This window comes from Sminthopsis crassicaudata, chromosome 5, assembly GCF_048593235.1.
Source record: "Sminthopsis crassicaudata isolate SCR6 chromosome 5, ASM4859323v1, whole genome shotgun sequence".
Taxonomy (NCBI): Eukaryota; Metazoa; Chordata; class Mammalia; order Dasyuromorphia; family Dasyuridae; genus Sminthopsis; species Sminthopsis crassicaudata.
In genome coordinates, this window is record NC_133621.1 from 303,107,369 (window position 1) to 303,248,446 (window position 141,078).

The window sequence follows — 141,078 nt, forward strand, 5'->3', positions numbered from 1 at the left end:
TTTAGGAGTCTTGGAAGTTGTCCTGAAGCTGAAAAGAGGTCACCTGGTTTGTAAGTCAGGAGACGTTAGTCAAAGACCCATTCTTGCTTTTCTTTGAGCACCTGGGCTGGGAACCAGAGGCCCTTTAATCGGAGAGGGGTCAGAACAATGGGAAGGCAGCAGAGCCCCGGGAGGCTGCGGGGAGCTGGGAGCGGGGAGAGGCTGCAGGGAGCTGGGAGCCGGGGGAGGCTGCCGGGGAGCTGGGAGAGGGGAGAGGCTGCGGGGAGCCGGGAGCCGGGAGCTCACTTCCTCCTGTGTTAGTGCAGAGTATGGGGGTAGATGCATAAGGAAGAGAAAGGAGAAGGGCCTTCACAAGTGTCACTCACTTGAGGCTTAGATGACCCCAAGTCTCTTTCACCTTGGACCCCATGGCCTCCAGTGGGACAATCCCCTCCCTCTCAACCTGGCTTCCTCTTCTGCAGGGGGCATCGCACTGGTAACTGCCAAAGTCTCTAGCGGCCTACAATTCCACAACTGCAATTCTTCCTGCGGGAGGGGAAGATGGGAGTGGCCTTGGAGGGCAGGTAAACCCATTTTACACCTGAGGACACTGAGGTCCAGACAATCCACGGGTCTGGTTCACAGTTGGTGAGCAACAAAGGTGGTCAATCCTTTTTTTTTTTTTTTAAAGAAAAATAAAGAAATAATATTTTTATTAATTTGATAATTATAACATTTTTTGACAGTGCATATGCATGGATAATTTTTTTACATTATCCCTTGTTCCGAATTTTCCCTCCCTCCCTTCATCCCCTTCCCTAGATGGCAGGCAGTCTTATACGTGTTAAATATGTTATAGTATACCCTAGGTACGATATATGTGTGCAGAACCGAATTTCTTGTTGCAAAGGAAGAATTGGATTCGGAAGGTAAAAATAATCTGGGAAGAAAGACAAAAATGCTCACAGTTTACACTCATTTCCCAGTGTTCCTTCTCTGGTTGTAGCGGATTCTGTCCATCATTGATCAACTGGAACTGGATTAGATCTTCTCTATGTCGAAGATACACTTCCATCAGAATATGTTGAGCACCTGGGCTGGGAACCGGAGGCCCTTTAATCGGAGAGGGGTCAGAACAATGGGAAGGCAGCAGAGCCCCGGGAGGCTGCGGGGAGCTGGGAGAGGGGAGAGGCTGCGGGGAGCCGGGAGCCGGGAGCTCACTTCCTCCTGTGTTAGTGCAGAGTATGGGGGTAGATCTTCTGGTTCTGCTCATTTCCCTCAGCTTCAGTTCATATAAGTCTCTCCAGGCCTCTCTCTATTCCTCCTGCTGGTCATTTCTTACAGAGCAATAGTATTCCATAACATTCACATAAAGATGGTCACTCCTAAGAGCATGAAACGCCCGCCCTGCCCCCCACCGGTACCACTAGCCGAGAGAGGGAGAGGTTCCCAGCCCGCGGACACGAGTGTAGCGGAGGAGATTTCACCCCGTGCTGGGGCTTAGCTGGAAGGACTGTGCCCCGGCCCGGGTTTAGCGGGGCGGGGAGGGGGGATTTCACCGGGGGCCGGGCTTAGCGGGGCGGGGGGGGGGGGGCATTTCACCGGGGGCCCGGGTTTAGCGGGGCGGGGGAGGGGGGATTTCACCGAGGGCCGGGGTTTAGCGGGGCGGGGGGGGGGGCATTTCACCGGGGGCCCGGGTTTAGCGGGGCGGGGGAGGGGGGATTTCACCGGGGGCCCGGGTTTAGCGGGGCGGGGGGGGATTTCACCGGGGCGGGGGAGGGGGGATTTCACCGGGGGCTCGGGTTTAGCGGGGCGGGGGCGGGGGGATTTCACCGGGGGCCCGGGTTTAGCGGGGCGGGGGAGGGGGGATTTCACCGGGGGCCCGGGTTTAGCGGGGCGGGGGAGGGGGGATTTCACCGGGGGCCCGGGTTTAGCGGGGCGGGGGGGGGGATTTCACCGGGGGCCCGGGTTTAGCGGGGCGGGGGAGGGGCATTTCACCGGGGGCCCGGGTTTAGCCGGGGGGGTTGCTCCCGGGGCTTGGCTGGGGGCTTCGGGGCAGGGGGAGGGCAGCCGCTGAGGACATATCACAACCTCGGGGACCCGGGACCGTCCCCGGCTCCGCTTGGCGGGTGGGCGCCCCGCCCCCTCCCTTCTTTACAGCCCGGACTGGTGGTTAGCGAATGGGAAAGCGCCGGAGGAATGGATGTTCACGCCCCCTCCCTCTCCAGACCCGGGGTTAGGGTGGAGAGGGGCTCACTTCACCCCTTTGCTGCTAATTGTGACCCTGATCCCCTCGGTCGGTCCCTCCTCTGAGCTCAGCATCCCGGGGCTCGGCGCTCCTGGCCCCGCCTCCCAGTTAGACTCCGCCCCCTCGGCATCTGGCCCCGCCCCTACAGCTGGAGCCGTCGATGTGGCGCGCGGGAGGGAGCGGCGGGGGCGGGACTAGGGCGGGGAGGGCGGGGACGGAAGCCGGGGGCGGGGTCAGGCCCGGGGGCGCGCGCCGAGGCAGCCAGTCAGGCTGCGGGCGCCGGGCGGAGGAGGCGGCACCGGAGGAGGCGGGGGCCCCCGCAGCCCCGCCCTGGGCCCCCGGGCTCACCGTAGCGTCTGGGGCTGCCGCTGCCTCCGCCGCCGCGGCTGCCGCTCTTCCCTTTGCTGCCGCTGCCGCCCTGTTCCGCCGAGGCCATGGCGGAGCCCAGCAAGCAGGACATCGCGGCCGTGTTCAAGCGTCTCCGCTCAGTGCCGCCCAATAAGGTAACGGCCGCGCGGGCCCGGCGAAGTGGGGGGGCGGGCAGAGTGCGCCTGCGCGGAGCTGAGCGAGGGCGGGGGAGCCGGAGGAGGAGTGTTTCTGCGCCTGCGTGGAACCGAGCCCATTGGGTGGGGGGGAGGAAGGAGGCGTCTCCGCTGCCAGGGACACGTCGCACTGTGGAGCCGGGGGCCATGGCATGACCATGGGGGGGAGGGGGGCGGATAGCGGGAGAACCCTCCTGTCTCCCCTTTTCATTGCCTGTGGGGGAACCATCTCCGCCCTTCCATCTCCCGGCGGGGTTAGAGGAGAGAGACCCCCAGAGACCCCCGTCACTGCCCTGGGAGACTGCCCCCTTATCATCCCGGGGGGCTCAGAGACTGCCCCCAGCTGCCCCTGTCATCGCCTTTAGGAGACCCCCAGCCCCTCATGGGGGGTCAGAGAGGGTAGAGACCCCCGTCATTGCCCTGGGAGACTGCCCCCCCCATCATGCTGGGGAGTTGGAGCAGTGCCTCCCCCCCCCAGCCCCTGCTGACCCTGGGGGCGTGTCCACAGCGCCCTCAGGGCCCAGCACCAGCCCCCTTCCTGGGGAGCTGTCACCTCCAGCCTTATGGCCCTGCACCCCCCATCCTGGCTTTCCTTGTGTCCTTAGGAAGCCAGGGCCTCCCTGGTATCTCCCTTAGGCCCATCTGAGCCCTTCTGGCTTTCCCACGCGGCATCTCCCCACCTTTCTGCGGTGGGCGGTGCCGGGAGTGCCCCGCTCTGGGGGGGCCGCGGCCTCCTCCCCCCGCCCTGTCCCAGAGCTCAGCCCTGGAGGGGGAGGAGAGCCCCCGGCGCGGGATTGTCCGCCAGGAGGGCCCCGGCAGCCCAGAGCAGAAGAAACGGGCCCCTTCCTTCCATATGGTGTTGCTGGGATCGGGAGTGCTGTCTTCTCCAGCATCCCCGGCCCAGGCCCCTGCATTACCCACGGGGAAGGGGCGGCAGTGGGCCAGGATTCAGCCTGGACCTGCCCTGCCGGGCTAGCGAGCCGGCCTTCCTTGGCCTCCCTTTGCGTGTCCTGCTGGGGACGGGCGGAACAATCAGGCTCAGTGGGTCTGGGATAAAGCGCCGGGACGCTGTTTCTTTCGGAGCCTCACTTCAGGTTCACGGTCTAGGAAAGAACCCTTTTTGGGATGCTCTCTGGGCGGTGCAGGAGAGCCAGGAGGAGACCAGGCGGCTCCGTTCTCCCGGTAACGCTCCTGAGCGCTTCCTGAGACTCCCACGGACCCGCTTGTGAAAGTCCCGTTACAAGAATGAGGCTGTGGGAATGGGGCTTTTGTCCGGCTCAGATACTGACCGGCGCTTGTGTGTGTGTGTGTGTGTGCCCGTGTGTGTCTGTGTGTGTGCGTGCGTGCGTGTGTGCGCATGTGTGTGTGCGCATGTGTGTGTCTGTGTGTGTCTGTGTGTGTGTGTGTGTGTGTGTGTGTGTGCGCGCGCGCGCCTGGGCGCGCACCCCGCTGCTCAGGCAGCAGCCGGCATCGGCTCACTTTGTGTTCATCGCCCGGGTCTTTGCCCTCTGGGCTGTTACAGCCAAATGGGGAGGGGGCAGAGAGGAGGGAGGAGTGCTGGAATGTAGGGAGGGCACAGGTGAGTACCAGGCACGCAAAATATTTACCCAGCCGTGTTTTGGCGGGGTTTGTGTACAGCCCCTCTCTGAGCACCCACTGCCGAGAGGCTGGTCGTGGTGAGTTCTTATCCATACTGTACTCCCGATAAAGTACTGCATTAGAAGAGGCTGAGAGTTAGGAGGTTTGGATTGACAACTCATTTTGGTTAGAAATTCTTTTTTTTTTCCCTGAGGGTTAAGTGACTCGCCCAGGGTCACACAGCCAGGAAGTGTTAAGTGTCTGAGGCCAAATTTGAACTCGGGTCCCCCTGACTTCAACCTAGCTGCCCCTTGGTTAAGAATTCTTAATAGAAAAATTAAGATTTTTGTGTTAGAAAAAAAAAAAAAAGGTGATACTTAAATTCAAGAGATACTCAAGTTAAATACTTAAATTTCCTTTTTCTTTTTAAAAATGCATGCAAAGATCGTTTTCCCATTCACCCTTGCAAAGCCTTGTGCTCCAGATTTTTTTCTCCCTCCCTTCCCTAGACAGCAAATAATATAGTAGAGGTTAAACATGTGCAGTTCTTTTATACACATTTCCACAATGATCATGCTGCACAAGAAAAATCAGATCAAAAGGAGGAAAATGAGAAAGAAGCAAAACACAAGTAAACAAGCCACCACAGCAAAAGGTGAAAATGCTGGGTTGTGGTCCACACTCAGCTCCCACAGAGCTCTCCCTGGGGCAGATGCTTCTCTCCGCCACAAGGCCGCTGGAACTGGCTTGAATCCCCTCGCTGTCGAAAAGAATCTAGTCTATTGGAATTGATAATTGTATAACGTTGTTGCCGTGTACTGCGTTCTCCTGGTCCTGCTCACTCCCTCAGCATCGCTTCCTGTAAGTGTCTCCAGGCCTCTCTGAAAACATCCAGCCGGCTGTTTCTTATAGAACAATATTCCACAATCTTCATCCACCGTAACAGCCATTCTCCAACGGATGAGTATCTTCTCGGTTTCCGGCTCCTTGCCACCACAAACATTCACGCACATGTGGGCTCCAGAGATGCTTGTTGAGCTCCTGCTGCGCTTCCGGAGACCTCGCCGTAGGGGGCTAGCAGTCTTTTGGATTGGCCAGGGCTGTACCGTCCACAGTGATTAGTGGAAGCGAAGGAGACTGAGGCAAGAACCAGCTGGAGGCTTCTGAGAGCATCCAGGGAGAAAAGATACTTGCTTGGGGGAGCCGGGGACAAAAGCTTCTGCAGAGTTTCCAGTTTGGGAAAGTACAGGAATCACAGGAAACCTGTCATTGGTTAGCAGCCAGTGTGAATAGGAGAACCCATTTTACAGATGGGGAAACTGATGGTGAGGGGCTAGGGGACATGTGAGAAGGAAGGTGGACTGCATCCTAGGGCTGATGTTTACCATCAGTTGCAGGTTCCTCCTTCCCTTTCTACCTGTGTAAAATGAGTATTGGACTGGATGGCTTCTCAGGGCCCTGCCCGCTCTCCGCTCTCCCTTAGGCACACAAGTAAGTCTCCGAGCCGGGCGCCCGTATTAGCTGCCTCTCTTTAAGGATTGATTTTAAGCATCTCTTTGTTGGTTGGATTGCTTCTAGTTCACCGGAAAACAAGATGGCAAGTTGATTTAATGTTGGAGAAAAGCTGGGTGCATGTGGTTTGAGTTTGTCTTTTTGGAAGGGGCTTCAGGAGCAGTGGAGGGGGAGGGGGTGCAGGGCTTGCCTTGAAGACACGGCGTCCACTTTCCTTCCTCTTCTGTGGGCAGCGAGTGTTTACTCTGGATCGGTTTTGTTGGCTTGGGAGACGCTGCTCTGCAGTTTCCTGGTTCAGCAAAGAATGCTCAGAGACTGGTTGCGGTCAGTCTTTCTGAGTAAAAAGAAATGGCGAGCAGCCCCTCGCTTATCTCCGAGCAGCCCAAACCAGAATCCTGCTTGATCGTGGGAGAACCTTAGCGTGGGCTGAGGGGAGGTCAGTCGCTGATGTGGCTGGGGTGCCGGGACGATTACTTTCCTTATACCAGCTCTGGGAAGGGTGCAGCTGATGGCTTGTTGCTGACCCATTTTAGAGATGGGCAGACTGAGGCTTCCAGGACCGAGTTGACTAACTTAGCACTTCCCAATCCCATGGACCGTAGCCGCTGGGCCTTTCTGTTGTGCACCATCTCACAAAGTCTGTCCAAGTTCCTGCCTCATAGGCTCCTCTAGGAGCTTGGGGTCCAGTTGGGGCTTCAGGAACCACATTTGCCTTCTGTGTGCTGGTGCTCAGCAGATCTGAATACCTAGCACTTCTGTGGGGCTTCAGGATTCGCAGAGATTTACATGTTCGGCTCATTTGCTCCAGTTTTTCCAGTTGAAGAAACTGAGTCCCAGAAAGGGTGAATGATTTGTGTCCGAGGCAGGATTTGAACACGTCTCTTCTGACCCAAGTCTGGGGCTCTCTCCATTAGCCCCCCTCCTCCGGCTGTTTAGTCAGTTGAAAATTCATTGAGCTGAATAACTGAAAGTATAAAGCAGAGCAGGTGGGGGGGCGCAGTGGGCCCAACACGGACTTTCTGGGTGTTTTGTCTCTATTTATTTATGGCAGATGCCCGGGGACTCTTTCCCAGCGTCTCTGGGTCCCAGAGCTGGAAGGGACCTCCCCAGGAGGCCTCCCTGAAGGGCCCACTGCTCCCAGGGCATAGCCTGGCCACCTTGGACCAGAACGGGGCTTCTCTGTCGCCGCCCCCTGCCCCCCAGGCCGGGGAGACCGAGGCAGGTCCGGCTTTCACATGTCCCTCCCCAGACCAGACAGGGCCCTGCCTCCAGCTGACCTTTTGTCAAGCAAACTGGTTTGAAAGGGAGGAGCTTTGTCCTTTTCTTCTGGCCAGCCCCAAGATTTGGAACGCCATGGATTCCCAACTAGTAAATGCCTTGTTTCTCTGCCATGCTACCCTGAAGCCCCAAGAGAAGCGCCTTCTTTTTAGCACTGCCAGGTAGCTGCGGGCATGGAGACTGGACAGCCCAAGGGTAGCCAGAATGTGGCCCGGCTAGTAAAGAGCCGCCAGCCTCTGAGGGTCTCCACTGGGGCTTGGAAGGTGGGATCCCAGCCCAAGGCCAGTGAGGGGCTGCCGCCATCTCTCCCTTATGACCCGGGCGTTCACCTTCGTGGCCATGACCTCATGGCCAGGTCACTGTGCTCCCAGAGAAGAGGCTCTGAGATCAGGTGACCCGCCCTCTTGGCCACCCTGCCAGGAAGTGACCCAACGGGCACCAGAGGACGATTAACAGCTTTCAGCTTGGACTTGCGGGGGAGGGAGCAGAATCCGGGTGCACAGCTGGGGGAGAGCCCCTGTGTCCCCCCGGTCTTGGAGACTCCCCAGGTGTGAGCCCCTAAGTTGGATGGTGGTGCCAGGACAAGGCATTGGAATAGGGCCCCACACTGGCGCCCGTCATTGTGTCCTGGGAAGGGCCAAGGCGTCCCTCTGGGTTGGGAGGCTTCAGGGAGGTTTTAGCTATGTTAGAAAAGCTTAAGAAAAAACGGGGTCTTTCCTCCCAAGCAGCACTGGTGTCGGGATCTCATTTGATTTTGCAGTGTCAGGAGACCTTCTGACAAGTCACTGAGCGCCCGACTTTTAAGTGTCTCCTCCCCGCGTGCATTTGTGTATAAATTAGACAGGGACCACGCTGCTGGTCATTATGGCCGCTCTAAAACTTATGCAGAAATAGACCTTAAAGCAGATGGGATTGTGAAAACACACTCTTGGGGTAATAGGGAGCCAGTGCACTTTAATAGGCAAATGTGGGGATTGATGGCATTGAAGCTGCCAGATGGGCTGAGAGTCTGATGTGGAGGGGGCAGCTAAGGGGCCCCAGGAGAGGGGGGGGGGGTCACAGCCGACTGGGCTGACAGAAAGGCTGGAAATGTCTGTTCTCAATAGAACAAGGGCAACTAGGAGGCGGTCTCGGGCAGGGGAGTCACGTCCTGCGGGCTGTGGTGCAGCTCCCATTCTTTCCATACCTCCTCATCCTGTCTGACTCACTTGACCTCCCGGAGTGAAAGGGGTGGAGGAGGGAGGCAGGGCTCTGTCACTGTCAGGAACAAGGAGCCCTCGCTCAGCGGTCCCCCACGCAGCAGGAACAGACCTGGGGGCAGCGCTGGCAAGGAGTGGGTGCCCAGGGACGGGAGGGGGGACATCAGCCGCTAGAAGCTTCAGCTGGCCCCTCTGACCCCGGGGCGTCAGGCTCCGGTCTGTAGAGCCCTTTTCTTAGGGCCCAGGGAGTGCAGCGGCCCCCTCCCCCCCAGGAAGAAGGCTGAAGTTTAGGAAAGTGGACTCGCTTTCCCAGGGTCGCTGGGATTCAGCCCCAGACCCACCTCGCCTTTGGGCCCACCCACCTCCGCTTTGTCTGAGCTCTCTCCGGTGATGGGAGTTCGGCCCTTGGGTTGTCGACTGAATCGAGGCAGGCTGGACATTGGAGCGTGGCTCATTAGGGTAATGGCAATTAATGGAGGCTGCCTTTCTTCCAGATGTGCTTTGACTGTGGTGCCAAAAACCCCAGCTGGGCCAGCATAACGTACGGGGTGTTTCTCTGCATCGATTGCTCCGGCACTCACCGCTCCCTTGGGGTTCACCTGAGCTTCATTCGGTAAGTGACCTTTGCCTTCTCTGTCCCACTTGGCGGTCTGATTCTGGACCGGCCGTGGGTGGGATAGAGAGGTGAAAAATGTTCCCAGAGGGGCTCAGATGAGGGAGTGGCTTAGGAAGTGCTTCTTCTGTGTGTGCTCCGTGCCGAGGCCACAGCCCCTGCTCTCTGATGGGGGCCCCACACCCCGACAGTGACACTTGGGCCGCCAGTCTGGGACTTAGGGGCATTTCCATTGACAAAATCTCGTGCGTCCTTGATGTCCAGTCACCCGATGGGCTGAGAATTTTGGTGGTGGGATTGTTGGCCACGTCTGAGGATCTGTGGTCAGTGAAAATGGGAGCTCGGGCCCCGTCAGAGGCATAGAGAACGGTCCTCACCCCCGTGTCAGAGCCAGAGTGTCTGTTTTTACCAGAGCAGATTCTGGGAGTGACGGCGAGAAGCCAAGCCCACCCAGTCCGGCCGCCCATGGGGTGTCCCTCTCCAGGCCTTCAGTTTCTTCCCTTTGCACAGAATGGCCTCTCGAGCTCCCTGGCCTTGAGCCCCAGGGGTACTGGGCTCGGTGGAACAGGTCCTGTGCCCAGGGGAGGCCCTGCACAAATGCTGGGGGGTAAAGGTAACTGTGTGCACCCAGGGGAGCTCCCCTCAAACTTGTGCTGGGGGCACCGGAAGGGCCTCCTCCCTCCAGGGCCTCATTTCTAACAGGTCCCCGAGGACAGCAGGCTGCATGGCCCAGTCTGTGGGGATGGCCTCTGGCTTCATTTTAACCCACTTCCACGTGCTGTGGTCAGGCAACCCAAAGCCTGCGGCTGCCATTCCTCCCCACTGCCCCTGCCCTCCTGGGCACGCCACCTCTTATACTCTCAGGACATCTGCACTTAGAGGGATGTCAGTTCCCCCCGTGGCACAGACCAGTAAAGTGAGTGCCCCCAGCCATGCCAGTGCCCTGGGAGGGCAGGTGCCCACTGGGCCATGAGTGACTCTCCCCCACCGCCCTCTGGGCCGAGAACAGGACAGCTAGGCTCCTCGGGATCTGTCCTTCTGTGACCTCTCACTGTCTTCTCCCAGGATCCCTGAGGAGACCGAGGGTGGGGAGGGTTGGCAGCCTCTTCCCTTTCCCCCTCCCCTCTTGCAGAGAGCAGCTCTGGTGCCGCTGGGGCCGCTGCACCTGGGAGGGTCTGGGTCTCAGCCCTGCGCTCTCTGCACTTCCTGTTCTCATTGCAGTTTGGGGAGGATCTGAGCCCAGTTTCAGCTGCATCATCATTTTCTTGCATCTCTCTTCCCCAAAAGAGCTTTCTAATGTCTAGAACAGTCTAAGTAGGGTGTGCATTTTCTAGATCCAGTCATAGCATGTGGCCCGGGTCAGGGATCTCCTTTTCCTCTTCCTTTTTCTGGGAACTCCTGACACATAGAGCTTTACACAAGGGGCAGGGCAGGGAGCTACGGCTGGGGTGGGGGGTCGGGGTGAAGGGGCTCTGCCCTCTGCTGACCCGTTCAGTACCCTGGGACCTGCCAGCTGACCTCTCTTTCTTGTTTCTCTCCAGATCAAGGACCTGGCCATCTTTACTGTTCTCCCTCCTCCTTTCCCTGCTCCTTAGGCCAGAGGCATAGGCCCAGCCCCTCCATTTGTAGGCAGGATCAGGGGTGTTGGGGTGGAGGGAGAGCACAGTAGGTTGGGGGGCAGGGAATTGGGCTGGTGGGCTGATATTTGCAAAGTTGCAAATAGCTGACAGAGAGGTTTTGGTGGTGGTCTTTTAAATGTTCTATTGCACTTTTATTTTGTTAAATATTTCCCAGTGACCTTTAATCTGGCTTGGGCACTTCTGGGAAATTCATTGTCTCCTGGGCACCGGTGCCCTTCACTATGGCCTTCTTCCCTGCTCCTCCTCACAGCCTGTGTTACATGAGGTCCTTCTCTCTGTAAGGTTTGGTAAAGGGCAGCTGTTCACCCATAGGTCTCTCTGCCATTAAGTACTTGCTAATAATATCAGATACACCATGGTAGCTCGGCAAGGCTACATGTTAAGATTTCCAGGGTGAGCATGGCCCCCCTAGGGTTTCCAGCTCTCCTCCTGTGGCTCAGCCTCCGCACAGCTGTCAGAATAACCTTCCTAAAGCAGAGCTCAGCAGTCCCGGGCTCCAGTGTCTTCCACAGCTTTTTTTGCATCTTTGGGTCAGTGTGCCAATCCTTTCCATCCCCGTGGTCGCTGCCCGATCCCTCACAGCCTTAGCCAGCTGGCTGCACCTCCGGCCTGTCTCATGGCGCCAGAGCAGAGCTTTGCTGAAGGGCTTGTTAAAGTCTCTTAGAACCCCGTCACTGAGAAGCAAGAGCCCCCGATGACGGGCCTGAACAGCGGGGAAGGGGTCTTAGGGAGGCACAAAGGAGATCTGTGGAACAATTTACAAGGAACTAAGGTAGAAAGCCTAAATGTCAACTTCTCGTTGTGTTCCAAAGCTAACATGAAGGTGCTTTTCTAGGGGTCAGGGCTTTGCAACAAACAGCAAATACAATAACTATAATATGACAGACAAAAAAGGACAAAGTACAGGGAAGTTTCGCAGTGACCTTTCAGCTGGCTTCTTTACCTATTGTCTCGGGTTAACCATCCACTGCATGAAGCCATCTACTTCTGGGAACATGTTCCCATGGAAATGCGGAATCAGTGGGGTCTGGCCTGCGCCATGTTCCACAAATCGTCCAGCTTGGTCCACTCCCCTCAGATACACACATCTCTGAGGCAACATCTTGAGTTGAATGTCTGTTTTTTATTTTATTTTTAATTTTATTATTACTTTTTATTGACAAAACATATGCATGGGTAATTTATCAACACCCTTGCCAAACCTTGTGTTCCAAATTTTCCCCTCCTTCCCACCACCCTCTCCCCTAGATGACAGATTGTCCAATATATGTTTGCTATGTTAAAATTGAAGGTCTGTTGTCAACAGGATCCAGAATGGGCTTCCTGCCTCTGTTGCTGCAGGTTTCACAGAGGTGTTTGTTCCATAGATTGACTTTCCAGGTTCCAAGCCACTTGTGCAGGTTTCTAAGGTCCTATGGCTTAGGCCTGTACCTTGTAAGATCTGGTAAAATTTGGAGTCTTTTACAACCTCATCTTGTTGGCCTTCTGGGAAGGCCTTCGTTCATGGGGGAAAGCCAGTGGGATTCTGGGAGAGTTGCCCTTATGGACTCTGGGACTATAGGAAGCCCATCAAATTAAGCTGCTCCTTAAGGTATCTGTTACAGAAACCATCTGTTCATGGCTTCTGGGTATTATGGGACCAGCCTGCCAATGGCTGCTGGGGATCTAGTTCTGACCAGCAGAACAGATCCCTTCATGTGAGAGGATAATAACGATACCAGGAGACTAAGAGGCTGTTGCATTGTCTGACCTCTCTCCTCTTCCCTCCTCTTTATTTCATTCCCAATCCACAAGCAACATCTGCATTAGTAAAGACTGATTTGTAATTCCTTCAAGTGTGTTTTGATTCACAGCTATAGGGGCTTTCGGAGAACCGGCCCACCCCTTAATGGTACAGTCCCCTTTAACCCTTTATAGGCTTTCTGGGTTTTTGCCTTTAGGTGTGGTCCTTAACAGGTATCTGCAGACTTGAAAAGTTTTACTTTCACATATAATTAGATCTTTCTCTCTTTGCTGGAACTCTTGCCATTGCAGATAATGCTGTTTATAGTCTAGAGGAAGAGTCTTAAAAAAAAAAAAAATCTTTAAGGACCCAACTTTGTAAAAATAACTCCTTTTCTCTCTTGATATTATCAGAGAGATCTCAAAAGGAAAAAAAAAATCACAATTTAAAAATTTCTTTGCAACTAATTAAAGTCAAGGGCAACCAAGTGGATAGAGCATCAGAAGGATCTGAGTTCAAATCCAGCCTTAGCCACTTAATACTAGCTGTGTGACCCACTTAATACTAGCTGTGTGACCCTGGCCAAGTTACTTAACTCCAATTGCCTTGCAAAAAAGGAGACATTAAAATATAAAAACAACTAGTTCAAGCCAATCCATATCCGAGAGCTCAACCGAGCTTGAGATTTTATAGACCATTTAGATCATATCCCAAGCTCAGGTATTGAAGCACTCCTTTCAGTTACGCCCTCTAGTTCCTCCAAGATTCAATTTAAAATATCTCACTCAGGACCGTCATCTTCTGTTACTTGTTTTCTCTGGCACAATAACAGGTTTCTCAGGCTCCTAAAACAATAAGAGTTATCAAGAGTCTTCTTAGTATATTCTTTTACCTAATGGAAAATGTTTGGGAGCCAATCACATATATAAACAGTCTGTTGGATCGATTTTCTCAAGCTGAAGGTTACTAATCCATTAAAATGAAAGCTTTTATTGTTGTTCGATTCTTCTCAGTCATGTCCATCTCTTAGTGCCTCCATTGTGTATTTTCTTGGCAGAGATACTGGGTTTTGCCATTTCCTTCTCCAAATCATTTTATATATGAGGTAACTGAGGTAGACAGGATGAAGTGACTTGCCCAGGGTCACATGGTCAGTAAGCATCTGCAGCCAGATTGAACTCAGGAAAGTGAGTCTTCCTGCCTCCAGGCCTGCTGCTGTATTCACCGCACTACCCAGCTGCCTATCCTGAATCTGAAGTGGTCCCCCTTTTCAAGGCTGCAGAGAAAGAAGGAGAAGGAAGACATTAAAAGGCCATTGGATTTCTACTCCAAGATGATTGATACCCTTGGTTTCAGCAAAGGGGACTGGGATGGGAAAGAAGCTACACTGCCAGGATTTGGGGAGGGCGTGGGTGATGAGGTGGCAGAGGCTGCAAGAGGGGCCAACTTTTGAGGACGTTGGGGTCTCCAGGCCTTGGTGTGAGGGTTTGAAGGTTAACTACTCTACTTGAAGGCAGGCACAAGGTTGTCTGCTAATTGTTGCTCTTTTGCATCCAGGTATGTAATCATGCTTTGAAGTAGCATCCATATACCTTGATGCTTATGTTAGCTTTATTGATATTTTGCCTTTATTTCCATTTTCCTTTAAGGGTTGCTGAAACATTTGGGATTGAGTGGGATAAGGCTAAAAAAAAGCTCCCTTAAAGTCAGTCAATAAACATGAAAGTTTACTATGTTCCTGGCCCTGTGCTAAGAAGGGACCCTCTTATGCCATCTGTCCCTTGGAATCCAAAGATGGAGAGAAGTCTGGCAATCAGAAGACATTTGTCCCCACTTCCTTGTGCTGGGGATGAGTGGTGACTTTGCTTACATGGCCTTCGGTTTCCTTGTCACTGAAGTCGAGGCTATCAGAATTCTCTCTGGGCCCGAGCTCTCCCGAGCCCTGCCGGGGCCAAAAGATTTCAAAAGGCACATCCAGCCAGGAAGGAGCAGAATTGACTGGCACTGCCAGTCTTTTGGCGGTCTTTCCTTTCTCTTGGTCAGCTCTCTCTAGCATTTTCTGGCTCTTCTCTTTACGGGCAAAATGGTGGAGGGAAGTTGATTTTTCTTTCTTATTTATGGCTAGGCTGTGATGGTGTGTCTAGAATAATCCTCTAATGACTGGGGTGCTCAAGCAGCTTTTGGTAAATGAAAAATTAATAGACTGCTCACATTTTTCTCATACATTATCTCATTTTTATTTAGTAAACCTCCTAATGGTTTGGAGATTAGGGTCTGAGGTTTCTCTGATGGTCCCGGTAAGTGGTGCTGGCTGGCAGCCTGGGACCCTTCATCTGGCTGAGTGGCTCCTCCTGTCTGTTGTCACTGAGGAGCCTCCACCTGGAGGAGTCGGGCAGGGATTTTCTCCTGCTGATTGAGAGCTGGCTATGGGAACATGGGATGAGTGGGGGCTCAGCTGCATGCAAAAGACAAGCCAGTTTTCCCAGCTCCCCTCTCTGCCTGTCCTTCAGCTCTCTTCTGTTGCCTGGAGGAAGCTCTTTGCTTGTCTTGCCTTGCCTTTCCCTTGAGTGCGGGTAAGGCCTAGGAGCCCATTCAGTTGGGACTGAGCCTACATCCTTTATTTTCTCTGTTCCACCACCCAGAGACACCTTGTCTGAAGTGGAAGTGGATCCTAATGCCAAAGCCTTGGGGTTGCACAAAGTTCTGAAGCTCCCAGAAACCTTCAGGCTACCTTCTTCTCCCCCCACACACTTGAAGTTGTGCTGAAAAACTGTGTTAACACAACGAATATTCTCTTCACTTAGGTCTACTGAGTTGGACTCTAACTGGTCTTGGTTTCAGCTGAGATGCATGCAAGTTGGAGGGAATTCCAATGCTGTAAGTTTATCTCGGAACTGGAGTGGGGGAGGGGGGGAAACGATGGGCAGCCCGCTGTTTTTATGACTGTCTGATAACTAGGTTGTCATTTTATTACTGTACACGGCAGACATCCAAGAGTGGCCATACTCGGCTCTAAGAGTACACTTGGCTTGAAGAATTCCAGGAAAGGGAGACTGAAAATAGAATGTCATTTGTGCTGCACCTTCAGACAGAAGGTTATAGAGGAGGCAGTTCAAGGGTCAAATCCAAGGAGAGGAAAGACTTCCACCTCATAGCCATATCTGAAGTCTCCAAAGAGGCTTAGCTGCTTTCCTCCTTCCTCCCCCCTTTTCCTTTTTAAAAATCTTTTATTTCTTTGCCTATTTATTTATTTTAAATAGTACATTTTTCCAGATAGCTTTCAACATTTGTTTTTGTAAGACTTTGTGTTCCAAAATTTTCTCCCTCCCTCCCTTAGCTTCTCCCCCAGACAGAAAGTAATCTGATGATACAGGTTAGATATGTGCAATTCTTTTAAACATATTTCCATATTTATCTCTTGTGCAAGAAAAATCAGACCAAAAGGAAAAAAAAAAAACCACGAGGAAAGAAAACAAAAAAAAAAAAAGGTGAAAACACTCTGCTTTGATCCCTAGCCAGCCTCTGTTCTCTGTGCATGTGGATGCTATTTTCCATCCCGAGGCTATTGGAATTGCACGGCCCCTTTTAATGGAATGCAGCATCCCCGATGGGGAGGATCTGCTTTTGAAAGATGGCCTGCTAAAAGAAAGTGGCAAGAGCATTGGACTGGGGACTGATGTCTCATCAGGACTCAACGCTGGCCTTTCCATGCACCCGTGCACATGTGCGTGCAAACATGCACACACTTGCAAGCTCCGTGCATGCACATTCAGGTTTCTGCTTTGTATAGACTCTTGACTCTGGAAGTTGAACCTCTGCACAAGGAAAGGTGGCTGGTTTTGAGCTGTTTGTAGTTAACAGTTCATTAGCCATTCCTTCTCTGGATTGAGGGCTAAGCCTTTGGATCAAGGTTTTCTCCCATACTCCAGACTAACTGGGGTCAAGAGCCCTCCCTGAAAGATCCAGAGTCATCTGGCTGCCCATTTCTGAGAGGAATCCAAAAGTTGGGCAAGTCTGTAGATGTTCCTGATAGGTGACAGTTAATTAGATGTACGTTTGTCTTTATCTTCACTTGAGTACACTTTGCTTCGAGTTCTGGCAGAAGTGAAGGTATAGAAATGGTAAGAAGCCAAGACTCCAGCTTCGGGACTCAAGAGACCTAAACCAACCCAAACAGTGGGAGGATGTGCCTGAAGGCTGCTTTGCTCACACCGCTCGGGTTTGGCTACACCCAGTATGTGGGGGGCATGGAAGGTTCAGCTTGTGAACTGCCCGTGAGCTTCCGGCCCCCAAGGGAAGGCCCAATCCCTGGGTTCAGGTCCTCCTCTGATGCCTTCTGCTCATGTGGCCTTGGCCAGTCCCTGAACCTCCCTGGGCCTTCTGTAGAATGAAGGAGCTGGATTAGCTGCCCTCCAGGGTCCCCTTCAGCTCAAACTCTATAACCATTCCAGTGGATTGGCTTCTGCTTCCAGAGGTGGCCATCCACAGCCAAGGCAGCTTATCAAGCAAGGGCTAGACAGGGACTTGGAAGTTGTTACAGTCAGAGAAGCTAAGAAAGGCCCAGAGAGATCCAGTGGCTCTCCCACCATCACCTGTATCATTTAAACTACATGGACGTCTCCTAAATCTCAGCTGGGTTGCATTAACGTTAGAGGGGGAAGTTCCAATATGTCACTGTCTGATGGGGCCCAATCTTACGGCCTGTCATTATCTCTTTGGAGTTGGACTGTCAGCTCTCCCTCCCAGACTTTCTGTTATCTGCACGTTTGGTAACTGTGCTGTATACGTGATTAAAAATGACACATGGACCAGCCCAGGTCACAGGGGCACTTCACTGGAGATCTGTTAAGCTGACATTGAAACATTAGGGACTCCTCTGAATCTGGCCTTTTAACTAGTTCTGGATCTAGTTCTGCTCACATCTAACCCACAGATAGAGCATAAGCTACTTTATCAAACACTTTAATGAAATTTAGGACCACTGTACAGTGTTTGCCTGAACTTTCAGGCTCTGCTGAAGCCAGCCTGGCTCCTTTGGGACCAATGCTTCTGTTTCTTAGTGTTCACCCACCATCTTTTAATAATACGTTGTAGTGTTTGGCCAAGAATTGAAGTCAAGTTCACCAGCCTACCGTGATTCTCTTCTCTCTGAAAATTAGGACTTGACCCTTCTCTATTCCTCGAGTCCTTCCTCATTCTCCATGATCTTTCATGTCTACCAAACCTTTCCTTCAGTTCTTTCAGGATTTGAGGAGATTGCTCATTTGGGCCTACTGAACTGAAATGACCCCAGCTCCTTGTGAGCTCCTTATAATCCTAGCCTCCAGCACGGTGCCTAACCCCTTGTTGAGGGATCAAGGGCAATTAGGTGTTCTCCTACTATCTCTTCCCTATTAGTCATTTTTGTTTTGTCATTACTAGTTCAAAGGTGGCTCTCCTGAGCCGAGAAAACAAAACAGCAGGCCTCTGGCTTGGGGTTCCTCCATGTCAGTCCGGGGTCCTTAACCTGCTGTGCCCCTTGGCTTCCCCACTGTGTAACCTTGCTGCCACGAGCCTTACAAGCTATGTAAAAATGCCAGGGCCCTTTGTTAAGTACCAGAGATTGCATTTTTGAACTCAAGTACTATATATTTGGCTACTAGAGCTGGATTCTTGATTTCTTTTCATTTCTATACCTTAAATTCTGCAGTTCTAAATGAATTCAAAGTTTACTTTTTTTAAACTGAGATTTTTTTTTTCAAGTGCCAGTTAGATAAACAAAACACATCTTGCTCAGGGTCTCTCAGTAAATGAGTTGTGAAATAAATATTTTTTATCATCTTTTTTCAATGTAAGCCTCAGTTTCTATTACTGATTTCGTTCTCTATTTTTAACAGTCTTCCTTCTTTCATCAACATGGCTGTACAACAAATGATACCAACGCCAAGTATAATAGTCGTGCTGCTCAGCTTTATAGGGAGAAGATTAAATCTCTCGCTTCCCAAGCAGCACGGAAGCATGGCACTGATGTAAGTATAAAGGAGGATTTCTAGTTCAGATAAATATTTCTTCCTTTTGGACATCCCCGAGCCTTGCCGCTTTTCACATGGGCAGAGACACAGTGCTGGGGCAGCCCTCCAAGGCCGAGCTCGCTGAGAAAGGGCAGGGAGCTCAGCCCAAATGGCCGGTCTCCCAAGCCCAGTGGCCTGGTTAACATGCAAGGGGCATCCTGGACAGGAACTGACTTTAGCCTGTGCTTGTCTCTTCTGCCCTTTGGATCCCAGCACTGGCATGTTGCCCCTCGTGTTGTGGGATTTCTGCCACATTTCTTGCCTCACTGTGACTGATGCTGCTGGTTGCTCTCGCCACCTTGCTGCCCAGCCGCCCCATTCACATTTGGCCTGGGTTGCAGCTCCTAGCTGGCTCTACTCCCCAATCTCCAGTGCAGTCTTTTCCCTGGGCCTTTTAAACCTTTTCTGGTGTGCATAGGAAGGGAGCTCACAGCGGACTGTGATGCTGAACCCTTCCCTGAAGTGGAGGAACACCTAATTAATACATAGAGATTTAAGTACTTTCAGACAGAAGGAAGAATACACAGAGAAGCCTGCTCTGAAACCACGTCTGGGTTATATGCGCCTTTCTTTTGTAAAAGGCCTGTATTATGTTCTGCAGGCTGGGCCTCTTGCATTTCCTTCTCTTCTGGTGTTCTAAAGGTGTTCCAGTGACCTTGAGTCCCCCCAGGGACCTAATGGCTCATGTGTTTATATTTGCAGTTGTGGCTGGAGAGCTGCGTGGTCCCCCCGTCATCACCACAGCAGAAGGAGGAGGACTTCTTTGCTTCCCACGCTTCTCCCAAGGTAGGTGATGCACTCTGCCTAGTTTTGTCCAAGCGTTTTAAACTTGGAGTTTGGGGAATAAGGGAAAAATGGTCCACCCTTCTCTAGAGGGATCACCTGCCGTGCTGGTTCTGAAGGAGCCTGGGCTTTTCCTTTATCACTTTGGGGATGAGACCTACTTTAACAGCTGGACCTATGAGGCTCTTCCTTGCAGGGTGCTGACCCTTTAACTTGGAGGATAATTGATATATATTTGTAGAAATGTGGAGATCAGCTGTTGAGACAAATATGTCACAGACATTTTATTTATTTTTTAGATTATTTCATTTTCTTTTTTTTAAAAGGTTTTTATTTTCAAAACACTTGCATAGTTTTCAACATTCACCCTTGTAAAACCTTGTGTTCCAAAATTTTTTTCCCTCCTCTAAATGGCAAGTAATCCAATATGTTAAACATATGCAATTCTTCCTATTTCCTCAGTTATGACGTATAAGAAAAATCAGCTCGAACGGTAAAAAAAAAAAAAAAAATGAGAAAAAATAAAATTCAAGCAAACAACAACAAAAAAGGGGAAAATATTATGTTGTGATCCACACTCCGTCCCCATAGCTCTCTGTCTGGGCGCACATGACACTCTCCATCCCAAGACTCATTCACCTCCCTGTTGAAAAGAGCCCGTGTGGCTATTCTAAAAATTCCCTGGAGACAACCTTGGGTAGTGGAAGGAGCAGGGGAACTCCTTCCTCTCTGTCCTCAGTTTCCTACTCTGTAAAATGGAGGAGTTGAATTAGAGATTTCTGTGATTCCTCCAGCTCGAGGTCCTTTGACTTAAATCAGTTGAGACTTGTGCTCTCTGGGCATGTATCATCTGACATACCCCTCCAGGCTGTCCCCTTTGCCCCCCTTTTCTTCTGGTGTCCTGGGAGGTGGTTTCTAAGGTCTCGCCTCCAGGCCCCCCATTGTACTGTCAGTGTCAGATAAAACTTGGCGGCCTCCCTGCTTCCTTGGTGTGGCAAAGGCCAGGCCTTTGTGAAGTCCAGGGTTTCCCTCGGCAACATCATCCTTGCTCCCTTGGGCCAGCCTTTGAGCCGCGTTGGCTCCAAGTGGTTCACGGATCTCACCCACCACGATCCCTGCTAGCACGAGAAGAGTTACGGGGCTCCCAGCCTGTGGGGAGTGGGGAGACCATGGTCAGTCACTGGTGCGGGACTTTAGAGGGATGCGTATCATGACAATGTGCTGGGGGACTTTTCACAGGGTGGGTGCCGGAGAGCTGTGGGTTTTGCTCTTCAGTGACTTTCCCCCTTGTTCCAGGTTAGCGACCCAGAGTGGACAGTGGCACAACCAGAGCCAGTCCCTTTCAGACCGAGTTCTTCTGGAGCTGTGCTGGAGAGTAATGAAGGTAGAGTCTTCGGCAACTCTGTTTTATAGAGTTTTATAATTAGAACCAAGTAGCGATCTGGAAGGGACTCATGCCTTCCTAAAGTGACTCAGAGTTGGCGGCTTTCCTGTAGGGTCGGGTGTGTTATAAATGCATCTGTTTAACATTTGTAGCTTTATTTTAAAAAAAAAATTACACAGAAGTCACTGAGAATGTGGATTAGATGAGTAAGACTCTCCTGCCACTAAGCACTATGTGTCCCTGTCTATTTCTCATACTTGAACCTCATGTTGTACCAGCAGCCTTTTTGGTAAGGAAAGAGCTTGGAAGTCTGAGTCAGAGCTCTTGGTTTGATTGGCAAAGATGTTTGCTGGACTACAGGATGCCACGTGGGCTCGGCCTGCCCTGAAGGAGCTGAAGGTCCAGCCTGAAAGGGCCTCAAATGCCAGGCTGAAAATCTCGCGTGCCAGTGGAGGCTCCTACTGACAGCTTTGGGGCAGGGAGGTTACGTGGCCAGACCTGTATTTCAGGATGGTGATTTTGGTTATATTTTGTGGGATGGGTTGTCAAAGGCAAAGAATGACCAGTTAGTCCATACCATAGTATAGGCATTAGAGGCAGCAGGTGACCCGAGCTAGGGTGGTGGCTGTGTGACTGCTGACGAATGAGGGAGGCGAGAAGGGAGAATTGACAAGATTTAGTCATTGATTATTTATGAGGAGTGAGGGAGAGGGAAGAGATGAGAATAATGAGCCTACATAGCTGGCTACTTGTGAGGAAGGGTGGGCATTTGGAGGGAAAGAACAAACTCTGTTTTGGACATGTTGAATTTGAGGTGCCAGGATGGCCTTCAGGTGTCCAGCGGGCAATTGGCATCATAGGACTGGAGTTCCAGAGACTGTGGGAATGAATACGTAGGTGGAGGTCATCCTGTGTACAGAAGATGGTTGAATCCAGAGCACCGGATGAGATCACCAGGGAGTGAGCGCTGTGGTCAGCTGTACTTGAGTAAGGGATGGATGGCAGGCCGGTGAAGGAGACTAAGAAAAGGAGGGCACAGGAGGAGCTAAGGTGATTAGATATGATGATTATATAAAATGTAAAAAACCAACAGCCGTTCCCTAGTAGATAAGTAGCAGAGAGGTCTCAAAAAGAGTTGTGTGCTTTTGAAACCTATGGAAAGTGACGTTCTAAATCACACTGAGGAACACGTCCAAAAGGCTCCAAGGTTTCATGTCTCCCCCGGCAAGTGGAGAATGGATGGTAGCCAGAAGGACGCACCAGAGCGAGGGCTCTTCTGGGGAGCAGTTGCAGTTGCAGATTCTGCAAGGACAATTGTCCATCCTCCTTGACCCAGAGGTTCTGCTTTTGGACACATTTCCTGAGGAAGTCAAAAAAGAAAGTCCCCACTGATATCCAGATATCAGGAGCTACAGGGAAGGGCAGAGGAGCTGCCCGTGAGTGGCTACACAAGCCGGGCTGGAAGGGAGCATGCTGGGACGTATGGGATGGGAGTTTGGGAGCAGAGCCCATGGGACTAGAGCAGAGAGGGAAGGCATTATTATTAGAACTGTGTGGGCATCCCCACCCCTCTATGTTAGACAGTAAGTTCCTTGAAGGCAGGAACTGTAAACCCTCATTCCTTCGGAGTGTGGATAGCTCAGATTGCCACCCCCACCCACAGAGGAAGAGGAGGAACATTTCCTCCCTCAGGGCTGCTCCTGACTGCCAGGCACAGGCCAGGCCTCCCTCTCCCCGGGCCCATGAACAATATCTGTGCCAGGGTAGTCTCCAAAAGCAATGCTTGCCAAGATTGTAAGCTTGTCTCTAGGCTTCAGGGATCTTGCTGTCCTTGGTGAAAGCGTCACCAACAAGTCAAGATACATTGATTGGAAGCCTCCTGGGCACTGCTAGAAGCTGTGAGGCTTGTGGAGGAAGCAGCCGGGCACAGGGGACACTCTCAGATGTCAAACTTGTTTTGTGGCTCTGGGCCTCAGTTTCCCTATTTGCATTCCAAGAAGAGTCAGACTAGATGATCTCCAAGGTCTTTTGCCGATCAGAAATTGAGGCATTTTTGTTGTGCTAAATACAGAAATAAATATAAGACCAGAACCCTTTTCTTAGAGCCTTTTCAGACTGCTCAAACTGTAGAGAAGGGGAGATGATTTTGAATTGTGCTGGTTAATCACTTTCATGAGATCCCAATCCCAGGAATTGAGGCTGATTTGAGACTTAGAGGTGAATTTGGGGCCTTTTTCTCTGTGTGGATTTGTGTAGGGATTGGACATCCTGTCTTCTGGCTGGTCAGTCCATGTCTGCAGGGTTTGTGGTCAGTTCTGAGCTCTGACTTTTAGGAAGAACATTGACAGTCTGGAACATGTCTGGAACCCCCTGAAGGGCCTCAGGGAGTGGGTTGAAAGATTCATTTCGTCTGGCAGCATGGCCTGCTCAGCCTGCTGAGCTAGGAGGGCCAGTTTCCTAAGGGGGGAGCTGTCCAGCTGGGGACAGGATCTCTGCCCCAGAGGGCCTCAGGAAGCTGTTGATGACTGTTTGTTAAAGATTGGCTTTGGGTATCCCTCCTGCTCTCCACCTTGAGCCTTAGTAGTCCAAGGCTCCTGCTGCCCCCTGGACTCACCGGCCCAGAGCTCTGGGTATGGGACATTTGTGTCCAAAACCTTACTGCTGCTCATAATTCTCAGGAGGTCAGAATTGGTTACTCGTCCTAACAGGCTCCAGCCTTATTCCTTTGCCACCCCAGGATCAGATGAGCCCAAACATTCACTTAAAAACTCTTGCCTTGGATTTTCCTTCTCTGAAAAAGCCTGGAATAAAAGTTGGACTGACTGATAAGCAGCCCCAGTCACTACTGATGTATCATATCGTTAGAATCTCCTGTTCATGGGGATTTGCAGATTTTTCAGTCCACACACATTTTAGGTATCTAGCTCAAGATTGTTTTTTAGATCACCCAAGTATAAGGTAGGGGGCATCTGGGGCCACGTGTTTCCACATTTTATAATCAGCGAAGATTCCTATTGTGAGAAAGTTTTAAAAAAAAAAGAGGGAGAAGACGCTGGAAGAATGAGAGGCTGGGACTGTCTGAATACATAGTACATTCTGAAGAGCATCCTTTTCTAGCCTGATCTCTCTATTTTTACATGCAGGTGGACCAGAGCAAGGACCAAGTGTTGACGGCCTGAGTATGTCACCAAAAGCTTCACTGGGTAATCTGCCTTCAACCTCCTTCCTTCCCTTCTCCCCACTTCTTCCTTTGCCTCCAGAAGCCTAAGCCCCTCTTAGTTAGTTATAGATTGTGGAAAAGGAAATAGCTATATTCATGTGGTTTGGAAGGGAAAATGGTATTCTGATCACCATTCACACAGGAGGCCCTTAAATTTGTGGGATTGAATTAAATTGATTGTTAGTTTATTCCAAATACATGTTCCATCTCTTTAGCGTTTGGAAATTATATGCCTCATTCCACACCTGTAGCCCACCACTTCTCTGCTGAGAGTCAGGAGATATGTCAAAAAAGATTCTCTTTTGAGAAAAAATAAGACAATGACGGAAGCTCTAAAAAGGAAATTACATATTGATTTTTCTAACATATTTTAAAGGAATCATTATTTTTACGATTATTATTATTTTTTAATTTTCTGTTCTAAATCCTCTTTCTTTTCCAATCCACTCCCTCTTTCTGGACGTTCTGTCAAGTGACATGTGAACAGTGATGGCTGGGAGCTGTGCAGACAGATATTTCCTGCATATGACTCCAGCTCTGGGGTCCTCAGAAAGGCAATATTCTCTTGATTTTTCAGCCATGAACTGGGACAGGCTGAAAGCACCTGAAAATTCTGTTTTAAACATTCTCTTAGTTGCTAGCCCTGGATCATTCATGTAGCAAGTTAATTTAGAATGTGTATTATCTTTTTAACTGACACAATTAAATCTTTAGATTGAGTGTTGTAAGGACATGGAAAACAAGTCACACAGATAATATTGTTTCTATTTCTCTGACATAATAAATTTTTTTTACAGATGTTTCCTCTCTCATAAAAAAGAAACCAACCCAGGCTAGAAAGGGGGTGAGTATTGTGAGCGCAGCGGCTGGCCCCACCGCCCCTCAGGAAGTCAGCTTTTTGTTTTGAGCGTGTCGGTGACGCTGTGAGTTGGACACAGCAGCTGTACTAGAGCAGGGCTCCTACGTGTAATATGGGGGGAGGTGGGCCTGAGGAGCTTGTGTTGAGTAGCCGGATGCCCCCGAGCCTGCCGTCCACAGGGAGGCCTTCACTCCAGCCTCTGTCCTGATGATCCCGGGTCTTCTCTTCCAGCTCGGAGGCAAGAAAGGGGGTTTGGGAGCCCAGAAAGTGAGCGGCTCGAGCTTCAGTGACATTGAGAAGCAGGCCCAGGCGGTGGAGAAGAGGAAGGAGCAGGAGGACCTCCAGGCTCCCAAAGAAGAGTCCATGTATGTGTGGGAGAGGGTCCCCTGGGGTGGGCTGCAGCAGCTTTGTTACCTGAGTAGAAATGGGAGGCTGCAGGAGCTGCAGGAGCCTGCCTCAGTTTTTCTAGTTGTAAAATATCTGTAATAACAGCATCCATCTCCAGGGATGGTTTTGAGACCCAGATGAAATAATCCTTGTAAAGTGCTTAGCCTAGATCCTGGCACACAGTAGGTGCCAAATCAGTGCTTATTCCCTCCACTTATTCTCAGTAGATGATCAAGCTGCCTTTCTTGCTTGTGCCCACTAGGTGGCAATGGAAGTGCTGGTCTTAATGAACCCTGATTCTCATCTTTTAGTAATTCCGGGGGACAAAAATAGCTTCATCCTGGAGATCTGGAGGGCTTTTAAGACTGAAGTTTGGAGCGAGGCTCCTTCCTTTCATCACATTGGACTGCCCTTGGTCCCTTCCCCCCGCCAAGGGCTATTGCTGACCATAAACAGACCTACGCAGGGTCCTGTGGACCACGGCAGCCACCCCTGTGCATCTGGCCTCTGTGTCCAGGCGGGGACCAGCAGTGCCCGACAGCGGGGAGCCTGGTCAGGCAGTTACGAGGCCGCCTTTCCAGCCTTGCACCAAAGGGACCATCCAGTTTCCAAGCAGAGGGTCTGAGTTTAGATTCTGATGGCCACCTGTGTGCCCCCTTCTGGGGTGCTCCATAGACTGCTCATAGGGTGCCCCCTGCAGCAGCCCTCCCTTCCTTTGGGTCCAGTTCATGCTCTTCCCCTCCTTCCCCTTTTCAAGCTCCACTTGGTAGCCATGGCAGCTGGCTCGCTCTTCTCCAAAATCTCCCCCCACCAGGACTTTGCACATCCCTTGCCTGCCATGTCCTCCCTCCCAGTTTCCCCCTTTTCTTTCTTGAACCTTTCTTGAGTTCGCCCATCAGATTCCCCTGTGCACCGAGTACAGGCCCGGCCCAGCACTGCTGTGAAGGCATGATGATGTTTGCAGATCAGGTTCCTGTTCTGCTGTTACCAGTAAATGGGTCCAAATCCTTTTGTGAATACAGGCCTGTCATTAGGGCGAGGTCCCTGGTGCAAAGGGTCATTTACCTTTGCAGTGCATTCTGGGGAGCGGAATGGAGGAAGGCTACTGATTTGGAGGCCCCGGTCCCTAGTTTATCCAATCTGTTAAAGTTGTCTTCGTCCCCATTTCTCTAAAATGAGATTAACTCCAGAGAGCTTTTGATATGCAGGCTGGTCAGGACCCCTGATCTAAGGGAAAGTTGAGTCAACCAGAATTTATTAAGCATCTACTGTGTGCCAAGGTGGGGGACAAAGAAGGACACAGGTAGTTACTGCCATGAAAGGAGTTATACTGAAGGAAATATCCATGTTCCTGTGGGGGGTCATTCCACCACAGAGTCCAGCTCTGAGAGTGACCCCTGCCCGCAATTACAGCCAGACTCTCCTTGGTAGACATGTCGCCAGAGGTCATCCCTGTTGGCGGTGGTAAGCCCCCGTCCCTCCAGAAGAGCTGATCTGAGCTTGAAGGCTGAGGTGCCCAGGGAGCCTCACATGCTTTAAGGGTTTTCCTGGGGCTTATGGTTAGGGACATGGCAAGACTATTTACTGTTAGGGTCACTTCCTTAATTTCTAGTCTCTATTTCTATTCATAGACCACCCATTTTCACCACTAAAAACAAACACACAAAGTGGCGATAAAATTATAATCTCATGCTAGGTGAGAAATTGTGTTTTTTACAGCTTCCCTTCAGTCTGCAATCATATGTAAACCCCTCCCTGCGAGCAAAACCCGGGCTTTGTGTTGGGGTAGATTGAGAAGTTGAGTAGGACACAGCCTGGGATCCCACTGAGGTTCATAGTCAGGTAGATCACAGCAGCTATTTGGGGGTTCCACAGGTGGTTTGCCACCACCATACCTTCAGCTAGAGCTGCAGACCCAGTGCCCAGCTAGCAGCATGGGCCCCCCAAGAGGAAGGGATAGGGGGGCTCTCATGCCATCATCTCACATTGTGAGGGAAGGCTGTGAGAAGCAGGGTGCCCCAAAGGACTCTGGGTTCTACTCCCTTTTTGAGGATTATCCTTCGCTAAAGAAAAGCATGTGATACGCAGGGATAGGGCAGTGGGGGGCAAGCATGTAAGGGACGGAAACGGCTTCCTTTAGTTGAAGGGGCAATGGCCACAGGCAGCACCAGCCCGGGTGGACTATGAGAGAGAGTGTTTTGGTGTTGATGGAATGAATGACGAATTAATATGTAGTGATGGGGCTGTGTGTGTGTGTGTGTGTGTGTGTTTCTTTTAGAGTCTCCTCATTGCGACTGGCCTATAAGGATTTGGAGATTCAAATGAAGAGAGATGAGAAGAATTTTAGCGGGAAAAAGAAAATCGAATCAGAGAGACTTGGCATGGGGTTTGGGAACGCCAGAAGGTGCGTGTGCTGTGCTTTTTCCCCATTCAAATGGGTTCCGTTTTCTAATCCTCTTATCCCTTGGATGTGGACTTAGATCTGTCTTAATAAGTGAATGAATCATTTGATATGGCTGGAAAATTTTCCACTCTTGGAGGAAAGCAAACTGCGTAATCCACCTCAGGATGGGTCCAGCCGGGCAGTCACTCCTTGTGGGAAACAGGAGAGCTGGAAACCAAGGTGGGGGGTTGGGGACACAGTTCACTAATGAAAAGGAAAAAATATCAAAGATTGGCAAGCAGATCCCCATGCCATAGTTCAGTTACATCTTTACTGTAACTTTTAATTCCCAGAGTTAAAAATAATCTATTTTTCTTCAGCATTTTGAATTATCTGTTCCCTCTAAACAGAATATTTTTTCTACAAGTAAAAATTAATATTTGAGTTGAGTGATGTATTTTTGCTGCTGATTTTTGTGTTTCTTATTTTCTCTACAGTGGAATTTCCCACTCTGTGGTCTCCGACATGCAGACCATAGAACAGGAGACGCCCATTCTGGCCAAACCGAGAAAGAAGTATAGCGATGACAAGGAGGATTCCTATTTCGCTTCATCCAGTAGCAGGTAGCACATTCGAATTGTGATTGTGGAGGAGAAGGAATCTAGGCTGGCTCATTTCATGACACAAAAAAGCACTTTTCCCTTTTTCTGGCCTTCCTGGAGTACCTGGGCAGGTGGAAGGCCTGGGCCTTCACTTTTTGGGTTCAGGAAGTGAATTTTTTTAGGTTCCTCAGACATTGTCCAGCTTTGAGCCCAGCAAATTCACAAAGGATTAATTTACTAAGCATAATAAGAGTTTATTCATTTACTGTGGGGGATTGCATTGGGCAAAAATAACTAGCCCTAGTGATTGATACAACACTTCCCAGATCAATTTACACATTGGAAGCCTGCATGGGAAGGAAGTGTAAAATCGGGGCATGGTGCAGTGTCCCAAAGTGTTTCCTTTCATGGTTTTATGGTTAGAAATACATGTATCAATGGCACATTGTAACCATCCTTCTGTGACTTGGGCTGGTTTCCTTAACTGTGCTTCCACATACGTACAAAGACACCTTTAGTTCTTCAGTGAGCACCCTGTTCCAAAGGTAGATGACTGGGGTCTCTTCCTGTTCTAAAAGAAGATTAAATGAGTTTTTGTGGCATTTTCTTAAGCAGGGAGACCCACCAGACTTTGGTAGGCCAGCCTTTCCACTGCAGACAGAGACAGTCAGTCAGGCAGGCAATAGACAGATAGGCAGACAGACAGATAGACAGGCAGACAGACAAGCAGGTGGATGGACAAGCAAAGGCAGGCTGGCAGACAGACAAAACACACACACACATACACACACACACACACACACACACATACACAACCATCCAGCATGGAAGGTATAGGCCATCCTTCAAGGCTCAGACTAGGATAGTGGCATCTACATTGGGGATTTTGTAAGCATCAAATGGGAGGAAAGTGTTTCTGAAGCCTTAAAACCCTAAAGAAATGCCCTCTCCCACAAGAGAAAGGTTCATAGCAGAGATGGCCTTGTTGGGAAGTGGGCTTCGAGTGCCAAGCAGGGATTTGGGAGGCAGAGATGTTTCTGGAGGTGAGGCGCTCCTGGCAGACGGTTCTGTTGGGGAGCAGCCCAGGAGGGTCATCATGGAGGGTCATCAGAAAGAAGTCTCAGTGAGGATGGCCACTCCTGGGCGCTCTCTGGGCAGCAGGACCCAGTGATGGAAGGGTGCAGAGAAGTCACAGCTGATTCCAGGGCCCTGAGTAGGGGGTGTGTGGAGCAGAGCTGTGATCTTGGAGGCCACCACAGACACTCACAGAAGCATGGCTGCCACTGCCCGTGCCCCAGAGACGTGGGATCTCTCAGTGCTTCCTCTCTGCTTCCTTCCTGCAGGTACTTTGATGACCCGGCCGACATGAGGGGCAGCCCCATCTCTAAGTGGGATGACAGCTCAGATCTCTTTTGGAGGAATGAGCCACTCAGAGAGACCGAAACCATCCTGAGTTCGAAAGGGGGCGAACTACGCAGACAGGTGAGCTATGGGGACAGGTATGCCCCAGGCATCCAGGCCTCCATTAGGCCTAGGGCCCTGCCACATCCGGTAACCCAGTCCTCTCTCTTGGCATCTCTCCTATGCCCACTGTCGTTACCAGCTGCTGCCTTGGAAAAGCTTCGTCCCTAATGGGCTTCCCAAAGGGACCCAGATAGAGAGGGCAAAGGTTACCCGCAGTTTATGTTCATAAATGGTGAGGTTCCAAAAGAGGCGACCTGTCTAAAGGTACACTGCCTCTTGACATTCATCATCTGGGACTCAACACTGGTGCACCTTTGCTGGCAGCTGCTTTTCCATCCCCCTGCTGGAGGTGACATGGATACTATTTATCCTCTTGGTTCTCTTAGGGGCATCTACGGAATACAAGTGGGTTAGAGACCTAATCCTAGAGGCAGGAAGGTTCTGAGTTGAAATCTGGCTCCGACACTGGCTGGGTGACTTTGGACTATCGCTGAAAATGGGGATAATAACAGCGTCTTCCTCCCAGAGCTTTTATGAGGGTCATATGAGATCCTATTTGTGAAAAGCCTGGAACATAGCAGGTGCCCTATAGATGCCAGCTGCGATCACCAGGCTTGCCATCATCCCTGTCACTATTCTGTCTCTGTCCCCCAGTGAGGGTGTCCAACCCTTCCCTAGTTACTCTGAATTTCTCAGTGTGGTGCTCTAATGCTCCATTACACCACATCACACAGTCCCTTCCTCAGCTTTGTTCCCATTGTCTTTCTTTGTACTGTGGGGATCCCCAGACACCTGGACAGAAGATGGAGAACAGGGGCCAAAGAGCCCATGTCAGGGACATGTGACACTTCTGGCCCTGCCCCCGCCCACCGGAGGGTCCAGCCTCCCCCTGTCAGGCGCTTTGTGCGCATTAACTGTGGAGGGCTGACCTTCACCCTTTGGCAGAGGAGCCACGTGCTGGAAGGACGGCCGTGTGAGAGGAAGCTGAGGGGCCAATTTCATTTAGGAGATTTCAGTTTTCAAATGTTGCTTCTTAAAATGATGGTTCTCCTGTTCTACTCTCCTTTCAAATGCAAATAACAAATTTCGGTATTATTGGTGTGAATAGCATCTGCCATACTTTGTTTAGTCCATTTTTGCTGTGATTGATTTTGAAGCCAATTCAATTTTAATCGTAGGCCCACTTCACGTCGCAAGCCTGATTATGAGCCAACTGGACATACAGATGAGGCACAAAAAAAATTTGGCAACGTCAAAGCCATTTCATCGGACATGTATTTTGGAAGACAAGACCAGGCTGATGTAAGTTTTAAAATGGTTCCTATGGCGGGAGGGGAAACAGAGGGGGGTGTTCTGCTGCCGAAAGAGCCGGGGCTGCAGGTTTTAGCTTGGGATCCCCATGATCCCCAAGATCTTCAGCGCGAATCTGATAGGTGTGGAATGATAGTTTGGAGTTGTTTTAACTTGCATTTCTATATTTATATAGATGGCTTTAATTACTTCCTCTGAAAACTGCCTAGTCATATTCTTTTACTACTTATCAATTGAGAAATGGCTCTTAGTTCTATAAATTTTCTTATAAATTCTTTAAAAATTTTTTATATAGTTTCAAAATTCAAATTCAAATTTCTTAAGGTATCGTAGAAATTTGCTGTAAAATTTTTTTCATAATAAAGATTACCAACTATGTATTTCCCTCCATTCTTTTATCTCCATTTGTCCCCTGTCCATTCTCAAAAGTGTTTTGCTTCCGACTTTTACCTTCCTCACTTCTAGTGGCACCAACACTCCCTCCTCTTATTCTCTTCTCTGGCTTTCCTATATAGTAAAATAGATTCCTACAACTGAGTGTGTACATTATTCCCTCTTTGAGCCAATTCCAATTAGAATAAGGTTCAGATGTTCCCCTCCCCGCTTCCCTCATTTTACGCTCCACTGTAAAATCTTTTTTATGTCAGGTACTATATCTCATTCTTCTGCTCCCTTTCTCCTTTCTCTTTTTATGCTTCTCTTGAGTCTTGCATTTAAAAATCAGATTTTCTATTCAGCTCTGGTCTTTTTATTAGGATTGCTTAAAAGTCTTCTATTTCATTAAATATCCCTTTTTCTCCCTTAAAGATTATACTCAGTTTTGCTGGACAGATGATTCTTGGTTGTAATATTAACTCCTTTGTCCCCTGGAATATTTTATTCCAAGTCCTCCAAAGCTTTACTGTGATAACTTCTAAATCTTGTATCATCCTAACTGTGGCTCCATGACAATTGAATTGTTTCCAGTACTTTCTCCTTGATCTGGAAACATCTTATGTCTCTGGTCATTTTTTAATAACAGTAGTATTACATGACAGTCACAAATCACAACTTGTTTCCCAGTTGACAGGTACGCCCTCAGTTGCCAGTTCTTTGGCCCCATGAAAAGAGTTGCTATACTACTGTCTATCTACCCAGGTTACTTATACCTTCGGAAGCTAATAATTAATGTGCAACAAGAATATGGTATTTACACACATATATTGTATCTAGGTTATATTGTAACACATGTAAAATGTATGGGATTACCTGCCATCGGGGGGAGGGAGTGGAGGGAGGGAGGGGATAATTTGGAAAAATGAATAAAAAAAAGAGTTGCTATAAATATTTTTATACAAAGAGGTGCTTTTCCTTTTTCTCTGGACCTATCAGTGGTATTGCTAAGGCAAAAGATATTTTAGCTCTTTGGACATAATTTGAGATTCTCCAGGATGGCTGGACCACTCATTAGTATGCCTTTTTTCTATATATCCCCTCCAGCATTTGTCTTTTTAATGTTTGTTTTGTCAGTTTAGCCAATCTGATACATGTAAACTGGCATCTCGTAGTTGTTTTAATTTGTTTTTTTTTAATTATTGGTGATGTGTAAAGCGTTTTTCATGTGGCTATTGATAACTTTGATTTCTTTTCTGAAAACTGTCTCTTCATATCCTTTGACTGCTTTTTAATGAACAGTTCTTATTTTTGTAAATTTGTCTCTGTTCCCCATATATATCTTAGAAATGACATGTTTTTTAGAGTGATTAGCTGCAGAGATTCCCCCCTTCCCAATTTTCTTCTTATTGAAGCTGCATTGGGTTTATTAGTGTAAAAACTAAAAAATTTTCATAATTGAAATTGCCCATCTTGCCTCCATGTTTCTGGGTCTTGTTTGACCTTTCCTCCACGTGCTCCTAATCAACAACCATTCAGTCTGGCTCAGACAGATCTCGGCCATTTGTTTCTGGGCACATATGCAACTTCATTAGTGCAGGTTCCAAGTATACGGATTCTCTCTTCATTTTACCCAGTTGCCTCCCACGTGCCTGGTGCCCTTGATAGCCTTGCCCAGGTTTGGCCTTGGTAGCCTTTGCCCAGCCATGGTCAGGCTTGTGAGAAGCAGGACGAGAAGGTGACTGCTCGGCCCCAAGGCCGGCTCTAGCCACTTGGTCGCTCGGCCCTTCTGTCTTATAAAAGAAGGGGAAAGAGGCACAGGCCGAGGTCACTCGTGAACAGGAAGAGTTCTCTCAGCCCCATTTTTAACCTCAGAAACCTGGGTACACAAAGAATCTGCCAGGAACATCAGCCCCCAATCTGCTATGTTTTTCATTCTAGTATGAGACAAGGGCTCGGCTAGAGAGGCTCTCGGGAAGCTCCTCCATAAGTTCGGCTGACCTGTTTGATGATCAGAGGAAACAGTCCTCAGGTAAGGCCAGGCGGCCGGGCTGGGGGGCTTGGCAGGATGGGGGCTCTGGATGTTGGGTGAGAAAGACAACCTTCACATCCCATAATTCTCAAGGCTGGGGAAGGGGGGCTCCATGGGAAGACTCCAGCTTGTTTCCACGTAGTCCAAGGAGACCAAGGACCAAGAGATGAGAAACAGCCACTCACAATCACCCTTTCTTTCTCCCCCTCATTTTTATTTTCCCCAGTTATATGTAAAACAGAATTTTTTGGTTTTATATATACACATTTGTAATATACAATGTATCTATATGCATTATATATACAAGGTTTTATATGTATATATACACACACACATTCATTTTTACTTATTTCTTTGTAAATTATGTTGGGAGAGAAAAATCAGAACAAAGAGAAATACCAAGAAAAACTGTGAAAATAGTATGAGTTGATCTACTATTTCTACTGAATGCGGATGCCATTTTGCATCCAAACTTGTGGGGTCACCGAACTGCTGAGAACAACCAAGTCTGTCATAGCTGGCAGCCGCCCTTTCTGACCTGAGGGGGATTGCCACGAGTCCAAGGGAATTCAGGTTTTCATGGGATGAGCTGGAAATGGTGGTTCGTCTGTCATCCCGCATTTCTTCATTTCCATCTGGCACATCTTTGCCCTCCAGGAGCTTATAGTCCAACACACTGTGGATAAAAACCTGGAGTACAAAAGAAATAGGAGGTACCGTGGGGAGGCCAGTCTCTGGCACACTTGGTGACCAGAACCATTCTAGTGAGTGAGAGCTTTCCCCTTAGAAGACGTTCCTTTTATCTTAATTTTGGCTCCCTCCAGTGATCTGCCCAGCCAGGGACTTCTCTGTTTGGTAAGTCCTATTGGTCAAGACCTGCCCAGTGTCCACTAAGGTCATGCTGCTTCTAAACTGTGGGAGATCATGGACTTGTCAACATTCCCTGATTGCATTTCAGAAGTTGGATAGAAGGATGGCTTAGAAAGGCAGCTGGCCTGGCCCCCCATGGTCATTGGTAAGGCTGGGGGAGGGGAGTAGGAATTGCCCCAGAGTCAGTTCTTGGAGCATGCTCAGTGACGTGCCTGCCCAGTTCCAAGGGGCCTCGTTACATCCTAATATTAATTGAAAGTAGTTGGTTCTGGCCCCAATCTCTCCCTATAGGTTGGGTAGGATTTGCTCCTTGTTTTCCGTGTGCATTTAGTTTAATTTGTGTGGGTGATTCTCGGTCTTGTGTGACGGTTCCGTGAGACTTCTAATTAAGTGGGGCCAGTCCCCAGGCATAGGACTTGAGTCCCAGATGTGGCCCCTGGATCAGCAGAGGGCCGAGCCTGGGGAGAAGGAGTGGGCACAGTTGCTGTGAGCTCCGGCTGCCACCTGCCGAGCTGCCCTGGCTCCACCCAAGGGGATGATGTCAGCCAGGCCCAGAGCTGGTCTCCCCAGGAGGCTGAGCGCCCACCCTGGCACACGGGCATCATGCCCCCCACTTGGCCTCCCCCACATTAAATCCCTGTGATCCGGGCTTGGGAGCCCCCTTTCCTTCCCCTTAGTCCTTGTATTCCATGGGGGAAGGGCCCTTGCTTTTTCATCTCCAGACCGAGAACAAAGCCTGGCACAATGGGGTGCTTGGGGAAATGCCCCAGATGCTGGGGAGTGCTCTTCCTGGGGCCTGCCCGTCTACACCCTTTCCGGGCCACTTCCCCGGTGCCCTCCTGCCGCCGTGGCGTTGCCAGCACAGATTTAATTATGCAAACTGGAATTTCATTAATTTGAGCAAGTTGGTTTCTGATGATATCAGTCCCTCAGAAGCGTCTTTTGCATCATTTAATCCCTTAGCCATGGAGGCGGATGCTCTTTGGCTAGACTTGTCTGTTTTCCAGGAGGGTGGGGATTGCTGGACTCCCCTCTGGCCTTCTGCCCAAGGACCGTACTGGGGGTCCGGGGCATGGCAGGGGAGGTCTGGCCTGAGGGCAGCAGCAGCTCCGGCCTAGCGCCTCCCAGGGCCTGAGAATGAGGAGATGAAGAGCTAGGCTTCCTGCCCTCTGGGAGCTTGCATCTTTTAAGTCATGAATAGAGGGGCTGGCCCTGGGGATTGGAGGGGGGGGGGGGGGCGGGCTGGCGATGAGGTCCCAGCAGCGGAAACTGAGCAGCTGCAGAAAGCAGAGTTGAGCAGCATGAGGAGAACCCGAGGCTGCAGACAGAGACGCGGAGGAGAATCAGGATGGAGAAAGGCACTGAGAGAGTCTGGGGGCCAGAAGAAGGGCCTTCAGCTGCAGGGAGCGCTGCTCATGGCCTTTGTTTTGTCTTGGTTTGTTTTTAGTTTATTTTTAATACACATTGTTTTATGAATTATGTTGGGAGAGAAAAATCAGAGCAAAAGGGAAAACCATGGGAGATTTTTAAAAATCAGAAAAAAGAAGTGAATATAGAATGTGTTGATTTACCTTTTTCTGGGTGCAGATGGCATTTTCTGCCCAAAGTCTATTGGGATTGCTTTGGCGCACTGAATCACTGAGAAAAACCAAGTCTTTCATAGGGATCATGGCATGTTCTTGCTGTAACTGTGTTCTATGTATTTCTGGTTCTCTTGTTTCGCTCAGTATCTGTTCATGGAAATCTTTCCAGGCCTTTCTACAATCAGCTAGTTCATCATTTTTTATAGAATAATTACATTCTTTTGCCTTCATGTACCACAACTTGCTCAGCCATTCCCCAATTGATGGGCATCTACTCGTTTTCCAATTCTTCGCCATCATAAAAAGAGCTGCTATAAACAGTTTTCCATATGTGGGCCCTTTTCCTTCCTTCAAGATTTCCTTGGGATACAGACCCAATAATGGCACTCCACAGTTTGATAGCCCTTTGTATTTGTGAAGGACTTGGGCCTGCGCTCCAGGACTCGGGTGGCAGAATCTGCCCGGGCCCTGTCCTCTCTGGCCTGGCCAGCTTTTGTCCCTGAAGACCCAGTGGTCAGTTTCTTCAATTGCTGCCAGTGCTTTAGAAAGAGCAGGTCTCCTTGGGTCCCCCCACTCTGAGCTCTCACCCAGGGACTACTCAAACTCTCATACTCCTAGAGGGTCTTAAAGAGCCCTTTCCATGTTGTGGGGGATGGCGTGGCTAGGGGACACACATGGCCTCCTCCCGGGGCTGTGGACAATGACACAGGTTCTCCTTCCCCTAGGAAACTACAATCTCAGCAATGTCTTGCCAAATGCTCCTGACATAACACAGTTCAAACAAGGAGTGAGGTCGGTGGCAGGGAAGCTCTCGGTGCTGGCCAATGGAGTCATGACGTCCATTCAGGTCAGTGGGATGCCCTGCCCCACGATGCCCTGGATGTGGGAGGGGAACCATCGTGCCATGGGAGTTCTAGGACCTTCCTAGACATCTGGCTTAGTGGTGGTGAGCTGGGGGCTGCCAGGAGGGCTTGCTGTGGAATCACCCCAGAAATCACCCATGGGGCTTGGAAGGCCAGAGCAGCGTTGCCACCTGAGAGGAATTAGGAAAAACAGGGAAAATTCTGGGTATTTGAGGCTCAGCAGAGCTGTAGCGGGCCCCTCCAGATGGAGGCTAGGGGAGGAACCCTGGTTGTCACCATCCCATTCCTTTTTAGGATCGCTACGGCTCCTGATCGCGGCCTTCCGTGGCATGTGGCGTGTGTCTGTGCCGCCTACGGTGGTCCTGGTTCGTCCGTCACGCCCAAGCCGGCGAGTGGCCATCATGCCGAGGGTCTGGCCACCTTTCCATCAAGCAGGGAGCTCTCAAATGGTTCACTTCCTTTTTGAGAAATTCTATTTCTTGCTGTAGTAGAAGCTTTTTTGGTAATTTCTGTTAATTTATGGTACATATGATTCCCCACCCTGGCCCATGGCTGCCAGGGGCCCTGCCTTCCTGTCCGTGTCCGGCCACACTTCCCATCACGGCCAGAGAGAGCGGCCCAAAGGGTGGGTCGGCGGCCCCTCTGCCCCGTGGCCCCCAGATCTCCCTTCTCTTCAGCATTTGGTCCTGGGGCTCCCAGAGCTGCTGACCTGATGCTCCCAGCAGTCCGGGGAGGAAACACTCCGGGCAAACACTTCCTTCAATGGGGCCGTTGTGGACCAAAGCCCAAAAATCCCCAAACGGTTCCCGCGTCTGTTCTTTAAAGCAACGGGAAGATAGTGTCGAAGACATTCTTTCCCTTTTTAAATTGTTAACTTTGTATGAAATACAAGATTTTTGACATTTCCGACGAGTGCATTAAATCAATCTAGCTTCAGGAATGACTTCATCTTGGTGCTTGCACGGGGCCTGCCACTTCTGGGGAGACGCAGCTGAGAGCACGGGTTTGGCTTTGGCCAGATGCTTAAGAGTGTGTGTGATGGAAGGGGAGAGAACCGGGACCATAAACACGCACACACACACTCACATGCACTTACTTGCACATACATGTGCACACATGCACACATACGTGCACACTGCATAATGCAAATGTACACAGCACAATGCACTCATACATGCTCGCACATGCACACACACACACACACAGCTTCACACACAAGCTCCCCCAGCACCCGCCAGGACACCAGTTGTGACAGTGAGGGATTTTCTTGATTCTTTTTACCCACCTGAACCTTGGCTTTCAACAAATCACCCGGGGCCTCCAAATGAAGCAGAAGCAATGGCCCGTCGTGTTTTAGGTGCAAGAAATTGGGTGAACCAGAACATTGGTTTCTCCCGAATGCTTAATGAATCTTTCTTAAAATGATAAAACCTCCAGTTTGTAAACTTCTAAAGCTAATAAATAGTTGCAGTAGATCGTGTGGCCTGTGCTTTGGACCCGGAACCCTGTGGGGGGCCCTGGGTGTCGGTGCTAGGCTAGGACTTGGGGCGCCCGCTTGTCTGCATGGAGATGGGGAGGCGAGGACCTCCGCAGATGGGGCTGCTGGGCCATTTGCTTATGGCATGAGAAGCCTCTGTGAGAACCCTGTCATCAGCCTCAGCTCAAGGGTGGGACTCACTGTTTCTAACACTAGGATTTGTGCCTGAACCCAACTTGGCTGTGGGAGCGCCGGCCTTCCATCCCTGCCTTCTCCCCTGGGTGTTCTCTGAAATGTACACAAATCTTGCTCCTAAGTGACCAAGGGCAATGGACGAGAAGCACTGGACTGATGGGTCAGTTTTAGAACGTCTCTTTGCCCTCTAGACCTCGGTTCCAAAAGGAAGGTTGGAGTAAATGGTCCCAGATGAACCCTCCAGTTCTGGCAGGGGTTTGGGCATTGGCTCCCAGATCGATCCAAGCTTGAGTTCTCTTCTAATGGGATTTCTCTGTGTGAGAATGGGCTGTGACCCTCTGAAACCTGCAGAGATGCCCCTCTCAGCATCCTTGGCTCCGATGGCTCAAGCCTGCCCCAGAGAGGAAAAGAGCAGCTCTCAATGGAAGGATGGGAGGTGAGGTTGGAGAAGGGATTGCAGCCCTTGTGATCCCAGTGTGGCTCAAGGGGGAGGGCAGGGAAGCTACACATAATAGGAGCAAGCTTCTGTCAACTGTGGAGTAACTCTGGGGGTCCCCAAAGATTAAGTGGAATGGGGGGAGGGGAGGAAGACTGCAAGCTTGATGCTGGGCTCCTTAACAGTGAGGGAGAATGACTTGGAAACTGGGAGTTAGTCACCAAACTATAGAAAAGGGGATGTAGCTGCTAATATTTGCCATGTACCAGGCACTGTGCTAAGAACTTTCCCCTATAATCTCATTTGATCTTTGAATCCTGACAGGGATGGTTATTTCCATTTTACAGTTGAGGAAACTGAGGCAAAGATAAGGGACTCACCTAGGATCACAAACAGATTTGAACTCTAGGCTGGGATCTCTACTGGCCACAGAGAACCCCCATCCCCTTTAGGATTGTTGTGGGCAGTACAAAAGAAGGGGCAAACATGCCTCAGCCCTCAAGATACGGACGAGATGGTAGAACAAGGTCTTCCATTCCCTACATGGCGGCCTCAGCCTTTTTCAATGCCTCGTAACAGGCATTTCATTCATGAAGAACTGTGTTGGGTACTCCTGGCTCCCTTCTCAGAATGATTATTTTATTTTAATTAAAGCTTTTATTTTCAAAATACATACATGATAATTTTCAACATTATCCTTATGTTCTCATTTTTTTCCTCCCTCCTCCTTACCTCCTCCCCTAGAGAGCAAGTGCTCCAATATATGTTAAACATGTGCAATTCTTCGGTACATATTTCCACATTTATCTCACTGCACAAGAAAAATCAGATCAAAAAGGGGGAAAACGGAGGAAACAAACTGCAAGCAAACAACAACAAGTGAAAACACGATGTCGTAGTTCACACAGAATATTTCTAAATGCATGAACTAAAACAGGATTACAAAGGAAATCAATTCTACTGAAACACAGCAAAATATCAAAGGATTCCATGGAGTTTAAGAAAGGCTCCTATTTACAGGAGACATCGTATTCAGTTTCCGAGTGAAGTCTACAAAGTATCATTTCCATCCACACTGGAAAAACAAAGTATCTGGGAAATACATCCTGGCCAGCCGATGACGAGCAGCCCAGAGAGTGGAGCGGGGAGTGACGAGTGAGTCCATCAGCTGACTAGAAGGGCTTTCAATATGTGATGACCCAGCAGGAGGAAGAGGATCCTGGAATTAGTTATATTTGAGATTTGGGCCGCACTTTCAGTGATACTAACCTGGCTTAAAAGCACTGGAGTCTTCCCAAAGCCAATTTGAGGTTAGAAATCATAAAAAGCCACAAGCTTTGGGAAAATCAAAGAAAGATTCCGGGAGCCACGAAGGGGAGGAGGCGTAAGTAGTCTGTGGCACGTCACCAGTGAGTTCCGAGGCGCCAGAGCCACTGGGCCCAGGGGTGGCAGTGAGTGGGCAGAGAACAGGAGATGGGGACGCGACACAGAGGGGGAGTGCTGGATCGGCATCCCCGAGATGGTAAAAGGATCTGGGCCGAAGCCTCTGGAGGAAACAAAGTGCCCAAGACAAGATGGTCTGCCACTGTAAGTCTGCTTGGGGGGGGGGGGGTCTCCTCCCATCCTCCTCCATTCAGCCTCCAAGGTGATTTTCCTAAACTCCACCTGACAGCTCACCAGCTACTCAACCAGTTCCTGCAGCCTCCAGGATCAAACTCAAATTTCAAATCCTTCGGAATCCGGCCTTCCTAGTTTTGCTGCTCCTTAGGCCTCAACACGTGGCCTTCAGTCCGCTGACCCTGGCCCCAAAGACTCTCCTCATCTCCCCCTGCTGGCTAACCTGGCTTCCTTCAAGTGCCAGCCAAGATCCCTTATGTTACAGGACTTTTGCCTTCCTCCTTTTGATTCCAGCCCCTCCCCGTGCTAATGAGGGACACCCCCAGTGGCAAAGACACTGTCGGTGAAGGGAGAGGGGCTGCAGCCCCAGTGGTGTGGGAAGCTTCCATGGAGGAGGAGGGCTGGGGATGACGGGAGGACGGCCCCCCCACGTGATCTCCCATCCACTCCCATCCGAGGGTAATCCTGGCCGCCCTGGGGTTACACACTGCTGACATCTGCCGATTTCCCGGGCGCTCACCCACCGCACACATTTCCTACCCGGCAGGCTTGGAAGAGCCAGAGGAAACATCTGCCTTCAGACCGATGCCATTAAGCTAATCTGGCGGACCCCGGGCTGGCCTTGTCACCTCTCCAGAGGACCTGGGGTTCTGGGCCCCTCGCACCGAGTCTAGAATGAGGGAAGTGACTCATTCATGCTGTCCCCGCGCTGGCCGGACAAGACGCGTTCAGCCCCTGGTTCTGAAGGACCCGCTCCACCAGGGCAGCAAGGGGAGGGGAGGCAGGACCCAGAGGGGCAGCAGGGGCAGGAGGCCGGGGCGCTCTCTGGCCAGAGCAGCGAGGGGAGGGGAGGCAGGACCCGGAGGGGAGGCAGGCTGGGGGTCCTGGGACCTGCTCTGACAAGGGGAGGGGAGGCAGTATTAGAGCCTTTCCTGAGAACTGCCATGGATGCCATGGCAGCCGGGCGGGGGGACCCAGGAGGCAGAAGGGGGATCGGCCCGAGGCCGGAGGCTGCGCCTGTCTTACAGGTGTTTCATCTTTCCTTAGGACGCAGCACTGGCTGCAGGTGTCTCCCTTCTGCTCTCCCACGCAGGGCTGAATGGGCAGGGTCCAGGGTAATCCCAGAGGAGAGTAAATGGCAGCTCCACCATGGGAGGGAGGAGGTTACAGAGAAAAGTAGAGAGAGGCAGAGATGTGGAGAGATTCAGGAAGCAGAGAGAGATGAGAGACGCACTTGTGCTCCTGCTTCCTGCTAACCCTGCTGAGATCCCCACTGAACAGAGGCTGTTTGGTACTTTAACCTCGGCTCCTCTCCACGGCTACCCGGGAAGACGGGTATGTAAGCCCCTGGCAATAGGTAGCCTCCAGGTAAGGGCAGGAGGCCGGAAGCGCTCCAGCAAGGGCTCGGAGGGGCAGCAGGGCCAGGAGCCATCTTGGGAGTGCCCAAGAGACCGGGGATGACTACTGGGGAGCAGGGAGAGCTGTCCCATAAATGGGAGGGTTTGTATTGTTCCGTTTGTTCTGGGGTAGAACAGGCCCGGGAGGGAGAGAAGGGCAGAGAGGAGCAAAGAACTCCCAGTTTATTGAGCTCCCCCATCCTGGGAATCTTCCCAAGGCGTTGGGGGGCCTTTGGTCGGGCTGCGATTGAGGGGATCGCTGCTCTGCTTGACTGGGGGGGCCTTGTGATCGGTGGGGATGCTCCCTCCAAAGCTGCAGCCCGTGGTTAACGGATCTTCTCCAGTGTAATTAGGGTGTGCTTGAGGGCTCACACAGCTGGGCCAGGTCCAGGGGCGCCCGAACCCTCCGGGGCCGGCTCCCACCAGCTCAGCCACCTTGTTTCTGAGGCAGCGGGCAGAACTGGCTCCCAAGTTTCTCTCCCTCCCTCCCCCTCCCTAGACAACAAGCGATCCAATATAAGTTAAACGTGCAGGTGTTCCATGGGCAGGGAAGCTAATTAGTGGTCAGGGAACACGTGGACGGTTAGACCCTTTCCAGGGCTCCGACTCTCGCCCTAAGCTCTCCAGAGCTAAGGCAGGAGGCCGCAGGCTCGGAGCTGGTTTTCACGCTCTGGTCTCCTGTGAAAAAGGCAGATTATTTGTGTCCCATCATCCTCAGCAGGAGGCAGCACCAGGAATATGGCAGGGACCGCACCTGGCAGGACAGGAGCCCTTTCACGGGTGGCCCACAGCAGAGACACGCGAGAACTTACAAACGCCCACCACTGGGTGGCAGTGAGGCGGGCCTTCAAGGATGTAATTCAGTTCTCCCATTTTATAGTGGGGGAAACTGAGGCCCAGAGAACCGGAAGCACCTTGTCTAAGATCACCTGGACAGAGCCAAGATTCAAACCCAGGTCTTCAAACAAACCCACTTCATTATTACATGGTAGGGGGGAGGAAGGGAAAGGAGAGAGAGACAGGGAGACAGAGGAGGGAGACAGAGAAACAGAAACAGAGACACAGAGACAGACAGACAGAGAGAGGCCGGAGACAAAGACAAGAGAGAAAGAGAATGAAAGGAGAAAGAGGGAGACAGAGAAAGTGAGAGAAGGACAGGCATACACATTAAAGAAAAGAAGGTCCATATAAAAGGGTTTTAAGGGGGAGTTTGATGAGGCAAAAATGCACGTGCCAGTATAAAGCTCTTGGCGGACCCCAAATACCCAAAGTCCTCCCGGAGCACTCCAGCCCCTCAGAACTCTGGCCCGTGAGTCTTCCCCAGCCGGAAACTCCTCCCAGACCCAAGCCCGCGCCGTTCCAGGGGCGGGCAGACCAGCTGAGCCAGGGCCCTGAATGCCGCTCCCAGTCCCCAGGGACACCTCCCGGCGCCCCTCTCTCCTCCAAGCTTCCCCCCACTAGCATGGAAGCAAGCGCTCCCGTCACAGGTGCTGGGGCGGACACAAAGGCCACGCTAACAAAGACACAGTCACAGTTCCCCGGGCTGGTCACAGGCCGAGACCCGGGCCCACTGGCTGCAGGGGTTCCGGGGGCTTCCAGCTCAGGGGGGGGCCGAGGGCGCTTCGAGAGAAGGCTCTGGCCCCGAGTCCTTCCGATCGCCCAAAGGAGCTTGGGGTGCGCTGCGCGTTCTCCCGCCCAGGCTGTGGGGGGGGCAGGGCCTCCTGCTTGGGGTGGGGGTCTCGGAGGCTCCTTGTAGGGAAGCTCCGAGCGAGCGCCTCGGGCCAGATTTCCCCCCCCCCCCCCATGAACCGGACTGGGCTTTACAAAACCGCACTGGCGTTTATTCGGTTCACTGACACGCAAAGGATGACGGCTCTCGGTGGGAAAAACTAATTCTGTCCAGCGGCAACGGAACCGGGGAAGGGTCTGGTTCGGCTCTCCCGAGGGGACGCACTGCTCCCGGCTCACTTGTCACCGAAGGGAGGGGGGAGAAAGGGGCGAGGGAGGGAAGGGTAGAGAAAGGGGCGGCCCGAGGGCGCCCCCAGGAGCCCGGCCCCCCCAGCCCTCGGGCTGCCGCGCTCGGACCCGCCAAGCTCGAGCTCCCGCCGCCGGCTACTTCCACGTGGTGAGGGCGGTCTTGCCCGTCTCTCTGGTCCGACTGCCCTTCAGCCCGATGGACGGCCCGGATCGGTTCCTGAGGTCTCGCTCGGCCCCCTCGTTCTGGGCTAACTCTTCATCGCACCTGGGGACGGAGCGGCGGCTCACCGAGGGCCCCCGAGCCGCGGGGCCTCCCCTGGCCCCCAGAGGGCGGCGCTGTGCCCCCACGGACGAGGGGGCCCAAGGGGGCGGGGCTGCCGTTCCCTCGCGGAGGAACACGCCGAGGAGCCCGTGCGGCGTTGGGGGAGGGGGGAGCGGGAGCCTGCGCACCCCCCCGACGCAGAGCGCCCAGGCCAGCTTTCCCTACATTGCCTAGTGAGCATTTGCTCTGCCCCAAGTGTGGGCAAGGGCCCCGGCCCCCATCCCCGCCCTCGGGGCCGCAGCTCGGCCCAGCCTCAGCTGGGGGGGCGCGATGGAGGCTGCCCCTCCCCTCTGTCCCCTGGGGGGCGGACATCACCCCGAGGGGCGGTTCCGCGCCTGCCCCCTTCAGCAGCCTCCAAGAAGCTGGGCCCCTGGACCAGCGCTCGCCTCCCCCCGTCCCCCCCCAAGAAGCTCCAGCCTGGCCTCAGAGGCAGGGAGAGGGAGGGATTCTAGGGCCGCAATACCAAGACCCTGGGGTGGGGGAGGGGGGCCTCCTGCAGAGGGTGTGGCAGTGCCAGGGGGCGGGGCCAGAACCAGGGGCGGGGCGGGAGCAGAAGGTGGAGAAGACCAGGCCTGGGGTGTGGGCAGCAGCCGAGGGCGGAAAACCATTTGGGGACCAGCAACTGAGGGTAAGGCAAATCAAGGGACAATGGCAACAGCAAGGTGGGGTGGGGGCAACAGCAGGGGCGGGGCCAGCCCCACCCCACCTACTGCTCCCCCGTGTCCCCTCTGACCCCCCCAACCTCCTCTGACCCCTCTAATCTCCAGCCCCCCACGCCCCCTCTGCCCCCTCCCATCTCCTCCTGCCTCACCGCGCCCCTTCTGCCCCCCTCCCATCTCCTCCTGTCCCCTGTACCCCCTCTAATCTCCCGCTCCCGGCACCCCCTCTGCCCCCCTCCAATCTTCTTCTCTTGCCCCCTGCACCCCCTTTGCCTCCCTCCAATTTTATTCTCTTGCCCCCTGCGCCCCCTCTGCCCCCCTCCAATCTCCTGCCCCCCTTGCCTCCCCTGCCCCCCTCCTTTCTGGTCCTGTCTTCCTCCATTCTCCTGCCCCCCTCCTTTCTCATCCTGCCCCCCATACCCCCTCTGCCCCCCGTGCCTCCTCTGCCCCCCATCCCCCCTCTGCCTCCCATCCCCCCTCTGCACCCCATACCCCCTCTGCCCCCCATACCCCCTCTGCCCCCCTCCAATCTCCTGCCCCCCACGCCCCCTCTGCCCCCCTTCAATCTCCTGCCCCCCTGCGCCCCCTCTGCCCCCCCTCCCACTCACAGGATCTCGTAGTTGCCCAGCACCTCCTTGGGCGGGGACTTGTTCCACTTGCAGTCGGGGATCTCCCCGTTGGGCACCACGATGTTGAGGGTGTCGTTGATCAGGTTGTACTTGAGGATTCGGTCGTTGGCCGTGCTGGAGGTGAGAGATGGGGACGCGTTAACCTAGAGAGACGACACAAGGTGACTCGGACCCGAGACCCGGACGCAAAGCCACCTGGGGGGAGGCGCTGGCGGAGGGGAGCCCGGCCCGGGCCCGCCGTGCCCCCCCCACCCTCGGCAGGCCGCCCACCCGCTCCCCGGCCCCGCGGGACCCGCCGTCTGCGCCGTGCCTGTGCCCGTGACCCCAAAACGGAGCCAAGGCGATCCCTTCCTGACGGCCCGTCCAAACCGTCTCAGAGCCAGGACCGGAGAGCAGAAGCACAAACGGGGGCCTCCTGCCGGCCCAGTGCCCTGCAAGGGGACCCTGCCCACAGGGCTCCACCCAATAAAGGAGGAAGCTTTCCCGGCCTGGGAGAGGTGGACTCCCCCACTCACAAGGACACAGAACCGGAATCCCAAGTCCAGGCAGCTCGCCTGGCTTCAATCCGGGGCTCTCACCGCTACCCCACACTTCCCCGGATCAAATTCAACTGAAGTTCCATACACTGTGAAGATGCCATAGGGCTGCACAGTGACCTGTCATCCCCGAAGGCATCCACCCACCAGGGTCACTGGGCTGTTTCTTCCTGTACAACAATGTCCTTCCTGCCTCCCTGTGGGTCACTTAGTATGGGTAACACATTCTACAGACGGCTGATGTGTTCCAGAAACATCGGGGCCCCAAGCTGAAGCAAGCCCTGCTACACCCCCCAGTCCTGCTAGCTCCATTCACATTAACCTGCCGGGTGATGCCTTCCAGCCCACGATGCCCCGGGACCCCGGCCCTGGAACTCACAGCCGCTGCAGGGTAACTGTACCGGGCACCCGCCCAGGGGGGCTTACTTTACAGGACACTGTGTCAACTACCTGGGGTTATTCTCTAGCAAATTCCTTCCTGGCTGGCTGAGATTGGAAAACGCCCCCTAAACACTGGCCCAGGGGATGGTCCTATTCAAGGGGATCCCGGTCACTTTCCAGCTGCTAGAGGGACACTTTCTGTGCTCACGGACTAAGAGTTCCTGCTGTCCCTTGATTCCCACCAGAACCACGGACCTGGTGAAGATCACAGGCGGGGACTGCTGGGAAGAGTCAGAAACACAAAGCTCCAAAGAGCGCAGAAGGGAGACAAGCACGTGGGACCCTTGTCGCCACCTTGTTCAATTTATTTAGGCAAGTTTGACAGCCACGTACAGAGGCACAATGACGCTGTCTCTGTGGGTGAGCCCTCGTTTCACATTAGAATGGAAGATCCTTGAATCTGGAGGCTGTTTTTGCTCCCTCTTTCCCTTTCCAGCTCTCAGCATATGTCTGCACTACTTAGTAGGTGCATTAGTACTTGCTGGCTGAGTCATCCCTATATGCAGTGAGACAAAAGCTATAGGGATTATTCCTATTTTGTGTGTGTGTGTGTGGGGGGGGGGGTCCCAAAGCTCAAAGGACTGAAGGGATTTGCCCACAGTCACAGCTATTTGCTGTTAGAGACATTTGAATCCAGGCCCCTTCTCATCCCAATCCCAGTGTTCTCTGAGCCACAAGAGGCTGTCTATGTGGCCCCTGTTTCTGACATTTTAAAAAACTCACTTTGGCCTTTTTTCTGTCCCAGCCTGAGAAAGAGCAGGCTCCTCCCAGCTCAGGCCAGGCTCTCTCCACAGCTGGCCCTTTGTACAGGAGGATGCCGTGGAGCCATCTTGCCCACTCCTGTGCCCACCTTACCCACGCTGTGCCCGCAATGGGAGCTCTCTGCAAAGCAGCAGGAGGGGGAAGGCAGTGGTCAGTTACCTCGATCAGCCAGGGTTTCAGCTTATCATCAATGATGATGTCGTAGCCATAACATTCAAAGCAGTGCTTGTCATTGTTCATCACAGGCTGAAAAGAGAGGAAGAGAAAAGGAGGGGGGGGAGAAAGTGAGTGACTGAGGGAGAGAGAGACAGAGACAAAGTTGGTCCCTTTGTTTCCTGTCACAGGCCCCAATCCTGGGTACCAGACCTGAACATCACACACATGGGACCTCCTCAGGGCGGCTTTCCCCATCAATGTCAAAGAATGTTTCTATGGCCACTTTGAAAGTTACGGGCCTTCTCTTTGCCTTGGACTTCCTTGGAGGATAAACCTGGTGGCAGGAGGCTGGGCCGGTCCAGCATCTCAGCGCTATTTCACACGGTGCCGAGCTGTTGTCCCAAATGGCCTGACGTCATTATGAGGGCATTAACGTGCCCGTTTTCCCTTGAGCCCCCAGTATAGACAGCTCACAACTTCTCCCATCCTCGCCAGGCTGCAGGGTGCTGACAGCAATCAGGACACAGTCTCATTCTGCTGTTTAAGTTATCCAGGGACTTTTAACCATGGGAGTCGCCCCACCATCTCTTCTATTTCCCTATTGTCAATGTGTCCAACAAGGAATTGTGGGCTTCATTTCATCCCCCTCCCCGTTTCGGCCACTAGGCATGGCCCAGCCTCCAAGAACCTCGGCCAGGAGGCTACAGAAGGCTCTCTCACAGCCCCCACCTCCAGAGAGCAAGACGAGCTCCTCCCAGATCCCAGGGATCTACCTTCCTAGCTAATCTGGGTCACTGCAGAAGTCTGAGGCTGGTAATGGGACGGCCAAGGGGGATGTAGAGAAGCCATTGTGGGGAGGAGGGAGAGAGGGCTAGTTGAGGAGACTTCACACTTTGCAGGGACAAGGGCTAGAAGTCAGCCCAATTGTGCCAGTGAGTAGTGCCAAGTTCATTTGTCCTTTCTGAGACTCAATCTCTCTCTCACTGCTGATGTTAAATGATGGCTTGGGAGATTTTCCCAAGGATGCCAGGTGCAAGAGAATCTCGGCTGTGGGAATGACACCACGCTTCCAGGATGGAGGCGATGTGGCAGCACATCACACTGTGCGAGGCAGCCCCCCCCTCTCCACAGTGCCTCTGTCCTCAGCAAGACACAAGGAAGGATTCAATAAGTCGCTGGAGCAGAAGGAAAGCAGCATCATTTTGCAGCGGCCTTTACTCTTCAACTTTCACTACCTTAAGATAAAAAAGGATATCCAAGATCCAGGCTTTTATTCTGCTTGCCTCAAACCTCTAAGGCTCTCTGCCTCCCTGCCTTGTAGCCTAAAGAAACGCACTCAATCCCTGCCTCTCTGCCTCCCTGCCTTGTAGCCTAAAGAAACGCACTCAATCCCTGCCTCTCTGCCTCCCTGCCTTGTAGCCTATAGAAACGCACTCAATCCCTGCCTCCCTGCCTCCCTGCCTTGTAGCCTATAGAAACGCACTCAATCCCTGCCTCCCTGCCTCCCTGCCTTGTAGCCTATAGAAACGCACTCAATCCCTGCCTCCCTGCCTCCCTGCCTTGTAGCCTATAGAAACGCACTCAATCCCTGCCTCTCTCCCTCCCTGCCTTGTAGCCTATAGAAACTCACTCAATCCCTGCCTCCCTGCCTCCCTGCCTTGTAGCCTATAGAAACACACTCAATCCCTGCCTCCCTGCCTCCCTGCCTTGTAGCCTATAGAAACACACTCAATCCCTGCCTCTCTGTCTCCCTGCCTTGTAGCCTATAGAAACACACTCAATCCCTGCCTCCCTGCCTCCCTGCCTTGTAGCCTATAGAAACGCACTCAATCCCTGCCTCCCTGCCTCCCTGCCTTGTAGCTTAAAGAAACGCACTCAATCCCTGCCTCTCTGCCTCCCTGCCTTGTAGCCTAAAGAAACGCACTCAATCCCTGCCTCTCTGCCTCCCTGCCTTGTAGCCTAAAGAAACGCACTCAATCCCTGCCTCTCTGCCTCCCTGCCTTGTAGCCTATAGAAACGCACTCAATCCCTGCCTCCCTGCCTCCCTGCCTTGTAGCCTATAGAAACGCACTCAATCCCTGCCTCCCTGCCTCCCTGCCTTGTAGCCTATAGAAACACACTCAATCCCTGCCTCTCTGTCTCCCTGCCTTGTAGCCTATAGAAACACACTCAATCCCTGCCTCCCTGCCTCCCTGCCTTGTAGCCTATAGAAACGCACTCAATCCCTGCCTCCCTGCCTCCCTGCCTTGTAGCCTATAGAAACACACTCAATCCCTGCCTCTCTGTCTCCCTGCCTTGTAGCCTATAAAAACGCACTCAATCCCTGCCTCCCTGCCTTGTAGCCTATAGAAACACACTCAATCCCTGCCTCCCTGCCTTGTAGCCTATAGAAACGCACTCAATCCCTGCCTCCCTGCCTCCCTGCCTTGTAGCCTATAGAAACGCACTCAATCCCTGCCTCCCTGCCTTGTAGCCTATAGAAACACACTCAATCCCTGCCTCTCTGTCTCCCTGCCTTGTAGCCTATAGAAACACACTCAATCCCTGCCTCCCTGCCTCCCTGCCTTGTAGCCTATAGAAACGCACTCAATCCCTGCCTCCCTGCCTCCCTGCCTTGTAGCCTATAGAAACTCACTCAATCCCTGCCTCCCTGCCTCCCTGCCTTGTAGCCTATAGAAACGCACTCAATCCCTGCCTCCCTGCCTCCCTGCCTTGTAGCCTATAGAAACGCACTCAATCCCTGCCTCCCTGCCTTGTAGCCTATAGAAACGCACTCAATCCCTGCCTCCCTGCCTCCCTGTCTTGTAGCCTATAGAAACGCACTCAATCCCTGCCTCCCTGCCTCCCTGCCTCCCTGCCTTCCTGTCTTGTAGCCTATAGAAACGCACTCAATCCCTGCCTCTCTGCCTCCCTGCCTCCCTGCCTTCCTGTCTTGTAGCCTATAGAAACGCACTCAATCCCTGCCTCCCTGCCTCCCTGTCTTGTAGCCTATAGAAACGCACTCAATCCCTGCCTCCCTGCCTCCCTGTCTTGTAGCCTATAGAAACGCACTCAATCCCTGCCTCCCTGCCTCCCTGCCTTCCTGTCTTGTAGCCTATAGAAACGCACTCAATCCCTGCCTCCCTGCCTCCCTGTCTTGTAGCCTATAGAAACGCACTCAATCCCTGCCTCCCTGCCTCCCTGCCTTCCTGTCTTGTAGCCTATAGAAACGCACTCAATCCCTGCCTCTCTGCCTCCCTGCCTTGTAGCCTATAGAAACGCACTCAATCCCTGCCTCCCTGCCTCCCTGCCTTCCTGTCTTGTAGCCTATAGAAACGCACTCAATCCCTGCCTCCCTGCCTCCCTGCCTTGTAGCCTATAGAAACGCACTCAATCCCTGCCTCCCTGCCTCCCTGCCTTGTAGCCTATAGAAACACACTCAATCCCTGCCTCCCTGCCTCCCTGCCTTCCTGTCTTGTAGCCTATAGAAACGCACTCAATCCCTGCCTCTCTGCCTCCCTGCCTTGTAGCCTATAGAAACGCACTCAATCCCTGCCTCCCTGCCTCCCTGCCTTGTAGCCTATAGAAACGCACTCAATCCCTGCCTCTCTGCCTCCCTGCCTCCCTGCCTTCCTGTCTTGTAGCCTATAGAAACGCACTCAATCCCTGCCTCCCTGCCTCCCTGCCTTGTAGCCTATAGAAACGCACTCAATCCCTGCCTCCCTGCCTCCCTGCCTTGTAGCCTATAGAAACGCACTCAATCCCTGCCTCCCTGCCTCCCTGCCTTGTAGCCTATAGAAACGCACTCAATCCCTGCCTCTCTGCCTCCCTGCCTTGTAGCCTATAGAAACGCACTCAATCCCTGCCTCTCTGCCTCCCTGCCTTGTACCCTATAGAAACGCACTCAATCCCTGCCTCCCTGCCTCCCTGCCTCCCTGCCTTGTAGCCTATAGAAACGCACTCAATCCCTGCCTCTCTGCCTCCCTGCCTTCCTGTCTTGTAGCCTATAGAAACGCACTCAATCCCTGCCTCCCTGCCTCCCTGCCTTGTAGCCTATAGAAACGCACTCAATCCCTGCCTCCCTGTCTTGTAGCCTATAGAAACGCACTCAATCCCTGCCTCCCTGCCTCCCTGCCTCCCTGCCTCGTAGCCTATAGAAACGCACTCAATCCCTGCCTCCCTGCCTCCCTGTCTTGTAGCCTATAGAAACGCACTCAATCCCTGCCTCCCTGCCTCCCTGCCTTCCTGTCTTGTAGCCTATAGAAACGCACTCAATCCCTGCCTCCCTGTCTTGTAGCCTATAGAAACGCACTCAATCCCTGCCTCCCTGCCTCCCTGCCTTGTAGCCTATAGAAATGCACTCAATCCCTACCTCCCTCCCTCCCTGCCTTCCTGTCTTGTAGCTTATAGAAACGCACTCAATCCCTGCCTCCCTGTCTTGTAGCCTATAGAAACGCACTCAATCCCTGCCTCCCTGCCTCCCTGCCTTGTAGCCTATAGAAACGCACTCAATCCCTGCCTCTCTGCCTCCCTGCCTTGTAGCCTATAGAAACACACTCAATCCCTGCCTCCCTGCCTCCCTGCCTTGTAGCCTATAGAAACGCACTCAATCCCTGCCTCCCTGTCTTGTAGCCTATAGAAACGCACTCAATCCCTGCCTCTCTGCCTCCCTGCCTCCCTGCCTTCCTGTCTTGTAGCCTATAGAAACGCACTCAATCCCTGCCTCCCTGTCTTGTAGCCTATAGAAACGCACTCAATCCCTGCCTCTCTGCCTCCCTGCCTTGTAGCCTATAGAAACGCACTCAATCCCTGCCTCCCTGCCTCCCTGCCTTGTAGCCTAGAGAAACGCACTCAATCCCTGCCTCTCTGCCTCCCTGCCTTGTAGCCTATAGAAACGCACTCAATCCCTGCCTCTCTGCCTCCCTGCCTTGTAGCCTATAGAAACGCACTCAATCCCTGCCTCCCTGCCTTGTAGCCTATAGAAACGCACTCAATCCCTGCCTCTCTGCCTCCCTGCCTTGTAGCCTATAGAAACACACTCAATCCCTGCCTCTCTGCCTCCCTGCCTTGTAGCCTATAGAAACGCACTCAATCCCTGCCTCCCTGCCTCCCTGTCTTGTAGCCTATAGAAACGCACTCAATCCCTGCCTCCCTGCCTCCCTGCCTTGTAGCCTATAGAAACGCACTCAATCCCTGCCTCCCTGCCTCCCTGCCTTGTAGCCTATAGAAACGCACTCAATCCCTGCCTCCCTGCCTTGTAGCCTATAGAACCGCACTCAATCCCTGCCTCCCTGCCTTGTAGCCTATAGAAACACACTCAATCCCTGCCTCCCTGCCTCCCTGCCTTGTAGCCTATAGAAACTCACTCAATCCCTGCCTCCCTGCCTCCCTGCCTTGTAGCCTATAGAAACGCACTCAATCCCTGCCTCCCTGCCTTGTAGCCTATAGAAACGCACTCAATCCCTGCCTCCCTGCCTCCCTGTCTTGTAGCCTATAGAAACGCACTCAATCCCTGCCTCCCTGCCTTCCTGTCTTGTAGCCTATAGAAACGCACTCAATCCCTGCCTCTCTGCCTCCCTGCCTCCCTGCCTTCCTGTCTTGTAGCCTATAGAAACGCACTCAATCCCTGCCTCCCTGCCTCCCTGTCTTGTAGCCTATAGAAACGCACTCAATCCCTGCCTCCCTGCCTCCCTGTCTTGTAGCCTATAGAAACGCACTCAATCCCTGCCTCCCTGCCTCCCTGCCTTCCTGTCTTGTAGCCTATAGAAACGCACTCAATCCCTGCCTCCCTGCCTCCCTGCCTTGTAGCCTATAGAAACGCACTCAATCCCTGCCTCCCTGCCTCCCTGTCTTGTAGCCTATAGAAACACACTCAATCCCTGCCTCTCTGTCTCCCTGCCTTGTAGCCTATAAAAACGCACTCAATCCCTGCCTCCCTGCCTTGTAGCCTATAGAAACACACTCAATCCCTGCCTCCCTGCCTTGTAGCCTATAGAAACGCACTCAATCCCTGCCTCCCTGCCTCCCTGCCTTGTAGCCTATAGAAACGCACTCAATCCCTGCCTCCCTGCCTTGTAGCCTATAGAAACACACTCAATCCCTGCCTCTCTGTCTCCCTGCCTTGTAGCCTATAGAAACACACTCAATCCCTGCCTCCCTGCCTCCCTGCCTTGTAGCCTATAGAAACGCACTCAATCCCTGCCTCCCTGCCTCCCTGCCTTGTAGCCTATAGAAACTCACTCAATCCCTGCCTCCCTGCCTCCCTGCCTTGTAGCCTATAGAAACGCACTCAATCCCTGCCTCCCTGCCTTGTAGCCTATAGAAACGCACTCAATCCCTGCCTCCCTGCCTCCCTGTCTTGTAGCCTATAGAAACGCACTCAATCCCTGCCTCCCTGCCTCCCTGCCTCCCTGCCTTCCTGTCTTGTAGCCTATAGAAACGCACTCAATCCCTGCCTCCCTGCCTCCCTGCCTTGTAGCCTATAGAAACGCACTCAATCCCTGCCTCCCTGCCTTGTAGCCTATAGAAACGCACTCAATCCCTGCCTCCCTGCCTCCCTGCCTTGTAGCCTATAGAAACGCACTCAATCCCTGCCTCCCTGCCTTGTAGCCTATAGAAACGCACTCAATCCCTGCCTCCCTGCCTCCCTGTCTTGTAGCCTATAGAAACGCACTCAATCCCTGCCTCCCTGCCTTCCTGTCTTGTAGCCTATAGAAACGCACTCAATCCCTGCCTCTCTGCCTCCCTGCCTCCCTGCCTTCCTGTCTTGTAGCCTATAGAAACGCACTCAATCCCTGCCTCCCTGCCTCCCTGTCTTGTAGCCTATAGAAACGCACTCAATCCCTGCCTCCCTGCCTCCCTGTCTTGTAGCCTATAGAAACGCACTCAATCCCTGCCTCCCTGCCTCCCTGCCTCCTGTCTTGTAGCCTATAGAAACGCACTCAATCCCTGCCTCCCTGCCTCCCTGTCTTGTAGCCTATAGAAACGCACTCAATCCCTGCCTCCCTGCCTCCCTGCCTCCCTGCCTTGTAGCCTATAGAAACGCACTCAATCCCTGCCTCCCTGCCTCCTTGTAGCCTATAGAAACGCACTCAATCCCTGCCTCCCTGCCTCCCTGTCTTGTAGCCTATAGAAACGCACTCAATCCCTGCCTCCCTGCCTCCCTGCCTTCCCTGTCCTTGTAGCCTATAGAAACGCACTCAATCCCTGCCTCCCTGCCTCCCTGCCTTGTAGCCTATAGAAACGCACTCAATCCCTGCCTCCCTGCCTCCCTGCCTTGTAGCTATAGAAACGCACTCAATCCCTGCCTCCCTGCCTCCCTGCCTTGTAGCCTATAGAAACACACTCAATCCTGCCTCCCTGCCTCCCTGCCTTGTAGCCTATAGAAACACACTCAATCCCTGCCTCCCTGCCTCCCTGCCTTCCTGTCTTGTAGCCTATAGAAACGCACTCAATCCCTGCCTCTCTGCCTCCCTGCCTTGTAGCCTATAGAAACGCACTCAATCCCTGCCTCCCTGCCTCCCTGTCTTGTAGCCTATAGAAACGCACTCAATCCCTGCCTCCCTGCCTCCCTGCCTTCCTGTCTTGTAGCCTATAGAAACGCACTCAATCCCTGCCTCTCTGCCTCCCTGCCTTGTAGCCTATAGAAACGCACTCAATCCCTGCCTCCCTGCCTCCCTGCCTTGTAGCCTATAGAAACGCACTCAATCCCTGCCTCCCTGCCTCCCTGCCTTGTAGCCTATAGAAACGCACTCAATCCCTGCCTCCCTGCCTCCCTGCCTTGTAGCCTATAGAAACGCACTCAATCCCTGCCTCTCTGCCTCCCTGCCTTGTAGCCTATAGAAACGCACTCAATCCCTGCCTCTCTGCCTCCCTGCCTTGTAGCCTATAGAAACGCACTCAATCCCTGCCTCCCTGCCTCCCTGCCTCCCTGCCTTGTAGCCTATAGAAACGCACTCAATCCCTGCCTCTCTGCCTCCCTGCCTTCCTGTCTTGTAGCCTATAGAAACGCACTCAATCCCTGCCTCCCTGCCTCCCTGCCTTGTAGCCTATAGAAACGCACTCAATCCCTGCCTCCCTGTCTTGTAGCCTATAGAAACGCACTCAATCCCTGCCTCCCTGCCTCCCTGCCTCCCTGCCTCGTAGCCTATAGAAACGCACTCAATCCCTGCCTCCCTGCCTCCCTGCCTTGTAGCCTATAGAAACGCACTCAATCCCTGCCTCCCTGCCTCCCTGTCTTGTAGCCTATAGAAACGCACTCAATCCCTGCCTCCCTGCCTCCCTGCCTTCCTGTCTTGTAGCCTATAGAAACGCACTCAATCCCTGCCTCCCTGCCTCCCTGCCTTGTAGCCTATAGAAACGCACTCAATCCCTGCCTCCCTGCCTTGTAGCCTATAGAAACGCACTCAATCCCTGCCTCCCTGCCTCCCTGCCTTCCTGTCTTGTAGCCTATAGAAACGCACTCAATCCCTACCTCCCTGCCTCCCTGCCTTCCTGTCTTGTAGCCTATAGAAACGCACTCAATCCCTGCCTCCCTGCCTCCCTGTCTTGTAGCCTATAGAAACGCACTCAATCCCTGCCTCCCTGCCTCCCTGCCTTGTAGCCTATAGAAACGCACTCAATCCCTGCCTCCCTGCCTCCCTGTCTTGTAGCTTATAGAAACGCACTCAATCCCTGCCTCCCTGTCTTGTAGCCTATAGAAACGCACTCAATCCCTGCCTCTCTGCCTCCCTGCCTTGTAGCCTATAGAAACGCACTCAATCCCTGCCTCTCTGCCTCCCTGCCTTGTAGCCTATAGAAACACACTCAATCCCTGCCTCTCTGCCTCCCTGCCTTGTAGCCTATAGAAACGCACTCAATCCCTGCCTCCCTGCCTCCCTGCCTTGTAGCCTATAGAAACGCACTCAATCCCTGCCTCCCTGCCTCCCTGTCTTGTAGCCTATAGAAACGCACTCAATCCCTGCCTCCCTGCCTTCCTGTCTTGTAGCCTATAGAAACGCACTCAATCCCTGCCTCTCTCCCTCCCTGCCTTGTAGCCTATAGAAACGCACTCAATCCCTGCCTCCCTGCCTTGTAGCCTATAGAAACGCACTCAATCCCTGCCTCCCTGCCCTCCCTGTCTTTTAGCCTATAGAAACGCACTCAATCCCTGCCTCCCTGCCTTGTAGCCTATAGAAACGCACTCAATCCCTGCCTCTCTGCCTCCCTGCCTTGTAGCCTATAGAAACGCACTCAATCCCTGCCTCCCTGCCTTGTAGCCTATAGAAACGCGTTCAATCCCTGCCTCTCTGCCTCCCTGCCTTGTAGCCTATAGAAACGCACTCAATCCCTGACTCCCTGCCTTGTAGCCTATAGAAACGCACTCAATCCCTGACTCCCTGCCTTGTAGCCTATAGAAACGCACTCAATCCCTGCCTCTCTGCCTCCCTGCCTTGTAGCCTATAGAAACGCACTCAATCCCTGCCTCCCTGCCTCCCTGCCTCCCTGCCTCCCTGCCTTGTAGCCTATAGAAACGCACTCAATCCCTGCCTCTCTGCCTCCCTGCCTTGTAGCCTATAGAAACACACTCAATCCCTGCCTCTCTGCCTCCCTGCCTTGTAGCCTATAGAAACGCACTCAATCCCTACCTCCCTGCCTCCCTGCCTTCCTGTCTTGTAGCCTATAGAAACGCACTCAATCCCTGCCTCCCTGCCTCCCTGCCTTGTAGCCTATAGAAACGCACTCAATCCCTGCCTCCCTGTCTTGTAGCCTATAGAAACGCACTCAATCCCTGCCTCTCTGCCTCCCTGCCTTGTAGCCTATAGAAACGCACTCAATCCCTGCCTCCCTGCCTCCCTGCCTCCCTGCCTTGTAGCCTATAGAAACGCACTCAATCCCTGCCTCCCTGCCTCCCTGCCTTGTAGCCTATAGAAACGCACTCAATCCCTGCCTCTCTGCCTCCCTGCCTTGTAGCCTATAGAAACGCACTCAATCCCTGCCTCCCTGCCTCCCTGCCTCCCTGCCTCCCTGCCTTGTAGCCTATAGAAACGCACTCAATCCCTGCCTCCCTGCCTTGTAGCCTATAGAAACTTAACACTCAATCCCTGCCTCCCTGCCTTGTAGCCTATAGAAACGCACTCAATCCCTGCCTCCCTGTCTTGTAGCCTATAGAAACGCACTCAATCCCTGCCTCTCTGCCTCCCTGCCTTGTAGCCTATAGAAACGCACTCAATCCCTGCCTCTCTGCCTCCCTGCCTTGTAGCCTATAGAAACGCACTCAATCCCTACCTCCCTGCCTCCCTGCCTTCCTGTCTTGTAGCCTATAGAAACGCACTCAATCCCTGCCTCCCTGCCTCCCTGTCTTGTAGCCTATAGAAACGCACTCAATCCCTGCCTCCCTGCCTCCCTGCCTTGTAGCCTATAGAAACGCACTCAATCCCTGCCTCCCTGCCTTGTAGCCTATAGAAACGCGTTCAATCCCTGCCTCTCTGCCTCCCTGCCTTGTAGCCTATAGAAACGCACTCAATCCCTGACTCCCTGCCTTGTAGCCTATAGAAACGCACTCAATCCCTGACTCCCTGCCTTGTAGCCTATAGAAACGCACTCAATCCCTGCCTCTCTGCCTCCCTGCCTTGTAGCCTATAGAAACGCACTCAATCCCTGCCTCCCTGCCTCCCTGCCTCCCTGCCTCCCTGCCTTGTAGCCTATAGAAACACACTCAATCCCTGCCTCCCTGCCTCCCTGCCTTGTAGCCTATAGAAACGCACTCAATCCCTGCCTCCCTGCCTTGTAGCCTATAGAAACGCACTCAATCCCTGCCTCCCTGCCTCCCTGTCTTGTAGCCTATAGAAACGCACTCAATCCCTGCCTCCCTGCCTTCCTGTCTTGTAGCCTATAGAAACGCACTCAATCCCTGCCTCTCTGCCTCCCTGCCTCCCTGCCTTCCTGTCTTGTAGCCTATAGAAACGCACTCAATCCCTGCCTCCCTGCCTCCCTGTCTTGTAGCCTATAGAAACGCACTCAATCCCTGCCTCCCTGCCTCCCTGTCTTGTAGCCTATAGAAACGCACTCAATCCCTGCCTCCCTGCCTCCCTGCCTTCCTGTCTTGTAGCCTATAGAAACGCACTCAATCCCTGCCTCCCTGCCTCCCTGCCTTGTAGCCTATAGAAACGCACTCAATCCCTGCCTCCCTGCCTTGTAGCCTATAGAAACGCACTCAATCCCTGCCTCCCTGCCTCCCTGTCTTGTAGCCTATAGAAACGCACTCAATCCCTGCCTCCCTGCCTCCCTGTCTTCCTGTCTTGTAGCCTATAGAAACGCACTCAATCCCTGCCTTCCTGCCTCCCTGCCTTGTAGCCTATAGAAACGCACTCAATCCCTGCCTCCCTGCCTCCCTGCCTTGTAGCCTATAGAAACGCACTCAATCCCTGCCTCCCTGCCTCCCTGCCTTGTAGCCTATAGAAACACACTCAATCCCTGCCTCCCTGCCTCCCTGCCTTGTAGCCTATAGAAACACACTCAATCCCTGCCTCCCTGCCTCCCTGCCTTCCTGTCTTGTAGCCTATAGAAACGCACTCAATCCCTGCCTCTCTGCCTCCCTGCCTTGTAGCCTATAGAAACGCACTCAATCCCTGCCTCCCTGCCTCCCTGTCTTGTAGCCTATAGAAACGCACTCAATCCCTGCCTCCCTGCCTCCCTGCCTTCCTGTCTTGTAGCCTATAGAAACGCACTCAATCCCTGCCTCTCTGCCTCCCTGCCTTGTAGCCTATAGAAACGCACTCAATCCCTGCCTCCCTGCCTCCCTGCCTTGTAGCCTATAGAAACGCACTCAATCCCTGCCTCCCTGCCTCCCTGCCTTGTAGCCTATAGAAACGCACTCAATCCCTGCCTCCCTGCCTCCCTGCCTTGTAGCCTATAGAAACGCACTCAATCCCTGCCTCTCTGCCTCCCTGCCTTGTAGCCTATAGAAACGCACTCAATCCCTGCCTCTCTGCCTCCCTGCCTTGTAGCCTATAGAAACGCACTCAATCCCTGCCTCCCTGCCTCCCTGCCTCCCTGCCTTGTAGCCTATAGAAACGCACTCAATCCCTGCCTCTCTGCCTCCCTGCCTTCCTGTCTTGTAGCCTATAGAAACGCACTCAATCCCTGCCTCCCTGCCTCCCTGCCTTGTAGCCTATAGAAACGCACTCAATCCCTGCCTCCCTGTCTTGTAGCCTATAGAAACGCACTCAATCCCTGCCTCCCTGCCTCCCTGCCTCCCTGCCTCGTAGCCTATAGAAACGCACTCAATCCCTGCCTCCCTGCCTCCCTGCCTTGTAGCCTATAGAAACGCACTCAATCCCTGCCTCCCTGCCTCCCTGTCTTGTAGCCTATAGAAACGCACTCAATCCCTGCCTCCCTGCCTCCCTGCCTTCCTGTCTTGTAGCCTATAGAAACGCACTCAATCCCTGCCTCCCTGCCTCCCTGCCTTGTAGCCTATAGAAACGCACTCAATCCCTGCCTCCCTGCCTTGTAGCCTATAGAAACGCACTCAATCCCTGCCTCCCTGCCTTGTAGCCTATAGAAATGCACTCAATCCCTACCTCCCTGCCTCCCTGCCTCCCTGTCTTGTAGCCTATAGAAACGCACTCAATCCCTGCCTCTCTGCCTCCCTGCCTTGTAGCCTATAGAAACGCACTCAATCCCTGCCTCTCTGCCTCCCTGCCTTGTAGCCTATAGAAACACACTCAATCCCTGCCTCTCTGCCTCCCTGCCTTGTAGCCTATAGAAACGCACTCAATCCCTGCCTCCCTGCCTCCCTGCCTTGTAGCCTATAGAAACGCACTCAATCCCTGCCTCCCTGCCTCCCTGTCTTGTAGCCTATAGAAACGCACTCAATCCCTGCCTCCCTGCCTTCCTGTCTTGTAGCCTATAGAAACGCACTCAATCCCTGCCTCTCTCCCTCCCTGCCTTGTAGCCTATAGAAACGCACTCAATCCCTGCCTCCCTGCCTTGTAGCCTATAGAAACGCACTCAATCCCTGCCTCCCTGCCTCCCTGTCTTTTAGCCTATAGAAACGCACTCAATCCCTGCCTCCCTGCCTTGTAGCCTATAGAAACGCACTCAATCCCTGCCTCTCTGCCTCCCTGCCTTGTAGCCTATAGAAACGCACTCAATCCCTGCCTCCCTGCCTTGTAGCCTATAGAAACGCGTTCAATCCCTGCCTCTCTGCCTCCCTGCCTTGTAGCCTATAGAAACGCACTCAATCCCTGACTCCCTGCCTTGTAGCCTATAGAAACGCACTCAATCCCTGACTCCCTGCCTTGTAGCCTATAGAAACGCACTCAATCCCTGCCTCTCTGCCTCCCTGCCTTGTAGCCTATAGAAACGCACTCAATCCCTGCCTCCCTGCCTCCCTGCCTCCCTGCCTCCCTGCCTTGTAGCCTATAGAAACACACTCAATCCCTGCCTCCCTGCCTCCCTGCCTTGTAGCCTATAGAAACGCACTCAATCCCTGCCTCTCTGCCTCCCTGCCTTGTAGCCTATAGAAACACACTCAATCCCTGCCTCTCTGCCTCCCTGCCTTGTAGCCTATAGAAACGCACTCAATCCCTACCTCCCTGCCTCCCTGCCTTCCTGTCTTGTAGCCTATAGAAACGCACTCAATCCCTGCCTCCCTGCCTCCCTGCCTTGTAGCCTATAGAAACGCACTCAATCCCTGCCTCCCTGTCTTGTAGCCTATAGAAACGCACTCAATCCCTGCCTCTCTGCCTCCCTGCCTTGTAGCCTATAGAAACGCACTCAATCCCTGCCTCCCTGCCTCCCTGCCTCCCTGCCTTGTAGCCTATAGAAACGCACTCAATCCCTGCCTCCCTGCCTCCCTGCCTTGTAGCCTATAGAAACGCACTCAATCCCTGCCTCTCTGCCTCCCTGCCTTGTAGCCTATAGAAACGCACTCAATCCCTGCCTCCCTGCCTCCCTGCCTCCCTGCCTCCCTGCCTTGTAGCCTATAGAAACGCACTCAATCCCTGCCTCCCTGCCTTGTAGCCTATAGAAACACACTCAATCCCTGCCTCCCTGCCTTGTAGCCTATAGAAACGCACTCAATCCCTGCCTCCCTGTCTTGTAGCCTATAGAAACGCACTCAATCCCTGCCTCTCTGCCTCCCTGCCTTGTAGCCTATAGAAACGCACTCAATCCCTGCCTCTCTGCCTCCCTGCCTTGTAGCCTATAGAAACACACTCAATCCCTGCCTCTCTGCCTCCCTGCCTTGTAGCCTATAGAAACGCACTCAATCCCTACCTCCCTGCCTCCCTGCCTTCCTGTCTTGTAGCCTATAGAAACGCACTCAATCCCTGCCTCCCTGCCTCCCTGTCTTGTAGCCTATAGAAACGCACTCAATCCCTGCCTCCCTGCCTCCCTGCCTTGTAGCCTATAGAAACGCACTCAATCCCTGCCTCCCTGCCTTGTAGCCTATAGAAACGCGTTCAATCCCTGCCTCTCTGCCTCCCTGCCTTGTAGCCTATAGAAACGCACTCAATCCCTGACTCCCTGCCTTGTAGCCTATAGAAACGCACTCAATCCCTGACTCCCTGCCTTGTAGCCTATAGAAACGCACTCAATCCCTGCCTCTCTGCCTCCCTGCCTTGTAGCCTATAGAAACGCACTCAATCCCTGCCTCCCTGCCTCCCTGCCTCCCTGCCTCCCTGCCTTGTAGCCTATAGAAACACACTCAATCCCTGCCTCCCTGCCTCCCTGCCTTGTAGCCTATAGAAACGCACTCAATCCCTGCCTCTCTGCCTCCCTGCCTTGTAGCCTATAGAAACACACTCAATCCCTGCCTCTCTGCCTCCCTGCCTTGTAGCCTATAGAAACGCACTCAATCCCTACCTCCCTGCCTCCCTGCCTTCCTGTCTTGTAGCCTATAGAAACGCACTCAATCCCTGCCTCCCTGCCTCCCTGCCTTGTAGCCTATAGAAACGCACTCAATCCCTGCCTCCCTGTCTTGTAGCCTATAGAAACGCACTCAATCCCTGCCTCTCTGCCTCCCTGCCTTGTAGCCTATAGAAACGCACTCAATCCCTGCCTCCCTGCCTCCCTGCCTCCCTGCCTTGTAGCCTATAGAAACGCACTCAATCCCTGCCTCCCTGCCTCCCTGCCTTGTAGCCTATAGAAACGCACTCAATCCCTGCCTCCCTGCCTCCCTGCCTCCCTGCCTCCCTGCCTTGTAGCCTATAGAAACGCACTCAATCCCTGCCTCCCTGCCTTGTAGCCTATAGAAACACACTCAATCCCTGCCTCCCTGCCTTGTAGCCTATAGAAACGCACTCAATCCCTGCCTCCCTGTCTTGTAGCCTATAGAAACGCACTCAATCCCTGCCTCTCTGCCTCCCTGCCTTGTAGCCTATAGAAACGCACTCAATCCCTGCCTCTCTGCCTCCCTGCCTTGTAGCCTATAGAAACACTCAATCCCTGCCTCTCTGCCTCCCTGCCTTGTAGCCTATAGAAACGCACTCAATCCCTACCTCCCTGCCTCCCTGCCTTCCTGTCTTGTAGCCTATAGAAACGCACTCAATCCCTGCCTCCCTGCCTCCCTGCCTTGTAGCCTATAGAAACGCACTCAATCCCTGCCTCCCTGCCTCCCTGTCTTGTAGCCTATAGAAACGCACTCAATCCCTGCCTCTCTGCCTCCCTGCCTTGTAGCCTATAGAAACGCACTCAATCCCTGCCTCCCTGCCTCCCTGCCTCCCTGCCTTGTAGCCTATAGAAACGCACTCAATCCCTGCCTCCCTGCCTCCCTGTCTTGTAGCCTATAGAAACGCACTCAATCCCTGCCTTCCTGCCTCCCTGCCTTGTAGCCTATAGAAACGCACTCAATCCCTGCCTCCCTGCCTTGTAGCCTATAGAAACGCACTCAATCCCTGCCTCCCTGCCTTGTAGCCTATAGAAACGCACTCAATCCCTGCCTCTCTGCCTCCCTGCCTTGTAGCCTATAGAAACGCACTCAATCCCTGCCTCTCTCCCTCCCTGCCTTGTAGCCTATAGAAACGCACTCAATCCCTGCCTCCCTGCCTTGTAGCCTATAGAAACGCACTCAATCCCTGCCTCCCTGCCTCCCTGTCTTTTAGCCTATAGAAACGCACTCAATCCCTACCTCCCTGCCTCCCTGCCTTCCTGTCTTGTAGCCTATAGAAACGCACTCAATCCCTGCCTCCCTGCCTCCCTGTCTTGTAGCCTATAGAAACGCACTCAATCCCTGCCTCCCTGCCTCCCTGCCTTGTAGCCTATAGAAACGCACTCAATCCCTGCCTCCCTGCCTTGTAGCCTATAGAAACGCGTTCAATCCCTGCCTCTCTGCCTCCCTGCCTTGTAGCCTATAGAAACGCACTCAATCCCTGACTCCCTGCCTTGTAGCCTATAGAAACGCACTCAATCCCTGACTCCCTGCCTTGTAGCCTATAGAAACGCACTCAATCCCTGCCTCTCTGCCTCCCTGCCTTGTAGCCTATAGAAACGCACTCAATCCCTGCCTCCCTGCCTCCCTGCCTCCCTGCCTCCCTGCCTTGTAGCCTATAGAAACACACTCAATCCCTGCCTCCCTGCCTCCCTGCCTTGTAGCCTATAGAAACGCACTCAATCCCTGCCTCTCTGCCTCCCTGCCTTGTAGCCTATAGAAACACACTCAATCCCTGCCTCTCTGCCTCCCTGCCTTGTAGCCTATAGAAACGCACTCAATCCCTACCTCCCTGCCTCCCTGCCTTCCTGTCTTGTAGCCTATAGAAACGCACTCAATCCCTGCCTCCCTGCCTCCCTGCCTTGTAGCCTATAGAAACGCACTCAATCCCTGCCTCCCTGTCTTGTAGCCTATAGAAACGCACTCAATCCCTGCCTCTCTGCCTCCCTGCCTTGTAGCCTATAGAAACGCACTCAATCCCTGCCTCCCTGCCTCCCTGCCTCCCTGCCTTGTAGCCTATAGAAACGCACTCAATCCCTGCCTCCCTGCCTCCCTGCCTTGTAGCCTATAGAAACGCACTCAATCCCTGCCTCTCTGCCTCCCTGCCTTGTAGCCTATAGAAACGCACTCAATCCCTGCCTCCCTGCCTCCCTGCCTCCCTGCCTCCCTGCCTTGTAGCCTATAGAAACGCACTCAATCCCTGCCTCCCTGCCTTGTAGCCTATAGAAACACACTCAATCCCTGCCTCCCTGCCTTGTAGCCTATAGAAACGCACTCAATCCCTGCCTCCCTGTCTTGTAGCCTATAGAAACGCACTCAATCCCTGCCTCTCTGCCTCCCTGCCTTGTAGCCTATAGAAACGCACTCAATCCCTGCCTCTCTGCCTCCCTGCCTTGTAGCCTATAGAAACACTCAATCCCTGCCTCTCTGCCTCCCTGCCTTGTAGCCTATAGAAACGCACTCAATCCCTACCTCCCTGCCTCCCTGCCTTCCTGTCTTGTAGCCTATAGAAACGCACTCAATCCCTGCCTCCCTGCCTCCCTGCCTTGTAGCCTATAGAAACGCACTCAATCCCTGCCTCCCTGCCTCCCTGTCTTGTAGCCTATAGAAACGCACTCAATCCCTGCCTCTCTGCCTCCCTGCCTTGTAGCCTATAGAAACGCACTCAATCCCTGCCTCCCTGCCTCCCTGCCTCCCTGCCTTGTAGCCTATAGAAACGCACTCAATCCCTGCCTCCCTGCCTCCCTGTCTTGTAGCCTATAGAAACGCACTCAATCCCTGCCTTCCTGCCTCCCTGCCTTGTAGCCTATAGAAACGCACTCAATCCCTGCCTCCCTGCCTTGTAGCCTATAGAAACGCACTCAATCCCTGCCTCCCTGCCTTGTAGCCTATAGAAACGCACTCAATCCCTGCCTCTCTGCCTCCCTGCCTTGTAGCCTATAGAAACGCACTCAATCCCTGCCTCTCTCCCTCCCTGCCTTGTAGCCTATAGAAACGCACTCAATCCCTGCCTCCCTGCCTTGTAGCCTATAGAAACGCACTCAATCCCTGCCTCCCTGCCTCCCTGTCTTTTAGCCTATAGAAACGCACTCAATCCCTACCTCCCTGCCTCCCTGCCTTCCTGTCTTGTAGCCTATAGAAACGCACTCAATCCCTGCCTCCCTGCCTCCCTGTCTTGTAGCCTATAGAAACGCACTCAATCCCTGCCTCCCTGCCTCCCTGCCTTGTAGCCTATAGAAACGCACTCAATCCCTGCCTCCCTGCCTTGTAGCCTATAGAAACGCGTTCAATCCCTGCCTCTCTGCCTCCCTGCCTTGTAGCCTATAGAAACGCACTCAATCCCTGACTCCCTGCCTTGTAGCCTATAGAAACGCACTCAATCCCTGACTCCCTGCCTTGTAGCCTATAGAAACGCACTCAATCCCTGCCTCTCTGCCTCCCTGCCTTGTAGCCTATAGAAACGCACTCAATCCCTGCCTCCCTGCCTCCCTGCCTCCCTGCCTCCCTGCCTTGTAGCCTATAGAAACACACTCAATCCCTGCCTCCCTGCCTCCCTGCCTTGTAGCCTATAGAAACGCACTCAATCCCTGCCTCTCTGCCTCCCTGCCTTGTAGCCTATAGAAACACACTCAATCCCTGCCTCTCTGCCTCCCTGCCTTGTAGCCTATAGAAACGCACTCAATCCCTACCTCCCTGCCTCCCTGCCTTCCTGTCTTGTAGCCTATAGAAACGCACTCAATCCCTGCCTCCCTGCCTCCCTGCCTTGTAGCCTATAGAAACGCACTCAATCCCTGCCTCCCTGTCTTGTAGCCTATAGAAACGCACTCAATCCCTGCCTCTCTGCCTCCCTGCCTTGTAGCCTATAGAAACGCACTCAATCCCTGCCTCCCTGCCTCCCTGCCTCCCTGCCTTGTAGCCTATAGAAACGCACTCAATCCCTGCCTCCCTGCCTCCCTGCCTTGTAGCCTATAGAAACGCACTCAATCCCTGCCTCTCTGCCTCCCTGCCTTGTAGCCTATAGAAACGCACTCAATCCCTGCCTCCCTGCCTCCCTGCCTCCCTGCCTCCCTGCCTTGTAGCCTATAGAAACGCACTCAATCCCTGCCTCCCTGCCTTGTAGCCTATAGAAACACACTCAATCCCTGCCTCCCTGCCTTGTAGCCTATAGAAACGCACTCAATCCCTGCCTCCCTGTCTTGTAGCCTATAGAAACGCACTCAATCCCTGCCTCTCTGCCTCCCTGCCTTGTAGCCTATAGAAACGCACTCAATCCCTGCCTCTCTGCCTCCCTGCCTTGTAGCCTATAGAAACACACTCAATCCCTGCCTCTCTGCCTCCCTGCCTTGTAGCCTATAGAAACGCACTCAATCCCTACCTCCCTGCCTCCCTGCCTTCCTGTCTTGTAGCCTATAGAAACGCACTCAATCCCTGCCTCCCTGCCTCCCTGTCTTGTAGCCTATAGAAACGCACTCAATCCCTGCCTCCCTGCCTCCCTGCCTTGTAGCCTATAGAAACGCACTCAATCCCTGCCTCCCTGCCTCCCTGTCTTGTAGCCTATAGAAACGCACTCAATCCCTGCCTCTCTGCCTCCCTGCCTTGTAGCCTATAGAAACGCACTCAATCCCTGCCTCCCTGCCTCCCTGCCTCCCTGCCTTGTAGCCTATAGAAACGCACTCAATCCCTGCCTCCCTGCCTCCCTGTCTTGTAGCCTATAGAAACGCACTCAATCCCTGCCTTCCTGCCTCCCTGCCTTGTAGCCTATAGAAACGCACTCAATCCCTGCCTCCCTGCCTTGTAGCCTATAGAAACGCACTCAATCCCTGCCTCCCTGCCTTGTAGCCTATAGAAACGCACTCAATCCCTGCCTCTCTGCCTCCCTGCCTTGTAGCCTATAGAAACGCACTCAATCCCTGCCTCTCTCCCTCCTGCCTTGTAGCCTATAGAAACGCACTCAATCCCTGCCTCCCTGCCTTGTAGCCTATAGAAACGCACTCAATCCCTGCCTCCCTGCCTCCCTGTCTTTTAGCCTATAGAAACGCACTCAATCCCTGCCTCCCTGCCTTGTAGCCTATAGAAACGCACTCAATCCCTGCCTCTCTGCCTCCCTGCCTTGTAGCCTATAGAAACGCACTCTATCCCTGCCTCTCTGCCTCCCTGCCTCCCTGCCTCTTTGTCTCTATGTCTCTCTGTCTCTCTTCCTCTGCCTCAAACGCATGCACACTTACACGTTCCAACACACTCATCATTTGTCTCTGACTCTATTTCTGTCTCTCATACACTCACTTATGCACACATACACACTGTTTTTGTCTCTCTTACACACATACACTTGCATACTCGCACACACTCTGTTTCATACGCACACACTGATACACACATACTCTTTCTTTCTCTCTCTCTCATACACACTCACTCTTATATATACACACCCTCTATTTTTCTGTTTATCTCTGTCTCTATCACATACACTTATTCACGCCCACACACTCAATTTCTGTGTGTCTCCATTTCTGTTTGTCTGAGACACTTACCTATATACACAGACACTTTTTGTCTCACACACACACTCACATATATACATACACACTCTGTCTCTGTATGTATCTTTCTGTTTCTCTCTGTCTCTCTTTCACACACACACACTTACATATTCACACACACACTCAATCTCTGTCTCTGTCTTTTTTTTTCTTTCATGTGCACACACAGTTATAGACATACACCCACTGTTTGTTTGTCACACACACACACAAACACTCACATATACACACACACTTTCTCTGTCTATGTGCATTTGTCTCTCTATCTCTGTCTCTCTCTCTCACACACAAGCATACTTCCATAAGTACAGACACTTAATTTCAGTCTCTGTCTCTCTATCTCTGTCTCACACACACACACACACACACACACACACACACACACACACACACACACACACACAGTTTTTGTCTGTTCCTTACACACATATACTTACACATGCACACACACTCAATCTCTGTTTCTGTTGCACACACACACTCTTTTTCTGTCTGTCTCACACACACACATGCACACTTACTCACGTATATACATGCACTGTCTCTGTATCTTTGTTTCTCTGTCTCTGTTACACACACTTACACTCAATCTCTGTGTCTTTCTGTCTTTCATTCATCAGACACACTTATACACATACACACACACTCTGTTTCTGTCTCTCTCTCTCTCATACACACACACATTTACACACACACACACACACACACACACACACACACTAAATCTGTCTCTGTACCTCTGTCTCTCTCTCACACACACACACAAACTGTCTCTGTCTCTCTTACACACACACACTCACACCTACACTCTGCCTCTCTGTCTCTCACACACAGTTTCTATCTTTCTGTCTCTGTCTCTGTCTCTGTCTCTGTCTCTCTCTCTCACACGCGCACACACACACACACACACACACACACACTCTGTCTCTGTATTTCTCTATCTTTGTCTCTCTGTCTCTGTCTCTCATACACACATACACTGTCTGTCTCTGTCTCTCACACTCTCACACACTCACACACACCCAGCAGTACTCACAGCCACGGCTTTCAGTGAGTGCACGATTATCCAGTGGATTTCATCAAACAGCTTGCCCGTGACCTCCTTCCCACGTGTGCTCTCCAGATATAACCGCAATTGTTCACCGTCCACTTGCCCCCGTGGATGGGGTTGTAGTCATCCTGGTAACATTGGGGTGGGGGTGGGGAGAAACAAGAGATGTCCATTTCAGGTCACTCGGTCTCTGGGAACAGCCATCACTCACTAAGACCAGCGAGCCCGGTCCAGGAAAAGGCCGGCTGCTCCGCCTCTGCAGGCCCAGCCCTGATGCCCGGTACAGAATTTTGCACACAACAGAAATGAATACATTTGAATAGATTGTTTAAAATAAAAGAATGAAAGAGACCAAGGGGGCAAACCTCTGGGCAGACTAAGAAAGCATCTTCTGTGCATATTTGTAAACCGGCTTTGTTTCACCTTTTACAGAGAGAAGTGGGACTTGAGGGTCAGGAGGCATCAAAAATTGGCCAAGAAAACACTCCTTTCTTCTTGTGGCTGGGCCCGCCATATCTGGACCCTGCCTCTTCTTATGTTTTTCTTCCTTTTCTCTCACTCTCTTTCTCTCTATCCCTCCCTCTCCCTCCTCTCTCTTTCTCCGTGTCTTTGTCTTTGCCTGTTTTGATCTTGCTCACTCGCTTTCTCCTGTCTTTTTCTTTTTCTCTGTACTTCTTGCCCTCTCCCTCCTCCTTCTCTCTCTCTCTCTCGCTCACCTTCTCTTTCTCTTTCTTCCTCTCCATCTCCATCTGTCTCTCCCTCACACACATACACTTCACACTACAGAAAACTTGTACAGTCCAAAGCAAACATATTTTAGACTCTAACATATTTAACATGTATTGGACTATCTGCCATCTGGGGCAGGGGGGAGGGAAAGAAGGGGAAAAGTTGGAACAAAAGGTTTGGCAATTGTCAATGCTGAAAAATTACCCATGCGTATATCTGGTAAATAAAAAGCTAAAATTAAAAACAAACAAGAAAAACCAAAGTAAACATATTCTCCATCTGGGGGCCCTCTGACTGGGCAGTGATGCCAGCCCAGCTCTGCCGCTCACTGTGTCACCTTGGACAAGTCTCTCTCTGGGTCTCAGCAGAAACTTCTAGTTCCTCCTTTGAGGCCCTATCCAAACCCCCTTGGGCCCCCTCTGCCAACCAAGGGCCCATGGAGAGGCACCCTGCTGCCTTCGGGTGCCCAACTAGAGGGCCTGGGCTCAAAGCTGGGCCTTAGGGATGATTTGAGCCCCAGGGCCCCTGCAGCTCTAAGCTCCTGGGCTTCTTGGGAGTGGAACCTGTGTTGATTTTCCTCTTCTTTTTGTCTCCAGCATGGAGTACAGTGCCTGGCATGCAGCAAGTGTTTAATAAATGCTTCCTGACTGACAAACAGAAATCTCTGCAAGTCTCCCTTTCCTCCTCAGGGGGAAGCTGAAGCTCCCAGCATCTCTAAATCGTCTGATCTCAGTTACAAGGAGCAGATTTAGGTTTCCTTGACTAGGAACATCTCCCCAAGATCAGAAATGAAGGAACTCCCTCTGGCCCGCTCAGAGACCTCATATGCAGGGAAACGGCCAAGCAGGGTGGTTTGCGCCCTTCAACTTACCCAAGGGAAGGTACGAGGCACTTCCGCCTTGGAGAAGAAAGGGCGGAGGGACCACAAGGCTTAGGCCAGGGGTGGGGAACATTGAATCCATGGCCTTACAAGGAAGGTGACTGCAGGAGAGGATGAGCTAAAGCTGCTCCCACAACCTCCCGGGGCAAGGTGATCCCTGTGCATGGCCCGTGGGTGGGGTTTTGAACATCCAAAAGGCCTTTGGCAGAGAAAAGCTCCCCCAGCCCAGACTCCCCCAGGCAATTGAGACATAGCAAACAGATCCAGGGGCGTGGGCAGGGCTGACTAGCATTATGGCTTGAGGTCAAAAATCTTCCTACAGGATGGGAGCCATCCAAAAGCAGAGGAAGAGTAGTGAGTTCCCAGTCAGTGAAAGTATTCCCCTGAGGGGACTTGACCATGTGCTCCTAACACCCAATAAGGAGGCGTTATGACTCCTGGGAGCTTGGACCACAGGACCCGTGGGAGCCCTGCTGAGATTACACGGTCCTCCACATAAAGGACTCCACAACTCTTAGTGCTACATGCCAGGGCCGCCGGCCCTCCCCGGCCCTGACAGACGGTCCCCTCTGTGCAAAGAGGCCACAGGAGGAGCTGAAGGGCAGAGGAAGCGCCCGGGCAGGGGGAGGCGGGCCAGGGCTCAGGGACTCACCCCGTGTTTCTGGATGGCCACGTTGGTCAGATGCACAAACATATTGTCCAGCTCACTGGTGCTTGGGGTGTACTTCACGGTGCAGAAGCGACAGAAGCCCAGCTTGTACCTGCAAAGATGGCTGGAGTCAGTCCACAGGCCCGGGAGAGCTGCTCCCCGGGCAGAGCCCCCTCTGCACCCTAAACACCAAGGACCCAGGCTGGGAGAGTTCTAGCCCCCATGCACTAACAAGTGAGAGACAGACAGACACACACACACACACACACACACACACGAGAATCAGAGACAGAGACAGAGAGACCGAGGGCGCAGGGGGGAGAGGGGCCACCAGGCTCTTACACGTAGCAGCGGAGGGGCCGGTACGTTGACACGAGCACGTACAAGCGCAGGTCAAACTTCCTCCCCCCGATGAGCAGCGGGTTGCTGATGTACAGAGAGATGACGTACGCCTCCTTGGACGACTGGGACACAAACCTGGACGAGGCCGGCAGGGTGAGCCCAGGAGGCCGGGGGCAGGGCCGGGCCATTCACCCAGAGCCACTTCTGCCTCGGGCCCTGACTTCCCAGGCCTTGGGCCAGCCCTGGATTCAAGCCCGCCCCCCAGGGGCCCTCCCTAACATGCACCCTGGGCAGGGGTCCTGGATCCGTGCCTCCTGCCTTGGTGCTTCCCTCCTCCAAGGGCCCAGGGGAGCCTGCAGGGGCTCAGGGCCACAATGGGCCATGTGACCTTGGACCGCTCGAAGGGGACAGGCCCCCTGACTACTCCAGAGAGAGCTGTGGAGGCTCAGAGGGCCCTAGGGGCCCCAAGGCTCCTGGCCAGGGAGGGTGGCAGGCCTGAACTCTGCTCCCTTCCTGGGGGACTCCCCAGGCAGCTAAACCCCTCCCACTTCAGGTGGCAGTGGAGGCTGGAGGGCAGTATGGGGCGGGCGTCCCTCCCACTTACGAGGATGTTTTGCTGTCCCGGGACCACTTCTTGATCTGTGAGAGTTTATTGATGAGGAAGATGCCCTTTCCCTGGGCCTTCCCACAAGGCTTCATGATCCACGTGCTCGAGGGGCTTTTCCGGAACTCCTCCACAAACAAGTTGTAGTCCGCAGGCAGCATGAAGGTGACAGGCACGAAGTCTGTAGGGCCACAGAGAGGGCACAGCTTGGAGGAGGCCCAAAGCCGAAGGCCCCGGGGTGATCCAGCCTCGGCCCCCGCTGCCCGCTGACTCACTGGCCTCCTAGGAGACCTCAGCAGCAACCTGGATATGGGCTCTGGGCTCCAGGCTGAGAAAGATGGGGGCAGGGCGGAAGGGCCTGCAGCTCCTGACCCCAGCTCTAGGAGGCAGCAGCCGGGGAGGCTCAATGACCACCAGGGACTGATATACTGGGGGGGCGGGAGGAGAACATGGCTCCTAAAGGGGCTGCACTATCTGGGAGAGAATCTGAGGACCTAGAGAGGGGATGATGGTGGCAGTCCGGGGGGAGACAAAAGGACTGGGGAGGTGGAAAGGGAGCAGGTAAGGGGGATACAAGACAAGAACTGGGAAACCAGAGGGGCCTCTAACTGATCCTGTGACCTCGCTTAGTGGAGTTTCCCTCCCAAGGACTGGGCCTCTGCATCAATAAGATGAAGGGTTTAGACTAATTCCCAGTGGTGCTTCCCAGCTCTTCTGTCTCCTGCTCTGAGCCCCCTCCCAGCTCTGCTATCCCCTGTTCTAAGGCTCCTCCCAGCTCTGCCATCCCCTGTTCTAAGGCCCCTCCCAACCCTGACATCCCCTGTTCTAAGGCCTTTCCCAGGTCTGACATCCCCTGTTCTAAGGTCCCTTTCAACCCTGCCATACCCTGTTCTAAGCCCCCTCCCAACCCTGACATCCCCTGTTCTAAGGCCTTTCCCAGGTCTGCCATCCCCTGTTCTAAGGCACTTCCCAGCTCTGACATCCCCAGTTCTAAGCTCCCTCCCAGCCCTGCCATTCCCTGTTCTAAGCCCCCTCCTAGCTCTGCCATCCCTTGTTCTAAGCCCCCTCCCAGCCCTGACATCCCCTGTTCTAAGGCCTTTCCCAAGTCTGACATCCCCTGTTCTAAAGCCTTTCCAAGTTCTGACTTTCCCTGTTCTAAGTCCCCTCCCAGCCCTGATAACCCCTGTTCTATGCCCCCTCCCAGGTCTGCCATCCCCTGTTCTATGCCCCCTCCCAGCCCTGACACCTCCTGTTCTAATACTTTTCCTAGATCTGTCATTCCCTGTTCTAAGGTCCCTCTCAGCTCTGACATGCCCTGTTCTAAACCCCCTCCCAGGCCTGACATGCCCTGTTCTAAGCCCCCTCCCAGGCCTGACATGCCCTGTTCTAAGGCCTTTCCCAGGTCTGACATTCCCTGTTCTAAGGTCCCTCTCAGCTCTGACATGCCCTGTTCTAAGCCCCCTCCCAGCCCAGACATGCCCTGTTCTAAGCCCCCTCCCAGCCCTGACATACCCTGTTCTAAGGCCTTTCCCAGATCTGACATTCCCTGTTCTACAGTCTGTCTCAGCTCTGACATCCCCTGTCCTAAGCTCCCTCCCAGCCCTGCCATCTCCTGTTCTAAGCCCCTTCCTGGCCCTGACATCCCCTGCTCTAAGGCCTTTCCCAGATCTGACGAAACCGGTTCTAAGCCCCTTCCTGGCCCTGACATCCCCTGTTCTAAGCCCCCTCCCAGCCCTGACATCCCCTGTTCTAAGGCCTTTCTCAGGTCCAACATTCTCTGTTCTAAGGCCCCTCCCAGCTATGACATACCCTGTTCTAAGGCCCCATCCCAGTTCTGACATCCATTGTTTTCAGGCCCCTCCCAGCTCTGACAAGGACCCTTTCTCTGTCCCTCCTGGCTCTGACCTTTGGTCATCCTGTGGCCCAGGGGATAATGTGCAGATATCTCTGGCCTGGCTGGCTCAGGTCCAATCTGGGGGACAGGACTACAACTGGTCTCTAGGGGCGCATCTCTGGCCCTGCCGGGGCTGTCCGGCCTGGCCCTCTGCAGGCCTGGCTAGTTTATGGGCCGCAGGCGGGATGCCCAAGGAGTAAGCCGTGCCCAGGAGCTACAAACCCAAATAGATGTATTTGCCGTTCTCGTCCTTCTCTGCCAGGGGACTCCCTTCTTTCTCCAGCTCCTTCCTGTAGCGTTTAATGTTCTTCACCATTAAGTCCTTCCTGGTCAGCTCATAGTGGTTAGGGAAGTGGTTGACTATCTGATCGTCCGAGAGGCGGTAACCGGCCTCGAGACTGAACACGTTCCGGATCGTCTGCACGCTCATCCTGAAACGCAAGCACAGCCCCGTCACTGAGCGTGGCCTCCACACCGTGGGTCAGCGTGGTCACTGGAAAGGGAGCTTCTGGCCCTAGATCTGCCGGCCTGGACCCCGGGCCGGACCCTACCGAGCTCCCGGCACCTAAGAGGGCGAGCGCTGAGGGCAGACCGTGGGAAGCTGGAAGCTCCCGACCAAGGGACCTTGTCCCTCTGCCAACCCCCTGTCTGGGGCCTCCACAAGCTGCCAGCAGTCGGCCCACATTTGGGGACCGGGAGAAGCGTCGGGCCCCTCCCCAAGGCTCTGTTGCCCCCATTTCCAGGCACTCTGGGGGGCTTCCTGACTCCAGCATTTTCCAGCTCTGTTCCCCACAGGACGGTCTTGGATATTACTGGGGATGATGTGGGAGGGATGGCTTGGAAACTCCTGCAGGGAGGGGAGGGAGGGGAGCTGTGCGGAGCCCAGAGCCCAAAGCCGAGCCCTGGTTCAGGCTGCACTTGCCCTTTGTCTGCTCACCCCGTGCTCCCCAAAGAGCACCTGGTCCTCCTCCCGACCCCCTCTGTCCGCAGCCAGCATGACAAACCGCGCTGACTGACTGGGGGCGCTTAGAGACCCGCCAACCGACCCCAGGGTTGGGCTGAGAAGCCGACAGTCCCGAGGCCGCTTGTCTCAGATAAAGCCCCAATAACTAAAGCATCAAGAAATGGCTGCCTCCGAGTGCCCTCGGTTACCTGGGAAGAGAAGCGGGCCCTGAGACCCAAGCCGCGCTCTCCAGGCGGACGCCACCTGTCTGAGAAGGGGAGGGAGTTCTCCATCACTCCCAAAGAGCTTTATCTGAGCAGTCCTGTCAGGCACGGGGTCCGATGAGCCCATTTTACAGGCGGGTCAGCGAGGCCCAGAGGGTACACCTCTGTGAAGGGCCGGCAGCCTCCTTGCAATCTGCCTTCCTGCCACCCATACCAGCAGGGAGGGGAAGGGCCAGACAGAAAAGTGGGGAGGAGTTCCAGCTCACCAGTAAAAGTTCCAGTCTTCATTCTCTGTCACTTGGACCCAGCCCCTCTTCTCAAAGTTATTGATGAGCACCGACTTCTCAATGTCTGTCACCCATTTCACTTTGCCCGCCATCATCCTAGAGAGAGAGAAAGAGAGAGAGCACACGATCAGGGCGGCCTCCTGGCTCCTGCTCTCCCCCTCCCGTTGGATCCCCTCGGGGGGAGGCAGCCAGGCAGAGGAAAGACACCCCCTGGACTCAGGGTTCAAGCTCTGTCTCCAACATTAGCTGTGGGCTCCCCCACTTTGGGATTGTTTCCTCTTGCACCGAATGGGGGTAATTCTTGGGTGGTCTCCCTCTCAGAGCCGTTGCAGGCCACGGGCGGCATAAAGCTCGCCGAGCTCCCTAAATATGAGCTGTGAGCAACCCTCCAGTCCTGTCTGTTAATAACCTTCAGGCAAGTCACCTCACAGTCAGGGACTCAGCTCAGCCACCTGCAAAATGCAGGCGTCAGATGAGACGACCTTTGGGGGAGCTCTTGTGTTCTTAACAAAGATAAGATTCCTGGAAAAATGATCCTTCACCCTCATCTGCTTCCTGAGCACCCGGCTAAAAAGGCAGCTGTCCAGAGCCTGACAAGAGCACCCGGGTGAGTCCAGGGCCCGCAAGTGCACCCAAGGGAGTCCAGAGCCCAGCAGGAGTACACAGGGTGAGTCCAGAGCCCACAGGAGCACATGGGGTGAGTCTAGAGCCTAGCAGGAGCACCTGGGGTGAGTCTGGAGCCCAGTAGGAGCACCCTAAGTGAATCTGGAACCCAGAAGGAACAGCCTGGGCGAGTCTAGAGCCCACAGGAACACTCAGGGTGAGTCCAGGGCCTGGCAGGAGCACCCGGGATGAGTCTGGAGCCCAGCAGAAGCACCCAAGGGAATCTGGAGCCCAGCAGGAGCATCCTGGGTGAGGCGGGATTGAGGGAAGGCGTGCCCCTACACATCCCATCATTGCTCATGGGGGAGCACTGATGGCAGAAATTGGCAGCAGGTGGCTGCCCAACTTCACAAAGGCACAGAAAAATAAGGCCTCTTCTTGTGGGTCAGTAGCATCCAACTCTTCCTAACCCCATTTGGGGTTTTCTTGGCAAAGACACTGGAGTGATCTGCCACTTGGAAACTACTTGGCCAGGGTCACACCTTCAGTCTGAGACTAATTGGAACTCAGGTTTTCCGGACTCCAGGCCTGGCACTTTATCCTGTCTCATTTTACAGATGGGGAAACTGAGGCTCGCATCACCCCACTCCTCAATTCAATAAACTCCAGTGGCTCCCTATCAGCTCCAGAATCAAACATAAAATCCTCTACCTAGTGTCAGGAGCCCTACCCTCTCTCCCTCTCTCAGCACCCTCATGTGCACCACGGCCTCAGAGGTTCAGGGGCACTGGTCTGTTTGCTACCCTCCTCAAGAGCATCCATCTCCAGCCTCTGGGCTGTCCTCCTCTCCATTTTCTGGTGTTCCTTCAACATCCCATCCAAACCCCCTCCTACCAGAAGACTCCCTTAACTCTCTTGCTTCTAGATCATTTGCTCAAGATCTCCCCGGACAGACTGGGAGAGCCCGGTCTGTCTTTTGCCTCCCTTTGTAGTCCTGGCTCTTGGCACAGTGCCTGGCACACAGGGGCACTTAGCAAATGTTCACTGACTGACTGACTCCCCATGTCTCTGTTTCCTCACAAGCAAAGCCAGGAGGTGAAATCTGAAAACTCCTTCCAGCTCTCCTGATCTGGTGACTCGGCTATGAATGATCATCAAAAAAGGGACGGAGTCCGGAGGTCATAAGAGTCAGGGACAAACTGGTCAGATTCTGCCGCCCAGTGTCCCCTGGTGGATTCAAGGTTTCAAGTATGAATTGGGCAACCCATGGGGAGGACGACTATTCAAATTAAAAGAATCCCCAGGAGGAGCCAAAATTAATGCTCATGGATGGAAAGAGCCCGCATCAAAGCGTTGTTTTTAAAAATGACAAATGGAAATGGAAGTGGATGGGATCTCTCAAATTCCTTGCACTTCACAGCAATTTAAATTAGTTCTCATTCTGATGACCGGCCTGACAGTCTAGCCTCAGCCGTGCGAGATGGGGTTTTATTGCTTCCTTTATGGCAAATTCCAGTTTTTAAAACCTTCCGTCTCCTCCTCCAAGGCTACAATTCACTACTCATGGCCTGTGGCTTCTGTTTTGGAATTTTCTTTTGAAACAAAAATCACTCTGCCCAAGCATAAAAACAGAACAAAACAAAACAGAAACAAACTATGAAGAAAAAATTTAAATTATACTCCAGAAAAAAAGCAAGTGTAAGGTAAGAGGAAAGAACAAAGTTTTCAACAAGCATTTCTTATTTGGGATTTGTACCATGTTATTCCTAGAAACTTTTTCTAAAGATTTCCAGATCTATGATCTCAGATCACCCTCCTATCAACTCTGTGGGATAAATATGTCCGAACTAGCTCACTACAGGATCTCAAAGATACCATCCCAAGTCCTTGGTCTTAGGAGAGGAGTGAAGAGGCAGGACTCATGTGGATGGTCAAAGGTGGAAGTCGTTTATGCTAAATTCTCTCAGCCTTATATACCCTAACGCCCTTATATAATTATAGCACACTGTGCATGAGTGCAGGACCACATAAACAACTTGCTATTATGTGTAGATGTCTCTTTGCCACTTAGTATCACCCTGCTTTAGTTACACCACAGGTTGTCACCGGCCCCTGACTTCTCAGGAAGGCTGAGAGCCCTTAGGGAGAGATGGGGAGCCGAACCAAACACTGTCAGGAGGTTCCTTCTGGGCTGAAGGGTCTTCTACTTTCCCAGTGTTCCCCACTATCTGTGGTCCTCTACATAAACAGGCCAGGTAACAAGTGTGCAAATTTAGGCCTGAGAAGCAGCATCCTAACCCTCAGGCACCCAATGACAAAAGGTGGACTCTGTCCCTATTTGGGAGACCTCCCTGGCCCTGGAAGCTCAAAGACCCCTTGAGGACAGGATGGAGACTGGCAAGACCAAACACACACATACACACAATCTGAACTAACCCCCCAAAGTCATGATAAAGGGAAAAATCTTGTATAGTTAGTATATTATTTTCTTTGTCATATTTATCTATATTATGTGTGTATGTGAATATATAGAAATATAAATACATACATACATATATATAAAATGAGACCTGCTTCTTTCATTCCAAAAGAGACTGGGAAGGACAAGGGCAAATCCTGATCTTTGCTATAAACTGATAAATGCAGATGAGTGCAAAGGAGCCAGACAAAGAAATGAGAAAGGGCTCCAGTATTTTTGCCAAGAAAGCCCAAATGGGGTCACCCAGAGTCCAATATGATTGAACGTGACTGAATGAGTGTGTGTGTGTGCACGTGCTCCTCTGCCCTCGACCTTCCTGACACCTCTTCTGGATCGAGGCAGTCCTTCTGTGCGCTGAAGCCCTGCCTGGCTGCTCAGTGGCTCCCTCCCGGGCCCCCCGTGGTGAGCTTTCTGGGGGTAGGGGAGCCCTGCCTGTGCGTCTCGCTCTCTTGGTTCTGCCCAGCCTTCTCTGACTCGCTCCTACTTATCATTTCTCGCTTCACAGCAAGAGGCCTCTGGAGGCTCCCCTTTTTCCACTCATTCCCACGTGGCTCCTGGTGGGCTGCTACCGCCAAGGGGGCTGCGAGGAACCTTCCAGTCTATCCTGGACCTTCTCTCAGTGCGAGTTCTCCCTGGCGGTGGAGGGAAAGAAACTTGAGGCCTGGGCTGAGAAAGGGTCTGGCTTCCTGAAAGTACAATTGGATGGGGAGGAGGCTCCAGACTGGCCCAAGGCCTGGGGGATCGTGAACACCTGGGAGCTCAGGGCTGGGCTGCTTTCTCTGATTTTCATGGTGGCTCTTGGCAGTGTCCCAATATGGTCAGTCTTTGGGTCTGTCTGTCCTCATTCAAACACAGATCTCCCCTCCCCAGACTGCTGCCCATCCCCCCTCTCTTGGACACTCAAAAGCTTTTGGAACAGCCCTTCTGACCCCCCCCCACTTTCTCCACTGCTCCCAGCCTCTCCCACCACTGAGCACTATAACCTCCAGGTCTCCAGCAGTGATCCAGCCCATCTCAGGCCTCCCTTCCTTTGCAGGGACAAAGGTCCTGGACAGAACCCCAGTCTTGGAGGGGAGGCCCGGCTCTGCCCCATGCTCTGTGGGTCCGGGAAGGCCCTTCAGCTCCCCTGGGCCTCTCCATCCCTCTGCCCGCCCGGATCCTGTTATCCACAGTCCAAAGGCTCCTTCCCTAATCCCGTCCTGCCCTGTGACTTCTCTGACTAGTCAGTGAGCATGGGTGAGCGTGGGTGAGCGTATGGGTTTGCATGTGTGTGTGCCCTCTCCCTCCCTAGACTGTAAGCTCCCGGAGGGCAGCTTGTGACATTTTGTAATCCCCCCAGGACCAGTCCCAGACCTTGCCCTGCCAGACCCGTTCCCAGGCCCCCCGGGCATCGATTCTCACTGGACAGGGCTGCTGTGGGGGTGACAGGACAGAATCTCTAGGGAACCCCAGACATACCATTTAAGTCGCTTTGTGAACAAATGCCTGCTATCTGTCCCTTGTTCTCGCGTCTAATGTCTCCTCCTAAAAAAAAGGAATCAGAAAAAGCAATGGGGGAGAGCGTCAGTTAATGCAGTGCCGAGAACCCCAAACTAGACAAACTGGACAGAACTGACTGTGTAACCGGCCGTCTCAGCCACTCCCCCCAACCCCCTCTGTCCCACTGACCAATCTCCTGCTCCCACCACTAATGAAATCACAGGCCACAACATCCCTCCTCCCTCCTCCACCAAAAAAGGAATCAAGCCAAATTTGTAATCATGGAAGGAAACTGAGGCACAGGGAAGGAGAAGGAAGTGGCCCACGGTCAGGAGGCAATGACAGGATGGCTGAGAAAGGCATCATGGGAGAGCGTGTCCCATGTGTGAGTCCACCTTAAGTCACCATTGAAATGTGTCGGGATTACTGTCCCTATAACTTCACTCTTTCCACCCTGAGCTCTGAGTAAGCAAAGGACTTTTGTATTATCTCGGGTGCCCTGAGGAGCCGGGCTGGGGGTCTGCGGTTTCCAGCCAGTCTGGGCAGAAGCAGCCCCTCTGCATCCAAAGTCCAGTGCTCTCGGCAGCGTCCCGGGGCCATCTCAGAGGAAGCGAGGTGACCGAGTCTTCCGGGATAAATTAAAGCCTTTTCTTCCATTCAGACTGCTTGGGCTCTGAATGCCGGCCCCTCTGGGTCAGTCTGAGGCCACACGGCCCTCCTGGACTCTGGGCTGCCGGGATCGGGCTCTCTCCAGATGCTGGGGCCAGGAATCAGGCACCGGACTGTTAGCCTGGAGTGACTGCTCCCGTGTAACTAATACACACTCAGTGGCCACAGCAAGGACAACAGTAAAGGAGTGCATCCTGGTCTAACTGAGGCAGCGACAAAACAGAATCAGCTGGGGCGGGGACGAGAACATTTAACAGAAATGCTGGGCCAGTGAGCACTTATTAAGCACTTGGGACGTCAGGATGAAGGCCCGGCCCCTCCAGGGGAGGGCTGAGAGCCCATTCCGGGGCTGCTCCTCCACCAGAGGTGCCCACCTGGCGCTCCGGGAAGCTGCTGCCCAGGCGGGCGCTACATCTCTGTGGAATCACGTCAAAGATGCACAAGGCCTCAGAGCCCTGGCCAGTCAGGGGATGTCCCCCCCAAGCATGTGACAAGGCATAGGGAGTGGAGGAGAGCAGTCTGCGCAGACAGCCACAAAGGCGGCCGAACAGGCGCTGTGGGCCTTAGGCCTTGGTCCCACAGGGGAGCCGTGAGGTCCTGCGCTGGCCAGCGCCAGTCATCCTATCGTCCTGCCATGGGCGCTGTGACCCTGGAGGAGTGCGGGGACGACCGCGCAGCTGGGGTGCCCAGGACTCACTCTGGCAGCAAAGACTCAGCAAGCACCGGTGTGGGCCAGAACCTGGCCTGAGTGCGAGGCCCAAAGAAAAGCCGAGGCCGGCCCTGCCCTCGAGGAGCTGCCCGTCTCACCCAACCAGGTACCAACGCTAAAGCAGGAGGTGGGGGAGGGACGAGTGGCCCTCAGTGGCGGCCATGTCCCAGGAAGGCTGGAGGGTCCCTCGGGACCTTCACTCGCCCCTGTGCCTCCCCAGGGTCCTTCAGGAGGCAGCAGCTTCTGCCACAGCAGCTGCCAGGCCCGATCTGGGCCACACTGGTGCCCCTGCGGGGCGCAGAAGCGAGAACGATGACTCTGAGCCTGCCTCGGACAAAGCACCCGTGGGCCGAGCCGCAGGAGTGACCGCCAGCTCCTGGGCCAGGGGCGGGACCCTTGACCGCATCCCCACAGATCCTGCCCAGAGAGGCTCCTGGGCAGAGGTGAGGATGGGGCGGAGTAACCCCCAAGTACTCCAGGAAGCCTGGCTGGGGCGCTGTCCCTCCGCCAGCCTGCATCCCATCAGGGACCCCGACCTTGGGCACACAGCGGGACCCCCAACCTGCCAGGCACTGACCCTGGCACGGAACCCAGCCTGGGGGCATCTGAGCCCAGGCCCTCTGCTCCCCAGCCGGGGGTGCTCTCAGGGCACTGAGCACTGCCTCCAGTCCCTTTCTCTGCCTCACTTTCTGTGTCTGTAAATGAGGGCAATCACAGCTCCTCCCTCCGGGGGCTGCCAGATAGCTCTGGCACTTAATAAATGTGCTTAAATGTGCTTAAATCCGCCTTGAGTTTAGAGATAAGAGCTGGGACTGCCCCAGCACCCCATTAATCTGGCATTCAAGGCCCTCAGCTCCCTAACCCCGAAGAAGATTGGAGGTGGGTGTGTGGGATCCAGATGACAGACGGGGGGGGGAAATTGGGGGGGAAGAGAAGGAGCAGGTCTGAGAGGGAAGGGGGCAAAAGCAGGGACAGCAGAAGGGGCGGGGACGGGTGGGGGAAGGGCCCGAGGGGAGGTGCGGGGAGAAGGGCGGGGTCGCCCTCACCGTCCACTGTGCGGTCAGTCCCTTCGGGGCTCCGCTCCTGCCCAGGGCTCTGCCGGGCACCCTTTGCGAGCTAAAGCCCGCACTAAGTCTAGTCACCAAGCCGTGTCGTCGTCTTGGAAACGGGAGGAGCGGCGCAGGGGTTTTCCGGCCTCCTCAGGACTCCTTCCGGGGAAACTTTCCTCTGGGTCAGCCCCACCCCTGGAGCTCCCACCAGGCAGGTCCAGTGCGCAGGCGCGGGTAGAGCTGGGGCCAGGGCTTGCCTGGGACTTACGGGAGTCCCTGAACCTCAGTTGGCCCATCTCAGAACTAGAGAAAGGATGATTTTTTTTAATTAAAAATTTTATTAATATTTTTCATTCTGTTGTTATCGTGAAGTCGCGTCAGTCGTGTTGGACGTTAGAGGGCCAGTGTTGAAATAAATCCATGTACAGGAAGAGTTCGCTTCCGACCTGCTCGCTGGGAGGAGGAACAGCTCCAAGCCCGGCTCCCTTAGCAAAGAATGGGAGACTTAGCGCAGATGAGTGAGGGCGGCCTGCAGGGAGAACGCGCGTGACGGGAACAGGGCTACAATGTAGCGACTTCGCTGTTTCCAAATCTGTTGTAACAAATACTTTGTTATTGATAGTTACTGTTATTTACCACCCTATTAGGAGAGATACTTTGTTATTAACGGTTACTTTATTTCCCACCGTGTTGTGAGAGATACTTTGTTATTAACGGTCACTGTTATTGACGCTGTTATGAGAGATACTTTGTTATTAACGATCAGTTATTGACGCTGTTATGAGAGATACTTTGTTACTGCTAGTTAAAGTCAAATTAATATATCGAAGTATGGTGTACACATTAATATATAATTATATACATACATTTAAATATATATTAATGCATTTAGCGCCATCTGAAGGTAGCTGGTGTTAATGCAACACTAGCTTAAAGAGTATATAAACTCTGGCTCTCGGATTAATCAATGAAAAATTGCAAAGCAAATTTTCACCTGGGCTCGTGGATATTCAATCCAGATTCACACACTCGGTATTCACTGGAGCTGGACTCCAACATCCAACTGTCAGTGACCCCGTTAGGGCTTTTCTTGGCAAAGACACTAAGAGTGGTTTGCCATTTCCTTTTCAGCTGATTATACAGATGAAAAAACTGAGGCAGATAGGATGACAGCGAGGGAGTGCCGCCCAGGCCAAATCTGAACACGGGTCTTCCTGATTTCAGGTCTGGTTTTCTATCTGTAGACCTGCTTCCTGCATTATTCTACCCATCCATAAAATGGGTTTCATAATGACACCTCTGGGAGGGTAAAATGAAATAATATTGATAAAACCCTTTTTAAACCTTAAAGTATTAAACATTATATATATATATATATATGTATATATAATGTGTGTATCTATTTATACACATATATGTAAATATACACACATACACATATAATGGTACATCATATATTACATCAGATATAATATACTGCTTCACATATATTACATCATAGTGTTTCTGTGAGGATAAAACCCTTTGCAAACATTGTTTGCTAAAGTAAATAATAAAATAAAGTTAAAAATAAATAAATATATAATAATAATAAAATAATAAAAATAAAGTGCTAAATAATATGCATACATAACAATATAATAATTATAATTACATTATGGATTTACATATATTTAATACATATAACATATAATTATACTATAGATCTATAACGACCCTGGGGGAGTCAAGAAAAGCCTCTTGAAGGAAGTGGCACTTAAGCTGAACTGGAATGGGATCAGCAGAATTGTTTTTGGGTTCACCGTGGAAAGGATTCTGGGCTTGGATCAGAAGCCCCGAGTTCAAATTGTGCCTCAGTTCCTTTCCAGCTTTGTGACCCATCACTTAATCTCCACATTCCTCAGTTTCCTGTCTGCAGAAACAGGGCGGTCAAGAGAGAGAACAATGCAGAGTGCTTTGCAAACTTTAAAAAATTATAAAATATTCACTATTTTCTGATAGAAAACAAAGACTTTGCTTTCAAGGTCTTTTCCGCTGACGCAGACAGAGTGGGTGCTTTGCACCCAGGGTCTCAGGGCTCCCGGCCAGCTCCGTTTCCCTCTGTGAGATCCAGCAGAGATCTTGCGGGAGGGCAGCAGGCGTCCAGGCTCCTTCCTGGCAGCCTCCCGGGGCCTATCTGCCCAAGCACATCCGTGCGGGCCTGTGCTGCTGACAGCGGGCAGACACGGCTCCCCAGTCTCCAGGAGGTCCTGGAGCAGAGCCTGTGCCGTGGGTCCCTGCGCAATGTCCCTGCCCCTTCTCTGCCCCTCCCCACCAGGGCTGCATGAGGGTGACAGCCTGAGGACCCTGCGCCGGGCCCGGGCCCCCATTATTGACTCCCTCTGGCTCCGGGAAACCTGCCGCACAGCCGCACAAATGTGGGGAAATTCACCTTGGGCCAAGACGCGAGGCCCCCATGTGCTGACAGGCGGAGGCCCACTTGCTGCCTTCTTCCTCTGGGCCTCGTTGGGATGGACGGCTGGCCCTGGGATCTGGGGGGCCTCGCCCACGTGCAGCCCACTCTGCAGATGCCCCCAAAAGGCTGTGACCGTGACCCCAGGGACCCTCAGTCCCAGGCTGTGGCTGGGTCACAAGAGGAATCATCTTGGCCTTTGGGTCTGAGGGGAGGGGGTGGCCACCTCTCTAGGACCCTGCCAGGTATGGGCCTGAGGGCAAGCCTTCCCACCCATTAGCCTCTGTTTCCTCTCTGCATTTGAGGGGCTAGGCTGGAGGCCCTGAAAAACCGTGCCATCTCCTGGAGCCTCAGTTTTCTTCTCTGTAATATGGGAATAACAGACCTCCACTATGGGCGCTCACAGCCAAGCATCGTGGAGGTTGTGAAAGTGGAGGTGGTGGTGAGGGCAGCAGCTCGGCTGGTGGCGCTTCTGCTTATGGGGTGACATCCCCGAGTCACGGGCCGCGACCACACTGTGGCGTCCACGGTCTTGCTGGAGGAGGCTCTGCAGGCCCCCAAGCTGGGCACTGAGGCAGAGAGGACGGAGCTGGGAGGAGCCGTCATGCAAGAGGCGCCCTTTCTTGGCTGCCTTCATTCACTCTGGAGCTGGCGAGAGAACAGCCTTCTTCTGCCTTTCCCTCCTAACCTTCCATTCTTTTTCCTTCTTTCTTTTCTTCTCCTTCATGGGGCTGGACGCAGAATTAGAAAGACCTGAGTTTGATTCTTCATTGGGTGCTCCAGCTGGGCAAGTCACTTTCTGCCTCAGGGTCCTTATCTGGAACTTGGGGACAATGCTAGCACCCCGCTCCCACGATGTCATGAGACTCCACTCAACTACAATCACAAGTGCTTCACAAATCCTGAAGTGCCCCGTGCTTGGGAGCTGTCCTCGGGATTCTCTCTCCTCTCCCCAAAAGGCAGATGCACTGGGGGCAGGTGACATAGGGTTGGGGGGAATCATTCTCGCTCCTCCTGACCGTGGCCTCTTCCAACAGCCTGCCTCCCGGGCCTCCAGCTCCCTTTCATAGTGCTTGTGGGAACACATGCAACTGTTATATTCTCTGCAGTCCATGATATCTGACATCTGAGGGTCTGCCTGACTTATCCCTTCACCTGGAGTTTCCCTCAGCTTCCAGCAGATGGCAGTCATTTGCTTTTTTTTCTCCCACCCTCCCTCCCTCCCTTCCTCTCCCTCCCTCCCTTCCTCCCTTCCTTCCTTCCCTCCCTTCCTTCCTTCCTTCCTTCCTTCCTCCCTTCCTCCCTTCCTTCCTTCCTCCCTCCCTCCCTCCCTTCCTCCCTTCCTCCCTCCCTTTCTCCCTTCCTTCCTCCCTTCCTTCCTTCCTTCCTTCCTTCCTTCCTTCCTTCCTTCCTTCCTTCCTTCCTCCCTTCCTTCCTTCCTTCCTCCCTTCCTTCCTTCCTTCCTTCCTCCCTTCCTCCCTTCCTCCCTTCCTCCCTTCCTCCCTTCCTTCCTTCCTTCCTCCCTTCCTTCCTTCCTTCCTTCCTTCCTTCCTTCCTTCCTTCCTTCCTTCCTTCCTTCCTTCTTCCCTCCCTTCCTTCCTTCCTTCCTTCCTTCCTTCCTTCCTTCCTTCCTTCCTTCCTTCCTTCCTTCCTTCCTCCCTCCCTCCCTCCCTCCCTCCCTCCTTCCCTTCCTTCCTTCCTTCCTTCCTCCCTTCCTCCCTTCCTCCCTTCCTCCCTTCCTCTCTTCCTTCCTTCCTCCCTCCCTCCCTCCCTCCCATTCCTTCTCTTCCCTTCATTACAGAGTGGGGACCTGGGGTCGGCCGCTGTGACCTTGTTGTCCTGAAGATCCTGGTCTCGGAGCCTCGGGCCTGCGTGTTCAGAGGGATGGTCCAGGCTGGAGGGGGCCTGAGGTAGCTGGCAAGACGGAGACTTGTGAAGCACTTTGTCTTTTCAGTGAGCACCTTGACCCCTCGCTGTTACTCCCAGGGCCTGTTGGGGGCATTGTTGCCATGACTTAATTTTTGTTAATGGACTTGAATATATTTGGTTTCCTCTTAAGCCGATCACACACTTAGGAGCTGTGGGGGGGACTGGGAGGTAACCGTGAAACTGACCGAGTATCCCAGTGGTCTTGGCTCCTCTGAGAAGGGCCCAGCATGGAGTCCGGCCAGGAAGCTTCAGAGCTCTCAGGACAGTGAATAGGGGGCTAGGTCTGGAGTCAGGAGGACTTGAATTCAAATCCAGCCTCAGACACTTACTAGCTATGTGACTCTGGCTAATTCACTTAATTCTGTTTGCCTCCATTTCCTCATCTGTCAAATGAGATGGAGAAAAAAATGGCAAATTATTTCAATATCCCTGCCAAGATATTAATATTTCTTCAATATCTCCCAAATGGGACAGAGTCAAATATGACTGAAAAACAACCACCAAAAAACCTCCCTCCTGGGCACAGAAGAAAATGGGGAACAGGGGTGTGGGGGATGTTGCTGAGCTAGGCTCTGGGAGGGCAGCTCCTTCCCCTGGGCCTGTGACTGGGTCAGACTGAGAGGAGCTGATTCCAGACTAATGGGGAGGCTTAAATGAATTTTCCTTTGTCAATACTGCAGCTATCAATCACGGACTCCCCTTCCCCCCTTCTCAAGTAAGTTCTCAATCACCGGACAAATATTTACTAAGGCAGAGCGATGACCCAGGGGCTTGGAGCTAGAGACTTGGACAGTACCCCTGCTCTCAAGGAAGGGCCCCTGACAACTAAAAAGTGCCCCAGGAGTGGAAGCTAGGCTGAGGGTTCTAATTATTATATATATTTTTATTTCATTAAATATTTCTCAATTACATTAAAAAATTGTTTGAACATTATTTTTGTAAAATATCGAGGTCCAAATTCTCTCTCATTGCTCTCCCCAACCTCCACTTCTTGAGAAGGGAAGCAACATGATATCAATTATACATGTGTGGTCATGCAAAACATATTTCCATATTACAGGCTTAGGAACTCTCATTTCTTTCTTTCTTTTTTTTTTAATTAAAGCTTTTTATTTTCAAAATATATACATGGATAATTTTTCAACACTGACCCTTGCATAGCCTTGTGTTCCAAATTTTCCTCTCCTTTCCCCCCATCTCTTCCCTTAGATAGCAAGCAATCCAATATGTGTAGGAAATGCATGTTACAATATATGTTCAATCCAATGTATGTAAACATATGTATACAATGATCATGCCGCACAAGAAAAATCAGATCAAAAAGGAAAGAAAACAAAATGCAAGCAAACCACATCAAAAAGAGTGAGTATGCTATATTGTGATCCATATTCAGTTCCTAGTCCTCTCTCTGGGTGTAGATGACTCTCTTCATCACGAGATCATTCATTGAAATTGATCTCAATCATCCCATTTTTTAAATTATATATATATATTTTTAATAATATTTTCCCTTGTATTCATTTTTCCAAATTATACCCCCCTCCCTCTACTCCCTCCCCCCATGACAGGCAATCCTATACATTTTACATGTATTACAATATAACCTAGATACAATATATGTGTGTAAATACCATTTTCTTGTTGCACAATAAGCATTAGTCAATCATCCCATTGTTGAAGAAAGCTACATGCATCAGAGTTGAACAACATATAATCTTCTTGTTGCCATGTACAATGATCTCCGGGTTCTGCTCACTTCACTTAGCATCAATTCATTAGCCACTACAAAAAGGGCTGCCACAAACATTCTTGCACATCCCTTCTTTAAGATCTCTTTGGGATATAAGCCCAGTAGTAGCACTGCTGGATCAAAGGGGATGCACAGTTTGATAACTTTTTGAGCATAGTTTCAAATCGCTCTCCAGAATAGCTGGATGTATTCACAATTCCACCAACAATGTATTAGTCCCAATTTTCCCACCTGCCCTCCAACATTCATCCTTATCTTTTCCTGTCATTTTAGCCAATCTGACAGGTGTGTAGTGGTATTTCTGAGTTGTCTTAATTTGCATTTCTCTGATCAATAGTGATTTAGAGCACCTTTTCATATGATTAGAAATGGTTTTAATTTCTTCATCTGAAAAGTCTCTGAGGAACTCTCATTTCTAAAATTTTGTTTTGTATCCTTTCTTTGTATCCTTAGCACAGGGCCTGGGATACAGAAAGTGCTTAATAAATGCATGTTGATGATGATGATTATCTCCCCATTCAAGTACCAGGCAAGTGGTCACTAAGTCTCCAACCTCCATAGTCAGCTCCAGTGCACTTTGGAATAGCTCTTATTGTATGGAAGTTACATGTCTATACCTTCCCTGCTTTCTGTCCTCTGGGGCTCAACAGAACCAATCAAATCCCCCTCTCCCAAATTTCTCTCTTTAAATACTTGGAAGCAGCTAGAGTGTCCCCTTGTCCCCCAGGCTTCTCCAGCTAAAAGGCTCAATTCCTTCACTGGATCTTTAAAGTTCGTCCCCATCTCCAAATCCTTGTCAGTTATGTAAGGAGAATCCTAGACCTGGTGGGCACAATCTGAAACACAGAACTAGAGTCTTTTGGGGTCAGCATCAAGCCTGGTTCTGGGGGAGCTGAGCACATCCTGAGGGGGTCAGATATACTGGGGAGAGGAAAACTCATACAATTCTGCAGGGATTTTCCTAATCACCGCTACTACAATTGATGAGAAACTGAGGCACAGAGAGGTTCAGGGATGCTCATTTCAGAGCTAGAGAATGTGGCCTACTAAAATAACATGCATGATATGCCCCAAACTACACCATGATGCTTCAGGCTCTAAATGTCCCCCCCTCTCAACAAAGAAGGCACGAAATCCAAATTCAAGCTCCTCTTAAATGCATTAAAGAGGTTCCCCCCTATCCCACCCTTGCTTGGAGGATGGAGACTCAGTGACCTGAAGATATTAGTGGAATCCCTGATGCTCCCCTTTGAAGGAATAAAAATAAACTCACCCAGAGACACCTACACAAACTGAATTCTTTCCGGTTTTTGGTAGATTGTCTCCTGGAGGTGGGGAAAGGGGAGAAAGGGGCAAATGAAGCCCTCTGTCTGCCTACAGCTGATGCCAGACATCCATCAGTGCAGGGCTGACCAGAAGTGATCCTCCTGTAGGATCGGGCCCTTTTTAGCCTGGCGCTGCCCAATCCTGCCTCATGTTCCTTTCATGTTCCAACGGGCACTGGGTTTTCTGGCCCCTATGCTTTTGTTTACACAGTTACCTGGTCCTGGAAGGCTCTCCCTATGCATCTTCACCTAATGTATTCCCAAGTGGTTCAGTGGATAGAACATAGGGCCTGGAGTCAGGAAGGTCTTCCTTAGTTAATAGCTGGCCTCAAATACTTCCTAGACCCTGTTTGCCTCAGTTTCCCCATTTATAAAATGAACTGCAGAAAGAAATGGCAAACTACTCTGGCGTCTCTGCCAAGAAAACCCCAGATGGGATCAGGAAGAGTCAGACACGACTGAAATGATTGAAAACTTGTCCTTTAAAGTCCAACTCAAAAACCTTCAACAGCTCCACATGTTCTTGAAGAGAAGATAAAATCCAGAGGCAGCTAGGTGGCGCAGGAGCACCAGTCCTGAAGTCAGGAGGACCTAAGTTCAACTTCCTGGGTGTGTGACCCCAGGCAAGTCACTTAACCCCAATTGCCTCAGCAAAAAAATAAAAATAAATGGAAAAAGATAAAATCCAAAGTCTTCCATCTGGTTTTGAAAGTCTCCACAAACCGTCTTTAGGCCTTCCTTCATCCTGAGCTTTTTTAACTTCTTATATTCTCCAAAGGCCACCCAATTGAACTGTCTGCTGCTTTCCAAAGTTGGCCCAATGCACACAGGAGGCCTTCAATGCACTTCCTTCTCTGCTTTGCTTCTGAACGTTTCTGCTCAGCCTTCGTGGCTCAGCTGAGGGATCACCTCCTCCAGGTAGCCTCCTCAGATCTCTCTGGCTGAAAACAGTCTCTTCCTTCCCTTGGGATTTTCCTTGGGCTCTTTCCTTTGTCCCATCATTCACTCCTGTGTATCTGTGTCCCTGATATTTACCCATTAAACGGGAAGCTCCTTGAAGGCAGGAGGGGCAGGTCTTGCCCCTTTCTTAACCCCCATTTTTCAGGGCAATGCCTGGTACACAACAGCCAGTTATTAAATACTTGCCAAAATTATGAGCTGATCAACTGTGAAAGGCTTGGCCCTTTCAATGATGAGGTGATTCAAAGCAATTCCGATAGATGTGTGATGGAGAGAGCCATATGCATCCAGAGAGGACTATGGGGGATTGAATATGGATCAAGAGAGAATATTTTCACTTTTGTTGTGGTGGTTATTTGCTTGTTTTTTTTCCTTTCTCATTTTTTCCCCTTTTTGATCTGATTTTTCTTATGCGGCATGATAAATGTGGAAATATGAAGAATTGTACTGTTTAATATATATTGGGTTACTTGTTGTCTAGGGAAGGGAATGGGGTGGAAAGTAGGGAGAAAAAATTGGAACACAAGGTTTTGCTAGGATGAATGTTGAAAACATTTTGAAATTTTGAAAATAAAAAGCTATTATTAAAAAAAAAAAAAAAAAAAGAAAGCAAACAAGCCTTAAAGACTTACAGAATTGATGTGGCTGGGCTTGGATTTGAACCAGGTCCTGTACCTCTGAATTCAGGGTGTGGGGCTATCCTCACCTGAACTGTTGAGTGGGGTGGGGCCTTTTCTTATTACAAAGGACTTTGCTTCCTCTTTTTTTTTTTTTTTTTATTACCATATATCTCTGTGATATGGAAGGTAAACAAATGGCCAGAACCTGCTCCCACCCTCAGTTCCCAGAGACTGAGAGGAAACAGTAGCTAAAATCCCTAAGCAAACACTGGGGAACATGGCCTGAAAGGCTCCCACGAAGGAATGGCGGCAGCCAGCAATTAGGAGGATTTCTGTTAGGTAACTTAGATGGTTTCTCCAGCTGGGGTTTTATTTAGATTTGTCATGTCTATAGGAGCTCTAGGGAGACCAGAAAGAGAACTGGGCCACTTTTTAGCGAGGTGGTCTTGTCCTGTCACCTGCCAGGCCCTTGTTTTCATTTTCTGAGAATGTGACAGATCCCCACTCACCTTTGATGTGTAGAGTTCGGGCTTCTCTCCGGAGTGGGCTAAAACCCAGGCTTGGAGAAGGAAGAGAATGGAGAGCAGGAGAGCAATTAACAAATAGGTTTGGGGGCAGCTAGGGGGCGCAGTGGATAGAGCACCAGCCTTGAATTCAGGAGGACGTGAGTTCAAATCTGGTCTCAGACACTTAACACTTCCTAGATGTGTGACCCTGGGCAAGTCACTTAACCCCAGCCTCAGGAAAAACAAAACAAAAAACCAAATAGGTTTGGAGGCAGTACTGAGCAGTAGCTCATGAGCCCCTACAGATGTTTTACCTTACTAGACCAACTAGAGGATGTGCTATTTCAAAGTGAAAGTCATAGCATGAAACTGCAAGGCAGAGTAAATTGATGAAGGAAATCTTATTCCATAAACACCCAAGTTACTGCACAACCAGTGGGGAAGAAAAGCCAGGGGATAGATATCAAGAGGCACTGCCTATGGAGAGGGCCATGGTGTGCAGCCTAATGACTGTGACCAGGTCACTTGGGTTCGGGGAAATGACCCAGCTGGATCACCTCCCTTGCCTAGGATGCTGCTAGTTATCTCAGGAGGTATCTCTTAGTTGTGTGATACATAGCACTGTCAGCTGCTTTCTCTGCTCACTTTTGCAGTCTTCACTGAATCTCCCCTCTGCTGTGCTGCCATCTTCTGGTTGTCTCATGAATTTCACCCCCAGAAGAACACTCAGTCCTTTTAGCTTCTAGCCCCAGGGACCATTTCTGTTCTTTTGTGAGTCAGACCCAGGAGAGCCAGCCAGGCAGGAAGGCCTTTTGGTCATTAAGTCTCAGGCATTAAGTCTAATTCTGAATTCCAAGACTTCTGCTTCTGCTCTTTGAACTCAAATATTCTTTGAGTTAGGCTGGGCAGGAGATAGCAGGGACAGTTATCTGGAACACAGAACATGTGGAGCAGGAAAGGAAGGTTGGGCTCTGATTTTGGACGACCTGACTGAGAAGTTTGAATTTTGTCCTACAGACAATAGGGAGCCAGGATGGGAAGAAGAATATAATCAAACTTGGGCCAGACAAAGACGGTTGTGATAACTGAGTGGAGAGTGGAAAGGATAGTAGCTAGGAGACCAATTGAAAGGCAACAGAGATAATCTAGGGATGGATGGTGATTTAGGGACGTGGTGGTCTGGTGGCGAGAAGGGACAGATGGGATCTGTGTTTGAGGGCTAGTCATCTGCCTTCACAAACACTGGTACCCAAGTTCTGGGTCCCCTTGGCTTTTCCGAAGACATATACACTACAGGGAGCCCAATTATCCACTTGGTAAATGCATTCTCCTCATACTGGAATGGCAACTAAAACCCAGAGCCATCTAGACTCTTTGGAGCAAAACATAAACAGGGGTCATCTGCCTCTGCCTCAAACAGACTCCATTCTCCCTAGTTCCAGCCTCACTCTTTCAATAGGAGCACAGAATGGGCTCCAGAATCCACATCCTCATCCATCACTTTGGCTGGACTGAAAAGAACAGGATCGGGAGTGATGGCTAATGAAACTGGAAAGATCAGATTGCGAAAGGTTTGAAGTTCCAAACCAAGGCATTCTGAGGTTAAAAATACATTATAGTGGGGCAGCTAGGTGGCGCAGTGGATAGAGCACCAGCCTTGAATTCAGGAGGACCCAAGTTCAAATCTGGTCTCAGACACAACCCTTCCTAGCTGTGTGACCCTGGGCAAGTCACTTAACCCCAGCCTCAGGGGGGAAAAATGAATTATAGTTTTGGGGTTTTTTTGGGGGGGAGTGAAGGGGATACAATACTATACAGTTAAGGAAAATGAGCTCAAATGTTGACTCCCAAATTGTGTGACTCCCAGGAAAGTCATTTAACCTTAAGCTCCTTGAGAGGAAGAAGGAATGCTTTGGGTTTTCATTGTTTTCATTGCCTCACGTAATTGGCACTTCGATATTAGCTGCCTTGACTCAGTTTCCCCATCAGTAAAATGGAGATGATAACAGCACCCACTTCCCAGGGTTGTCCCAGAGATTAAGGAGATGGTATTTGTAAATGCTTTGCAAATCATAAAATGTCATATGCATGTGAGCCTAAATGTTAGCGTAGATAATAATCCCCAAGGACAGAAAGTATTTCTGCAGGGCCAGACTAGGAGTCAGTACCCCTGGGCTTATGTCCTGCCTCTGCCACTTACCAGCTGTGTGACCGAGAACAAATCCTTCCGTCTTGAGCCCCTGAAAAAGCTTCAAAACCATGAGGGAGGGCAGGTCAGAAGGGAGTAAGAGTAAGCTTAGGTGAGGGACTTTCCTGATTACAAAAGCCTTCCCACTAACGTCCATGATCTCATTTAATCCTAACAGTATCACCGGGAGGCTGGCAATACCAGCATTGTTTTATCATTTTTCAGATGAGGAAACAGAGGCAGAGTGTTTTTTTTTCCTCTCAGAGGTATATTTTAGGAAGAAGTGACACTGGAGCTCCTCCTCCTCCTCCTCTACTTGATCAGATAGATGGCTTAGGGAGACACATCCAGGCCATAGCTTTGGACCATCAACTATCCCTGGGGTGACTAGGTCTGTGTGTCCTTGAACAGGTCACTTCCCCAGGCCCCTCCTCACTTCCCCTTCTGGCCTCAAGGTATTCATCTATGAAATGGGCAGATTCTACTCTTTGATTTAAGGTCCCTTCTAGCCGGGAAGTTCGCTGTCACCAGAGGGTCCCTCCGGACTCTGACGCTCTCTGACCGCATCTCCACCATCCCGCTCTAGAGTGCGGGGCTCCATGCTGCCTTGATGTCCTCTGCCTTTCATTCTACACTTCCTTCTAGCCTTGACTTTGCTTGGCGGGGCCCGGCGGGCGCGGGAAGGGGCAGAGGCGGGACAGGGGCGTGGTGGGGGCGGGTCCCCCCAGCCCGAGTCCGCCCCCGAGAGTCCCCCAGCCGCCGCAGACGACGTGAAAGCCCATTTCGGAGTGACCCTGCGGTGAGTGGCTCCCCGCCCCTCCCCGTCCCCGGCCCTTGGCCCCCAGCCCCCTGTTCACGGGCGCCGGGGGCCGCACACCTGACCGCCCCCCCTGTTCTCTCCCCAGGGCAGCGGTCGCTTTCCACTCCATCCCAAGGCGGAGGCTCGGGCAGGTAAGGGAGGCGTGTGTGGGGGGGTCGAGATTGGGGGGTCTCTGCGGGGTGCTGCCGGCGGGGGACGGGGCTGGGGCGGGGGGAGGGGCTGGGTGACTTTGGTGACTTTAGTGACCTCTGCTGGAGGGCTGGACTGGAACTTTAAATGGGGAGGGGGTGGGGTGGAGAGTCTCTGCAGCCCCAAGCGACCACATTACTTCTGGAGTTGGGGATCCCCCCCTTACACCCGGATCTCATTCCCCCCACCGCGGTTAAATACTCCCAGTCCCAAGTGCTTCAGGCGGTCGCCTCTACCTCCGCTCCGTCCCCTTCCCAGTGTCCCTGGGCCCGCTTCGCCCCCCTCCCCCCCCCGTGTCCGTAAGTTCCCTGAGGGCTGCGAGTCGGGGGGAGGGCGCCTCCGTGGGGCTCTCCCGGGTGGGCTGCGCGGTGCTGGAGGCGGCTTGCTCTCGGACCCGGACGGTCAGGTCCCGTTCGCTTTCCCAGCCGGGGAGGCAGGGGTTAATCACCTGGCCGCCCCTTAGCCACCCCCACCTGGAGCACCTGTGGAGTTCTGGAGCCTCCAGGCCCGGGGGCGGGGCAGCTGGGGGTGGGGGTGGGGCCGCTGCTGTCCCCGGCTGCGATCTGTACTCTGCGGGGCTTCTGCAGCTCGGGAAGCCGGCCTGGAGAAAGAGAGACAACTCCGAAACCCATGTTGCAGAAAAGCACAATAAAGACTCCGGGACTGGCTACCCTGGCCCGCTTCTAGCGAGCAAGTGAAGGCTCCAAGGTCTCTCGGACCTCCAGACCCCCTTTATCTTCGAGTCACGTTTTAGCCCTGAGAGGCGGAAACTGCTTCCTCTGGGGGCAGGGCCGGGCTGAGAAAAGGAGGGACTGGAGCTCGCTCCATCTTAGCCCCAAAGCGCCCTCCCAGCGGGATTTCCCGCGAGGCTCTAACAGTTACCTAGAACAGTTACCTAGAACGGCGGCGAGTCGGGCTAGAACCCGGCTCTCCCGGTATCAGGCCCCTGAAGTCTCGGGGGGCTGCCCGCAGCATCCCGAGCCCGGCTGGGGGGAGGGGTAGCCCCAGGCAGCGGCCCGAGGCGGGGCAGTGGTTGGCGAGCTGGTGGCCGCCCATCCGGCAGTTTCTAGAGGGGGGCCGGAGCCCCCCCCAGATTTCGGCTGCCATTCTTCCCGCGGGGGGGGGGGTGCTCGGGCTCCGGGACGCGGAGCCGCAGGCTGACTGTGGGCTCAGGAGAACGTTCGGGGCGGGGCTCCCAGACCGGGGCTCGCCGGGCTCGCCACCGCGTGGGAGCCAATCAGTGTCCCGCTCGCTGCCGGCTGCCCCCGCACCCGGGCGCGGGGAGGGATTGCGAGGAAGCCTGAGCGGCCCCGCTTTTGTTTGGTTCTCCAACCAGGAAGCAAATGGAAGGCCTGGGACTGGCGGCCCTGGAGAGGCCGGGGCCAAGGCGCCTTCTGCCATTCTGCGGTCCGCAGTGGAAACTGAGGCCCTCCCTGCCGGCCGGTGGGAAAGGCCACGGGGCTCGAGGGAACGGGGCCAGGTCGCATACCCCCCAGGTGCTGCTGTAGGGGGCTTTTCTCCAGCTCCCCGCCAGACTAGTGGGGAACCAGGACTTGGAGAGGAGGGGTTAAGGACTTGCCCTCAGGCAGAGGGTGAGGAAAGGGGAGGGGCTAAAGGCAGGAGCTTCACCTAGACTCCTCAACATTAGAGCTAGGAGGGACTTTAGAACTCAGAATGTGAGAGGGTCCTTAGAACACGGGATGTCAGGGTGAGCCGGGCCTTTAGAACAGGGATGTAAGGAAGGCCCTTAGAGAAGGGGATGTCAAGAGAACAGGGAAGATCAGAGCTGGGAAGGACTTTAAAAGTCAAAAAGTCAAAGAATCCTTAGAACACAGGATGCCAGGATTAGGAAGGGCTTTAGAGCAGGGGATATCAGGGATGGAAGAGGCCTTAGAAGAGGGGAGGTCAAGGTTAGGAGGGATATTAGAACAGGGGAAAGTCAGGGCTGGCAGTAGTCTTAGAACAGGAGATGTCAGAGTGAGAAGGGACGTTAGAGCAGGGGATGTCAAGGTTGGGATGGAGTGGGGCTTAGAACAGGGAATGCCAGGGTTAGAAGGGACCTTAGAGCAGGGGATGACAGGGCTGGGCCAGATTATGGAACAGAACTTCAGAGTTCGGACTAACTGTAAAGTATAGGATTTTAGAACTGGAAGGAATCTCCAGATATAATACCTCACAGCTGGAAGGGAGTTTTGAGCTCTTCCCGCCTGCTGCTATCCTTTTATATAGGACCCTAGAAATAGGATCATACAAATTCCAAGCCCCTCCATGCTCTGTCTACTCCTTGTCAAGGGATTTACAGTTTTGGGGTGGAAGACAAGGACATAGATCCTGAGAATTAGAATAGGGTAAGTCCCTCGGAGGAAAGGAGGGAAGCTCTTTGGGGCATCCTTAGGGAGAATGGGAGACTTCAACAAGTCTCTGTAGTGACCTTGGGCAAATACCTTACCTTGCTACATCTGCTTTCTCATCTGTAAAATGGGGCTAATCAGACTTTCAGCATCCAACTCACATATTATTGGGTTTATTGATACTTTTTCTAACCTCTAAAAAATAATAAAAGATTGTTATGGCACTAAGTAAGTAGATTAATTTAGGTAGAATTGTCATTTTTGTTACAGTCGCTTGACCTGTCCAGGAGCACTTGATATTCTTCCAATTGTTTAGATCTAACTTTATTTACATGAAAAATGTTTTGTAATTTACATGGTTATTGGGAAGAGAACAATACTGTGACTCCTAAAGTGCTCAGGAAATGGGAACCAAGTGCCCTCATGCAACGGCTACCTCTTCCCCTCTGAGGGCTTCAGGAAGCTTTTTTTGGGGGGGAACCAGATCCTAGTTCTCTCTGTGGTATTGCTCTGATCTAAGGAGGGGCAGAGTCTTTTGGAGATGGAAGAGAGCAGGCTGGTCATGTAGCCCAGGCCTGAGGCTGACTGGCCAGCTCACACCCTCCGGAGTCAGTGTGACAACCCAAAACACCGTGAAAGGGGGGCCGAGGCCCAGAAAACCTGTTTTTCCGGGATTTAGAGTTGAACGATAAATATTAGTGACTGGCTGAAACTTACTTTATTGGGTTTCTGACAGGAAGGGACAAGGGACGGGATGGTGACTTAGAGGCATTGTCCCTGGGGTTGGCCATTTCTTGGATGACATAATTACCCACTTAGTTAATACCAGTGATAATATATCCAGTGAGATATTTTATCTGGAGGTTCCTTTCAGTTCTGAAATCCTGTGCTTTATAAATTAGTCCTAAATCTGAGGAAATGTTCCATAAATCTGTCTTAGCCTTGACATTCCCTGTTCTAAGACCCTAGTTAAGTATTTCAGGTATCAGGGTCCTTGTTTTACAGATGGGTTCAATGAGGCTCATGAGGTAATGTGACCAGTTCAGGGTCACATGGAAGCAGGAATCCAGGCGCCTAGAATAAAGACCACATCTTTTCCCGTGGATTGGGTATAGAGCTCTGTGTAATGACAGGCCAAGACCTGGATTCAAATCCTGACTGCCACTAATTCATCCTCCTCCTCCTCCTCTCCCCTCTTTAAAATACATGGCTTTCAAAAACTCAACAGTGATAACTTTTTTTTCTTTTCCTTCCTTCCTTCCTTCCTTCCTTCCTTCCTTCCTTCCTTCCTTCCTTCCTTCCTTCCTTCCTTCCTTCCTTCCTTCCTTCCTTCCTTCCTTCCTTCCTTCCTTCCTTCCTTCCTTCCTTCCTTCCTTCCTTTCTTTCTTTCTTTCTTTCTTTCTTTCTTTCTTTCTTTCTTTCTTTCTTTCTTTCTTTTTTTCCTCTTTCTTTTTCTTGCTTTCTTCCTCTCTCTTTCCTTCTCTCTTTCTTTCTTTCTTTTTTCCACTCCTTTCTTTCTTTCTCTTCTCTCCTTTTCTTTCTTTCTTTTTTCTTCTTTTTTTTTTTTTTTTTTTTTTTTTGCTGAGGCAATTGGGGTTAAGTGACTTGCCCAGGGTCACACAGCCAAGAAGTGTTAAATGTCTGAAACCAGATTTGAACTCAGGTTCTCCTGACTTTCAGGGTTGGTGCTCTATCCACTGCATCACCTAGCTGCCCTTGACAGTGATACTTTCAAAAGTGTAACCATATTATTCACTTTGTACTGCCCTTTGCCCTGAGCTTCTTCACTTAGAAATGACTTCTCTTTCTGGAAAAAATAAAAATAATTGGTTCCCAAGGGTTTTTCTGCAAAGTATCTAACCCTGGTGTGCTGGTGAATGGGAGGGGCACCCTCTGAAGCCATAGGCTCTAGCTGGGACTGGCAGCTTCTCTGGAGGTCTCTGTCCATTCTTTTTAAGTATCAGGGGAATAGATAATTTGTTCCATCACAGAGTTGAAAGGCGGGAGTAACCTTAGTGATTATCTAGTCCAAAGCTCTCATCTTATCTGCTTTAAACATTCAGTGAAGCCTCCTGGTTTTATACCACAGCATTGTTGTTTAGTCATGTCCAACTCTCTGTGATCCCATTTGGGACTTTCTTGGCAGAGATACTGGAGTGGTTTGCCATTTCCTTTTCTAGCTCATTTTACATATAAGGAAACTGAGGCAGATGGTGAAGTGACTGGCCCCGGGTCACAGAGCTAATGAATGTCTGAGACTGGATTTGAAGTCACGGTGTGGAGTCTTCCTGACTCTAGGCTTAGCGCTTTGTGCTAAACTGCCCTTATCCCAAGGTAATCTAGATAAATCCCCTCCCCATTAAATGTTCTTTTAGAACAGAGCAAATAAGCAAATGCGTCTGATGGACAAAACTTGAAGGTCCCAAGATGAAGGCCACATGATTCACCATCTGTCCCACTCCCCCATTTTACAGATGAGGAACCTGATCCCAGAGAAATTGGAGGATTTCCCTGAGACTACATGGCTGATAAATAGCAGGGTCAAGAGCAGAACCCAAGCATAGGTGTCTCTTCTTGATTGGTGTTAGTGCTGGCAAAAAAAAAATAAATAAATAAAGATGAATTATCTGAGAAGGGCACTGATCCTAACCGGTCTTGCCATTTCTGTCTGCAGTAATTTAGCCCATCCACAGAGCAGTGAAAGGGCAATGGGGAGACACAGTGATGCTGAGATTCACTTCCTTAGACACTGAGGATCTAGAGCGATGATCAATCATGCAGCAAAGGTATTCAGTAAAGGGATTTGAGCCCAGGACTTTACCTTCTAAGTCCATTTGTCTAGATCTCATATCCCATGGGATGGGAAGGGATTAGAACAAAGAATGTCAGAGAGATGAGGAAATCTTAGGATGGGGAATGTCAGAATCACATTAAAATAGAGAATGTCAGAGTTGAGAGGGAGCTTAGAACAGGGGGTGTCAGGGCTGGGAGGGAGCTTAGAACAAGGGATGTCAGAGCTGGGAGGGAGCTTAGAACAGGGGGTGTCAGAGCTGGGAGGGAGCTTAGAACAGGGGATGTCAGAGTTGGGAGAGAGCTTAGAACAGGGGATGTCAGAGCTGGGAGGGAGCTTAGAACAGGGGATGTCAGAGCTGGGAGGGAGCTTAGAACAGGGGATGTCAGAGCTGGGAGGGAGCTTAGAGCAGGGGATGTCAGAGCTGGGAGGAGGCTTAGAGCTCATCTAGTCCAACCCTTTTTTATAGAAGAGGAAACTAGACAAGAAGGAGAAAGGGACATTAATTGTTAGTCAGGCCTAGATTCCAGGAGTCTGGCCTCCACTCTTTTAGTCTGCCTCTGGCTGAGCTGGTCACCATCACAACAAGTGGAATTAGGTGTGACTCATCCTGAGCAGCCAAAACCTGATTGGCTGAAAGGAACTGTCCCATAGTGAAATTGGGAAGATTCTTCACTGATTTCTGAGAACTTTTTTGATTTCCTGTCTCATGAACTTCCTTTTTCCTCTGGAAATTTGATATTTACTAGGTATGCCTGCCCCAGGGGATAAGGCCAACGGAAGTCACCTGCTCTGACCCTCTCTTTGCTTTCCAAAGTCTGGCCAAAGGTTAAGGGGGCAGCCCAGGGGAGCTGTGGGAACATAGCATTGGGGGTCAGGACTTGGGAGATCTGAGTAATTTCTTGCTTTCCTGTTGATTTGCTGTGTGACTTTAAGTTGGGCAGTCTCCCTCTCTGAGCTCTAATTTGAACTCTTAGGTTCTTTTCAGGTGAAATTTGGCCATCCAGGGTTGTCTGGTAGGAAAGATATTGGGGTGACTCCAATATATTTTATTTATGTATTTTAAAAAACATATTCTTTTTTTAAATCAATTTTAAAACAAAAGAGAGAGAAAATTGACTTATTTTTCTATTTTGCTACAAGCTACTACTTTCCATGAATTCACTGGTATGTTCTATTATAGATTATCTAAGTGTTGTTTCCCTATAATAATACCCATCTAGGTAAGGGATTCACAATTAAGTAGTTAAGTAGTCATTTAGGACTTTAACCAATTCTAATACATATATGCAATCTAGACTAGTGCACTGACCAGATTTCATCCCAGAATGTATTAGAATTGATTCAAAATCTTGAGGTTCAATCAGATTTGACCTGTTCCATGAGTAAACTCAGTGTGGATGGTATTCTTAGAAACTTGAACATTCCCCTAAAAGGAATAAAATTAACTAAAACATGAATTCATAGAGCTGGTATGTCATCATTATGTCCATTCTCTATCAGCAAATGACTTATCAAGAGTCCCATATCAATTTATTTTTTTATTATAATTTGATTATTATAAAATTATATTACTTTTAGAATTTAATATTATAATTTTCTAATTACTATAATAATCTATCATTAAATCTTATCTTACTGAATTAAAATTTATAGTATCTCTAACTGTACACCAATTAAATTGTGAAGCTCACACGTGAGTGTCGTAGGAGACTCCAGGGTTCTTTCCTTTGGACCCTCCTCTCTTAATGGCACACCAGTGTATGACAAGCAAGTCAGTGATGTCTTTCCAGATGTGATTGTGGCAGAGGAGAAAGTGCCTCAGATTTAGTTTCTAGTTTCCAAAATCAGCTCTGATATTACATATGTGACTTTGTTTCTTTCTTTTCCGAGACTCAGTTTCCTTAACTGTAAAATGACATAGTTATACTTAAGTTCTGAGGTCTCTTTCAGGGCTGAGATTCTTTACTGAGGAGGTATGGGATGTGGACTAGATGCTGGGTTTGGAACCAGGAGAGAACTGGATTCAAATCCTGGCTCAGCTATTTTTTTCCTCTATGATTTTGGGCAAGGCCCTTGGGCTTCAGTTTTTTTCCATGAATAATGAAAGGAACTGGATTTGATGGATCTCTAAAGCTCTAACTCCTCTAAGTTTAAAAGGATGGGATAATTGGGAGCTAGAGATTGGTTTTCCTGGATTTCTTGCACCTGGACCTGTAAGAGGGAGCACCCTGGGCCTTACAAGGCCAGTAATCTCCTGGTAGGGGAAAGAGAGGAACTTTTGGGGTAATCTCTTAAGTAGCTGCCCAGCTCTCCATTTTATTTTGCCTCTGTCCATCCCACAGCCTGGGTAAGTGCTACGATCACTGCAAACAGGAGTGGAAGTGAAGGGGGATGCTCTACAAGGCTTTACTGGGACATATTTTAGAGTAAATCTCTTCTGAATTTGTATGTTGGGGGTCACCGTTTCTATGATAACTTTATCAATGGCGTTGGTTTCAGGGTTTTCTCTTCCAGCCTAACTTCCTGAATTGGGGCCAAGCTCTGAGCATTCCTCTCATTAACACCAGTCAATAAACATTGATTAACCATTTACTATGTGTCAAGCACTGTCTGGAAGGAATATTAAGATGTTGTATGGTACTGATCAGTGTTATCTGGGTTCTAGCTGCTGAGGTCTCTAGATATTGAGTCTCATGTTCCTTAAGGATCTCCCGGGCAGTTCAGATCAAGAACCTACAAATGCTCAGTGGGCACCACATGGTCCGAAATGGGCATATTTTGATTGCTGCCCTCATAGTCTCTTTGCTCTCTCAGGTCCTCAGCTTGAGTCTAGGTAATACAATTGCATGTTTGCCCTTGGGTGAAGTGTCAGTAGACAGCTGCTGGCCCCAGACTCTGTCAACTAACTGGAAGGCTCTGTGGGTTCAGACCAAGAGAGCTATGGGTTCTTCCCCTCTCCCACTTCAGAATCCCCGTTCCAGTGATTTTAATCTAGAAGAACTGCTGATAAATCTGAATCCTAGGGATTCTGCCTTGAGATCATATGATAGATCTCTAGGCTCAAGGTTGGCTAACACCCTGACCCTGCTCCATGACCAAGTGGGCCCTGAAAAGTGAGTCAGCTTGCCTGGACAAAGAGGGGAAGCTTTTGAGCTAAGCAAGGTGCCTGGTACCTAATAAATAATAAGTGCTTGTTGACTTGGGGGATTTGGAGTGGAGGAGTGGGAGTCTCTGAATACTTCCTGCCATTTCCAGGCTCTGGGATGAAAATCTTTCAGTAATAATGAATTATTTCCTTCCTTCCTTCCTTCCTTCCTTCCTTCCTTCCTTCCTTCCTTCCTTCCTTCCTTCCTTCCTTCCTTCCTTCCTCCCTTCCTCCCTTCCTCCCTTCCTCCCTTCCTCCCTTCCTCCCTTCCTCCCTTCCTCCCTTCCTCCCTTCCTCCCTTCCTCCCTTCCTCCCTTCCTCCCTTCCTCCCTTCCTCCCTTCCTCCCTTCCTCCCTTCCTCCCTTCCCTCCTCCTCCTCCTCCTCCTTCTTCTTCTTCCTCTTCTCCTCTCTCTCTTTCTCTCTTTCTTTCTTTCCTTCTTCCTTCCTGCCTTTTCAGGAATCTCCCCATCAGTGCCAATGGGGATTCAAGAGTTGGCAGGGGCAATGAGGGGCTGAGTTACTTATCCAAAGTCACACAGACGGGACATGTCAGAGGTGACACACCCAAGTTCAGGTCCTCCTGACCCTGAAGCCCATGGGATTCTCCCAGCAGCCCCAGGGTGGGATGGGATAGAGCTAAGGAGCAGAGTAGGGCAGAGGAAGAAATAGGCTTAGAAAGGAGGACTGTCAGCTGCTTGAGAGCAGGAACTGTCTGAGCTGTTTTGCTCCCATTTCCAGTGCCTGGCACATAGGAAATAGATGGTTTTTGAATTGATTCAAAGAAGAGAAAGATAAAATAAACTACCCCCATATCTCAGCAAGAAAAAAGTCATTGCAGGGGCTCAGATTCAGGCCTCTTGCCTCCACTGCACTACTGAAAGTGCGTAAAGAAGGTTGGCGCAGAGTTGCATCTTGGGCTGGCCCTGAGGGCTGTTCCTAAGTCAGGTCTGTTTTGGTCACCTCAGTTATAGGGGAGGCCGATGTTGATCTTTGGTGGTTTAGAATGCTACCATGAGGTGGGTGTATCAAGTGGGGGGGTTCTTCCTGGCCCCACAGCTGGCTGGGGGTGGGAGCAAGTTGGCCAGTATAATGGCCAGAAAGATTTTACAGCAATCTTAGCTATCCAAAGGGGAATGGGCTGCCTTGGGAAGAAGTGAGTCTCTCATTCTCAGGAGCCTTAAATAGTGAGTGGATGGTCAGCTGCTAATTCTATGGAAGGGGCCTTCGAACTCCAAGACTCCTGTGCCTATTGTCCAGAATCTGCTGTTCTTTCTTCCATATCTTGTGATAAGGATGAGTTAAAAGTCTAAAAGTCCCAGGGATGTTTGTCCTGGAGAAGAGAAGGCTTAGGGACCCTGAGTGCGATTTCCAAGTAGGAGCAGAGGTATTCTGGGAAAAAATTGTTCTGGCAAAAGCAGTGGGTGTCCCTCATAGAAAGGGCAGATCCAAGTTTGAAATCAAGAAAAACTTCATGACAATCTGATCTGTTTCAGAGTGAAAGGGTCCGCCCTGGGGATGATGTGTACCTGGAGACAGGGGGATGCTGGCAAAAGTTTAACAACCGCTTCTCAAGGGGAAAATATATACACGAGATTCTTTTGAGTTTAATGGGAATTATTAACATTTCTTCAATTTAAGCTAAGACCATCGATAGACCAAGAGATAAAGTCCTGATCTGTAGAATTGGCTAGTTCCCGAGATATAGATGCTCATGATTATTGGGAGAACCTTTATGAGCTCTCCTCTGATGGTGGACAACCACCGGTCAGCTGGGTCTGCTGTTGAGGTAGATTCAGTGTTCATAGTGGTCCTCTGATCTGAGATTCAGAAACTCCACTTCCATCCAGTTGGGCCCAACATCCTCATGGAAAGCTGCCTGGGTGGGAAAGGCAGTAATGTCCTGTGTCCACCAAAGAAGGCTTTTTGGTGTGGGGCTCTTGCCTAGGAGCATCAGAGTCCTAAGAATATGGGATGGCAAAGTTGGGAATGATCTTATGATATAGAATGTTAGCACTGAGAGGGGCCTTAATTCATGGAATGTCAGAGCCAAGGAGGACCTTTGGGCTCACCTTTTACTGAGGAAGAAATGGGTTCTCAAGGTCACACAGCTGGTTCTCGGCAGACCCAGGCCTAAGCCACAGGTCCTTCTCTCTTGACATTTAGGGGTGTGAGTGGGCAGGGAGGCAGAAGCCTGGCCTTTTCGCTTTCTAATTCCTGCCTCTGATGAGTAGGCGGCTGGAGGGGACTTTCAGTTAGTTACTCAAGGGGGGCTGGGGGCTCCTGGCAGGGCAGCTGTTCCATTTACATGGGGCCTTGGTCAGCAGCTACTCAGTGGCTGCAAGATCTTATAAAAGAAAAGTAAAAATAGATCTCTCTGAAGGGGAGGGGTCATTTGTTTTTCCCCTGGGGAAGTGTGTGGGTGGCCAGGACAAGGGTGGGCAGAGCCAGAGCTTTGGTCCAGATGTGGACACACAGACCATTGCAATGAATGTCAGTCCAATGTCTTTGCAAGTCATTGAAGGCCATCCACAAGCATTTATTAAACCCTTACTGTGTGCCTAGCACAGCTCAGACAGGAGGCTCTGGACAGTACTAAGAACCAGGAAAGGACTCCTGTGGAAAATGGGATTTGAGTCAAAAACTTCCTTTATTTCTTTTTCTTTCTTTCCTTCCCTCCTTTCCTTCTTTCCTTTTTCCTTCCTTCCTTCCTTCCTTCCTTCCTTCCTTCCTTCCTTCCTTCCTTCCTTCCTTCCTTCCTTCCTTCCTTCCTTCCTTTTTTCTTTATTTTAGGTTATGCAATACATTCTTTATATATTTACATATGAATCATATTGGGGAAGAAAAATCAGAACAAAATGGGAAAACTGTGAGGAAAAAAACCACAACAACATCCAGGGGGAAAAAAAAGAATAAAAATAGCATGTGCTAATCCACATTCAGTCTCCAAAATTCTTTCTCTGGATGCAGATGATGTTTTCCATCCAAAGTTTATTGGGATCACTGAATTGTTGAGAAGGACCAAGTCTGATATAGTCGATCATCACACAATCTCGTAGCTGTATGCAATGTTTTTCCCGGTTCTGCTTGCTTCACTCAGCATCAGTTCATGTAAATCTTTCCAAGCTTTTCTAAAATCATCTCGTTGATCGTTTTTTTATAGAACAATAATATTCCATTACTTTCATATGCCATAATTGACTCAGTCATTTCTCCATTCCTCAATGGATGGGCATCCACTCATTTTCTAATTCTTCATTACCCCAAAAAGAGCTTTGAGCCAAATGTTCAGGGAAGCTAGGAGGCAAAAGTGAGAAAGGAAGGCAGTCCAGGCAGAGGGCATTGCGAAAGCAAAGTTGAGTTGGAATGTGGAGGGTTATATGAGAACAACTGTAAGAAGTTGTTACTAAACCATAAAGCACCTACGAGGATAGGAAGGTACTGGGTATGAAGGGCATCACATACTCATCAGGAGATTTTTATTTGATCCTTGTTAGGTTCTTACTAAGTGCTAATGAGATAATGAGATATTAGGTTCTTACTAAGTGCTAAGTCCGTACTTAACAATTCTCTAGTTCCGGCCTTTACAGGGAGTTTTACTTGTGAACTCCTGGGGAGGAGCAAATTCATTGGTTGAAGTAATTTTTCCCAGAAGCCCTTGCATTATCCCATGCCCATTCTCTGGGAGGATAAAAGAGGGCAGCACTCGAAAGATAGAGAGTCTCTGCTCTAGGCCGGACTTGAGGCGGCTCTCTGGAGGAAGAAGTCTCTCCTCTAGACCAGAGAGTGATCGGCAGTCTCTGGAGACAACAGCACATTACATATTGGTGTTCACAACGTGGGGCAAGGACTTTTGCTTATCCTGACAAGGACTTATTCTGAGCCCTTCAGAGGAGCTAGACCGGACCATTACAGATCCTGAAGGAAGCCATTGAAGTTTATTGAGTATGAGAGTGGGAGCATGACATAATCATTCCTACATTTTAGGAAGATCATTTTGGGTTGAATAGAGTGGGGACAGACTTGAGGCAGGGAGGCCAGTCAGAGGGCTACAGGGTGGAGGTGGTGACAGTGTCAGGAGACAGAAGATGTATATGGAAGAGATGTTGCCAAGATAGAAAAACAGGCTTTGGTAACAGATGGTATGGGAGGTAAGAGAGAGTGAGGAGTAAAGGATGACATCAAGATTGTGAACCTGGATGATTGGGAAGATGGTGGAATCTTCCACAGTAATAGGGAGCAAGGAAGAAGAGAAGGTTTATGGGAAAAGATCATGGATCCCACTGGAACATGAAGTTTGAGGTGTCTTTGGAACATCCAGTTCAAGGTGTCCACAAGGGAGTTGTGAAAGCTGAAAGCTCAGGAGAGAGGTTAGGGCTGGATTTATGGATCTTGGAATCAACTTGGAATCAAATCTAGGGAGTTGATGAGATTGCCAAGTAGGAAAAGATAAGAGTCTTGATGAGCAAGCATGGAAATCCTACAAAGGAGATTGAGGAGAGGTCAGAACCAGGGGGAGCAAGGTCATGAAAACCTAGAAAAGAGAGGATCCAGGAGAAGAGAATAATTGATAAGAGTCCGAGTCTGCAGAGAGATTGAGGCAAGGAGGGAGAAAAGGCCATTAGATCAGGCACATAAGAGATCACTGGTGACTTTGGAGAGAGTAGTTTTCAGTGATCAATGAACTCTAAAGCCAGACTGAAAAGAGTTTAAAACCTCCCAAGAGGAGAGGAAATGAAGGCACCAAGTCCAGTTTTAGCCAAGAAGAGAAGAGGGCTAGAGGGTGATAGTTAGTAGAGATGAGGCGACCCCAGTGAGAGAGATGTCGGCATGAGTTCGGGCGTCACAGAAGGAGTAGGTGAGTAGGGAGAGCTTGAAAGTTAGAGACAGTGGAATGAGAGTAGTGGAGTCTGCTGGAGAAAATAGGATGGAATAGGATCATGAGAGCATGTTGACAGGTTGGCCCTGGCCAGAGAAAGGCCTCCTCTTGTAAGACAAGTGTGAGGGAGGGAGGAGATAATGGGGGAAGATGTCTGAATGATGTGAGGTGAGAAGGAGGGAAGGGGAAGGAGCTCTTGGTGAATGGCCTCCATTTTTACCAAGTGAGGTTTTCAGCTGAGAAGGGGTGGCAGGGGAAGCTTGGAGCATCCTCAATGAGGATTGAGATGATATAATATAAATTTGAGGGGACCCCGTCAGCATTGTTTTTAGTTTTTTCTAGCTCTACCAGCACATGAGCGAAGAGAAAGCAGCAGATGGTGGGAATGATCCAGAGCTGGATATTCTTCTATAGAACAAGGGAGCGACCAGACATGCAGGGCTTAAGGATGCTGTCAAGTTGATCTGGTGAACTAAAAGGCAGAGATAATCAGGGGAGGAAATAAGAGGCCACCACAAGGGCGTTGTCCTAGGAGAGAGAGCAGGCAGGAGTTTCAGGGAAATCAGAGAATAACAGCTTTGAGAGAATGAAGGCACAGGAAAACTTGACAGATAGAAGGTTGTGGTCAGATGCAAGGATGTCAGAATCCTATCTTGTGGAGGGGAAGTGCTTCCCAGTAATGACAAGGTTAAGTGACTCACTGGTGTCTGAACCATTTTTCATAATTTTCAGTGAAAAACCCTGAGGACTGAAGGCTCTAAAGCTCCCCTCTGGATCTCTCCAGATAATTATCTCTTTGAGAAATTGCGTGGGTGGGGAGTGATGGCTTCCGGCAACATCATCATCATCCCTCTTACCCTAGACTTGAGTCCTGTTGATTTGAAAGGCCAAGAGAGAGTTGCAAAGAACCAGCACCTGTTCCCTTGGATCTTTCTGGGGTGTGGCTCCTTCCTCACTGTCTTTCTGAAAATGTTTATCCATCTTGAGAGAGCCAGCTTCCAGTTGAGGAGAGCCCATCATGGTGGAGAGAGCATTGGATTTTTGATCAGAAGACTTGGTTCTGAACCCTGGCCCTGCCATTGTCTAGCTGTGAGACAGGCCCAGTTGCTCACTGACTCTTAGTTTCCTCATTTGTAAAATGAGACTATGTTTATCCATAGGCTGTCCAGAGGAAAGGATGGGGTTGTTATTGTTGGCCCTACCACCATCTTGCTGATCAGTTCCTTTCCCTTCTCTGTCAAAGGAGGAGGTCGGTTGGATGATGTCAAAAGTTCCTTTTGCCTTTTTCCATCTATGGCTACTAACTGTTGCTTTAAAACAAAAAGAACTTAACTTTGGGCAAGAGCAAAACTAATTAAGCTTGAACATATTAAAATTGCACATAAGATGGTTTCTTTTTCTCTTTTTTGTTGTTTGATACCAAGAAACAAAGAGTGTGAGGTGAAAAGAGAAAGGATATATTTAGGAACGAGAGTGCCATAAAAAACCTAAAAGATATCAATAAAATGTTTTAAAGTCAGATTTGAAGACCTGGGTGTGTGTGTGTGTGTGTGTCCATATGTGTATCTAAGGGTATGTGCATGCATATATATATATATATATATGTTTGTTTGCATGTATGTATCTCCGTGTCTATATGTGAACGTGGATATGAAGGTGTGTGCATTTGTGTGTCTATGTATATGTTTATATATATGTGTGTGGATGTATATATACTTGTGTTTGTGCCTGTGCATCTGTGTATATATAGTATAGCATGTGTGTATATGTTATGGTATATCTGTACGTATGCACAGGTGTGTGAGCATGTATATATTATATACATGTATGCCTGCATGTCTGTGTGTAAGTGGGAATGTGTATTCCTATTACACCCCTGCAGCTATTTCATCCTCCTGAATTTTTATATCAAACTTGTGAAACAGGCAGTGCAAACTTTATGTTTCCTTTGGGGAAACTGAGTCTCCCTGAGGTGCAGAACTTGAGCAGGGTCCCATGTCTAGTGAGCATCTGAACACGCCATGCCTCCTGAGTGTGATGGAAGCTTCTTGACTCAGGGGCTGTTTTCCTTCCGTCCCTCTGAAGCTCAGTTTTCTCATCTATAAAAGACTCTTGGCTCCCTTCAAATTAACCAATCCACAGACGTTTACGAAAGGCTGCCTCTTGAGAACCATGACTCTTTCTTCAAGTAGCTCTTGGTGTGGCTGGTCAGGGTACTGGGAGAGTCTGGCACTCTCTAGGACGCAACTGACCGGGACTTCCTTCATGGACAGGAAGAACAGGGACTAATAGTGCTTAGGAAGCCCCACGTCTGGGTGATCATTTGTGCTCGTCTTTATTATTTTCCTGGAAAAACCAATCAGAATTCTTTCTGTACTCTCTGAGTGGGTTCCACAGCAGTCATCAGTTCGATGAACAAACCAGGAGAGCAGAAGCTACCTTTGGGGGCCAATGATAGTCGGGGTTTTCTCAGGGCTGGACATGTCCCACACCTTTAGACTCATGCCCAGGGCTGGAAAGAGCTCTGGCCAAGAGAGGTTCATAGCAATAATAATCAGCTTTAGGTGGCACTCGAAGGTTTGCCAAGAAGCCCTCTGCATGTCTGACTCCACGACAGCCCTGTGGAGTATGTGCTTATTCGGATGAGAAAACTGGTGGAGTGTGACTTGCCCAAGCTCACCCTGCTAGCAAGGATCGGAAGCAGGCTTTGAACTCAAGACTGTGGCCAGCGTGACATCAGCAGTGCCAAAAGTCATCTAGTCCCAGGTTCTCAGAGGGAGAAACAGATGGGCATCTGGGAGGATCTGAAGGAGCAGAGATCCGAGTGAGAATTCTGCAGAAATAGCTATTGGTTGGGAGCATCTTTCTGGCAGGTCCAGGCGGCTCCTGGACCGCTGGCAAAAGGCAGACTCCGACTGGCCAGGGCTTCTGCTGGTGGTGAAAGATGCAAATCCCCCTGGTTCTGCCCTCTGTTTTCCCTTGTAAATTTGTATTTGCTTCCCTGGGCAGGTGGCGGACTCCCAGCATTTGGGTAGGCTGCAGATTTCTGGATATGGCAGGCTAAGGCTGCCTGGGATGTTTTGAGGGAACCTGCTCTTAAAACCAAGCAAATCTCTCACAAACACGTCCAAGGGGTTAAATGTAACTGCGCATTCAGGGTTAGAGTTGGATCATTTGTGTTTTATTGAGCGCCTGGGTCTACAAACAATAAATCTTAGTACCTCAGTTTCCTCATATGTCAAATGAAGGATTTGGACAAGATGGCCTTTGGTGTCCTTCTGGCTCTGGATCTAGGATCCCATGATGCCCTTTGTTTCTATATTATAACCCCTTTCACATCCACCCATCACCCCCCATTCCAAAGTGGACACTTTCTTCTCAAAGAAACCACTTGTTGGAAGCTCCTAACACTATGTCCTCCCTACAACCTCTCTCTAGTTCTCTCCTCTGCCTGCTGGGACAATTGCTGGATGTTCAGTTACTCATTTTCCATTGCTTGAGAGGGATTCTTAGACATTGCCCAGAGGCTACCTTTAGTTCTGTCTGTGCTGTTCCTCTGTACTGGATGTCTCCTCTTCTGGAGGATACAGTGACAGGGAGCACAGGAGGCATGTTACCCGGATGGAGCCTCTTCCCTCCCTCCTCTTCCTTTCACTCTGCTTGAAATTGGGAGATGGAATCCAGCAGCTCCTCTGTCTGAGAATAACAGTGTTCTTTCTACCTTCAGCACTTTTTTTCCAAGAATTTTTCCCCCTTAGGTCAGTTTTGTTAGATGCATATGTCAGTTAGTGAACTAAAACTTTCTCTTCCAAAGCAATCCCAATAAACTTTAGGATTAAAAAAAAAAAAGCCATCTAGGGGCACTGGATAGAGCACTAGCCCGGAAGTCAGGAGGACCTGAGTTTAAATCTGCCCTCAGACACTTAACTTCTTAGCTGTGTGACCCTGGGCAAGTCACTTAACCTCAAGGAAAAAAATGCCATCGACATCCAGAAAAAGAACTACAGAGACTGAATGTAAATCAATGCATGCTATATTCACTTTTTTTTTCTGTTTTTTTTCTCTCCCATAGTTTTTCCCTTTAGTTTTGATTTTCATCTCCCAACATGATTCATAAAGCAATGTGTATTAAAAAAATATTTTTTTCTAAATAAAGGGGAAAAAAAAGAATTTCTCTGCTAGCTCACTATTATAGCCAATATGTCTTTATTTTGTGGGGTTCATTGTGCTTAAATTCTATATATCCCAAGATCACTGTCCCCCCATAAATTAGGGGTGCAAGCAGTACTGGGTACAGTGGGGGTCATACCTCAAAACTTTCCCCTCTTCTTTCAGGTTCATTAGCATTATAGTATGGATGTGGTCAGTAAAAGCAAAACAAATGGAGCAGGGAGGGATCAGGCACAATTAGGGGAAATAGGGGAGGAGGAGTGGCACTTGGGCTTAGCTTTTAAGAAAGACAAGGGGGCTGAAAGGCAGAATGGAGAGATGGGGTGTCAGTTGGGAAGGCCCAGTGACTAAGGGGAATGCTAAGAAGGAGTAATGGAAGGGGGGCTGCCAGCTTATGGAGGGCCTTGAATGTTGGGATAAAGACTTTGGACAAGTAGTTTGTGCTCTCATTAGTTTCTTCATCTGTAACAGGATGGGGCTGGGCTAGATGGAGGTCTCTCAGCTCCACTTCTGAGGCTCTGCCATCCTCATTGTGCGATCTCTCTAATGTAATCCTGAGGCCCTTGGGGCTGCTGGGAGGAAGGCATCTTTGCTCCTCACATCCAGCCCCCACCCCTGCCCTCCAGCTGTGCTTTTGAGGTTTGGAGTCTGGCTTCTTATTGTTTATAGGTCTCCTCCCACCACCCTCTCAGGCTGTCAGCTGTCACAGCTGCCACTCTGGGCTACCTGGGTCTCCAGCATCCCCCACCTCTACCTGAGGGACTTTTTCTAGTCATTAGGGGAGACATCTGGGAAGACCTGAATTAAAGGCTTGCTAGCTGATCTTGGACAAGTTAGGTCTCAGCTTTTTCTTAAAAAAAAAAAAAATAAATAAATCAATAGTATTTTATTTGTCCAATTACATGCAAAGATAGTTTTCAACATTCATTTTGATTTTGAGTTCCATTTTTTCCCTTCCCCAAGATAGCAAGCAATCTGATAAAGATTTATACATGATAAAGATTAAACATATTTCCATAGAGTTTTGTTGTAAAAGAAAAATCAGAACAAAAGGGGAAAACTATGAGGAAAAAAAAGCAAAGAAACAAACAAAAAAAAAAAGGGTGAAAATAGTATGCTTCTATCTGCATTCAGTCTTTCATTCTTTTTTTTTTTTTTTTTTGCTTAGGCAATTGGGGTTAAGTGACTTGCCCCGGGTCACACAGCCAGGAAGTGTTAAGTGTCATATTTAAATTCACATCCTCCCGACTTCAGGGCTGGTGCTCTATCTACTATGCCACCTAGCTGCCCCCATTCAGTCTTTCTAGTTCTCTCCCTGAATGTAGATGGTTCTCTCCATCCTAAGTCTATTGGAATTGCCTTCAATCACCGCATTGTTGAGAAAAGCCAAATCTGTCATACTTGATCATCACATAATCTTGTTACTGTGTGCAATGTTCTCCTGGTTCTGCTCACTTTACTCAGATCAGTTCATGTAAATCTTTCCAGGCTTTCCTGAAATCAGCCTGCTCATCATTTTTTATAGAACAGGGTCTCAACTTTTTCATCTGTACAATGGGGCTATTACTTCCTTAGTACTTCATATAATTACATGCATTTATTATTACTTGTTGGGAGGACAAAATGAGATGATGGACTCATATACTGTGAATAGGAGCTTTTTACACTTCTGGTGTTTGGTGAGGCTGTATGCGAAGTCCTCCTGGCAGGGTAGGAAATGGCCTAGTCTGCCTGTGATGGTCAGGAACCTAGGGCCACCTCCATGCTAAGATGAGGCACTTGCCAATGTGGATAGTTATTAGCACCATTACTGTGTGGGAAAAGGGTGAAGAACTTACAGCACATATTGATCAGAGACTGTTTACTAAAGTAGACTAAGCCTACTAGGCCTCAGTTTCAGCTTCTCCAGAATCACGTGATTTTAGATAAGGCCTAAACAACATTCCATTGTCCAACATGGCTGAAGAAGCTGTAAATCACCTTGTCTCCTACATTCCACTGACCAACTAGGGGAACGGTATGTGACCAATCAGACATATAGAGGGCGGCATTTTGGAGGTTCTTTGTTTGAAATGTATAAACGCTGTAAGCATTTTCAAGGCTCCGGCCCTATCCTGCTGTGAAATTTGGCTCGCAGACCAGGATGGGGTCCGCATCTCAAGATTCTAATAAATAATTCTGCTTTCTATGAGTGATCTCATAGATTCAGTCTTTCATTCTTTTTTTTTTTTTTTCCTTAGGCAATTGGGGTTAAGTGACTTGCAATTTGGGTAGGTCTTCTTGTCCCAAACAATTACCCTCAAGACTTTGTGGCCAGATGGTCAGGATTCTGGTCTGAACAAATCAGGGACAGGACTAGAAGACTAAAGTCCTTTCTGCCTCTTAGAATATGTGATTCTGTGATCTTAACAGGGGCCAAGATCAGCAAGGTGCACGAGCTTCCCTGCTTGCATTGCTGTGCCGTCTGTTCTACTTTCTGGGAGGCTGCGGGCCAGAGAACTGGCCTCAAACCAGGAAAACTTGGGTCTACCTCTAGTACATACTATGCGTGTGGCCCTGGGGAAGTCACTCTGTGTGTGGCCAATCTGTGTTTTAAAAAAAATATTGATAATTACATTTGATTAAGCTTGGTTTCTTCTGCAATTTATTTTGATTTTATGCATTTAAAAGCACAGTTCTGAGGCATCCAGTGTAGCCTCTAAGTTTCACCAAAATGGGGCCCTGACACAAAAGGCTGCTCTCAGCAGGTGCTCCTGCCTTGGTGAGCACTGCCGTCCCCCTTAATCTTCCCTATGAGAAGATCTCCCATGGGTCCTGTCTCTATCTTATACATACAGAATTTTTTATGTGTTGTCCGCCCCATTAAACCTGAGAATGTGTCCTTGCTTTTTCTCTATCTCCAGTGTAAATCACAGCACTTGGCATGCAGTAGGCACTTAATAAATGCTTGTTGACTTGACTCATTGATTAGATGGAAATTTCCTTATCTGAGGGTTCCTTGTGCCAAATTAAATCACATCTCAGTGAGTAGTCAGTCAATCAGCTCCTATTGAGGGCTTGCTATATACCAGATACTGTTTGGTCCTGGGGACCCAAATGTTCCTGCCCTCAAGAAGCAGGCAATATGTAAAAGGGAGAGCCAAGCAGAGGAGGAGGAGGGGCACTGATGTCTGGAGAGTCCAAAGCAGCAGGAGGGAGAATGAAGGATGATGGGCTTGGAAGTGGAGGTAGTCAGTAGAGCTTGAGTTCAAGCCTCCATGTTGGGTTCCCAGAGGAACTCTCCAATGAGAGAAGGGGATCCCAGAGGGGAGGGATGTTCCAGGGTGACCAGGGGCTCAGAGCAGGGCTGAGAGGGTCAAGTCCTTAGTCTTGAGGCCTCTTGTTTCCTTCCTAATTCTCAGAGAATCACACAGGACAGAAAATGGCCATGGTAGGTTGATTTTACCCAGTGGGACACTGAACTCCAAGGCAGGAACTTTGTTCCCTTTCCGGCTTTGTGAGCTTGGTCTCACTGCTGCCCAGCATCCTCTCTTTAAGTGGGGGATGACCCACTGACCATACTAAATCATCAAGTTCTGACCATCATCTGCCAAGTCTGGAAGAAGCAGGTGCCAGAAGGGTCAGCAATGGCTGGGGCTGGTCCAGCCTCCATCCCAGAGCACGCCTGCTTTGCTCAGCTGCAACACGCATCTAATGCTGGATGGTCAACAGGGTAGCTGAGGTAGTAGTCATCAGAGTGACCTCTGGACAAGCGTCTTCCCACAGGCACTTTCTCTTCTAATAAACAGGTGTAATAAGCCAGCTTCCTACAACAGAAAGGTCTTCTGTAATCACCCTCTCATGAGACAGTGGGGTGCAGGGGAGAGAACTAGGGTCCTAAGTCTGAGGTCCAGCTTTGAGTCTAACTCTGGACCAGATGCTCTTCTTGGGGTCTCAGTTTCCTCATCTATCAAATGTGTACAGTATACCTCATAGGATGGCTATGAGGAAATAACTCTGTAAATTGCATAGTGAATTTTTCTCTTTCTTTCTTTCTTTCTTTCTTTCTTTCTTTCTTTCTTTCTTTCTTTCTTTCTTTCTTTCTTTCTTTCTTTCTTTCTTTCTTTCTTTCTTTCTTTCTTTCTTCCTTCCTTCCTTCCTTCCTTCCTTCCTTCCTTCCTTCCTTCCTTCCTTCCTTCCTCCCTCCCTTCCTTCCTTCTCTCTTTCCTGGAATATTTTTTAATTAAAGCTTTTTATTTTCAAAACATATACATGGATAATTTTTCAACAATGACCCTTGCAAAACCTTGTGCTCCCATTTTTACCTCCTTCCCCCACCCCCTCCCCTAGATGACAAGAAATCCAATATATGATAAATGTTAAATCCAATATATATATATTATATATATATATATATGTTTATACAATTATGCTGCACAATAAAAATCAGATCAAAAAGTTAAAAAAAAAAAAAAGAGAGAGAGAGAGAAAGAAAGAGAGAAAGAAAGAAAACAAAAGGGCGTCTTATTTCTAAGCCTAAGGGAGGAGGGTTAGTCTCGGTAGCCTCCAGAGTTCCTCCAAAGTGAACATGGCAGACATCTGAGCCTTTCTGTCTGAAGAACCTTTGGCACGCATACACGTACACGCATACACGTACACGCACACCTGCATTCGTGCTTGTGCGTGAAATGTGTTTTTCATGCTCCTCGCCTCTGGATTTGGCTCAGTGGGGGGGGGGGGGGAAATCTGTGGGGTGATCACTGGGTCAAAGGATGAGCATTTGGTGACTTTTCTCACTTAGTTTCTGCTTTCTGGAACGCTTGGGCAAATTTGTGGTCCTAACAATGGTGATCACGTTCAGGTGCCCTCTTCACCATGGCTAACTCATTGGATGACGTGCAAGGCCTGAGTAGACCCTAGGGGTCTGGAGGGATGGGGGCTGCCAGCTTCCAGGCCCGGGGTTCACTCCTGACCCTGTCGGACTGGGCCTCGGGAAGCACGTCACTATGGACATGGTGAGACCTTGCTGTCCAGCGTGGATGCTCTCAGGGCCCAGATGGACCAGAACAGGTGCAGAGGGCTGGTGCCTGGGGCCTTCTTAAATTTCCCCCAGTCAAGCTCCAAATTTGTCCACACTTCAGGGAGGGGCAGGGTGGTGGCCGTGTAGACGGGGGCCCTCCGGCCTGTGTCTCCCCATGTCTGGGCCTGCCTCGCCAAGGGTGGTTATCAATGCCCCTTTTGTTCCCACGCCCTTGGCCTGGCTTTCAGACAGGCTGGGCCGGGCCAGAGGAGAGATGGGGGTGGGGGATGGTACCGGGAGACTCAGATCCTCCTCGGGAGCTCAGTTTCTTTTTTAGCTTGTGGGAGGAAGGTATTATCGGAACAGGTGTGAGGCAGCATCTGTCAGCCTTCGGGCCTTTGTCCTGGCACTGGGCGCTAAGGGGAGTTTGTTGACATGTCTGGATCAGCTGGCCAGGGTCTTATTATGTTCCTCGCCTTTCTGGCATTCAGTGTTGCTGGGGGGCAGATGCAGGCCTGGCTCCTGTTAACTCCTGGGGACCTGTGAGGGCCCCTCCTCTTTTTAAAAGATGGAAAACTCCCTTCCCCTGAGAAGAGGCTTGCTCCCATGTCCTGCCACCCTGAGCTCCGCCCCCCCCCCATGGGACCCAGGTCCTTCAGAGCTCTGAGCTGGGGAGGTGACAGAGCCATGGCTATACTTTCTATTAATGGGAGAGGATCTGAGGAGGGGGATTGGTGCCAGGGGCAGGGGTGGCAGGAACTGTGATGTCACTGGCACAGGGAACTCCCAGATGAGAAGCTCCTTTCACCAGTGCAGGTCAGCGCTTCATCTGTAACTTTAGGGAGCTTCCCCAAGGCCGGTCTTGCAAGCTCTTGACCTCGAGACCGGTGCAAAAGCAGACAGTATAATCTTTGGTGCAGTTTAGGGCATGGGATTAGAAGTATGGAGATCCTATGAGAACGTGTGATCCAGAGAGGGAATGGAGGCTGCAGCGCTCAGCTAGAGACTCACACAGCTAGTGGAAGGCATTCTGGGAGGGGGGCAGGGGGAAGGGGAGCTGGCTCACTTGGGGAATAAGCCTTAATCTATAAAGTAGAGACTGTATTTTTTGAACTCTCCAGCGCCCTAACTGGAGGACCATAAAATGGGAGAAATCTGGGGCAGCCCAGACCCCTTTTCCTGTCACCTAGTTCTGAGGCAAATAGAACAGCCTGATCCCCCTTCCTCCCAGCAGCCCGTCGGACACTTGAGCTCTGCTTTTGGCACCCCCACCTTCTCTCCAAGTCCTTTACCCTCTTGTTGCCCAGATTTTACTCTCCTTCCTAATGTGCCCAGAACTGAGCCCTCTGCTCCAGTAATGGTCTGACCAGGGCAGAGGGCCCCTCCTTCTTCCTGGATGCTCTGCCCATCTCAATGCAACCCAGGGTCACATGAACTTCCCTGGCTGCTCCATTAGAGTGAGCCTGCTTGTAGTCCACTCAAACCCCCAGATCTTTTTCAGAAAAACTATTATTTAACCAGGCTCTTCAGAAGCTGATTTTTTTTTCAAACTTCAAGGTTAAAACTTTCTATTAGCCTTTAATTAAATTTAATCTTGTTAGATTCAGCTCAATTGTGCCTTTCTAGGTCACTAAGAAAGAAAATGGCAAAGATGATGTTGGGGGACGGAGGGTTGTGAGAAGATGGGCCCTGGCTCTTAGAACTAGGAATTCATCCAACCAGTCTGGAAAACGTTTTGGAACCATATGAGAAAAGTTACCCAGGGATCTCATTATTGACTTTATGCCCCAGGGAGGTCAGAGTTAGAAGAAAGAGCCCATATATGTCCAAGTATACATAAGACCATAAACATGAATCATGTCACAAGATTCTGTGAAAGCCATATCACAGACGCGAAAGGGGCTTTAGAGGTTGGGTTCAACATTCTACAAATAAGGAAACAAAGGCACAGGTTTAAGTGACCTGCCCAGGGTCTCACATAGGATCAGCGATCTGAAGTTGGAAGGTCTGTAGAGGTCATTTGAATTCAACCCCCTCATTTCCCAGATGAAGAAACTGAGGCACGTAGGAGTTAAGTGACCTGCTCAGGGTCACCCAGCAAGAAAGTGTCTGAGGATTTGAACTTGACTCCAAGAACAGGGACCCTTCCTGACAACAAGAAGCAAGAAAGAAGATATGTGCTTAATGACTGGGGAATGGCAGGCCCAAACCATGGTACACCAAGGCCATATACTATCCCTGGACCAGGAGAAATGACCAGGTCAAGGTAGAAAGAGAGGGGAGGATAATGTCCACGTGGATCAGGAACCCATAACCAAAGATGGCAGCAAAAGTCAACAGACTTCAGACCTAATACAATGGGCTGGGTGGGGGCCAAATGACTAACTGATGCTCCATCACATTTCCTTCCTTTCTGCTGGCAATCGGTAAACTATTGAGAAAGAAGGGGGGAGGGAGAGGGAAGAAGAGGATTCAAACTTAATATATTGCCTCTCAAGGGGTATCCTCCACCCCAAAGGGTCATACCATTTAGGAAGGAAGATGAGGCATGGAAACAAGCTCCAAGTTCCCTCGTGTCCACCTCCTTTCAGGGCTTGGCAGGGGTGAACAAGGTGCTTGGTTAGTGCACAGCGGGGATAGAGCACTTCCTGCTAGTGGTTTTTGAGTCAGGAGGGATGGGGCAGGATCTCAGCAGTTCAAAATGCAACAGGGAACTAGAACTTCAATAGTGCAAGAAGAGACAACAGGCCTGGAAAGCCTGAATGAAGGGAACCAGTGAGAGAGCAATTATCAAAGGCTTGCTCCGTGCCAGGAGCCATGCTAAGCAAGGAACAGCAGGTTTTCCAGACTGCTTGTATTACAAAGGTAGGCCAGGGCCAGATGGTGGGGCCTTGAATATCAGGCTTCCTTCTGTTATTTGAAGGCCTATCATGTAGAAAAGTGATTAGCCTGTTCTGCCTGGCTCCAGAGAGAAGAGTTGGGAACACTGAAAGCTCCAGAGAGCTTGAAGGAAAAGGTTCTGGACAATGGTGGTTGTCTCAGCATGGCATCCCCATCTTCTCTCCAAGTCCTTTACCCTCCTGTTCCCCAGATCTTTGCCCCATCAACTCTCTTTTCTACTGGCTTTTCATACCTCTTGTATCTCCATGAACACACCTCCCCACTACGTTGTAAGCTCCAGGAGGGAAGGTATTGCATCACCAACAAAAAGAATAGGATTTTGAACCCGGCAACCACTCCAATGCTTGCAGAGGAGCTAAACTGCATTAGATTGAAAGGCGACTCCAAGGAAGTTCTGGGCTTTGACAGCTCATTAGAAGCAGTGTGTGTGGGGAATCCATAGCATGTGTTTTTCTTCCCCAGAGAAGCAATGTCTCAGGCGAGAGCGCTCTCCCGACGCTGGGTTCCTCTTCACTATGGCCAAGGAGTGGCGGTGGCCACAGCACCTGAGGGAGATGCTCATTATGGACTACACGCTTCAAGGCTTCCTGGTGCTACTGAACAAACAGAGTTCAATTCAAGGTATGCTCTGGATACAGTCTCCCTCTTACACCTAATCTGTTGCATTTTCCTTCTTTTCCTTTAAAATAACTATTTCTTTCATTGTCATCTTAGAAGGCACTTTAGTACTTTTGTAATTTTGTTGGGGTGAGTTCTCCTGCTCCCCTGTCTCAACGGACAGCTTTTCCTGAGCCTCAGTGGCTGAAAAAAAAAAATGTTCTCCTTAGCAGCATCCCCAGGGATGATCCTTTCCACACTTATTGAGGCTGGACCTTGGATAAGAGAAAAAGATCTCTGGCCCATCCTCAGTGTGTCCCCAGCTACTGTTTGGGTTCTGTTAGGTCAGCCTTGGAGAAGCCAGAATCACCTTTATCAGTCAACCAGTCAATAAGCATTTTAAAAATAATTAATCACTTCTCCACTGGACAGTGGCCAAAGACAAGAAAAATTGATTAAGTCCCTGCCCTCTAGGAGCTTACATTCTGTCAGGATCTCTTAATCACAAGCTCAACAAGTACTAGCTATCAAGTAAATTAGTTAGAAATAGAATCTCAAGGGGGCAGCTAGGTGGCGCAGTGGATAGAGCACCAGCCTTGAATTCAGGAGGACCTGAGTTCAAATATGATCTCAGACATTTAACACTTCCTAGCTGTGTGACCCTGGGCAAGTCACTTAACCTCAGGGAAAAAAAAAAAAAGAAAAGAAATAGAATTTCAAATGAAACCACAGACTCGATTTTTCATTTTGACTAAAAATGTAGAGGGAAATGTTTTTTTTTTTTTTTTTTAAAAAGCGAAACCCAAAAGCAGCTCTCTTATCTTCTCTAAGAATCTTTGTCCTATCCACAAATTTTGAAAGATTCTCTATGTCATACTGTTAATTTTTGGGCTGGCAAGGCAGTGAAAGCCCAAAGTCAAGGAATCAGGATCTCGAGAGCTAGAAAGGAAATGATCTTCCCAGGCCTTCTAGGCCAAGTTCTGATACTTGTTTCCTTGTTTCCATCTTTGGTAATGTCTTTTGAAAATCTAAGTTGATCGGTGAGCGCCCTGTGCATCCACATCAGTCTTTTTGTAGGACCCTCTCTCCTTCTCCCCATCAGAACTATGACTCACCCTGCAGAATCCTAGTCCAGGGTTTATTTCCCCTATCCTTTTTCTGAACGATTTGAAGTCTCCCAGTGAAAATGTATCATTTCCTCCTTTGTGAATTGAGGATCAGATGATCTCCAAGCATCTCTAGCTCTCAATTCTATAATATGACGATTAGGGGACCGAACCCAAATCCAGTGGCAGGAACAGAGCAATATCAGGTTTATTTTTTTAAGTAACTTTTTTCAATTACCAAAAGTGTTCTCTCTCCCCTCTCTCGCTGAAAATAAAAATAAAACCCTAAACGATAGGCATAGTGAAGCAAAAAAAAAAAAAAAAAAAACCTCCTGTTGGCCTGGGTTCAGGGGGTGGATAGCCCACTTTATCCTTGTCCTCTGGAATCATCTATCACTGGTCAGGACGCTGAGCTGAGTTCTAGCTGTCCAGTGTTTGTCTTTACGATGGCAACACGAGGTTTAGAAGTCATGGGAGCCAACTCTCTCATTACAAATAAGGAAGCTAAGCTCAGGTGACTGATCCCCTGGGATTCAATCTGGGTGTGGAGACTCCCAGAGACTGGCTCTGACACCACGGGGAAATTCCAGAATCCCCACAAGGCGGAGGCCAGAATGGTTGTGGGCACCAGGGGCCTTCACCTATGTTATCTCACCTGACCCTCACTATGAAATTATTCTTAACTTCCTGGCCCAGGAAGCTCTTTCCGACAGGTTACCACACTGGCTCTGGAGGAAGTGGGCGGCAGGTAGAAGAAGAGTGGATAGGGAAGCTCTGGGTCCCCACCTCTTGGCCACCCTGGTCCTCCTTCCATTGTCCTACCAGACTGCTGGAGGCCCAGAGGGCAGGAAAGACCCGGGCTGGGGAGGCTACATGAAAGGCTGACAGTGACTCAGGTTTGGGGAGGGGGGGCCGCTCTTGCTAAATTTAATTCCCTGCTTGGGAATTCCAAGTTCAGTCATTTGAATGGAATGTGAGATTATGGAGAAAACCATAATGAAGATTTTTATCCTAAGCTGGGGGGAGAAGCTGGTCCAACTCCTTTTTTGTTCATTGTGGGCAAGAGGCTGGGGAAAAAAAAAGCCACTTTTAAAAAAGGCAGCCATGGTGAGCCTTCAGTTGGTCTAGTGGGTCGACTCTCAGTGACCAAGACTGACTTTGCCTCCCACTCCCCCTGGCCGGCTCCTTCCCTTCTTGGTCCAGTGTAGAAATGACCATCTCCCCGTATTTTGTGTCTCTGGTAGAGGGGACAGAGCTCCGGATTTGGCGTCAGGTTTGGGTTCCTTGGATTGGCCTTTGAAATCATCAGGTCCAAATGCTCCATTTTACAGATGAGGAAACTGAGGTATTGAGAGGATGAGGCCTTGTCCCGGGTCCCACAGTTGATGAGTGGCAGAACAGGGACTCAAATCTGAGCCTACTGCCTCTAAATCTGGTGGAAGGAAGGCTTTTCCTTGTGCTCTATGATTTGGGGTGAGTCACAACCTCTGAGCATCAGACAGAGCCGAACTAGACAAAGGGGTTCTTAACCTTTTTTCATGTCATGGCCGAAGACTTTGGACTCTCCTTTCTCAGGATACTATGTTTAAATGCATGAAGCAATGTTAATGCAAAGCGTAGGATTACAAAGGAAACTGAGTTTAAAGAAGGTTACCAGAGTACTTACAAACCTTAAACAACAAAGTTCACAGGCCCTAGACTAGAGAATTTTGGTCTTGAAATCCTACCAAACACAAATGACTTCTAAGCCTGGCCTAAGTGGTGCTCAGTGAGGCTGCTGGGTTATTTTTTGCCTCGGGCTTCTGCCAAAACAAAAGCGAAGGCCATTTGGAAGGGCTGCCCCAGCCCACTCCCGCCAGTGCGGGAGCTATCGCTTGGCAGCTGCCTCTACTTGTCTGCCCAGACCCAGTCTGATTTCAATGCTAAGTCTGGTTTTCCCTCCTCCTGACGCTTCCATGCCCTCCTGACAGTGCGGCTATTCAGGTTGGCCATCAGCTGGCAGTCATCGGGGATGAAATTAACAGGATGCACAGCGGGAAGGCCCAGGACACAGCACCCCACGTGGCCCCGGCTCTGGCACCTGTGTGGAGGTAACCCAGAGTGACTGTCTGTGCTCTCACGGTGATGCACACCCTTCTTCCTGTTATGTCTCCAACCCCCTCCCCTCCTGAGATATTTGTAAAGTGTTACCATATAGGAAGCACTTACATTTATAAATGTTCCTTCCCTTTCTCCCTTTCCTCAACTGTCTGAGAGGGCCCTTGTCCATAAGTAGGATGTAGACGAGAAGAAAGATGGGGCTCCTCTGTTCTTTTTCCTTTTGACTTTTGGCTGATTTGTTATTGATAATAACAGCAGACACAGAGACCTATAGATGGATACATAAATAACGTCTATGGGGCCTCATCAGTGCCTGTAAGAAGGGAAATATAGGTATGCTCTGTCACTGACTTGTACAGGGTTCCAGCTAGCAAGGGAGCAAAGAAATGCCTCTGCTTACTCCACTCTGGCATCCATCGTGATGGCTGGTTTTAGAGACTGCTCAGGCGGAGACACAATGTCCCCAGAAGAGGACACTTTACCATCTGCCACCTCATTAAGAGGTTCTGAGGCCAGAAAACAAACATTTCAGTGCAGAAAGGAGCCTGAGTTCTGAATAGTCAGGAGCGTGGTTCTGAAGAGTCAGCGTTGTCGTCAAATTTTGCCATCAAGTGGTCTTCCATAATCTGCCTGGATACCTCCGGTAATGGGGATACCATTAGCTATCCAGGAAGTTCATTTGATTATTGGACAGCTCTGATTATTGGGCACTTCTTCCTTATTTGTAACTTTTTCCTATTCTCCCTTCAGGACCAAACCGCTTTCATGTCCCTTCCTCCTTGGTATTCCCTCGTCCACAACGATTGTCCTTAGTTCAGCCAGTTGTCAGGTAGTACAGTCTCCTGCCCCTTGCCCAGCCTTTTGGACATTCTCTGGCCCCTTTTGAGGTAACCTCAGCAGGACCCAAGTCCCTCCCCCTCTCTTGACCCCTCTGGTTTTCGTGGCCTCAGAATGAGCCAAAAAAGTGCCCAAGAAGCTCTCTGACCATCCCAGGACCAATGCATCACTTTTCTGTAGATGTCAGTGAAGGCTCCCTGGAGGAAGTGGCATCTGATCTGGCCCTTCAAGAGCATGAGGGCTTCCACTGGGGCAGAGAGATGGAGGGGTGGAGGCCAGATCTAAGGCTTTTCCAGACTGAAACAAAGCCAAGGACAGAAAATTTCACTTTGGATGACAAAAGTGCAGATGGAATGTGGGAGGAGGGGAGGAGAAAGCCTCTTTTTACTTCATTTGAATGGTATTTACGGCATGCCCATGGTGTGCAGAGACCCGAGATAGGAAGTGAGGGGGCTGTCCAGAGTCAGACCCAGCACAGATGACAAGAATACCCTTTTCGTGTCCAGTGCAGCTAAAAGTACCAGGGGACGTCCCACGGATGATCGAGTAAGGCTTCCTCTGAAAAGAGCCATTCCCCGGAGGTGAGGGCAAGGGTAGAATAGGAAGAAGCTATTCCTGTTGGCTGATGTGGGGCTGAGGCAAAAACCCTTAAAAACTAATGGGAGGGAGGGCAGCTAGGTGGTGCAGTGGATAGAGCACCAGCCTTGAATCTGATCTCAGACACTTAACACTTCTTAGCTGTGTGACCCTGGGCAAGTCACTTAACCCCAGCCTCAGGGAAAAAGGGGAAAAAAAAACTAATGGGAGGATGGGGAGAATTCAGGGAGGAAGATTTGGGCTTGGTATAAAGACAAACATACTCAAGAAGAATGTCCCATTGTGGAATGGGAAGCTTACATGTGGTAATGAACTCCCCATCACCGGATGTATGGAAATGGAGACTCAGCGATAACTCATCCTGGAGACTAAGGTCCTTTCCAAATCCAAGCTGCTATGATTCTAGTTGAATTACAACATTTTAGATCAGGGAGAGATTGTCATTTACACTGAATGGGGCTTTGAGAGCTGAGCCCTCGTTTTTCATCCTTTCCCCAGTTCTGGCCAAGTTGGCCTGTTGGCTGAAGCCATCCTGGGACTTGTTCCAGACAGAACGCTATCATGGAAAGAACGCTGGGCTTCTCTGAGTGATCTTAGCCAGTGACTCCATCACTCAGAGGCTCAGTTAAGTCATCTGTACCAAAGGCTAATAAAAGATAAGAGTGCTTTATGTACTGTAGAGAGCCCCAAGAGGGGATGTCTGGGACAGAGATGTCAGATAACTTCCTAGGAGGGAACAACGGGCCAGGGGAGACCCCACTGTGGAGGGTCCAGATCCACCTTCGGCCCACAACTGCATGTGGAAGCATGTGGGAACTGTGATTTCCTCTGGGCCGGAGGACAGACCCATGATTCCTGTCACTCATTGACTGATTGCCAGCTGCAGCCTCAGTGTCACCAACTCATGGCCATCCAGCTAGTGTCAGAGGCAAGATTCGAATCTGGGTTTTCTCGACTCCATGTGCAACACTATCTGCCACATCCTGCTTTCTCTTGAAGAGGATATTAAGATAGGTGGGAGGTGCAGGGTTTAGCTTTAAGAGCCCTCTCTTATCATATCACTCTGTTACGATCTATTGGTTTTGTAGGTGCATCCTCAGTTTCTTCATCTGTACAATGGGTACAACATTTGAAGCACTCAGTCCAGAGGTTAACAGCAGACAGAACACTGGCTTTGGAGTCAGAAGATGTCAGTTCAAACTCTATTTCTACCTGTTCCTTCCTGTGTTACCTTTGGCTCTCGGGCTCCTCTTCTATAAAAATGCAGTGACAAGAGCTAGCATTTACATAGCATTTCTATACCATTTGCAAAGCGCTTTGCACGTTACCTCATCCCATCTTTACCACAATCCCATTTTGTTATTCCCATTTTACAAATGAAGAAACTGAGATTGAGAGCATCGTATGTGGCAGATTCTGAACTCAGTGCTCCATTCACTGGCCACGTGGCAATTAAATGACAACCTTTTAGCTCTAAATCTAAAGCCAATATAATTAAAATGGTAATAATTACATTTCTGCTATAAAGTAGTGTATTCTTACATTTAAATAACAAAATTAAGTCATTAGCGCTATCAGTGAGAACTCCTTCCCCCCTCTCTCCCTAGTGTCCTGTGCCCACCCACGAGGATACTGGCTTTTCCCATGATGATGTAGATGAAAATATGGAAAAAAAGGGGGACCTTGCATCGGTAGTGTCTGATTAGCCACATGACAACTTCTCTCTGTCCTGCTTTTGTTACAGCCCAACTTTCAGTTTCAGCCAGACAGGTGCCTTGAGTATTTTTAGAAGTTTTGTGAAATGTTTTACTGAGTCCGTGGACAGCAGCTGGATGCGGAGACTTGCAGCCTGTGGAAACTGGGTGAGCCTGGCAGCGGCTGTGTCTGTGTGGGCAGGGGTGCTGGAGTGAGGGCAGGTCCTCTGGTGGCTACAGGGTGCTTCAGACACGCCTGGAAAAGAGAAACCTGACCGAGAGGCAGTGATGTTACAGGGAAGGAAAGCCCAAAGGCCTGGGTTGGAATCTCAGCCTGCATATTCTCACACAGCTGTGTAGCCTCAGGTATTTCCCCTTTGAGTGCCTCAGTTTCTCCATCTGTAATAGAGGGATAGTGAATCTTGTGGTACCTGCATCTTGGGAGGATAGAATGAGAACATAAATCTCTCTTCCCTAGAGAAGAGTCTTTGGTTGCCTTGTGTCTGTCCATTGGAGAGACTTCCATCTAGAGTCCTACCATAGGATTTAGAACTGGAAGGCTCTTTCCCATTCAAAGCCAACCTTATTGTAGGCCATTTGGGGAAAGGGAGGGACCAAGAGGTCAGTGATTGCTGATGAGATGTGATGAGAAAGCACCTTCTTGGAACTTGGTCCAGAGCCTTCCGCTTCCTACCTCAATGAGCTAAGTTTGTTTCCTCGGATTTTTGTATCTAATTCTCCATAAGAATCAAGAAGCAGCTAGGAGGGGCTGGGCCTGGAGTCAAGAATCTGAGTTCAAATCCAACCTCAGGAACTAACTAGCTCATGGTCCTGAACAAATTTCTTGCCTCAGTTTTCTCAATTATAAAAAGGTTGTTGTGAGGATCAAGTGGATATTTGCAAAACATCATTCAGATGATGCAACAGAACCCTAGAATTAAGCCCAGGGGATACAAAGAAAGGCAAGAACATGATCTCTGCCCTCCAGAGGATAACATTCTAGATGGGTTCCCACCCCTGGAGAGGTGAAGGCAGAGGCTGGGCAGTTGGGGAGGGGATTGCTGCTGAGGTTTGGGTCAGATGCACGAGACGGTCTTGCCTTGACTGCCACGGGCCACCACTGTTGTCATGCTCCCCCTTTTTGTTGCAGGTCCCTGCGCTACCAGCCAGCACCGTGTGCCGGAAGGTTATCCCAGTGGCCTTGCTGCTGATCCTCCTTGGACTGGTGGTCAATTATGGCTTGCCAAACTGACGCAGGGAATGCAGAGAGAAGGCGGCCACTGCTGGACTCTGGCCCGCCCTCTGGTCTACCACCCCGGAGGTGGAAATCTGTCTGCTTAGCTTAGTGTTTTGGTTTTTTAAAATTTTTACTTATGGTTCCTGAAGAAACCCTTGATTCTGTGTAAACCTCGAGATAGTGCTGGGACACTGCTGACGTTTCACGTGGGTTTGTTGTTCATATTTTTAAAAGAGAAGTGATTTAAATAATATTCGGTTGTTGCTGGATAACTTCCTGGTTAGCTGGTTTGGAAATGTTCAGTCCAGGGAAGCAGAAACTCTGGCTTGGCTTTTCTTAAGAACCGTCCCAGTAAGAGGTGCTTCCGTACCCAGGGACGGGCATCTCAGGCACTGGATTTGCTGGCACCAGTGGGGCAGAGAAGGAATGCTGGTCATCCTTTTAACACTGGGACATCCGCTACAAACCCTTTTTAAAAAAAATCTTCTGGTTAAGATTTTTTTGAGGGGATGAATAAATGAAAAATAAATGAGCAAATACTATCTTGATTTCTAGCGTTTGAATTGTTTCGGCATGGAGCGGCTGAGCCACCCAAATCTGGCATATTTTATGCTACATATATGTGTCTGTATATGTACGTGTGTATATATGTATGTAAATTTATGTTTATATGTACGTGCATATATGTAAATATACATTTACATATAAACATATAAATTTACATATGTAATGTAGGGAGGTGGGTCAGAACTGGAAAACAGCAAGGCCTGAAGAGGGGAAGAGCTTTGGGAGTGTTGAGCTGAGTGCTAGAAGGGACCTCGGGGTCCCCCAACCCCCTCATTCCACAAACAAGAGAAAAGGCAGACCCAGACTTAGCCACAGTAAGTACATAAATAAGCAGCAGTGCCAGGGATGGAGCCCAATCCAGGGTTCTTTTCCCCTCATGTGGATCCCAGCAATGTGCCGTCCGGAGGGATCTCTGAGACCAAGCTAGTGCAAATCTCTCAACTTACTCGCTGAGCGAGGAGTAGTGAAGTACTTTGAAAGCTTTAGAAATCTCCGGTATTATTACTGCCGAGACCTGACCCTGGGCTCCTTCTTCACCTGTTACCCAGATGACTCCTAGAAGCAGTGTTCCCCTTTCTGGACCTGTTTCCTCATCTATAAAATGGGGATTCAGTGATCTGAGACAGTGAGATTCCCTGCTCCCAGTTCCCTTCTAGATCTGGCATGTTCTAGCTTGGTCTCCCACCCATACAGGAGCCCCTTCCTAAGACAGACGGACTGAAGTCCTGGGGTGTGAGAGGAGAGCGCGGAGGTGCCCCTTGGTGGGGGGTAGCTCCCTGGCAGAGGGAGCAGTTGAGCACCCACCATGTACCAGGCACTGTGCTGAGTGCTGGGGACAGAGAGCAGAGCCAGTCCCTGCTCTGGGAGAGGGAGTTCAGACACGGCACACAAAGCTGGAGTCAGACCTGACTTTCGGGACCAGGCTGAGGGGTCTGTGGTCTGTCCTGGAGACGATTTTCAAGTAGGAGCCTGACAAAGGGAAGGGAGGATGATGGCTACAGAGAACAGGACTGATGGGAAAGCCGTTCCAGGGCCCAGGTCAGGTCAGGAAGGCCCCAAAAGGCCCATGTGGGGGCCTGAGGGGGTGCCCTCAGCACTGGGCTGAGAAGGAGCTAGTTGAAGGGGAAAGATCATGGTGGGAAGTACCAGCGCACCCATTCGTTCTAAAAGCCTGAGCTCATCTTTGGAGACTTGGGTCAACCCTACTGACTCTTGAGCTGCTGAGGGCAGTTTCTCAGGAAAGAAGAGGTAAAGGTCATGGGTTCTGAACAGGGGATGCTCACAGCCTGATAAGATCACAATTCTGACAGAAGAAAACAAACAGGAAGGGGCAAAAGCCCCCCACCTCCCCAATCTCAATTCTACACAATTGGGTGTAAAATTAATCAGGAAATGCAGCATGTCCAAACAAGGGGGAGACCTAGTCCTTGACAAATTGGATAAGACCACTGTACTCGAAAGATATGGGCATTGCAGGCACCTTTTAAGGACTCCATGTGAAACATTCTGAGCCCCAGAATAGCAGCCTAAGTCCCAAACCAATGGCCAAAACCCTAAGCAATGGTCTAAGCCCCAAACCAAGGGCCTAACCCTAAGCAATGATCTAAGCCCCAAACCAGTGGATTAAGTCCTAAACCAAAGGCCTAAGACCTAAGCAATGGTCTAAGCCCCAAACCAAGGACCTAAGCCCCAAACCAAGGGTCTAAACCCTAAACCAAGAGCCTAAGCCCCAAACCAAGGGCCTAAGCCCTAAGCAATGTTCTAAGCCCCAGGCCAGTAGCCTAAGAACAGTCTCAAGCCCTAGGCCAATGACCCCAAAGCTGACAGCAAGCTTAGTATCCAGAGAAGCCGGCAGGGAGATACCCTTCAGACCATGTTCTCATCCTCGGTCTTTCCTAGTCGTGACCTCATCTGGGAGCCTCAGGTTCCTCACCAAACTGTCTTTACAATGTTAGCAAGAGCAAGAGCGGGGAGGTAAGGAGGAAGGGGCAGAGGCAGATGGTGGGAGGAGGGGGGTGAGGAGGAGCTTCCTCCCGCAGGAAGGGCTGCTCCGAGGCTGTGCAAAGGGGATCTGGGGGAGGCTGTGGGGCTCTCATCTCCCATTCACCTCACTGCCTTGGGAGCCAACCCTCGGGGACCTGCACCGATGCCGGGCTCAGAATTCCCCCGTCCACGCTTTCCTCCAGACGTGAAATATTTTCAGAGAACACTTGAAACAATTCAGCCACCAAAGAACACAGAATCTGATGGGCTCAGAACGCGTTCTATTTTTACATCCCTTTGAGGCCAGCCAGCCCAAAGCTGATCCAGAGTGCGGACCTGGGAGGGAGGGAGACTCCCTCTGGCAGAGGTCATGGGGTGGCCCCAGTCCCACTGACACACCAGGGGCCCATTCCTGGCCCTGCCCTTTCAACCAATCCCAACAGTGACAGGTGGCTTGGCTTAGCCGGCCAGGGGCTCCTCGTCTGGCTCCTCTTCCTCCATCACTTCCACGTGACTATAGGCCCTCCAAGCCTTGAGGTTACAGTTCTTGAGCATGGCTCCCAACTGCTTCCCAGGCCCCACCTCAAACGTGTGCGGGAAGTCTGTCCCCTTCCTCCGTTCAAAGATGGCATGCATGATCTGCTCCCACTTCACGGGGCACACGACCTGCTTTACCAGCAACTTCTGGATGTGTTTGGCGTGCATGTACTTATTGCCATCCACATTAGAATAGACAGAAACCAAAGGTTTCTTTATGTCCATCTTCTTTAAGACTTGAGCCAGCGGCTCCAAAGCGGGCTCCATGAGCTGTGTGTGGAACGCTCCGCTGACTGGCAGCATCTTGGTCCTCCTGAAGTGGTACCTGGAGGAATTCTTCTGTAGGTACTGCAGGGCCTGGGACAGAACAAACAAGCGAGTGTGTGAGGAGCAGGCAGCAGGCTCGCTTTCAGTCTGACCTAGAGAATGAGGACCCTGAGGTCCGCACCGAGAATGGCATTCTGGTCTGAGGATCCAAGGGAGACAGGGGGGATGCAGACAAATGACTGCAGACATAACTGAGACTCAGAAAAGAGAGATGATGTGGCAAGGCCGGAACAAGACCCTATGGACGATGGAAAGAGAAGCAGAATAAATCCCAGGCCTAAATGGCCTCCATCCATCAGTCAGTCATTAAGCAGGCAGGCTTCTGAGCTCAAAATCCCAGCCTGTCACCAGGCCCTCCCAACATATGAACCTATCACTTCCTTCTGGGTCTGTCCTCCAGGCCCAGCCACTACCCATTTTTTTCTAAACTCATTCTACTAAACACTTATGAAGGGCCTGGCGGTTATTCCTAAAGAGGAGCCCTCGCCATGGAGAAGGTTCCACTCAAATGGGCAGAATAAGGCTTGTCTCTAAAAGAACAGATAAGATCCATGGGAGAATCTCTGGTAGAAAAAAAAAAAAAAAAGGTGCAGAACATGCTATGAAAATGGAAGAATTGAGATCAAATAGTAGGATGAGGGAAGGCTTCCAAGAAGGGGGCCAGAGAAGAATTTCAGCAGGCCACGCAGTGGATTCCTAAGTATGGAGGATGGCCCATACAAATGCAGAAAGAACCGGACCAGTTGGATCATTCTACAGGGAGCACAGCTCAGTAGAAGTAAATGTGTGATCTACACTGAGCCTTCAAAGGAAGAAATCTGGTTCTTCCTAAAAACAACTTCAGCCCCAGCCTCCTAACAAGAGAGGAGAAAGCAAATGACCAACAAAAAGGGGAATGGTCAGTGCCGAGGGAGAGGCCCCAGGAGACAGGTGGCACTCATGCACTGTTGGTGGAGTTGTAAATGGAACAAAAGAAAACGTAGAACAAAACAATCATAATATCTTTGCTCTGCCCCATCTCATCCAGGTTTCCCCATATTCCTTGAATTCCTCATGTTCCTTATTTTTTAGAGCCCGATCCTGCCCCACTGCATTTGGATGTCACAAACAGCTTAGCTATCCCCTGACTAATAAGCACCCAGTTCGTTTCCTGCCCTGACACTCCCAAAGATGGCAGAGCCAGAAACAGAAGCACTTGGTTTCAGATTGGCAGGAATGACGCCTAGGTTTTCCAAAGTCCTGCCAGCTGACCATGAGACCCTCCTATGCTGGAAAGACTTCGAGCATGGACGTGGCCCAGCCACAGGGTTGGTCACTTGGGAGAAGACCCCACCCAGGTTCCTTGAGACATTTGAGTCAATCCTCCTTCCTAGGATTGCTGGGAAATTACAGGTGCTCTCATGGGAAGCAGTGTCGGGTATCTTCTAGCATCTGTCTGATCATTCCCAGGGAGATACGAGCATGAAATCCCTCTCTTTCTCCCTCTCTTTTTTATCTGAGGCAATCTGGATTAAGTGACTTGTCCAAAGTCACACAGCTGACTCCGAAGCTGGCACCCTATGAATTGTAGCACCACAAAGAATCCCGATGAAATCTCACTTCTGCTTCCAAGTTGCCCAAAGGCCTGATATTTTAAGGAGCCAGGATACTCACCTGGAGATGCCCAGAAATCACTCTGCAGTCAGGAAACAGATAGTTGGCCACCTCACAGACGGGCTGCTCGATGCCCAGGGTCTGGCAATGTTCTCGTGCATCCAAGCACGCCGCCTTGTATTGGCTCTGGGGCTTCCCGAGGACTGACAGCATCCCACTGGGGACAGCCATCGAGGCTTCCTGCATGGCCTCGGCACGGACTTTGACAGCATGCAACCCTACGAGGGAGCAAAGGTAAATCACTCAGCACGCATTTGTGATGCTCTTACACTTTATGTGCCACGCTTTATGTTAAGGAGTTCAAAAGACAAAGCAAAAACAGTTCCTGATCCCAAGGGGTTGTATGGAGACACGAGGTAAATAGCCAGGATTGTGCAAGATACAGACAGTGGAAACGGAAGATATTGTCAGGACAGCCCAGGATGGCTTCCTGCAGAAGGTGGGATTTTAGCTAAGACACAGGGGGCAGAGATGAGGAGGGAGGGGGTATCAGGCCGGGTCAGGTAGTACAAAGAAGGGCTATAGGGAACTACAGCCTAACTAGAGAGCCGAGTGGGAGGGAGTCAGGTATATGATGACTGGAAAGGCAGAAAGGAGCTGTAAGGTGAAAAACTTTATCACTTGGAAGTAACAAAGCACCAGTACAGTGGAATGGGTTGGGGGAAGAAGATTGGGCTTTAGGAAGATTGCCTTGAAAAACTGAGGCAGGCAGACCAGGCAAAAAGCTGTCAGGGGATTTTCAGCTCTGCAGAAGTGGCCCTGGGGCAGCTCGGTGGCACAGTGGATAGAGCAATAGCCTTGAATTCAGGAAGAGCCGAGTTCAAATCTGGTCTCAGACACTTCCTAGCTGTGTGACCCTGGGCAAGTCACTTAACCCCAGCCTCAGGGAAAAAAAAAGAAAAAAAGAAGTGGCCTTTCATTTCTGTAACAAATGATGCCTTGGGGAATGGTGGCCTCTTAGAGCCAGAAGGGGCTCCCAGAGGTCACCGGGTCCAGTGTGGGCACTGCCTTCCCAGGAGCTCACAGGTCCGGTGCTCCACCTTCACTTCATGTACAGGCAGACAGGGAAGAGAGAGCAGCATAAAAGAGTCCAAGGGAAGAACGTTCAGGATTGAGAGGTGGCAAAAGGATACTGGTTTCCAATTTGACTTCAAACACATGCTAGCTGTGTGACTGGGGGCAAGTTCCATTCTCTCCAAGCCTCATTTGCTTCGCCTGGACAATTGGAATGGCAACCCTCACACCACACTGGGGACAGCTAAGAGCCTGGCAAACCACCGGGGAGCCGAACCTCAAGCACAGTAGCACTGCAACCTTAATGAATTTGTGCACTTGCTGAGACAGAAAGGAGAACGCAGAACCTTCTCGACGCTTTATATTTCATAGACTGGTTTCTTTTTTGGTTCGGACACATGACTTTATCAGCCCTGGAGGGGCATTAAGTGGCCTATGCAGGGGTGCTACACCAGTGGGTGTCAGGGACAGGTTAGAACTCAAACCTTCCTGGCTCTAAGGTCAGTGCTTGCTATATATGTATGTCATCCTGCCTCTCACTATAAGGGTCATTTTATATAATTAGGAAACTGAGGAAAGTGAAGGGATATACTCCCAATCATAGAAAGAGTCAGAACCAGGACCTGAAATAAGCTCTTCTGGGTCCAGGGCTCCACCCCTCCCACTTCCCTACCTCCCAACTCTCCCCATCTTACTCCTAAGTAGAACCGCCATATAATAGAAAGCCATTTCAAAGAGGGCACAAAAGCCTATGCTTGCCGTGCCCTGTGGCAAAATCAAACAAATGTCCTTAGTACCTTCTTCAAATTCTAAGGCACCAGCAAAGACAAGGGCTGCAAACTCTCCCACGCTGAATCCAGCTGCAGCAACGCAATTCTCAATAACCTGTGGCAAGAGATGCATAACACAAGGTCAAGCCATGAAAGTGGGCTGTAAAATACCCAAATCTAAAGGTGGAGACAGTTTGACATAGTGTTCCAATGCCTCTCTGCAAGCAACAAGGGATCCTGTGCTCCTACGAGGAGGATAGGCCTCCAGGATGGTCAAGGTCCCTTCTTGGTGACAGGAAGCCCTGCCAGAGAAACTAATCCCCAGCAGAAGAAATCCTGTGCTCCTACGAGGAGGATAGGCCTCCAGGATGGCCAAGGTCCCTTCTTGGTGACAGGAAGCGCTGCCAGAGAAACTAATCCCCAGCAGAAGAAATCCTGTGCTCCTACGAGGAGGATAGGCCTCCAGGACGGCCAAGGTCCCTTCCTGGTGACAGGAAGCGCTGCCAGAGAAACTAATCCCCAGCAGAAGAAATCCTGTGCTCCTACGAGGAGGATAGGCCTCCAGGATGGCCAAGGTCCCTTCTTGGTGACAGGAAGCGCTGCCAGAGAAACTAATCCCCAGCAGAAGAAATCCTGTGCTCCTATGAGGAGGATAGGCCTCCAGGACGGCCAAGGTCCCTTCCTGGTGACAGGAAGCGCTGCCAGAGAAACTAATCCCCAGCAGAAGAAATCCTGTGCTCCTACGAGGAGGATAGACCTCCAGACCTCCAGGATGGCCAAGGTCCCTTCTTGGTGACAGGAAGTGCTGCCAGAGAAACTAATCCCCAGCAGAAGAAATCCTGTGCTCCTACGAGGAGGATAGGCCTCCAGGATGGCCAAGGTCCCTTCTTGGTGACAGGAAGCGCTGCCAGAGAAACTAATCCCCAGCAGAAGAAATCCTGTGCTCCTACGAGGAGGATAGGCCTCCAGGATGGCCAAGGTCCCTTCTTGGTGACAGGAAGCCCTGCCAGAGAAACTAATCCCCAGCAGAAGAAATCCTGTGCTCCTACGAGGAGGATAGGCCTCCAGGATGGCCAAGGTCCCTTCTTGGTGACAGGAAGCGCTGCCAGAGAAACTAATCCCCAGCAGAAGAAATCCTGTGCTCCTATGAGGAGGATAGGCCTCCAGGATGGCCAAGGTCCCTTCCTGGTGACAGGAAGCGCTGCCAGAGAAACTAATCCCCAGCAGAAGAAATCCTGTGCTCCTATGAGGAGGATAGGCCTCCAGGATGGCCAAGGTCCCTTCCTGGTGACAGGAAGCGCTGCCAGAGAAACTAATCCCCAGCAGAAGAAATCCTGTGCTCCTAAGAGGAGGATAGGCCTCCAGGATGGCCAAGGTCCCTTCTTGGTGACAGGAAGCCCTGTCAGAGAAACTAATCCCCAGCAGAAGAAATCCTGTGCTCCTACGAGGAGGATAGACCTCCAGACCTCCAGGATGGCCAAGGTCCCTTCTTGGTGACAGGAAGCCCTGCCAGAGAAACTAATCCCCAGCAGAAGAAATCCTGTGCTCCTACGAGGAGGATAGACCTCCAGGATGGCCAAGGTCCCTTCTTGGTGATAGGAAGCCCTGCCAGAGAAACTAATCCCCAGCAGAAGAAATCCTGTGCTCCTACGAGGAGGATAGGCCTCCAGGATGGCCAAGGTCCCTTCTTGGTGACAGGAAGCCCTGTCAGAGAAACTAATCCCCAGCAGAAGAAATCCTGTGCTCCTACGAGGAGGATAGACCTCCAGACCTCCAGGACGGCCAAGGTCCCTTCTTGGTGACAGGAAGCGCTGCCAGAGAAACTAATCCCCAGCAGAAGAAATCCTGTGCTCCTACGAGGAGGATAGACCTCCAGCATGGCCAAGGTCCCTTCTTGGTGACAGGAAGCCCTGCCAGAGAAACTAATCCCCAGCAGAAGAAATCCTGTGCTCCTACGAGGAGGATAGACCTCCAGACCTCCAGGATGGCCAAGGTCCCTTCTTGGTGACAGGAAGCCCTGTCAGGGGAATGATTTCTCCGATACATATTGAAGCATTTTTAACAGCTTATGTTGGATTGTGGGAAAACCACAGTCTTGTCCTCAAGCTAGCGCCCTTCAGATGGCACCTGCCCTATGACCCCTTTCTCCCACTAGTGAAGTCTTTTTGGAACCTCCATTTAGAGGAAGGGCCCGGCTGAGCTATATTTCATTCTTCTCTGGTTTGCTTCTAGCTCTCAGCATCTTATCACATGCCCTCTTTACTGCTTCTTTTCCCATTAGAATGTAAGCTCCCCAGGGACAGGAACTATCGTTTTTGCCTGTATTTCTATAATCAGAATTTCACACAATGCCTGGCATAGAACAATCTTTTAACAAATGCTTGTTGACTGAGAAGCGGACCATGATAGAGAGGCTAAACAAAAATAGGAGACTCCAGGAGAGAAGCGACAGATCATTAATAAATCTGCAGAGACCATCGGGATCTTCACTGAGTCTGAGAGGAAGGACTTTTTCCCTTTATTCCTTCAGCCATCAATATTTCCAATATGTTCCTCTTATTCGCCAACCCTTCCCAGCTCCAACTAATGATTCCTACTTCCTGACAGGTCCCGGATATCATTTTCATCACTCAGAATGATTCTTTCCTTCTTCTTTTGTGAACCTCTGCCCCATACCAATTCAAGCATTAAATAAAAGACTGGGCCCTTGAACTCTGGGATCCAGATTAATTTGGCGTTCCTTCTAGTTCTGCACCTACGACCCTTCCAACCCGGAGGTTATGATTCTTCCAAACCTCACTTGAGATCGATTCCCCTTCACCTTTTCTATTTAACGCCTGAATCTGAAAAACCAAACAGTAACAGAACTGGCAGGGACGACCAACTTCTAGACACCTAATATCACGATCGCCCTGGCAGGAAGGTGACGGAACGGGCGTGGGTTTGGAGTCAGGAAAAATGACGTTCTGGATTTCAAACCTGGCCTTGGACACTTGGCAGATGCGTCACTCTGGGCAAGCCACTCACCCTGTTTGCTTCGGTTTCTGCATCTGGAAGGAAATGGCAAACCTCGCTAGAATTCTTACCAAGAAAACCTCAAAAGAGTCGGATAAACTGAAATGACTTACATTAGGAATGCAAATTATGCGAGATGAAGGGAATACCCAGTCTCAGGCTGAGGTGAAGGTGCAGATACCGTTAATCTAAAACAGGGACAATGAAAACATAACATGTTTGGTTTTTTTTCCCCTGAGGCTGGGGTTAAGTGACTTGCCCAGGGTCACACAGCCAGGAAGTGTTAAGTGTCTGAGACCAGATTTGAACTCCTGAATTCAGGGCTGGTGCTCTATGCACTGCGCCACCTAGCGGCCCCCCAAATGAGTTTTTTTTTTAAATCTGCTTTTTGTCATTTTTCAATTCCAAGTCCTTCCTTCCTCTGACATTCATATAAGGTCTTAAAGGTCTGCAAAGCGCTTAGTCTCCCGACAGCCTGGGGAAGAGATTACTGATAGTGCCATTTTACAGGGACTGAGGAGAAATCGCCGAGCGGAGTGCGGAGGCCCGCAGAGGACGCACGCGCAGAACGCAGGGGCGGGGGCGGGGCTTACCTCGGGCCGCCGGTGCCGAAGCGCCTCCAGGGCGGCGAGCGAGACCACGTAGAGCGCGGGCTGGCAGTGCACCGTGCGATCCAGCTCCTCGCGCGGGCCGCGCAAGCTCAGTTCCAGCAGGTCGTAGCCCAGCACGCGCGCGGCGGATTCGTAGAGCGCGCGCACGCTCGGGTAGCGGAGAAGCGAGCGCCCCATGCCGACGGCCTGGCTGCCCTGGCCCGGGAAGAGCAGCACCGAGGTGGTCTCGGGGCTCCGCCGGGGACGAGACCCCGCCGTCGAGTCCGTGCCCACCGTGGCGGCCTTGAGCAGCTCCGCCACGTCCTCCACCTCGGACGGCGGCGGCGGCCCCGCGGGGTCCCGGGCTCGCGAGGACCACAGACGCCGTCCGAGCACGTTGGAGGCCCTTCCGCCGAGCCGCCACCGGGCCGCCATGACGGACGCCGCCATCGCCGTCTCCCGTTGCCTAGCAACGTGCCGACGCGCAACGTGCGTGCACCACTGGATACGAACTGCGTCCGCGGAAACCGGCGTCTGGGAACAAAGTTCCTCCTCCCCACCGCGTCCTCTGCCTCTCTCTATAATAATAATAATAAATATAATATAATAAACAATAAATATAAATATAATTAACAATATAATATAAATATAATAATAAATATACATGTAATAATAAATAAATATTAAAAATAATAATAAATATAATTAAAAAGGTGATAGCTACGATTTCTATGGCGCTTCAGGCTTTACAAAGCGCCCTCTTCCCAGGGTTAGTGGGAGGGTGGATAAAGATTAGGCTCATTTGACAGATTTAGCTGAAGCTCAGAGACGGTGGGTGCCTTATTCATGCTCACACAGCAACCAGGATCAGGTCCGTCTCCCTGCAGCTGGAAGAGCTCAGAAGCCCTCTACTCATTTTACAGATGGAAAAACGGAGGCCCAGGGAAGGCCTGACTTGCCTGAAGGTTTTCACATTTAGCGCTCACTGCGGTTCCAGGAAGCACGGTTAAGCTTCTCGGCAGAAGGGCTAAACCGGGCTGAGGGGAACTGACAGCCTGAGCCCATCTGTGAGTCAGGGGCTGTCCGCCCCAAGCACGCGGAAGCATTCTGCGCAATCCGCCGAGAACAAGTCCTCCCAATGGTCCGGCCAAGGAGGCGGCTGAAGCGACCTTTCCTTGCTCTTAGAACTCGGTCAGACGAAGATGCCGAGGTCACCCACCCGGCCAGGCTCATTTCCAGTCTCCTGTTTCTGGATGTAATGACTCTGTACGCTCATTTTTAAAAACATATTTCCTTGTGAATCATGTTGGGAGAGAGAAATCAAAACAAAAGGGGAAAACCATGGGAGAGGGAAAAAAACAGAAAAAAGAAGTGAATGGAGCTTGTGTTGATTTACATTCAGTCCCCATAGTTCTTTTTCTGGATGCAGATGGCATTTTCTGTCCAAAGTTTATTTTGATTGCCTGAAACACTGAGAAGAACCAAACGTTTCGTAGTTGATCATTGCACTAGCTGTTCTAGTTCATGTAAATGTTTCCAGGCCTTTCTAAAAATCAGTCTATCTATACTTTTTTATAGAACAATAACATTCCATTACTCATATACAACTTATTCAGCCACTCCCAATTCTTGGATAGCTACTCATTTTCCAATTCTTTGCCACCACAAAAAGAACTGGCTACAAACATTCTTGCACATGGGGGTGCTTTTCCCTCTTTATGGTGATTCTGGAAGAGAGAGTAAAGCTGAACATTTTATGCAGCTCTCCCTCACAAATCAAATTCACACAAGACAAACTTCACCCTGTCATGATGCCATTGGTTCTCTTCAAAAACGAAGGAGGAACAAAAGATGGAAAAGCCAGGGGGAAGTAAATGGCTCAAGGTTTTCACATAGGTTGTAAACAGCAGAGCTGGTATCTGATGCACTTTCCTATAGCTGTTCTGAATCTAGATCCCAGGCTCTTCCTCCTTAGAACTCCCTTTGTTACTCAAAAAAAAAAAAAAAAAGTTGATTAAATAAATAAATATATATATATATTCCTGATGCTGGGATTTGGCATCTCAGACCTCCATACTTAGATGCAGACTCTTTCCCCTCTTTAAGTTTCAGTTTCTTCACCTGTAAAATGAAGAAAAGGAGCAGTCTGGCCTAGTGGCTGGAGAGACGGGTTCAGGTTCTGCTTCTTTATACATCCTGGCTGTGCTGTCTGTTTACCTCTCAACTAGTCTTAAATTGCAAAGCAGGTGCATTTGCATGGGTGGAGGAAATTCTCCCTGGGAGCTCCCTAAACAGATGGAATTATACCCTTCTCTCATCTCCACTCCCCTATCCCCCCCCCAAAAAAAAAGTGATGAGTGAAATGATTCTTCCATTGG

The 141,078-nt window shown here is 50.8% G+C and overlaps 3 protein-coding genes across 3 annotated transcripts; 1 reads left to right on the forward strand and 2 right to left on the reverse strand.

Moving 5' to 3' along the window:
* The first annotated feature begins 2,504 nt into the window (after positions 1 to 2,504).
* Positions 2,505 to 37,950, forward strand: ARFGAP3 (ARF GTPase activating protein 3). Its single transcript, XM_074271897.1, has 16 exons — positions 2,505 to 2,730; positions 8,831 to 8,949; positions 15,117 to 15,189; positions 18,189 to 18,320; positions 19,065 to 19,148; positions 20,442 to 20,529; positions 23,673 to 23,732; positions 24,547 to 24,593; positions 24,840 to 24,973; positions 27,274 to 27,399; positions 27,876 to 28,001; positions 29,324 to 29,479; positions 30,623 to 30,746; positions 33,069 to 33,159; positions 36,338 to 36,459; positions 36,770 to 37,950. The coding sequence occupies exons 1-16, from the start codon at positions 2,662 to 2,664 to the stop codon at positions 36,785 to 36,787; spliced, it is 1,569 nt and encodes a 522-aa protein (XP_074127998.1). The 5' UTR covers positions 2,505 to 2,661; the 3' UTR covers positions 36,788 to 37,950.
* A 5,466-nt stretch (positions 37,951 to 43,416) lies between these two features.
* Positions 43,417 to 82,232, reverse strand: TTLL1 (TTL family tubulin polyglutamylase complex subunit L1). The gene is given in 13 exon segments (XM_074271896.1): positions 43,417 to 43,839; positions 45,164 to 45,327; positions 47,083 to 47,169; positions 68,546 to 68,643; positions 68,646 to 68,688; positions 70,822 to 70,930; positions 71,161 to 71,295; positions 71,765 to 71,945; positions 73,881 to 74,089; positions 75,092 to 75,208; positions 78,627 to 78,826; positions 79,653 to 79,718; positions 82,098 to 82,232. Coding segments are annotated over 11 exon segments (1,332 nt in total). The 5' UTR covers positions 78,686 to 78,826; positions 79,653 to 79,718; positions 82,098 to 82,232; the 3' UTR covers positions 43,417 to 43,709.
* A 48,823-nt stretch (positions 82,233 to 131,055) lies between these two features.
* Positions 131,056 to 139,221, reverse strand: MCAT (malonyl-CoA-acyl carrier protein transacylase). Its single transcript, XM_074271898.1, has 4 exons — positions 138,704 to 139,221; positions 135,123 to 135,210; positions 133,312 to 133,529; positions 131,056 to 131,688 (listed from the first exon to the last, which is right to left on the reverse strand). The coding sequence occupies exons 1-4, from the start codon at positions 139,148 to 139,150 to the stop codon at positions 131,254 to 131,256; spliced, it is 1,188 nt and encodes a 395-aa protein (XP_074127999.1). The 5' UTR covers positions 139,151 to 139,221; the 3' UTR covers positions 131,056 to 131,253.
* Between the last annotated feature and the right edge of the window lie 1,857 nt (positions 139,222 to 141,078).

Coding starts and splice junctions, on each gene's coding strand:
- ARFGAP3 (XM_074271897.1), top strand. CDS start 2,662: ATGGCGGAGCCCAGCAAGCAGGACATCGCGGCCGTGTTCAAGCGTCTC. Junction 18,321..19,064: donor CACGGAAGCATGGCACTGAT/GTAAGTATAAAG, acceptor TTATATTTGCAG/TTGTGGCTGGAGAGCTGCGT. Junction 30,747..33,068: donor GAAGACAAGACCAGGCTGAT/GTAAGTTTTAAA, acceptor TTTTCATTCTAG/TATGAGACAAGGGCTCGGCT.
- MCAT (XM_074271898.1), bottom strand. CDS start 139,150: ATGGCGGCGTCCGTCATGGCGGCCCGGTGGCGGCTCGGCGGAAGGGCC. Junction 135,211..138,703: donor TTCGGCACCGGCGGCCCGAG/GTAAGCCCCGCC, acceptor CTCTTGCCACAG/GTTATTGAGAATTGCGTTGC. Junction 131,689..133,311: donor TGATTTCTGGGCATCTCCAG/GTGAGTATCCTG, acceptor GTTCTGTCCCAG/GCCCTGCAGTACCTACAGAA.